General features: G+C 42.7%; 1 protein-coding gene and 2 non-coding genes across 3 annotated transcripts; 2 read left to right on the forward strand and 1 right to left on the reverse strand.

Moving 5' to 3' along the window:
- Window positions 1-12,494: 12,494 nt before the first annotated feature.
- On the reverse strand, window positions 12,495-12,566 carry Trnah-gug (transfer RNA histidin (anticodon GUG)). The gene has a single exon. It is a non-coding gene; the product is annotated as a tRNA-His (tRNA).
- Window positions 12,567-42,086: 29,520 nt separating this feature from the next.
- Window positions 42,087-119,068, forward strand: LOC126336599 (nuclear receptor subfamily 2 group E member 1). Its single transcript, XM_050000466.1, is given in 8 exon segments — window positions 42,087-42,194; window positions 79,684-79,765; window positions 83,161-83,315; window positions 88,304-88,458; window positions 88,639-88,692; window positions 90,859-90,951; window positions 94,817-95,042; window positions 116,489-119,068. Coding segments are annotated over 8 exon segments (1,161 nt in total). The 5' UTR covers window positions 42,087-42,100; the 3' UTR covers window positions 116,791-119,068.
- Trnah-gug (transfer RNA histidin (anticodon GUG)) lies at window positions 66,611-66,682 on the forward strand. The gene has a single exon. It is a non-coding gene; the product is annotated as a tRNA-His (tRNA).
- Window positions 119,069-144,179: the final 25,111 nt, after the last annotated feature.

Genomic DNA, 144,179 nt, shown 5'->3' on the forward strand with positions numbered 1-144,179 from the left:
TCTTGAGTACTCCTCTGGCCGCCGAACTCTCCAGATTTAAATCGAATCGAGTATCTGTGGGATCACCTCAATCTGGCTTTTCGTCCCATGGATACTCAACCATGAAACCTGGCGCAGCTGGTCGCTGCACTCCAGTCGGCAACGCGCCTAACCTCTGTCGGTACCTTCCACTAACTCATTGACACTCTTCCTGCATGTTTCGCAGCTTACCGGGCTCCAAAAGGTGGTCATTGAGGCTTTTGACAGATTTGTCACATTAATGTGGCTAGACAGTGTACAACTTACGTATCTGTTGTGAAGAAAGAATGAACAGTTGTTTGTATGTCGGTAGAGTACTGCAGCACCATTCCCCCTTTCAATTACCGAACAAACGCAAGGATGGCTGACATAGTGCTTAGTGTATCTGGATTTATAAAACAGTTAAGATCCTTAGACGCCAGGAACGCATCTGGGCCAGACGGTACCCCAGTAAGATTTTATGTTGACTATGCTACAAATATACCACCATTCTTATCCATCATCTGTCAGAGATCATTGGAACAGTGGAAAGTTCCAAGGAACTGGAAGAAGGCCCAGGTCATAGCAATCTATAAAAAGTGTAGAAAATCGGATGCACATAATTACCGGCCAATTTCACTGACATCGATTTATTGTAGACTCATAGAACGTATTTTGTGTTCAGAGATAATGACCTTTCAAGACTCTGAGAAGCTCATCTGCAGAAAACAGCACGGTTTTAGTAAACAGCGGTCATACGAGACCCAACTGGCCCTCTTTCTTCATGATATACAACATAGATACCGGCTCACAGGTTGATGCCATATTTCTCGACTTTCGAAAGGCGTTCGACTCTGTTCCGCACTGTCGCTTGCTCCAAAAGGAGCGCCTTTACGGTCTATCCGATGACATATGCAGTTGGATAGAACGTTTTCTAACAGACAGGGAGCAGTATGTCGCCCTGAACGGGGTGACTTCAACAGAAACAAACGTAACTTCAGGTGTGCCCCAGGGCAGCGTAATAGGTCCTCTGCTTTTTACGATTTACATAAACGATCTGGTTGATTGTATTGACAGCGGCATTAGACTGTTTGCCGATGATGCAGTAGTCTACAGGAAAGTAGTATCACACGAAAGTTGTGAACAAATCAATGAGGATTTGCAGAAAATATATGCTTGGTGTAATGACTGGCAGTTATCTCTCAATATTAGTAAGTGTAACCTACTGCGTATAACAAGGCGAAAATCTCCATTAATGTACGAGTACAAAATAAATGCCCAGTCTTTGGAAGCGGTAACATCCGTCAAGTATCTGGGTGTGACTATTCTCAATGATCTCAAATGGAATGATCAGATTACGCAAGCAACGAGTAAGGCGATCTCTAGATTGCGGATTATTGGTAGAATCCTGAAGCGATGCAGTCCTTCAACAAAGTAAATAGCTTACGTTAGTTCGTCCAGTCTTGGAGTAATGATTGTCTGTATGGGACCCTTACCAGTTGGGTCTGATTCAAGAGATTGAGAAGGTCCAAAGAAGAGCGGCAAGATTCGTGACTGGTACATTTAGCTGTCGTGAGAGCGTTACAAATCTCATAGAAAGTTTGAAGTTCGACACACTTTCAGATAGGCGGCGCGTTAAACGGAAGGGGCTGCTCACTAAATTCCGAAATCCAATCTTCACCGAGGATGTAGAGCATAGATTATTACCACCAACTTTCAAATTCCGCATTGATCACCAGTCAAAGATAAGGGACGTTAGAGCTCGTACTGAGGCGTTCAGACAGTTGTTTTTCCCTCGCGCGATCCGAGGGGGGGGGGGGGGGGGGGGGAATATGACTTTGGCGTGTATTGTACCCTCCGCCACAGACCGCTTGGTGGCTAGCTGAATCAGCGATCACAATTTGATCATCAGCAAAGGTCAATGTCGTAAAAAATTCCTTTAGTTGAAGTCGTATGTACAAAAACTTAATTTGCTTACTCATGTAGTCAATAAAAACATTAGAAATAATCTGAGGCTAATTGCATCCGTGTCTTACTCCCAGATTTACCCTGGTGTTAAATTTTCAACTTCCTGCAATAACGATTTCTGATCACTGGTACCAAGCTAATTTTATGAAGTGAAGCATGTTGAGCCTTCAGATGTACATGTTCAACTTTATTTCTCAGCCTATTTCAATTACTAAGAGAATCATCACTGGACGGAGAGCTGTACAGTGAAATATCGAAAGGATCTTAACATCTAATAGGGTGTGATCATAGGCTTTTTTTTAAAAATAAATGTCATTACGAAGTACATACAAGCAATAAAAATTATTTTAGTGCGATTCATAGAGGCAGTGTTATTGTTGTATGCACTTCGCCATTACTTTATTAACGTAGAATATATGATCACGCCTCTTTCATGTTAACCCCATTTTGATTTTTCTCTGTGTAGTTTTTCCTCCAGTGATGGAGCTTCTTACAAGTGAAACCGATTGAGAAATAATGTTACAGATGTACAGCTGAAGGCTCAAAAAGCATTATTCAAAATATCTGACGGCTGTAAGCAGCTCCTTACGAAGTTAATGCCTGTAACTAAGTTAATAACGAATTTGCTGTTTGTTTAATGAGATCCTTGGCATTGTTCAGAGAAAGAGGAGGAGAAGACAATGAGGTCATTAGAGACGAGCGCAAACTCGGATGAGGGAAGGATGGGGAAGGAAATCGGCCGTCTCCTTTCAAGGGAACCGTCCTCGCATTTGGCTGAAACGATTTTGGGAATTCACGGGAAACCTAAATCAATACGGCAGGGCGAGGGTTTGAACAGTCGTCCTCCCGAATGCGAGTCCAGTGTACTAACCACTGCACCACGTAGCTCGGTGCCGTTGTTCGTCTAGATGAAATCATAAATGTCTTTAACTGGTCAAAAGTAACTTAAGGTGAGAGAGCCAGTTCACCCTGCGTAATACACCTAAGCCGAAAGTTGACAGAAAAATAATGAGGCAGAATATTGACGCTCTCAGTCCAGCTGCACTGGGCGTCGTGCCGGGCAGTGGTCAGAAAATGAGGAGACAGAGTGGTGGAGGGTTCGTGAAGGCCGCGTGAATAGGATGTAGGGCGGCGTGTCGTGTCCTCTGTCGGTAATGGTAATGGGGGGCGCCTCTCGTATCACGCACGGCAGGGAAGTGTACACGCACACCTGCCCCCCTCCCCTGGCTCTGCCCCCCTTCCCCCCACCACAGTCCCAGCACCATATGTCACCGCGGCCACCTCCCCGGTCCGTAATCCGCGCAGCAGCCACAGTTCACCGCCTTAAGCCGGTTAATGGCGGGCTCTCAATGGCACTCAATGAGGAGGCCGACGGTTAATGACGTTTTATGCCTTCGTACCTCGCTCAAATGTATTCGCCCGAGGGTTAGGCTTTCGCGACGCTCCTCTTGCCCGGTCGACAACGGTCGCTTTTTTCCGGCACTCTGCCGAGCCGGTTGTATGGCCCATTTTCGCGGTCAGGATAACGTGGGGTATTACCATGCAACAGTCAGCAGTGTTCACGTTCACACTTCGGCAGCTAACGTGGAATGTTAAGTAGCGGCAGTGTCGTCAAGGAAGAACTTTCCCGGAGTTCTTAACAGAGAGGTACCTTCAGGCGTAAAAGTAACTTAGAGAGCACCCCAAGGGAGTGTTGTAAGTCCATTACTGTCCACAATATGAGACTGAGCGTAAAAACTCTTCCTGATTACACAAATTCGGTTCTACGGGCTATGCAAGATACAATTAGGTGGTTTGCTACAAATAATAACTCGATCCATAGAGTTTTTTACTGACATATTTCCACTTCGTTGCTCCTAAAACGTCTAGGCGATATTTAATTTCTCTCCATGTCTTCGCCAACATCTCTTCAGCCAGTGCCTCTACAGAATTACGTACTCGTGATGTAAGAGTGTGCACATCAAGAAGTACCGAATTTAATTTTTAACCGTAATGTACCCGACAAAAAATTTTCGTGATAGAAAGTGTTCCATAGTGCGTTAGCAACTCATTCCACGTTCTCATTATGGTGGATAGAATGCAGCACGTTATACAAAGATTGTCGACAGTAAAATCGTCTACCTTGTGCATATGGGCATGTTTGCATACATAGCACTAAAGATGCTTGTTAAATTTAAAATACTTCTGTGAGTGCCGCGTATGCGAACATGCCTATCTACACGAGGTGGCTTTTCACCGTCAATCGTTTTACTATCGACAAACCGATCTTAGTGCCGCATTTTATTCATCGTAGTGACAACATGACGTGAGGCACTAACTCACAATGGAACATATTATACAACAACATTTTCTGAAGAGCAGAGGAGGACTGTTAAAAATGTCGAAAACGGTTTGGCACTACAATGTGTGTAAAGAACCTGTCAAAGTCAATGCTGCAGCCAACAAGTTAGGAAGACTTGGACTTATAAATCGAAGAATCAACTGTCTGTCGATTCTACTCAAAATGGCGTACAAAATGATCAGCAGTACTAAGGACGGCATTACTAAATACCCCTATGCTCCTTCCACCAAAAAATCTGCCCTTCTCTGCCTTCAGAGGGCGCTCATAATGTTGTACCAGAATACGTTGCCATCTCCAACCAAGCCCTTGAACCAATGGGTACGAGGGACTGCTTCGCAACTGCACGTCACTGATATACAGCATTTTGCTTAGTTCTATTCGAACGCAACCCTAAGAAACCACATTCCCCCAGCTTAATTTCCTGAAGCCATGGAACTACGTATTCCATCGAATGATACGCATCTTCTTACAGGCAATGTGTTATGAAGTGGTCATGGTCACCAAAACCGCGTCTAGTCGTCAGAAGCCAGCCTTGCACAGTACGCTCTGCAACCATTGCAAAATTGCCGATACCTTCCAACGTAGATTCTTGTGTCGGGGCTAAAAAGTCATTTGGAACTGGACGCGAAAAGAGCTGGCTGTCATCACCAGGACATCGCCTCCCCCAGTCACGAAATTTGTTGCAACAGCACTGGAAACTCTTCCCACCGCCAAGCTTTACAGCTACAGTTGGCTGGCTGAGCACTTCGTGTACAATCTCCTACACAATACACCTCCACATTTTGAAGACTTCAGGACCCACATTGAAAATCATCACTTGTTTCTAATGGAGAGCCTGCGAATGAGGTGCAATCCTATTTTTCGTAGCTTCATCCACATCTCAACCCATGACCAAAGCCCTCTCACGCAGATTCATTTGCCTACATCCAGTAGCGTCCCGCCCAACCCTCCCCCCTCCTTTCTATAATTACAAAATAAGTGACTTTAAATCTCTGTGTTTTAATTCGTTCCGTTACAATTTGCTTTTGGTCTGTGACTCAAGCAGCAACAGGAGTTTTACGCATATTCAGTAATTCAGCATTTCATTCCGTTTCAGTACAAGATACCTGTAATTTCAACAAGCACAAATACGCCGACAAGGGCTGGCGGCGACACTGTTGAAAAGTCATCTCTAGAGATAACGGATTTACTTTTTAACAAGCTATATGGAGTAATAATGAAATGTCTAGAATGGCGGAAGAAGCCGACGCAGATGAAGGCGAGTTTGGCAGGCGAAAGATAGGCAGTAAGGGGAGGACGGAGGCCCACAAAAACGAAAATAAAATAATAAAAAATGATTGAATAGAAAATAAGTTGGCACGGTTGTAAGTTGCTGGGATTCGGAGGAGAGCAATTCAAATCCACGTCCTGTCATCGAGATTTAAGTACTCCGTGGTGTCTCTAAACTGCCTAAGGCAGTTCCCTTTGGAAGGGAAGTGCCGATTCACTTCCCAATCCAGCTGGTGCTCTGTCGCTGAAGTCTCTCTCTCTCTCTCTCTCTCTCTCTCTCTCTCTCTCTCTCCCTCCCTCTCCAGGAGTCATTTGGCGGATATACAGAACGTTAGAAAATGATGGCGAAATGCAGGGAGACATGCAGAGAATCGACCTTCAGTGCAGGGACTGGCAGTTGATCCTCAACATTAATAAGGTTGGCATATTGTCCATAAATAAGCCAAAAGCACAATTACTGCCAGTCCACCTTCTCCTATTATTTTCCTGGTCTTCCTTTTCCTGCTATTGAATTCCAGTACCATATCGCATTTAAATTGTCATCTCTGTTAACTACCTGAGTAATTTATTTTTTCACATCACACTCATCTCGTGATCATCTGTGGAGCTAGTTGGAAGATAAGCTGAGGTATTTTTGATGGGTGTTTACGCAACTGAACTGCACACTGCATTGACCAATAAAGGGGGGGGGGGGGATATCTTTCCCTGGAAAGCATTTGCTTCTCGTGAAATATGAGTGCGTGCACTGCAGAAGCGACAATACGTGCGCAATGCGGGTGGCAGCACGAAGACGCCGGCCTCTATCATATCAAGTTACGATGCCTAGCAGCATCACAAAAGGCGTCACTCTGGAGCATGCGTTGTTCTTAACTCCACAGGCAGGTGCAGATCCAAAAATGGTGGCAGAGGCGGAGCAGTTGGGAGTTGGAGGTGGATCATGCATGAGCCCGCTTCCGCAGAACATTTGGCTGAAAGTGTTTATATTTTTACATACATAGTTTCCAAGTATCTCAGGTAACGTTAGAAGATTTATATAGATTTAGCACTAAAGCTGAGTCCCGTAAATGGCAAACAGTATTACAGAAAAAGACATTGACAATAAATGTTACACGGCTATTGGGTTCAGTGGTGGAACTGACAAGCCACAGGAAGTTGTAGACAGAAAGGGAAATACACTCAACTTAGGAAACAAAAATTACGAGACGAATGACTTTCTCGAAAGTAGCCAGAAAAAAACATTTCCCAGTTCATACGTTCGCATAATTGGAGAGTGCAAAGTTATGTTAATAATCATAGCACTAATTCAAACACTCACAATGGGGAGTGCACATTTCGATTTCATATCGTGTAAATTACAACGATGTCAAAGTTTTGAAAATTCGTCCTTATTTAACACTTCAAATGAATTCTATGATACGTGTTAAGCATAATCACGAAGAGAGGACATATTGCCTGATAAGGATGTCGGAGCAAGCTGTAGCTCAATCAAAACACATTTGGCACGAAACAGTTCCCGAAACATAAACTTAGGAAAGTTCTGATAGCTAAGAAAAACGTCTGTAAGGAAACAACACAACTAGGAAATATCTCCTACGACAAAAGAAGCTGTTAATTGGAGCGTCACCGCTAAAGGCCACACATGCCACATAGCGACATGGCATGCTTTCTAATAGATAGTTCAAGAGCTCTCTTGGCAGTCTCAGAAAGAGCGGTGCCGAAGTACCTTTGATGGAGGCTGACGGGATGCTATTCGCCTCCCTAATGCATCCCATGCATGTTCTATAGGATTCAGATCTGGATACATTACTGACCAGTCCCTGCAAGGATATTCAGAACAGTTCGAGGTGGTCAGACATTATTGTCCGAAAAGAGGAAGTGTGGACCAACTGCATCTCTGAAAAGGTGAATAAGTGGTAGCAGTACCTAATCTCTGTACAGTATTACTACGACCACCAACGAAGATGTGCAGCTCCGTACAGCCATCCAACATTATGTCTCCCCACACCATAACGACATCACCACCAATGTTGCTGGGGTTTTATTGGCAACCAGGTTCTCTACCAATGTGCGACGAGAATTATTTTGCAAACTGAAGAGTTGATTCCTCCATTCATTCGTGGTCCAATTTTGATGTTGTCGAGTCCATAATACTTTGTACACAGGCCCGCCTCTGTGCTGGAGTGAGCGGAATGCACACGGCCGGACGTCTGGCGAACATCAACTGCCGAGGCAGCTGCAAGCTCTGCAGTCAATTGTCCTGCAGTTGTACTCCGTTTTTGTCGCGTAGTTACTGCCAGACATCGCTGCTGATGTGCGGTGTTTATTCTTGTACGAACTTCTACTGGTCTAAGACTTATTTCCTGTGTTCCGAAACAGTCGCAGAAGCCTCGAAACGAAATCCTGTGGCACATCCAAGGATACTGAGACTTCGGTCTTTGGCCTCCTTCGAGGTGACCGAATATACCATCCTGCCAAACATGGTTCAAATGGCATCTTTATAGCATTACGTTTTCAACTTCTCCAAGCGAGTACACTGTGCTCACTATGATCTGACGAACAAGACTGTGACGTTAGTGGTTTCATGATTAGTCCTTTCCTATATAGAGCGAACAAGTATGGTTTGTAGGTAAATACATTACGGAAAAAATATGTATGCGGTACACTCTCTCAGAAAAAAAAACACACCACGAAGGACTTACCCAAATAGGACAAAAATTGGTGCATGCCGCGTGCATGCACAGAAAAACAAATGATTACAATTTCAGAAAAACTGGATGACAGAGAATGAACTCCACAAATTAAGCAAATCATTAACGCGTTGCTCCACCTCTCGCTCTTATGCACGTAGTTATTCAACTTAGCATTGACTGATAAAGTTGTTGCACGTCTTCCTGAGGAATATCGTCCCAAATGCTGTCCCATTGACTCGCTAGATCATCAAAATGCCCAGCGTTTTCTCCCAACACCGCTATATCCAAGCACGTTTGCTCACTGTCACAACTAACCGACTCTTCGCAACAAATAACATCATTGACCTATCTAGTGCACTTCTCTTTTAACGTAAATCGATTTGCTTACATACGGTCTCTATTTTATATTACTCTCTGTAGTATTTGTTCATTACGAGGGTTGGGACTTAAATAGAGCCAACTATTTATTTACAGCTCATACAAAATAGATACGTGCTTCAAAGTTTTACTGACCTTCAGAGTAGTCACCAGCATTGCGTATAACCCGTTGCCAGTGGTGTGGAAGTCGCAGGATACTCTTAGCCGTCTATTGCCCCGCGCACTTGTAGCAGTTCTGAAGCCTACGCCGTGAAGTGCTTCCTTCAGTTTAGAAATCGAGTTACGATGGCTTAAGCCAGGGGAGCACAGTAGGTGGTATAGCACTTAACAGCCCCATCAGTCAAACAAATCAGTAACAGCTTGCACTGTACGTGCTTGAGCATTGTCCTGCAAAACGGTGGTCAGGTCCTGCAGGAAGTGTCATGACTTCTGTCTCTAAGCTAGTCGTAGGTTGTGTTCCAAAAATGAACAGCATAGAGAAAGAAGTGATGATACTTTCTGCAGGAGCTGACCACCATTTCGCAGGACAGTGCTCAAGCACGTACAGTGCAAGCTGTTACCGATTTGTTTAACTGATGGGGCTGCTAAGTGGTATACCACCTGCTACACTCGTAAGTTCAACTAGATTTCTAAGCCGAAGGAAACACTTTAAGGCATTTGCTTCAGAACTGCTGCAAATTCGTCGGGCAATAGACCGTGCCGCTCGAACTGTCAACACAACTGGCACTGCTAAGAGTATCCTACGACTTCCACATCGCTGGAACGGGTTATACACAATGCTGGTGATTACTTTGAAGGTCAGAAAAACTTTGAATCACGTATCTATTTTGTACGAGCTGTAAATAAATTGTTGCCACTATTAAAATTCTGACACTCGTATTTAAGCCTTTAAAATTGTATTATTACAAATAATAAGAAATGAAATTAGAACCTTGCACCAACCAAAGTAAAAATGGTTTATGCAAATAGTTCCCTCGTCACTAAAACGTGCCAGTACCTCATGTGTTTACAAAACATTGACATACATATTACCATATATCAAACTGAATTTTATAAATAAAAGAAAGACAATTCTGTTGACTGTTAAGCCCTTAATGACGAATGTCACGAATTCACATCACAACAACAATGTGCTAATAATTTTAAGATTAACTGTTTTTCGTGCCAGTGCCGGTAAGTGCTGAATCCTCATGAAGCTACCAACGCTTCTGACAAGGGCAGTACTCTTCTGAATGTTTCAGATACATCTGAAGGTCCTTAATTTTTTACGTTTGTCTTTCATCTAGACGTTCACTGAGGTATTAAGAGGATAATGTTCTGAATTTGTATGTGTGTTGAATGTGTGTTGTTGTCTTGCATTTACTCTCATAACGGAGTCCATGAGCGACGTATCCTTCAGAACAACTCGGCGGTACAGCCTACGGCAGATCTATGACCGTCTGAGGAGAAATCTCGCAAGGCTAACGTATCTTAATTGATTCACTTTTAATTCTAGAGAGGGTGATCAGTCTTTGAAGCTGCCTGTCGTGACAGCTTTTCCGGCAATCAATAAAACACACAAGTCAAAGGAAGCACTTCCGAGAACGACGCAGAATGAAAAAATTATTGTATCCGAAACCACAAGCACTCTTTCCGTTCTCTTACATTTTATTTCGCTCTTAATTCACTAAGACTTCCGAATGATTCATTACAATAGGTGCATCCTCCGCTACGTGCGTCGTTTCGCTACGGCGACCGAGGCGAAGCGTATCGTTAATTTTCTCCGTTCATTAACAGCTAGCAACAATAATTATTGGTCTTTAACATTTCTTCGCCGACGACCGCTCTTCGCTCACTTTAGAATTCGTAAATATTTCTTGGAGAGAACATTTAACTTTCAGGGACGTGGGAATCGCCAGCGGTAAAATTGCGTGACTGAAAAGTGGAGTCACGTTTCGTTCTAATTATCTATTCTGCTTAGCACGGCGTCGCCGACGAACGAATACTGAATCTTCAATCAAAAGTGCAGCGGAGAACATTTCGGTTGCGCGACAGACAAATTCGTTATGAACTTAACTTATTTTTCGCTCCGGCGATAATCACAGGCGACAGGAAAATACTTCCAAATATTTTTCCTCCCGACGAAAAGCTAAGTGAATTAATAAACTCTAGGGATCATTGCACTCCTACCACTTTTTCGTTGGTGGAAGCGCTGTACACCAAGTTCCTCGATACAGTACCTTTTTAGATCTCTTGACGTCACGCACCACAAAGATCTGTGCCCCTTTTAAAGGATTTAATGAATGTAACGGCGACACAATTTCTCTGCCTCTTTCGGGTGGTTCACACGGGCTGGAGTACAAAGTAAGGTTCTAGAAATAAACGGCCGAAAGTGAAAAATGTTCTAAGACTTGGTTGTTCCTTTCCCTTTGCTAACTTGAAATGTAACTACCTTTTAATTAAGCCTTGTTATTCTTTTTCGATTTATTATTATGTGTTACCCACAAACTACTGAAGTTTCTTTCACTCGAGCAAAAAGCAAATAAAAATGCACGAATCGAGAAATTATGGCGTGACAGACGATCTGACAATTCAGAGGAGAAAACAGTTGATACAGTTTTCTGGCTGTGATTTGGGGTCGGATCGAAGTAAACTTTGCGTGGCGTATTTATGACTAATGGCCATGATTAAAGAATAGCTTGTTGCCCATTATGCGTAACATATACGTAATGCTCGTAAGTATCTATGACAGTGGTATGAGGAGACTACCCACGGTCACAGTGTCACGTCTCATCTATCTACGTAGTCACCAGTTTCTAGGGTTCCGTGCCTCAGTCTGCAAAAAGGGAACAGATATATGGACGCTTTGTTGTCCGTCTGTCTATACGTCCATCTGTTAAAAACTCTTTTTCTCAGTAACGAGTTGACGTATCAAATAGAAATTCGTGTCAAAAAAATGGTTCAAATGGCTCTGAGCGCTATGGGACTCAACTGCTGGGGTCATCAGTCCCCTAGAACTTAGAACTACTGGAACCTAACTAACCTAAGGAAATCACACACATCCATGCCCGAGGCAGTATTCGAACCTGCCACCGTAGCGGGCGCGTGACATCCATGCCCGAGGCAGTATTCGAACCTGCCACCGTAGCGGGCGCGTGGTTCCAGACTGAAGCGTCTAGAACCGCTCGGCCACAATGGTCGGCCTCACTACGTTTTGAGACGACCTAGTTTTTCACGCATTTCAGTGTTTATGGCGTTATATCTTGTGAACCGTAAGTCGTAGAATGATAATTTGCAAATAGGTTATGTGTCATTTGTGGATAATATTTGCAAAATGTATTGCGGATAATAAAGAAGTAACAAAGTGAAAGATCATGCCTGATGGTAAAGTTTTACTGCATGAATAGTGAAAATGCAGTAAGCAATAAACTGTTTTTCCTTGCATTAATTTGTGGGGCGACGGTGTAAAGTTTGTTGGTAGTCGCCAAATGCTCTCACTCTCAAATATTGCAAGAATACAATCTGCAATTTGCAGGCTGTGCATTACGCCACCTCAAGATAGGTACACATCTCCTAGCTTTCATACTTTATTTTATCGGGTGAAAGATTATATCACTTAATGAGTAGATAATGACAGCGTTTTAATTTATTTAATTTGATCAATAATTTCACGTACTACTGAAAATCAAGTTTTTAATGCCCGTGGAGAAGCTGTTAGACACCCAACCTGCATCTAGGATTTGCTAAGCAGGTGACCTCTTTATCCGTTTAGTAATACACGTACTGCACCGACTCGATCTCGTCTTTGGTTGTTTGTTATTTTTACGCCTTAGTGTTTAGATCCATCCACTCATTACAAAAATATAGCCTTTTGCCGTGACCAGGATTCGAACCTGGGTTCTTGCGGCCACAACGCAATGTCCTAACCACTAGACTATCGCGGCTGGTCGGCGAGTCGTGGGGCGTGGGCGAACTTTCCTCCCTCACCGCAGCCGCAGAGCTGCTGACGTATTGCCTACGTCACCTTGCACTGCTAGGTCCCTGCTACAGCTGTCTATGTCGCCACATCAGACAACATCGTTAGAAATCTATCGGTGTTGTTGTTCTTGTTGTTTCTTAGCTCTGATCCTGGTTCGCTACATCTCTTACGCTCACGTTCAAATCTTGAAGTATTTGGATAGTCATTGCACCTAACATTGATGCTAATATGCTTACTGCATTCAAGTCTTGGGCACTCTATGTTAGCTCTCTGTCCCCCATCACACATCGATAATTCTCTCAATTACAAAATTAACTATTCCTTTATCCCTCAGTACGCGTTCTATCAATCTGCCGTCAAGTTGTGCCACATACCCCACTTCTCTCCAATTCGCATCAGTCTCTCTTCATCAGTTATATTCGATGTAGCCTATAAAGCTTCAGCAGTCTTCAGTAAAGCCAAATTAAAAAAAACATTATTGTGTAGTCTGTACCGCTCGTAGTTCGCATTTCTCTTGGATATAAATCTCCCTCAAAACAATTAATTTGAGAAAATGCTTCCCTACACTTAGATGTGTATCCAATATAAATATAGTCTCCGTTTCTGGGAAAGCTTTCCTTGCTATTGGCAGTCTGCATTTTGTATCCGCTCTATTTCAGCCGTAGTCGATTACTTTTTTGCCCAAAAAAACAAACTTACCTTTAGTGTCTCACTTCTTAATCATATTCACGCTACATCGCCTGCTTTGACTACACTATTATTTTTCACTTCTTTAGATATTCAATTATAGCTCTTTTCAAGGCACTATCCATTCCATTCAAGTTCTCTGACAAACTAACAATGTCGTCGGCAAACATTAAAGTTTTTATTACGTCTCTCTGAACTTTAAATCTGTTTCGAAATCTCCCTTTGGTTTCTTTACTGCTTGGTCGATGTACAGATTGAATAAAATGGGGGACACACAACAACACTGAACATAATCTCTTGACTCCTGAGATTAAAAAGATTCACAGAAAATTTCTTTGCATATTTTCAAACAAATCAATTCACAAGCATGACATCAATGGAGAAGAAATATTTTTTTTGGTGATTCACTAAGGTAAAAATCGAAGTTCACGTGTGTGGACCTACAATCTCGCTTATCGTGAAAACGTACCAAACTTTGCTTTGTATTTTCTTTTAATGTTACAGTAAAATATTTACTTTGTTTGAAAAAGTCTACTGTGTATTGTAATGTACATAGAAAATTGCCCCCCCCCCCCCCCCCCGAACAATGGACCTTGCCGTTGGTGGGTAGGCTTGCGATCCTCAACGATACAGATAGCCGTACCGTAGGTGCAACCACAACGGAGGGGTATCTGTTGAGAGGCCAGACAAACGTGTGGTTCCTGAAGAGGGGCAGCAGCCTTTTCAGTAGTTGCAGGGGCAACAGTCTGGATGATTGACTGATCTGGCCCTGTAACACTAACCAAAACGGCCTTGCTGTTTTGGTACTGCGAACGGCTTAAAGCAAGGGGAAACTACAGCCGTAATTTTTTCCGAGGGTATGCAGCTTTACTGTATGATTAAATGATGATGACGTCCTCTTGGGTAAAATATTCCGGAGGTAAAATAGTCCCCCATTCGGATCTCCGGGCGGGGAACACTCAAGAGGACGTCATTATCCAGTGAAAGAAAACTGGCGTTCTACGGATCGGAGCGTGGAATGTCAGATCCCTTAAACGGGCAGGTAGGTTAGAAAATTTAAAAACGGAAGTTGATAGGTTAAAGTTAGATATAGTGGGAATTAGTGAAGTTCGGTGGCAGGAGGAACAAGACATTTGGTCAGGCGAATACAGGATCATAAATACAAAATCAAATAGGGGTAATGCAGGAGTAGCTTTAATAATGAATAGGAAAATAGGAATGCGGGTAAGCTACTACAAACAGCATAGTGAACGCATTATTGTGGCCAAGATTGACAGGAAGCCCATGCCTACTACAGTTGTACAAGTTTATATGCCAACTAGCTCTGCAGATGATGAAGAAATTGAGGAAATGTATGATGAGATAAAAGAAATTATTAAGGTTGTGAAGGGAGACGAAAATTTAATAGTGATGGGGGACTCGAAATCGTCAGTAGGAAAAGGGAGAGAAGGAAATGTAGTAGGTGAATATGGATTGCGGCTAAGAAATAATCATAGCTAACACTTGGTTCAAGAATCATGAAAGAAGGTTGTATACATGGAAGAGCCCTGGAGATTCTAAAAGGTTTCAGATAGATTATATAATGTTAAGACAGAGGTTTAGGAACCAGATTTTAAATTGTAAGACATTTCCAGGTGCAGATGTTGACTCAGACCACAGTCTATTGGTTATGAACTGTAGATTAGAACTGAAGAAGCTGCAAAGAGGTGGGAATTTCAGGAGATGGGAGCTGGATAAACTGAAAGAACCAGAGGTTGTACAGAGTTTCATTGAGAGCATAAGGGAACAATTGACAGGACTGGGGGAAAGAAACACAGTAGAAGAATAATGGATAGCTTTGAGGAATGAAATAGTGAAGGCAGCAGAGGATCAAGTAGGTAAAAAGACGAGGGCTAGTAGAAATCTTTGGGTAACGAAAGAGATACTGAATTTACTTGATGAAAGGAGAAAATACAAAAATGCAGTAAGTGAAGCAAGCAAAAAAGAATACAAACGTCTCAAAATTAAGATCGACAGGAAGTGCAAATTGGCTAAGCAGGGATGGCTAGAGGAAAAATGTAAGGATGTAGAAGCTTATTACAAGAGGGGTGAGATAGATACTGCCTACAGGAAAATTAAAGAGACCTTTGGAGAAAAGAGAACCACTTGTATGAATATCAAGAGCTCAGATGGCAACCCAGTTCTATGCAAAGAAGGGAAAGCAGAAAGGTGGAAGGAGTATATAGAGGGTCTATACAGGGGTGATGTTCTTGAAGACAATATTATGGAAATGGAAGAGGAGGTAGATGAAGATGAAATGGGAGATATGATACTGCGTGGAGAGTCTGACAGAGCACTGAAAGACCTAAGTCGAAACAAGACCTCCGGAGTAGACAACATTCCAGTATAACTACTGACAGCCTTGGGGGAGCCAGGCCTAACAAAACTCTACCAGCTGGTGTGTAAGATGTATGAGACAGGCGAAATTCCCTCAGACTGCAAGAAGAATCTAGTAATTCCAATCCCAAAGAAAGCAGGTTTGACAGATATGAATATTACCGAACTATCAGTTTATTAAGTCACAGCTGCAAAATACTAACACGAATTCTTCACAGACGAATGGAATAACTGGTAGAAGCTGGCCTCGGGGAAGATCAGTTCGGATTCTGTAGAAATGTTGGAACACGTGAGGCAATACTGGCCCTACGACTTATCTTATAAGCTAGATTAAGGAAAGGCAAACCTACATTCCTAGCATTTGTAGACTTAGAGAAAGCGTTTGATAATGTTGACTGGAATACTCTCTTTCAAATTCTGAAGGTGGCAGGGATAAAATACAGGGAGCGAAAGGCTGTTTACAATTTGTACAGAAACCAGATGGCAGTCATAAGAGTCGAGGGGCATGAAATGGAAGCAGTGGTTGGGAAAGGAGTGAGACAGGGTTGTAGCCTCTACCCGATGTTATTCAATCTGTATATGGTGCAAGCAGTAAAGGAAACAAAAGAAAAATTTGGAGTAGGTATTAAAATCCATGGAGAAGAAATAAAAATTTTGAGGTTTGCCGATGACATTGTAATTCTGTCAGAGACAGCAAAGGACTTGGAAGGGCAGTTGAATGGAATGGATAGCGTCTTGAAAGGAGGATATAAGATGAACATCAACAAAAGCAAAACGAGGATAATGGAATGTAGTCTAATTAAGTCGGGTGATGCTGAGGGAATTAGATTAGGAAATGAGACACTTAAAGTAGTAAAGGAGTTTTGCTATTTCGGGAGCAAAATAACTGATGATGGTCGAAGTAGAGAGGATACAAAATGTAGACTGGCAATGGAAAGGAAAGTGTTTCTGAAGAAGAGAAATTTGTTAACATCGAGTATTGATTTAAGTGTCAGGAAGTCGTTTCTCAGAGTATTTGTATGAAGTGTAGTCATGTGTGGAAGTGAAACATGGACGATAAATAGTTTAGACAAGAAGAGAATAGAAGCTTTCGAAATGTGGTGTTACAGAAGAATGCTGAAGATTAGATGGGTAGATCACGTAACTAATGAGGAGGTATTGAACAGAATTGGGGAGAAGAGCAGTTTGTGGCACAACTTGACTAGAAGAAGGGATCGGTTGGTAGGACATGTTCTGAGGCATCAAGGGATCACCAATTTGGTACTGGAGGGCAGCGTGGAGGGTAAAAATCGTAGAGGGAGACCAAGAGATTAATACACTAAGCAGATTCAGAAGGCTGTAGGCTGCAGTAGGTACTGGGAGATGAAGAAACTTGCACAGGGTAGAGTAGCATGGAGAGCTGCATCAAAACAGTCTCAGGGCTGAAGACCACAACAACAACAATAGAAAATAGGTTTCTTAATGCTTACATTTTAGAAATATGTGATTTCCAACAGCAGATTTTGCTGATGCTCTGAAGTAGCTTCATAAATGAAAAGAAATAAGAATCAAGCGATAATTTTTGGCAAGTAATAATTTGATGCTGCGAGTAAAATGAAATGTTCCTTTTTAGTATATGCTTCAAAACTATTTTCCACAGTACATAAATAAATTTTCACGTTTGAATCATGACATTTTTTGCTTCTAGACATTTTGGTAGATTTTCAAAACTGTCGAACCTACTTTCTGTAGTTTGTTGCAAGACAGCTCTTCTGAACTACTTATTCACATTTTGTACATCATCTTCGCTGTCAGAGAAAGTCACTGTACAAGGATTTCCTCCTCTCCTACATACTATCATGAAGTATTTGTAATTAATTATAATTTTGTCAAAATGTATTTTGTAGTCTGTCCCTGACGGTATTTTCTCTTCAGGTAATTGAGTGGTTTTTTAAAATGATTAAAAATCCCTGCCGGCCATTTTCCTGAGTGAAGGTAAAGTCGGTAATATGATAAGAATTTGTCACGAAGATCAGCATCTCCCATGATTTCACTGTAGAGTTTCACTATCATTTGTTGTTGAACATTAACTTCTTTTTCTCTTATCTGCATTATGACCTGAGTTCTAGGTACGAGGACACTCAGACATGTGTAATTTATTGTATGAACTAAATATAAGCAAATGTGAACTAATTCTCTCCATCTTGTTTGTAGGAGCAGCCATTTTCAGCGTACAACCAACACTAAACCAAATACGAATCGTCCTTTAAAAGATTCGGTGATTTAATTTTAACACTAATAATAACTAGGTCGTCCACACATGGGGACCATCGTTCTATAAGCGGAAAAATCTGTGTATTTGTGGAGAAAAAAATATCAACGAGGATCCACATTTGTGGACAGAGAAAACGAAGAAGTTGTAAGTTTTGTGTGAGCTATTGTCATAAAAGGAAATATTTTTGCGTTTACTGTAAAGTGTTACTCCTTGATATTTTCTGAATATTTTTTGTGTGATTTCTTTGAAGTTCATTTAAGTTATGAAGCAAATCTGTATTCTGAGAAAATACACCGTTGATAAATGAAACCGTGTTGTTCAGACTTTATAATTTACAACGGGTATGGGCCCAGACCACGTAAAAAAAAACAAGAAAAATTTTTCTGAAAAAAAACTGATTCAGTTCAGAGTGTGCTCGCAGAAGAATTTTTTGTTGAAACGAGTTGTACGATAAGAAAATGTCTACAAATGGAGATTATAAAGTGAATACTGATACACTTGAAGGGACTGACAAATGGGCAAATTGAATGGCACCTGTCTATGGTGCTCCGTTCATATGGACGCAAAGATATTGTTGTCAGTATGCGCGAATCTGTTGTGTTGCCCCGAGGTCCTACTATTGAACACAAGGCAGCGTATGCAGAATGGCAAAAGAATGTCGCGAAAGCAGCAAATCTAATAGCAAGTGCTCTAAGCAAACCATTTGGTTAACTTGTGTTGACGTGCAAAAATGCTAAAGAAATATGGGAGAAACTAGTACCCGATTTGATCGTCGCAGCATCAAACGCTTGAACATGTTAATTGAAAACTTTTTTAGGACTAAACGCGATGAAGCAGAAGATATTACCATACATGTTGCTAAGCTGCAGAAGTTTTTTGTAGATCTAAATGATGAATTAACGGAGCATGAAGAAACCATGTTGTCTGAAAGAATATTAAAATGGTCGAATTTTATCTACCCAAGAAAAAGAATACGATAACTTTTAAAATCTGTGGGAGTCAATACCAGCGGAAAATCAGAGTTTGAATTTACACAAATGACTCTAAGCACTATGGGACTTAACATCTGAGGTCATCAGTCCCCTAGACGTAGAACTAAGTAAATCTAACCTAAGGACATCACACACATCCATGCCCGAGGCAAGATTCGAACCTGCGATAATAGCAGCCGCGTGGTTCCGGACTGAAGCGCCTAGAACCGCTCGGCCACAGCGGCCGGCTGAATTTAAACAATGAAAATCTTAGTACCATTGAAATGCGGGAACAAAATGCATCGGACGTAACTGCATCTGTCGTTTCTAACATATAGAAAAAGAAGATGTCGAAATATCGAGCAAAACTAAAGTTTCCGTGCAATAAATGTAAACAACTAGGTCACTGGGCAGAGGACTGTCCACTGAATGCTCCTGTATAAAATAGTGCTTGGCAAGAGGAAAAGGTGAGTGGTGACATTGTATTTACTTTATGGGGCACGGGTTCGTGTAGTAGAAATTGTACTGAGTAAATAAATGGTAAAGTGATAGTGGTGCTACGAAGCATATCACTCCGAATAAACAGTTCTTCGTTTTGTTCAATGTATGTAAGCGGTTTCATAAGGAAAGCAAAGTACAAATATGAGTGCATTTGGTCAGGGAACTGACCGTATCGAAATAAGACGAAACAATAAATGGTACAGCGCTAGAATGGAAAATGTTTTATATGCCCCCGACGCAAGGGCTCATTTGTCCTCAGCCAGAGCAGATGCCTGTAACGGCTACGAGACAACGTTTGATAGCGAAAGTGTTAGGATTCGGGAAAAAAGCCAACGGCGACATCGTCACGATATTCAATGTAGAAGATGAGCTCCACATTGAATACGCGAATTGTTAGGCCAGAAAAAGGTAATCAAGTGAACTTAGTGGCATCTTCTGGAACATTACAAATGTACTATGAAAGATTAGGTCACCAGAATAAATAATAAACCAAGAACATCTTACACAAACTTAAAATCTATGTGGAAGGTTGTGAGGATGAATTTTGTGATGATTGTACATTGGGAAAGATGCACAGACTACCATTCAGACAACGAGTAAATCGCTCCATCGTTACTGCCGAATTGATCCATGCAGATGTCAGTGGACAATGAGTACAGAGTATCTTCGAGGTGCTCGATATTGTGTACATTTTAAAGAAGATTCCAGTAAGTTTCGTCGAATTTTCTTTTTGTAGCAAAAAATGAAGTGTACAGTATGCTTTAACAATTCTTAAACGAAACTCAACCCAAAGGTCACTCTGTTAAACGGTTCAGATGTAATAGACGCAAAGAATTTAATAACTGCAGAGTGATGGAATGCTCATAGATAAGGGAACAGAATTACTGATTCCTCCACCCTATACTCCTGAATAAAATGGTTTGGCCGAATGTGAAAATAAAACAATTGTTGAAGCTGCCCGTTCGATGCTGAATACAAGCAACCCACCAAACGGACTGTGGGCAGAAGCTTTCAATACAGCAGTCTATATTTTAAATCGTTCCAGACAATTTTCTTTGAGCTGTGGGTACAATTGACCAGTAGAAAAACTTGATCACCTTGGAATTATTGGTACAGGTTACTATTGCTAACATAAACAAACATTTTCGTCCAAAGTTTGATGATAAATCTGTTTTTGGTCAATTTGTAGGGTATGGCAATGACAAACATGTATATAGAGTCTGGATTCTTTCCATAAGGAAAGTGGTTTTGAGTTGCGATGTAAAATTTAAGCCAGAAATACTTTGTAATTTACTTAGCGGTCATATCACATTTGACATTCCTTGGCGTTCTGCTTTTGGAGGAAGTCAAAGTGAACAAAACTTTAACGCACTTGATTCTGAAGGAAGTCAAGTATCAGATGCCAATAATATATAGTCAATGGAAGTCCTGAAAGCCGAAAGCCATGAATTTCTTGATGAAGATAAATTGGAAAGTAGAAGACAATGAAGAAAATCAGCCTGGATAGAAGGTGACGAGTTCTTGAAGCTAGCAAAATTTAATGTTGGCGAACATAAGGATCCAAACTGTCTTACTGACGCTCTACAGTCAAATGAAAAGGAAAAATGGATGCAAGCTATTAATGAAGAAATAGATGCACTAAAGAGAAACTATACACGGTTGTTAGTAGGATGTTCCACGAGTGCCGAAGTATTGCAAAGTCGCTGTGTTCTACGTAAAAAAGTAGCAGCTGATAGAAGCACTCACTTCGAACCCCTATTTGTTGCTAAAGGGTATATGCAGCAAGTAGGAATTTATTACGAAGATGCATATAGGCCTGTTGCACGTTTGAAACAATTCGAGTTTTACTAGCGGTAGCTGCTTCAAAGAAGATGGTGTTGAAACAATTTGATGTGAAGGCACCCTTTCTTGAATGGAATACTTCAAGATGAAGTATATATTGAACAACCAGAAGGCTTCGAAGATAATGCGCATCGAGTCTGTCTCTTGAAACGGAGTCTCTATGGACTCTCAAGCACCGTGGTGCTGGAACAAATGTTTTATGGGAGTCATGAACAAAGCGGGTTTTCAAAACAGTGCTGCAGATCCTTCTTTGTTTTACCGTAAATACAACGGAAACAGACGTTATTTAGCAATTTACATTGATGATAGACTGATTGTTGGCAATGACAAAGAAGTAGTTACAGCTTTTTTGGGATACTTTAGAATATGAACTTGCTATAACTATTTCTTTGGCATAAAAATAAAGAAAATTAAGATGGAGCGATTACGATAGATCAAGAAAAATACACGAAATAAATATTGGAAGGATTTCGAATGGCAAAATCCAAGACGATTTCATCTCCCGTTGGATATGAAGAAAATGATCAAAATGAAGCAGTTTCGTCCTCTGTCCGCTGTGTTTAATGTATCTCTCAACAACAACTCGTTCAGACATAACTTTTGCTGTGAAAAAAGCTGCTCGAGCTATGTAAAAACCAACCACTGAGAAATGGAATCGTGTGAAACGTACAATTTTGTATCTCAAAGGTACATTTAATTATGGAACTATCTAAGATAGGGAAGAAAATTTGAGAATCTACAGTGATACTGATTTCGCTGGGGACAAGCGGACAATACGTTCAACAACCGCTATTGTGGCAAAGTACTCTGATGGGGCAATATCATGGACAAGCCAGCTGCAGCAGGTTGTGGTTACATCTACCACTGAAATAAATTATTTCAGCAAGTGAAGGAGCCAAAGAATTAATTTGGTTACGTCTTTTATTAAGCGAATTGGTTGAAATGCCGGGACTATCTCCAACACTTTATATTGACTATGGCAGTGCATTAGTAAAAAGTTCTGAATATCATCGCCAGTAAAACATGTTGACATCCGCCACTTTCATGTTCTTCAATGATTTCTGAGTGGTGAAATTACGGTGGAACATATTTAAGGAATTTGGAAATTTGTGTTAAGGTCATATGGGACCAAACTGCTGAGGTTATCGGTCCCTAAGCTTACGCACTAATTAATGTAATTTTAAAAAAAACTTACGGTAAGGAGAACACATACAACACCCACGCCAGAGGGAGAACTCCAAGCTCCGACGGGGTTAGCCGCGCGGGCCGTGACAAGGCGCACAAGACCGCGCGGCTACACCACGCCACGCGGCCGTATTTAAGGAAAGAACCAGTTGGTTAATCTTCTGGCGAAACTACTTCAGCGAGTTCGCTTTAATTTGCTGCGTGCGAGTTTGGTGTGCAGGAAGTCGAGCCGTAACTCATTTATTTGACTGATTTTTCAATTTTGCTCTAGGAGAAAGTGTTGCCATAAAAGGGAAAATGTTTTAACGTTCACAGCTTCATATTTTCTGAAGTATTTTCGTTTTTATATAATCTCTTTGGAGTTCATTTATGTTACGAAGTAAAGCAGTACCCTGAGAAAATATACCGTTCATAAATAAAATTGTGTTGTTCGGACTTTATAATTTAGAGTATGAGCAACCGTAGCTTATTCTTCGCATCGTAAAAAAAAAATTCAGAATTTGAGGTAAAACATTCCAAAAAGATGTAGAGTCCGATTAAAGCTGCTAATCTCGCTTATTTTGGAACCAAGTTACAACAGGTTTTACGATAATGAATCACATCAGGTTCAGTCTACACCAAAAACACATGAATTAGAGGCAGTTAATTGAATAGACTATTAGTGCTTACTTATGAAGGAAATAAATAAATACTCATTCGGCTGGATTTCATTAAGCCATTGAACCAATACGAATTCTACATCTACATCCATACTCCGCAAGCCACCTGACGGTGTGTGGCGGAGGGTACCCTGAGTACCTCTATCGGTTCTACCTTCTATTCCAGTCTCGTATTGTTCGTGGAAAGAAGGATTGTCGGTATGCCTCTCTGTGGGCTCTAATCTCTCTGATTTTATCCTCATGGTCTCTTCGCGAGATATACGTAGGAGGGAGCAATATACTGCTTGACTCTTCGGTGAAGGTATGTTCTCGAAACTTTAACAAAAGCCCGTACCGAGCTACTGAGCATCTCTCCTGCAGATTCTTCAACTGGAGTTTATCTATCATCTCCGTAACGCTTTCGCGATTACTAAATGATCCTGTAATGAAGCGCGCTGCTCTCCGTTGAATCTTCTCTATCTCTTCTATCAACCCTATCTGGAATACATCCCACACTGCTGAGCAGTATTCAAGCAGTGGGCGAACAAGCGTACTGTAACCTACGTCCTTAGTTTTCGGATTGCATTTCCTTAGGATTCTTCCAATGAATCTCAGTCTGGCATCTGCTTTACCGATCAACTTTATATGATCATTCCATTTTAAATCACTCCTAATGCGTACTCCCAGATAATTTATGGAATTAACTGCTTCCAGTTGCTGACCTGCTATTTTGTAGCTAAATGATAAGTAATCTATCTTTCCATGTATTCGCAGCACATTACACTTATCTACATTGAGATTCAATTGGCATTCCCTGCACCATGTGTCAATTCGCTGCAGATCCTCCTGCATTTCAGTACAATTATCCATTGTTACAACCTCTCGATACACCACAGCATCATCTGCAAAAAGCCTCAGTGAACATCCGATGTCATCAACCAGGTCATTTATGCATATTGTGAATAGCAACGGTCCTATGACACTCCCCTCCGGCACACCTGAAATCACTCTTACTTCGGAAGACTTCTCTCCATTGAGAATGACATGCTGCGTTCTGTTATCTAGGAACTCCTCAATCCAATCACACAATTGGTCTGATAGTCCATATGCTCTTACTTTGTTCATTAAACGACTGTGGGGAACTGTATCGAACGCCTTGCGGAAGTCAAGAAACACGGCATCTACCTGTGAACCCGTGTCTATGGCCCTCTTAGTCTCGTGGACGAATAGCGCTAGCTGGGTTTCACACGACCGTCTTTCTCGAAATCCATACTGACTCCTACAGAGTAGATTTATAGTCTCCAGAGAAGTCATTATACTCTAACATAATACGTGTTCCAAAATTCTACAACTAATCGACGTTAGAGATATAGGTCTATAGTTCCTTCTTGAAAACGGGGATGACCTGTGCCCTTTTCCAATCCTTTGGAACGCTACGCTCTTCTAGAGACCTAATTCCCAACGTTCTATAAGGCACGTATCCTCACATCATCAAATTCAATCGTTGTTGAAAAATCTAATTATCTGAGACCTTTTAACATCCATCTGACGATGCCAGGATATGTGCCTTATAGAACGTTGAGAGACTGTATTGGTTTAATGTCAAGTGAGTACTTTCCTACCTCCTTCACTGTAGGCACCATTCGTCTGTCACGTAACGGCCTCCAATTCGTACGTACGTTTAACATGAAGATGCGATTCATTATCGTGAAACCGGTTGTACGTTGATTCCACAATAAACGAGGATTAACAGCTACAAGTGGACTCTACAATTCTTTCGATTTTAGCACAATTTTTGTCTCAATTACTAACTTCACATTCTTTAATTAATAATGACTGCAGCCTGACTTCTGATCAAGTTATGGATTACGATTTGCACAGTGTATTTCACCCCTGTAAGTTTCGTAATTTCGAAGATGTATTTTAGTCAATAATGTCAAAATTTTTCTCTAAGTCTACATATGTTACTAAAACATAGGTTTTCCTTATCAGTCTACCTTGTAAAATAGGTTCAGTGTTTTATACACTCTTAGTTTGTACACGACTTATCAGACACACACACATTAGCTCCAACGTAACATAACGAAAATGGCAGTCACATTGTAGGAGGAAATTCGTAAACGGCGCTCACCTCCTCGTCCTCGTATATTTTACGCGGCAGGCGTTGTCATATGGGCTGAGGCAATATTAGTGGTTGGCTGTCGCCGCGGGATACAATTCCTGATCCGCCACCCCCCACCCCCCACCCCCTCCCCCTTCCCGTCCCCACTCCGGGACACAACCCGTGTACCCGATCAGTCTGCATCTAGAGCAGATCTCATGTTAAGTTTGAGAAACAGTTTTAAACGTTTTCATAGCGTTTATCTCGAGTGAACAAGCCCGGAATTCACTTAGATGTGTGAAACCACACTCAAACTAGCCAGCACACCAGCGACGAGACGGATTGGATGACGAGCAGGGTCGCCTCCCTTTATCGCAGAAACGGCGCTTTAATGCGCTCTGTTATTCCGGTGGATTGCTGAAAACAAAATAACACACGTATTACTGAAAGGATCACTGCAGAGGAACCCTTCAGTTAAAATAAGGGTCATCAAGCGGGCGTATGTAGCACGCTATATTGTGAAGCACAGAGATCATAAAATTAATTTTCACCAACACATAAGCTAGTAACAGACGAAGCAGAAAAAATGCTACAATAACTGGTGAGGCTAAATTAAAAACAGTACAAACTACCTCTACCAACAGTACGGACGTACCACCACAAGCTCTTCGAATGAGTACTCAGTTTCGCAGCTAGTACTTGGGCACACAGACTGAACCTGGTCACCAACAAAGCACCAGTCAGACGAGGGCAGAGAAGTGTGCCACTTAGGATATCTGGAGCCTTCGGCACCACCTCAGTTGATGCACTGTGTGTGGTGCTCTGAATATGCCCTGTAGATATCACGATCAAATATAGAGTTACAAGGTACTGGTTAAGGATAGGGACACACAAGGTATACACAGTAATTGGTGCAGCGGTACAGGCTTATACGACACGTCTTCTTAAAAGTTGTCGTTTAGATACATGACAATGTGAGTCGGATGTAACTGATAACGGACATAGACTGTACGGCTTCCACTCTGATACGAAGGAGCGGTTAAGATTGAACCCTACCTATCGACCCCTTCCGCCGTATGGGGCCTTTCTTAATTGGCCACGAATCTTATCCCACACGCGTAAACCGCTTGTGTTTGGAACAGATACCTGTATACACATGCGGGGGAGAGGGTTTCCCGATTCTTCTTCTGTGGTCAGTACGCATACAATAGACTTACAGTATATTTAGACTAAACAGAAAAAGAAGTACATAGGGTAAACCTACCTAACGTCGTGATATTAATGTTGTAGAAGAACAGCAAAACAAACAGCCAATCTAGAAATTATATATTTTACTCGTAAGAGACCAGTGCATTCATCTACAAACCCGTAATTATGAACATTTATGAAACGAAAAACTGTTGAAGTAATAAAATGTAGCAAACAAAACGTGCATGATACCTAATTCGTTATTGCATACCTCCAGTGATTCTGTGACACCATATACTTAATTTTTTTAGAATGTGCTTAATTTCGTGACAGTTTTCTTCTGCATATCTCTTTTGTTCTTTGACTTCTGTCTTCTCTTAGACACTGATTTCACTGTGCTGCAATGGTTACCGGATTATCCAGTATTAATAGGACCGAGCCCTATTTTCTGCACTTGGAATATGAAACTGACTTCCTGTTCACTCGTAAGAGCAAACAGTCAATCGCATTTTGCCGATTGTCACATTGTCTGCCACCATCATTGTGATCTACGGGGTTTTGTGAAGTTCTCCATGGAAAGGAGAAATGCTTAGCTGCATTGTATATCGATCCCTTTTCTTGCAGAACATTCTCATGTGCTCCACAAAGTCATCAGTTGAACATGATTGTTTTTGATTTAATCTTCGCACATTTGCTTAGAAATGGAGCCATTGTTTCTGAAATGGTCACCAAACTCAAGCGCTGTTGTCGTTTTCTTAATCGAATGATTCAGTAATGAGGCATTAAATCCAATTATGACGAGTAACATTATAATTATTTAACATTGGTAATAGAACTGCATATAAGAGTCTGACTAATTAGTTGAAAAACTTACTGAATGAACTATTACAGGATCAACTGAGCAAACGACGTTCTGGCTTCCAAAAAACTAATAATAAACTACCTGTTCCGCAGACAGCGTTTATTCCCTTTCATGTAGAAGACATTCCTGCCATTTTTTTTATGACGGTTGGAATCGTGTGTAGAAGGCCTAATATACTTAGGGACAAGAAATGTTTCTGCTTTCACCAAATCAAGAAAAAAGTCACGGAGTGATGTAGGTTTCCATACAGACATGAATAAGAGAACAGGAACAGTGGGCGCACTTTAAAGCACTAACAGACAGTATTCCAAAAACACCACATGAAGAGTTCCTGCGGACACGGCATAACAGACATGCCTATATGGAACGTAACAAAAATCTCCAGAGGGTGGACAGTACACCCTAAGTAGCAGTAACAACACTGACACTGAAGTGGAGGAGGAGGAGATGGAACAGTAAATAAAAGACCTAGAATTATGAATCAAACATACCAAAATACAGTGGAATTGTACGTATCTATCATATAATAGTTAAGGATGGTAATTTCGAAGCATAGCATTATCAGTACCATTTCTCTACTAGTAATTATACAGTATTTTGTTGTGAGTGGCGATCAACAGCTAAAACGAAACATTCAGAGGTATTCACCGCCAGTCACAATGAGTGATGGCACTAACAAATCTCTCTTTTGTCCTATCATCTTTTTCAATTCTTAAAACAACAAGATTTTATTTATATTTCAATCTCAAATTATTCATAATTTAAAAAATTATAAATTCTGCGTCAAATGTTACAGATAAAAACAAAGCAAAAAACTGCGAAAAAGGAGACAAACCGAAACTGTAATACAGAAGATCCGTTTTAAAACATCAGGCAACAGGTCTTTAAATTTGTAGTGCATAAAAATAAAATATTCCGGTGAATCAAATATGTAAAGAAGATCACTCGGAGAGAAATAGAAGACTAAACTGAGACAGTCGTTACGAGTGTACCTACAATAAGGTTGCTTATCAATTTAAGACTTAAATGCCCCTGCGCTGAATGTTTGCATCTAGCTAATAGCGAGCAGGGCGCCAAGTCAAAGAAACCTGGGTAACCCCCTCCGCTGTAAGTTGTTCTTTCCAGTCAGCCGCGACGCAGAACGAGTTCCAACCCTTACCCGGGGCTGTGCAGTCAACGCACTGATCCGAGATACCGCTCGCAGGCAGAGGACGTGGATCAGCAGCGATCGTCAGCTGTTTGTAGAGTTACTCGCCGGCGTGCGCTGAATGTGTGTCAGAGTGCGACCTAAAGCCTCTGTTCGCTCCCCTCCGAGCTCAGAGCTTTTAGCTGCAGCTGTGTAGCTGTACGTAGCTCGCTCTCTTTCATACAGCAGGGCACTATTCTTCGCGTTAATCTTCGACGCTAGAGGTGGGAGAAGAGACGAGACGACACGGCGAGCCGGCGGTCGGATTTCTGTCCCCGGAAGGCGCCGAGTTCAACTTGTAGGTACTAGACATTGCCTGTCGACTCGTTGGATGGAGCACTAACGTGAATCAAAGTCGCACACCTTTAAAATTGACATATAGTGCATTGGAATGCGTATAAATCAAGGATTTTCGTTGTCACGAGACTTCGTAACCGGTCACACAGCTACTAAAATATTGCATTTATTCATTAATATTAGTCCCTTCTTTTTAATTAATCCCACATGGACGTTAGTCTTTTCTTTTCAATTAAACCCTCATGCATGGTGCGTTGTCAAACGATAGTACATGTTCCGGGTTTCCCGCAGACAGAGTTATGCTGTGGTCTGGATAACAGTTGCACCACTGTGTGTCAGCGACAAGAGGCAGTTACGGGAAACCAAAGTTGAAGTATGTGGGAGAGTAAGACTTACAGACAGACGTCTAAGTTGCACACAGGTTGGCCGTGACACTCTGGTAGTACCTAGAACATATGCAAAGTCATGTCGAGCCGTACTGAAATAGTGGCAACAATTTGACCAAGGCTCCACTGGCTTTCGTAACGCTGACGGGGAAGGACATTGTCCCCGATGCAGACGTTCTCACAGCCGTCCTCTAATGGCACCGTGACCGAGAGCGGATTTGTGTCGTTTAGGAATTGATCGATTCGCAGAACGCTCTGACCGTTGTTTACAGAGACTTAGCGACTATGTTGACAAATGTTGTTGTATATCAATGTCACTTTGAAGTGTAGAGCAGCATTCAGTAAGGGTTACTTGGTCTGCCTTATTAATGTGTAACTTACTTTTCGAAGTACCTGTCGCATTAGAAATTAACATTTCACTGGGGAATAAAAAAATCGTGTGTAATTGTACAGCTGCAACTTTCGGAAAAATATTGGGAACGAAGAGATTCAAAAAACAGGGAAACAAATTCTGAGAAATTATGAATTTCGTTTAACACGGGATACTTATAGCTGCGTTTGCGAGCGTCGGTCCACGTGGAATGATTTACAGCCTGACTGGATATACACTGAAGACCCAGGGAAACTCGCACACCTGCCTAATGTCGTATAGGGCCCCCTCGAACACGCAGAAGTGCCGCAACACGACGTGGCTTCGACTCGACTAATGTCTAAAGTAGTGCTGGAGGGAATTGACATTATGAATCCTGCAGGGCTGTCCATAAATCCGTAAGAGTACCAGGGGGTGGAGATTTCATCTGAACAGCACGTTGCAAGGCATCCCAGATATGCTCAATAATGCTTAAACTCAGAAGAGTATCTGGAGCCACTCCGTAGCAATTCTGGACGTACGAGGTGTCGCATTGTCCTGCTGGAAATGCACAATGAACATAAATGCATGCGGGTGATCAGACAGGATGTTTACGTACGAGTCACCTGTCAGAGTCGTATCTAGACGTATCCGGAGTAGCATGTCACTCCAACTGCACACACCCCACAACATTACAGAGCCTCCACCTGCTTGACAGTCCTCTGCTGACACGCAGCGCCCATAATTTCATTAGGTTGTCACCATAACCGTACACGTGCATCCGAGTGATATACAATCTGAAGAGAGACTCGTCCGACTAGGCAACATGCTCCCTGTCATCAACAGTCCAATGTCGGTGTTGACGGGCCCAGACAAGGTGGAAAGCTTTGTATCGTGCAGTCATCAAGGGTACACCCCTTCGGCTCAAAGCCCATTTCGATGATTTTTCGCTGAATGGTTCGCACGCTGTCACTTGCTGACGGCTCAGCATTGATATCTGAAGCAATTTGCGGAAAGGTTGCACTTCTGTCACGTTGGACGACTGTCGTTGGTCCCGTTCATGCAGGATCTTTTCCGGCTACAGCGATGTCGATTTGACGTGTTACCGGATTCCTGATGTTCTCGGTACATTCGTAAAATGGTCGCACGGGAAAATTCCCACTTCATCGCTACCTCGGAGATGCTGTGTACCGTCGTCGCTCGTGCACCGACTATAACACCACGTTCAAACTCACTTGAATCTTGATGACCTGCCATTGTAGCAGCAATGACCGATCTGTCAGCTGCGCCAGACACTTGTTGTTTTATATAGGTATTGCCATCCGCAGCGTCGTATTCTGCCAGTTTACGTATCTCTGTATTTGAATACGCATGCCTATATCAGTTTCTATAGCGCTTCAGTGTAGAAAGTATTCCACCCAGGAAAAGTAAGCTCTACATAGGCTTACTACACCTATCAACAACAAAAACCGCTTCGAGGGTTCACCAACCGGCATACCATAGGAAGTAGAAAGAAGGATACAAGGGGAGAGATGCTCCACCATAAAAAAAACAACCTTGCTTTCCCTAAACACCGGTGGAATCGACAGAAATACAGCGTTCCTCCCATTTGTATCCTCTCACAGCCGTAGTCTGCTGAGCTGTCTGCGCAGCCCTGGAGCCAAGTGAAAGATAGACAATGCTGAACGCACACTTCGGTTTCACATGGCGTGAATTTTGATGCAGATGAAACTGCGACAGTTTGTTGCTATTATAGTTCCTAATACAATTGAAAGACACAGGTATTTGTCAATTTTTTGGACATATGCTTTTAGTATCACGTTTCAAATATTAAGTCCTATCAAGAACAAAGGTGTCAACTATGTTTTGAGGCCAAATGAGGAAATATACTCAAACTGCCCTAAAATAACAGACTACATCAGGAAAAACATGCTACACTTTATGGACGCCTATAGAGAATGAAACAAAACATATTAACGAAGAATATACACACATTAATCCAAAATAGGAAACAGAAAAAAACGATGGGCAGTCAAGGCAAATGAAGGACTTGAAAGGAATTCAGTTGAACAGGAGACCTAACTCACCGCAAAAATTCAGACTGTAACTCAAGAAATTTAAAGGTTTATGTGAAAACTAGAACAAACTGATAAACAATTTGAGTTTAATGGTCAGATGAAAGGAAAAGATATCATTTCGAGAAAGTGAAATAGTTTCTAAATAGGGATGAAGCAAAAGAGAAATACTTAATTACCTTGACTTGTCTCCCAGTTGGTTTGAAACGATTTAAAAAATAATATTATATGGAGCAGTCAAATGAAAGTGAGACGGACGGAAAAAGTAAGTACTCTTTTTATTGTTTCAAAAGTAATCGCTGTAGCTGGTAATACTCATAAGGTTATTCCATTATGAGACAAGACGCTTAATGCCTTCATGGAAAAACGTTTGCGTCGCCAGCGGAACCACGATTCTATACGGTCTCAAATATCATTCTTCATGGTTCCAAAGGTACGGAAATCGGATGGCGAGAGATCGACATTGATGTGGGTCTTACCTCATGTTGCCAAGCTTGTTTCTTGTTTCGGCTGTACTGCAGAAGTTTCACTGGGGAGCCCTTACACATACTCCATACAGTCCCTGATCTCTCCCCATGCGATTTCCATATTGTTGGATCCCAATAACACAGACATTCGTGGCCGTCGATTTGCTTCGACAAAGACGTACACAGCTGTATACAATCGTAAAACTTCCTGGCAGATTAAAACTGTGTGCCGGACCGAGACTCGAACTCGGGGCTTTTGCCTTTCGCGGGCAAGTGCTCTGCCAACTGAGCTACCCAAGCACGACTCACGCTCCGTCCTCACAACTCTACTTCTGCCAGTACCTCGTCTCCTGCCATCCAAACTTTACAGAAGCTCTCCTGCGTACCTTTCTTTCAGGAGTGCCAGTTCTTAAAGGTTCGTATGCGTAAAATGAGTCAAAGGAGGACTATCATTTACATGATTCTAACAGCATTTGCGCTAGATACGTTGAAAAGTGGGAAAGGAGTACGTCGGAATACCATGGCGACAGCTAATAATAGAACAGGGAAACCGCCTAGGTGAAGAGCCATGGTATAAGATAAGAACCAGAACACTTACGGGCTGGTCGGTCTTATGCTATCACTTCCAGTCGTCTTCAAGAGATGCCGTAGTATCGTCACACCGATGTTTACCAACTTAACCTCCTCTTTTTCGTGCGTCACTCCGTGCTCTGCGCTCTCTTGCTGTCTCCGCCCTAAGCGTTCTCGCGGCACTAGGGGCCGCAGCACCCACGTAAATGATCTGCCTCTTATACCACGTCTCTTCATCTAGGCCGTTTCTCTGTTTCATTATTAGTTATCGTCTTAGTATTGAGACGTATTAGTTTCTTACTTTTTGCTGTATCTATCTCGACCGCTGTTGGAATCATTAATGACTGTAATCATATGCTTAGTTTTATGCACACAAGCGTATATAGAGGCCACTAACAGCATCAATTTATTTGTTGGCCGGACGAGCGACCGACCAGTCAACCAAGCAAGCAATCGATCGACCGACCAATTCGGGCCAGTGTACACATATTCCGACCGACTGCACTCCGCAGTTACAACGCCGCTCTGTTGTGATTTGTTTCTATTTTAGTTAATTGAGTTTATGTTCTACAAGATTCCACATAGTTTTACATATAGACAAAAACATTGATTTGGCTTGGCTGTTTTAGAGGCAACAATGGCAAAAATGCCGACAGAAAGCTTTGGGCAAAGAAGTGGCTAATGCAAGGAAAGAAAATCACTCACTTTCTGTTACTGCAGCCGGGAGCCAATGATTTTCGTAACTATCTAAGAATGGATGAACCGTACATTTCGGAATTGCTAAACATGATCAAGCCATTCTTAACGAAAAAGAATACAGTCATGAGAGAGGCTGTTAGCCATATTTCGATTTCCAGACACTGGCAGGTGTTAAAAGGATCTCAGATTCAGTGGATTTGCTCGTCGCAGCCCTTCGTTAGGGTGATCCCCGTCCGTGTTTGCTGCGCTTAAATACTTTTGTTACCGCGTCACGAATACGCAACGCCACAAAACGGCATCCAGTCTCGCAGTGGACAGTGGTCATAATGTTTTGGCTTATCAGAGTATGTGATGTTTGCGTGCGTGGTATTCTAGCTCTCTTGTCCTGCAGTTGTCTTTTTGTGGTTTGATTTCCAGAAATCACATACAGTGAAAATAATGGAGCTGCAAATTTCTGGGTATCACAAAAAGCGAGGAGGAAAAATTCTCTACAATATAACAGGTAGTGGATCGATTAATTTCTTCAGATGTTTCCCTTGCGTATAATAACTATAGCAAATCCATATATGTTCTGCCTTTCATACATTTTGCAACAAGACAGCAAAGATAAAATATAAAGGACAATTTATATTAAAATCGGTACTAGAGTTATGGGAGAAGTTGTAACCGAGCTTAATGTAAATAATGCAGTCTACGAAAACTCAACACCTTTAACTGCATCCAAACACTTTGAGAAGCCATTACTGTCGTAATATCTTTATACCATATTTTAATGTCACGTAAAGAAAGCCCCATAATTATTAACTAAAATCATTCCTGAAAGCTGCAAAGGGATTTATAGTTGACTGAAGAAGTACACCACCGTAAAGCAAAATAAATAACACGTAAGACATTCACATGAATGTCATTAATTTATGTATGTAGCATAAAAGATGACCTACAAGTTTAAGAAGCTCATTTCAGATTCGAAGAAGAAAGACTACTCTTGGTGATTGGCACACACCATCTAATACATACAACAGGTAGATAAGAAATGAAGTATTTCGCAACTGTCAGAAGTATCTTTTTTTTAAAAAAAAAAAAAAGAAGAAGAAGAAGAAGAAGAAGAAGAAGAAGAAGAACGCACTTCATTCTCCATAGCCGAGGGCTTGGATATAGTCTGACCTCCTTTAACACTTACTACAATGAACCATGTTTGTTTTAGGAATTAACTTCCATGTCGATACTTCGATTTTCAGATTTCGTTTCCGATAAGCATCTGAAATAAAACCTGAAACAGAAGTGCAGAAGGCCGACGGCCTTTTATGGTATCCCTGTGGCACACGAAACCATTATGGATTAGTTTAAAAAAGTTATATAGTGCTTCATTTCTTGCATCTATATTACTATAATCCTCGCACGATGTGTCGCACAAAGATCGGCAGTTACTGTCCTGCAAGTTCCGTCCACGTAGTACCCTGTTATGTGTATGCGAACAGCATTCACACCTTAGCGCTACATGCGGCGCAATTTGTTGAATGGAGTGGTAAGGAAGAAAGGGGGAGGGGTGTCAGCAAGGAAAGTTCATTGGTCGGACTGTCAGAACGCCTACACATGTCCAGTTCGTCGGTCGATTGGTTCCTGTATTAGGCCCTTTGGAATTACTTTTTAGCGCACTTGGTTTCAGTACTAGCATCTGATGATGGGCATTAGTTAGCCCGAGGCAGGAAGTTAATTTTAAGTATTTTAGCCTCATAACTGAAGGATTTTTCACATCATAACGTCTCATACTTCAAGACTTAACCAAATGAAGCACAAATATTAAAATTTCAGTCAACATCTATATCGTAAGTATTAGATTAGTGCAGTGTTTATATTTGACAATGTCTGTAAAGTTCGACGCGCTGTTTCTTCGGCGATACGTGCATACTCATCCGAACGAACAGGCACTGCTAACGGAAGATGTTTTCGAAAATTGCGATTACATTTCATGATTCATAATTTTTGTTTTATTTTGGTGTGGATAAATTACACTGAGGTTGACAAGTCACGGGATACCTCCTCATATCGTGTCCTACCTTTTACCGGCTGTAGTGCAGCTATTCGAAGTGGCGTGGACTCAACACATCGTTTGAAGTCCCTTGCAGAAATACTGAGCCATGCTGCCTCTATAGCCGTCCATAACTGTGAGAGTGTTTCCGGTACAGGATTATGTGCACGAACTGACCTCTCGACTGTGTGCCATATATGTTCAATGGGATTCATGTCGGGCGATCTAGGTGACCAAACCACTCCCACGAATTGTACAGAATGTTCTTCAAACAAGTAGCTGACAATTGTGGCCCGGTGACATGACGCATTGCCGTGGGGACAGGAAGTCCACGAATGGCCATAACCATTCCGTAGTCGGTACAGTGGGACAAGAAGAACCAGTCTATTTCATTTGAACACAGCTCACGCCATTACGACTATAGAACCGCAATCAGCTTGCACACTGCGTTAATGACAATTTGGGTCTGTGACTTTGGGGAGTCTGCGTCACATTCCAACACTTCAATGCGCTCTTATCAACTGAAATTGGGACACATCTGACCAGGCCACGGTTACCCAGACGTCTTCGGTCCAACCGACATGGCCACGAGCCCAGGGGAGGCGCTGCAGGCTATGTCGTGCTCCCAGAATGTCTGAAATTTAGTGTTCGCGGCACGCTCTTGACACTGTGCATCTCGGAACATTTAATTCCCTAACGATTTTCGAAATGGGATGTCCCATGTATCTAGCTCCTCCTCCTTCACATTTTCAATTCCCGTGGTGCAGCCATAATCACGTCGGAAAATTTTTCACATGAATCACCTAAGTAAAACGACAGCTGCGCCAATGCACTGCCCTTTTATACCTTGTGTGCGCGATGCTACCGCCACATGTATATGTGCAATCGCTGTCCCATGACTACTGACACCTCAGTGTAAAGATATTTTAAAAATATCTCTTAGAAACATTTACTACTGCTACAGCTATTGTCAAATTTTCTCTTTCTTATGTTGTGGTAGAATTTTCACCTATACGTCCATCTTCAACGACCAACAGTGTTCTGCCATAATACTTTCATTCCATCTCTCTTGGTACTACTTCTTCATCTCATTAATGTCCTTGTGCAAGGGTTCTTCTTGCTCTTCGCTCTAGTGATGCAAATTTTTTAGGCAGTTGTCAAGATCTGAGTGTAGGTAGCAGAACTGAAATTTTTCACAACGTTGTTGTTACTGGCACGTGTTTATACCCTAGAACGTTTTCAGTAACAGGCCTAAGAGTAGTCCGTTTGTATTTCTCACTGTTACATTGTATTCTCAGATTCGTGATCCTGAACCACACTGTGAGCTTGCGAAGCAATAAAAATTCCAGATTTGAGTTTTTATTGACTGATGAAGGGAAATTTCATAAAAAGTTATTTCAACTATCATCCACTCTGTGGAGGAGCTCTAATAAAGTGTTTTGCCAAGGTCGTTTTGGTCTATAGTGGAGAAAACAAGACTTCTATGGTCTACAAGCACAATATGCAAGATTTTATAGTATCATAAACAAAATGTCTCAAATTTGATCAAACCTTTGCACTCCAACATTTTTGCTTTGCTCAGATAGCATACCCACATTTTCGTGTACTTCGCTTCCTGCCCTCATAATTTTCCTATGGAAATAAACTTTATTTGCACGTGACAGAAGGAAACTAAGAACGGTTTTAAAATCAGTACCAAAGACTTGTGAACACACTTCTGGTATCATACAGACTAGTGTTGTCTAGACGATGTGTCAAACCAAATTATATAGACTATAGATTCTCAATTGAGAATACTGACATATAATATCAATAACCAGAAGCTAGGAAGGAACATTAGCACATAATGGGCGTCGAGGTCACAAGAGACGGAACACAAGCTCATATTAGCTATAGATGAGCAGTTAAACCTCTCGTGTCCTTTTCAAATGAACCATACTGGCCATTAGCGCTCAGGGGACAGCAAGGAGGTACAATTAGTCAATAGCGGTCAGGGAAAAACCCAGAGGCTGCCCTGAAAGGGTTCCTGGAAGGGTGAAATCTTCAGATTTTCGATTTTTGTTTTTTCTTTGTTCTTAATCTGTGGATATATATATATATATATATATATATATATATATATATATATATATATATATATAATAAAAATGGAAGTGGCTACTCACCATATAGTGGATACGGTGAGTCGCAGATAGGCTCAACAAAAAGCCTGTCACAAATAAGCTTTCGGCCAACAAGGCCTTTGTTAAAAATAGACGACAAATGCGTGCGTAGAGAAGCCATGTGGAGAAAATGTAACTATCACTAAACTGGAGTGCATAGGTCATGTAGAAAAGCGAATGGGTACGAGGCTGTGACGACTGAAAACTGCGTTCAGGGCGAGAATTTAAAGGTTGGCGGAAGATTAAATGGTAAGAAAAAAAACTCACAGAATATGTCGTAGGTGAAATTCAAGAATATTCTGGAGTGGCCGTCAGGAAAAATGTCAGCAGCGTAGGCGACATGAGAAAAGCTGTATGTGCAATCTTGTTTCCTCTCTCTTCAACAGACGGTAAACCTACCCATGGCCTGTGCCCTCTACGAAGTGATTCATGGCGCAAATACAACAGAGAAGAGCAAAATGTCAAGAAATGTATTCACAAGCCAGCTTTTAACCATACTGTATGTCTTGAAAGAAACCTTTGAAGATTTGTGACATGGAAGACTATTGAAGAAATGTCTTCATGGCTGCATCCAGAAGCCTAATGAGTTCATCAACAGCACAATGTGGGTCAGAATTCCCAAGACAGTGTTTGGATCAATTAGTATACTGCATTTTCGTCTCTTTGATGCAGTGGCAACATTTAGTGAAAGAAATGATGCAAGGTGTGAGGTCCTGAAAAGACTGCTACAAACTGTTGGTCGTTTCACAGTGAAACAAATTTATATAAATAAAGACTTAGAGCATGAGAGAGAGAGCTGTTATAGAGCTTGCAAGATGAGATGAAAGAGGATGAAGGCAACCCGTCGCATGCAGTTGGGATGCGTACTTTAGTGGCTGTCTCCCATAAGTTGCATTTTTTAAAAGTGAACTGTACTTTTTCTCAGCTTCTAACTACCAGGATTTGTCCAAAATTACGGAGTGTAGTCACTGAAAATGGTTCTGAGCACTAAGGGACTTAACATCTGAGGCCATCAGTCCCCTAGAACTTAGAACTACTTAAACCTAACTAACCTAAGGACATCACACACATCCAAGCCCAAGGAAGGATTCGAACCTGCGACCGTTGCAGTCGCGCGGTTCCAGACTGAAGCGCCTAGAACCACTCGGCCACACCGGCTGGCTTATACTCACCGAGGTACTGTGTATATTATATCACAGGAGTTTTCTTATTTTGTAGATCTCAAAGAAGTTAGGGCTTTGCATATGTGGAACAATGTGGACAGATTATTGTTATGTATATATTTTACAAAAATAATTATTGCCTCAAAACTAACTTGTATTTTCATAATCTCTCTGTTAAAGTGGTTAGAAATACGCAACCCAAACCTCATGTATTTTTGATAGTTTTGTTACCCATAGTTTTTGAGAAAAGGTACCTTTCATACGAATAAATCTTAGGTTGGTTAGGCCAGCGATTCTGCTACCTGTCCGGTTCCCTCAAAGTCGACAGAACCCTGGGGAGAGGTGGACAGAACAAAACTAAGAGCAACTTTGAAATTAGTGTAGAAAACTTAGGGAAGTCACGGGATGGCTGCACGGGGATCAGAATCGACGTCCTCTCAGACTGCGAGTCTAATGAACAGTCGACCTGGTTCTCCATCTCAGAGATGCTCGTTCCCAGACTCTGGACCGTAATTATCTGCCCTTTGCGGATGTTGCTGTGTCAGAGGATTTCCTCATTTGCGGACCGTGTCGTTACTACAATGACTCCCCGTTAGTCTCTGCACCGTTAATATACAACGCTTACCATGTCGTGTGCATGCGAAATCAGATGACATTTTATGTACGCAGGGTGTCTGCATCAATCGTGTAGGGATGTTAGATTAGTTCGTAGGGAACAACTTCTGTTACAGACAAAATGTTCGCTGATTCTTTCCATTTGCTCTAGGTGTTATTGTGTATTGGTTATGCCTCTGAAATATGGCAGGACACCGTACTCTGCTTTGTGTGTATGCAGTGTGTGTATGCAGTGGTCTGAAGCGTCATTCCCCACCTAGAAACATTCTTGTCGTTTTCTTGTTGAAGTCACAATCAATTTACTGGAGTAGGAAGCATGCAGTATATCTACTTACTAGACCCCACTTTTTCTGTGAAACATCGTAGTCCGAGAACCTGCAAATACTAAACGACCCTTAGCGCCAACGGGATATCATTAAATCAGATGTTAGAGTTACGATTGCCACTGCAACCCCAGATTACTGCGTTGCAGACAACTGTAGCGGAGGTTCCATCTTCTATTCACAACAGTTCCTACAGAATCGACTACAAGTTAAACTGGAATCACAATCGATAGTCTTGGTTCTATAAATAGGTCCGGCCGTGACAGTTCTAGTATGCTTGGCGTGCTGCCGCCGCAAATCTGTTGAGGATACTAACCACCTTATTGCTGTAAAACTAAAGCATTGCCGTTTCAAAATACTTATTTTTATAACATTTCATAATTAACAGTGAAAGAAATTATTTCTTACGGAAAAACACTGGCTCCTGAGAAAAACCATTTCAATTCCCTGTTGTAAATCCTGGTATTGATACCGATAATATGTAACGGGAAAGCACTCATTAGAAAACAATATAGCACGTTAATTATGCGTACGATCTGTTATAATAAACACGGATGTCTTTTTTTTAAGAATGAACAATAAAATAAATGTTTTCTGTGATTTTCAAGTAAGTCTACGTCTATTAACTGAAAACAACGGGAGAGAGAGTAAGTTTAGTGTTTAGTCTTCCCGTCGAAGGCCAGTTCGTCAGAGATGGAGCACAAGTTCGAATTGCGGGAGCACATCCCCCTGTTTTGATAGTAACCATCCTGGCAATTGCGTTAGCACTGTATATTCCAATGGTTAATACATATATCACTGGCCTTCAATATTGTTTACTTTGTTTACTACAAATGTCCACAAAAATAACTCAAATCTTGTATTGAGTGGATATACCGTGTATCATTGTTGAAGGTAATTCCTAAATAATGCAATCGTTATGTGAAATAAATTAACTTCTCAGTTTTACTCTCAACTGCAAGATGAACTTTCTGTTGAACTTGAGACAAGCCTGCCACAAAGTGTCGTAATAAAATTCCACAGCAAAACAAATATAATTTCTAATACTGGCTTCTCTAATGTTATGCATCTTTGACAAAAGAAACAGTGATGTCCTAGTGTTATAGATCAAGCGTAATTCATTCTCAAACCATGGTGTGAAAATACTCTCCACGTCCTAGTTTGGTTAACCGTCGCAATACCAGGGGGTTGGCGTTGCATGATGCCCACCTTTTGATATTGTAATCTAGTCAAGTACTTTATATTTTGAAATAATATTTACTGTTTTTGATGAATTTTCTAGCAGACCCAATAAATGTTTTAAATTTTTGACTTACACCAAAATTTAAATGTTAGAAGTAGATGTGACTTTCTCACGCAATATTTTCAGATTCAGGACACTACTTAAATGGTTCAAATGGCTCTGAGCACAAAGGAACTTAACTTCTGAGGTCATCAGTCCCCTAGAACTTAGAGCTACTTAAACCTAACTAACCTAACGACATCACACACATCCATGCCCGAGGCAGGATTCGAACCTGCGACCGTAGCGGTCGCACGTTTGAGGACAGAAGCACCTAGAACCGCTCGGCCATACCGACCGGCACGCTATTTATACAGCAATGTTTATTTAAAATGTGTATTATGAGTTAGTCGGCAGTTAACTACGTTTTAATTCTTGGTGGTGATGAAGTATTCCCCTCCCTTCCTTTGGTAAAACACGTTGCTGAAAATGCGTTAGTATAGCGGAAGGAAATCTCACGAACAACGGCGATAGGGTTGCTACAGACTATAGCTGACAGTTAATTGCTATTTGTTAGGCCTGTTGCAACTGAGACGCCGTAGAGACCAGATCAGCTACTTTAATTAACTCAGTGATTGGGTTGTAATTATTTCTCAGTACAAGGATTGGAGTCTGCATTTGGGATCCCAACACTGCGTCATCAACTTCCTCTTTTAATTCGTTCCCGATCCAAGCCCCTGGGGATACTCGAGTCGTGCAGTGCCGCTCCGGTTGACAATACCGACAATCAATTGACCTGCTCGCCATCAGTTTTGCCACGCTGCACTCCGGTAGCGCTGGCGCCCACCCCTTTTCACGGAACCCCCCCGCATCTGGCAGCCACGGGGGCTGCTGACTCGACGTCGTAATTGAAGCCCCGGCCGCTGACCGACGCCCGTCAACGCGCACAAATCGCAAATCCGCCGGCGACCCTCTCGGACAAACTGGCTCTGCCTATTCTTCCTGCCGGGCGACGCCACATGCAGGCGAGGGGGTCGCGAACGAGTCCCGCGGGCCCATTTCTCCCATTGTCGGCGGCGATGCAAATGTCCGTAAGCCAGCGGCGTCCCGTCGGCGGCGTCAAGTGCGGCGCGGCCAATGGGCGCCTCAAAGCGGGGAAGCACAAAGGGCGGCTGGGGGTGCGCGCGCAGGGCGGGGCTCCCGCCGGCCAATGGCGTGCCTAGCTGCGGACGGCCACCCCGGGGCGCGCCGCCGCCGGGGGAGCCCCGGCCCCGGCCCGCGCCCGCAGCCCCCGCAGTCAGTCAGTCAGTCACGCAGTCAGCCAGCAGGAGCAGGGCGCGGGCACCGCGAGATGCAGCAGCCGCAGCAGGAGTCGCCCCAGCCACTGGCCGCGATGCACCACTTCGACCCCCGGGTGTCGCCCAAGATATCGCCCGGCGCCTCCAGTAAGTTATTCTCATCTTTCGTGCCCTATTCAGTGTGTACTTGCTGAGTCACAGATACATTAGAAAGTGAAGTTAATGTTCGTCAACATTTATTTTTCATTTCGTTCTTAACCGACTCTCTGGGCCACTTCGACTGTACAGGCAATGGACAAAACACCAGCGAGAGTTTCTACGCGTAAATTACGCAGATTATTATTATTTTCAAAAAATTTTGTGTATCCGTACACAAACATTCAGTATACCCCCACACAATATTTCTTGTTTTGTACCAGTGTGAAACTGAAACACTGCAGTTCGGTGCTTTTTGTGGCTCAATGGAACACTGAGTTTACGAATTTATAGCCATATGTTTACAGACTAAGACATTCAGCTGATCATTACAGTATATTACTTGTTTTGTACCGATGTCAAACCGTAGCAATGGATTTCTTCGTTTTTCATATAGATGCACGACATTTAAATGTCACATATCTATGGAAATAGTGGTTTTGCAGCTAGAAAATCTGGCCGATGTTGCGATGTCTGTGTTCAGTTTTAAGCTGATTGACGATCTAGACACCTCAAATCCGGTTCAGGACAAAAAATAAAATATTATTGTCGAGCATTAATACTATTATTTCAGTTTTTAATGTGCTTTTATCTGCTTCTTAACTTTTTTTACTCGATTTCGACCCTTGCTATAGCTTGCGAAAAAAGAATTTACGATTTAACTTGCGGTTTTCGCAATAATTTTTCATTCGATCGGAGTGTTGTTGTTTTCGACATAGCCACATTATTCCAGTTTTTATTTTGGTTGCCTCTGGAGATGTGGATCAAAAATCTTATCTTTCTCCAAAATTTCTGTTTCTACAACCTTTATCTCCTTCGAACCACTTCGCATTTCTTGAAACCATTTGCACCAGCCGGAATGTTCCAAAATTACCCTACATTGTTTATTATTATTATTATTATATTTTGAATTCTAGTGGGTGCGCACCACAGTCTCGATCGATTTAATTAATGACGTCGTTAGTACCAGATTGTTTTAAAATAGTAATGCATCTTAAGCACTGCTACATACTTTCGAGTGTTGTTCAAGCTGAATACCATAATATGTGTGGGTACAACTAACGAGGATAATGTATCCACAATTATTATGTGCTTGAAAAGAAAAAATTCTAACTAGGTAACAGTGCTTATTGCAGTACTACTATTTTAAAACAAACTGGTAGAAACGATGTCCTTTCTTAAATTTTACATCTTTCGTTCCCTACCCGTGAGAACTGGGCTGACTGCCTTAGAACTTTCTTTGTCAAATATCCCAATAGGCTGGAATGGTGGTCCAGGGAAGCAGTACCTGCGAGAAGGTTTCTAGTTCGAGTTGATAACCGAAGCAATCCTACCTGAAGTATTGGTCGGAGCAGGGGGATTGGAGCTATTTTAATTTCTTCCTACGACAATGTTCTCCACAGTCCATGACAAAATTGATGTATGTGTGTGTGCGTGTGTGTCCATGTAGGATGTGACATTACGAGCGCTGCATACTCCTCAAGCGTGTGTAACCCATATAACATAGGATATTTGACCGGTTCAGTTGAGTAGCGGCAGAACTTCGCAGAAATGCTCCAAAGCCTAAACTGCAAGACGCTGGAAGAAATATGCCCAGTACCTTCTTTTTTTTCGAATTCGCTATAGTTTTATGTGACAGAGGGGACAATGAAGAATATCAATAAAAGTTCATCGATCGTTTGTATTTAGATTTGTTTAGGTTTTTGTAAATAGTTAAAAGACGTAATACACAAACAAAATGTAGCGTATTTCCCCTGAAATCTATACTACAGCACGTCTGACAGCGACATCGTTTTATCATTCAAGTGACGGCATTGTTCTGAAACGACATTTCGACTGTTTGCATACGCTTCATCTTCGAGACAAAATATTAAATTCGTTTATACGTGGCCTAGTACGAAGCTATTAGAACTATGACACTGGGCGGAAGTGAAATACCGCGTCGTTGCAGAGGCGTGCCATTTGAGGACAAAGTTCTCGATTCCAGCGTTTCCTCGGTGTTCCCGAGAACTGCTGTCCAGTATTCGAATACCATACCCCCGAACAAGACGACCTCTTTCACGTTGCGAATAGACTTACGTCCCCAGCACCAGGTTTATGGCTGTCACCGTATTAGTTCTATGTTATCGGTTGTGCATCCGTTTCCGTTCGTCTCCAGCGATTAAATTTTTCACTGCATGTTCTTCGAAATACAACAATGAATGAGAGTACGAAAGAGTATTTTTTTTACATATCAGTGGTTTTTTATTTTCACGGTAAAATGTTATTCAAAAAACGAAATGTAGAAACAGATGTGGTCTTGCTCCATTTACGTAAAACTGCTTTGTTTAGAGGAAGACACAACAAGAAATCACTCATTGTGGGTGTAGGCACAGTAGATAAAAACCCTTGAACTTAACGAATACGTATGTCTTTCCAGGTGCGTGTTCGAATAATTTTGATTATCGGCAACTGCATGGTCTTATTTTCCTGTAAAGAACATAGTTTTATCTAAGTGAAGCAAAGCCTTCCTCCAAACTGTCGATTTAGTGTATCACTGAGTCACGCAACGATGTCCCGACAAACCGTAGTTTCCTCGCACCGGACGGAACATCTCTGCCACGCCACAGTAACAGTGCTGAACGACGAAGTCGTCTTACGAGAGTTCGACGGCTTTGAAAGAATAGCCTCGTTACTAAACAACTTGCAACGAAATTAGATAAAAAGCAAAAGCAAAAATTTATCGTGCATCCCTTGCTAAAACTGGAATGGTAAACAATAAACACTGCAACTACCTGTCGGAAGAAGAAAAGTGTTCGTATAAGCATAAATCATTTTTTTTTTCTATAAATTGATTATACACAAAGTACCTCAAGAAGAAGAACTTTGCTCTTCGTGTTATCTACTTCCTAATTGTTAGCCGGCCGCGGTGGACGAGCGGTTCTAGGCGCTTCAGTATGGAACCGCTCAACTGCTACGGCCGCAGGTTCGAATCATTCTCGGGCATGGATGTGTGTGATGTCCTTAGGTTAGTTAGGTTTAAGTAGTTCTAAGTTCTAGGGGACTGATGACCTCAGATGTTAAGCCCCATAGTGCTCAGAGCCATTTGAACCATTTGAACCTAATTGTTAAATATGGTAAAAAAAAACTTCTGCTTACGTATTATAGTTGAATGTTCACGTGGTCTATGTATTCTAAAAGCCACAAAATATCCATTCGTGCCCTGCTTCACGCTCTCGAGGAAAAATTTAACTCCCGGTGTAACCATCGTAAGCAGCAAGAGAAACATACGCTAACAGACAACAGAAGGACACATTTATCAACAGAAATAACCACGGCGAGAATACGTGTAAAAATAACTTCAGATAGCATCGGAAATGGATCAGGCCATTTGACACCGCTGTCCCCTAGCTTCCAACCATTTTCAAAGAGAATCCCAGTCGCGATATCTATTTCTGGAACGGCAATAACTGACGTTTTACTGTCGTTTGAATTATATGCTTTGAAGCGACATGTTCTGACGTGTCATTTACCGCAAATATATCGATACTGCGTTGGAAAATGACGAATCGTACCATCAGGACAAATCTGTTTCTACTCGGCTGATAATCCGGTAGTATTTCGTCGTGGATATTAGCACAGAAAGCCTACATTCGCAGCATACCGTCCCTAGTGTTCATTGTTACTGTTTCGCTTTAAACTCTCCAACCAATAACTAGCAGTGGTGCAGTAGTTACTTGCTAAAATAAAAAAAAAATCAAATGAAAATCGACAAACCGAAAAATTGATTTCTCTTTAGCAGATGTGAAAAGTGCAGCAGTTTCGATCGTTTGCGCCAATGCGCAGCTTATGGCTAGGTCATGCGCTACGCTAACGTGCACATATACGCTTGTCGTGGGGTAATGATACAGCATCCAAAAGACAACCAAAATATTCAGCTGAAAGGTACACTTACTATTGCAACCAATCCTTTTGCCACGCTGCTCCTAAGCGATTTTAATTTCACAGTAAACGTACGCCATGAGCCAGGATAGGCCTACTGTTCGTAACAAGGTGCTTCACATATTCTTAAAGAATCATATTCTCACACAGTGAGAAGACTTTTTTTTATGCAACGAGGCCAGAAACTTGCAAGAGAAGGAGAGATTATTTCCTCTCATACTTAAAAACAGCGTCACTGAAATGAGTTACTGCGTTAATACTATGGTGTATATACACGCGTGGGCCGATTGCCTCAATAAGCATTAGATAATATTGTCTGTTTAATGAACTGGAAATACAATATATAAACAAATATAAGTCTCTATGGACGATCTTTTTTATCATGCAACTTTTAGGCCTATGACAAGAAAAAGACATTCTATGAAATAGATTGTTACGCAGTTCTGTAGTGTCTGCATCTGTGTGTACGACGAAGGTTAAAGCAGAGCGAGGGATTACCAGAGATGGCGGGGGGGGGGGGGGGGGGGGGCGAGAACTTCACGCTGTAGGTCACCTACACTGAAACACCCTGTCGGTTCCCCCTGTGCCTCCAACAACTCGGCCAATCCATGCATTCATTATTTTCTCCCCTTCGAAGTATGCGGACTTCGATATTCATCATTTACGTTCCACGTTCTTACGAAGCAAGCTGAGTCAGCTATGAGTTTCTGTTCAACTCACAAACGCTAAATCAATAAGAACTTTATAGCACACCTAGTGCTCTCAGCAGATGCTTTTGGCAACCTTCTGATATATTACCACCTGTCATACCATTTAGTAGTCCCACACACAGTGACGCTTTGCGTTGGTCGGAATGCTGACTTTAATTCACTGCTTCAGTCCCTTCGAAGGAATCAACGTGTGCACTAGAAGAGAATGATGGAAAAAGGAGGGAAGATTAAGGTTTATCGTGTAGCCAATGACGAAGTTGTTATAGACGGAGCGCATGCTCAGGTTTGACGGTGTGGATCAACAAGCCTTGCAGAGGAACCATCGCATCATACGACGGGAATGATTTTAGGGAACACATGGAGGACTTAAATTCTGACTGTACAAAGTTCACTTAAAACTTGAATTACCTAAATACTAGTCCAGCTATAGTATTTGTTACGTTAACAGAAATCGCTCTTTTCATCGACGAGCTATTAGCACCCAATGTCTGAAATGTTATTTCCTTACTTTCATCGTAACCAACCGTCAGACATGTCGGCTAAATCTTCGTTGAGGTATTAGCATTATCTATCGGCAGTAATGCTGTGCACCTTACAGATATTACGCAATCTGTCTGTGATCCACAATCCAAAACCTTAGCTGTTTCTCACTTAAGCGTCTCCGCTTGCACTGATTAACAGTTATGGTGGAGGAGGAACCGTCAGCAAGCAAATTCAACGGGATATCCCAGCACTAACCCGAAGACATCAATGTTCCAAAAGTTTTTCCAATGATACACGAGCGCCCGCCAAGTTAGATTCCGTTAAGCAAACAATACTTTATCTCCCTTCATTTTTTCTTCCCATTCACTAGAAGTCGCAACGAATCGACTGGGCCACAATATCTAAACATTTCCATTACAGATATGGCTCATTATTGTACTAATAATTAAGCGAGGTAAAAGAACTGCTGCTTCTGTTGTTCTGACCGCAAATAAATTACTTTTAACTTCATCTGTTGCTCGACAAAATAGGATAGGGGTAACAGAACACTCGCGCGATCTAGTCTTGAGTAGTGCTCCAGTGTTCGGGATACTCACTAGATCGGATGGAAGGTGTACATCGAAGCGATTCAGAGGCGTACTGTTACATTTGTTGCCGGTGGGTTCTACCACGCACGTGTTACGGTAACACTCTACTATCTCAAATAGGAATCACTGGCGAGAAGACTAATGCTTTTTCTGTCACCAACGGGCATTTTGTGTAAGTGCTGGGAAGACATGTCAAATTAGGGCCCATAAAGAGGTATACAGATGGTCGTTTTTCAGTCGCTCCATGCGCGACTGGAACAGGAAAGGGATTGATTTGCAATGGTAAAAGGTACCCTCCACTGTCACCCGTATGCTGACTTCCTGTGTATGTATATGGATTTAGTATGGAGAAAATACATTAATGTAGCGAAAGGAACGGGAAAAATGGTTTGTTGGTCTCTAAAATGTAAGACTGACAGGGAATCAGAACCTGCTCTGTCTCCAGCATCAGGTACGTTGTTTGCTTTATACGTAGCTAGTGAAGCAACGAGATCGCGCAATTTTAATGCCTTTACCTTTGAACGTTTGTTGTATAACAACTGTTCGTCAGAATATCTTGACTGCTACCATCACGCTAAGTATAACGTAACTTTGAGGCGAAATGACGAAAGTTTAATGCCCAACAGCGATCAGTAACTGGTTTGCATATCGTGTTTCATCTATGAAGTCTTCTGGTATCATGGGCGAAAAATGTGAGACGTTCTCTTCCTCTATGTGATGTAATGCCTCCATTAGACAGCTTATAATTTAATGTGCGCAATGGAATTCATGCTTCCTGACAACACTATTATTAACTTGTGGCCTCCGTCAGCATAGTACCTGTTTGCCCAAGACAAATGTTGATACGCCTTTGATGTGCTGTTTTACGGACGGCATAATCGGAAGGGAGTGCCAGTCGCCTGTGATGAATGCTTTAACCGCAGTGGGGTAGGTTTCGACAGCGCGCGTATCGCTGGAGCTGGAGTCGACAACGCCGCTCTGGAGTCCGCCATGACGCAGCCGGCAAGCGCCCTCCATGTTGTCGGCGTGATTCACGCACAAGCGCGTCGCCCCAACAGCAAACCGCAGCACGGCATCGATCCACAGGGAAGATTCACGACGCACAGCAGTGGTCGCTTCCGGATGGCCGACCAACGGTCGGTGGGAACCGTTTGCACACTTTGTGCTTCCACATTCGGCTAAAACATCGGACAGAGGACCAACTCTATCCGGCTAAAAAATAGAAAATGTAATATATATGCATATTCTCAACAAAAAGTTCGAATAACTGAGACTTCGAATCTACGGAAGATAGACTGATCAAGATAGAATCAGGAAAGTCGAAATACGAGTAGGCTCTAGGTCAAGAAATGGTATTCTACTTTCAACAACATACGTATTTCTTTACAAAAGTAGGCAGAAAACAACAATTAGACCTCAAATTTAAAATTAAATTCTTTGACTACTTGTTTTTAATTATTTTCAAAAATGGTTCAAATGGCTCTGAGCACTATGGGACTTAACAGCTGTGGTCATCAGTCCCCTACAACTTAGAACTACTTAAAAGTAACTAACCTAAGGACATCACACACATCCATGCCCGAGGCAGGATTCGAACCTGCGACCATAGCAGTCGTGCGGTTCCGGACTGCGCGCCTAGAACCGCGAGACCACCGCGGCCGGCTTTTATTTATTTAACAAACTAAATATAAAACTATCCGAGAACGCATAAGAAAATTTCACTTTTATTCATTTTTGCATGTTGAACAAAATCTTAAAAATGCTTAAAGTAGTAGATGAGTTTTGCTATTTGGGAATCAAAATAACTCGTTATGGTCGAAGTAGAGAGGATATAAAATGTAGACTGGCAATGGCAAGGAAAGCGTTCCTGAAGAAGAGAAATTTGTTAACATCGAGAATAGATTTAAGTGTCAGGAAGTCGCTTCTGAAGTATTTGTATGGAGTGTAGCCATGTATGGAAGTGAAAAATGGACGATAAATAGTTTAGACAAGAAAAGAATAGAAGCTTTCGAAATGTGGTGCTACAGAAGAATGCTCATGATTAGATGGGTAGATCACATAACTAATGAGGAGGTACTGAATAGAGTTGGAGAGAAGAGAAATTTGTGGAACAACTTGAATAGAAGAAGGGATCGGTTGGTAGGACATATTGTGAGGCATCAAGGGATCACCAATTTAGTATTGGAGGGCAGCGCGGGGGGTAAGAATCGTAGAGGGAGACCAAGAGATGAATACACTAAGCAGATTCAGAAGGATGTAGGTTGCATTAGGTACTGAGAAATGAAGAACCTTGCGCGGGATAGAGTACCATGGAGAGCTGCATCAAACCAGTCTCTGGACTGAAGACCAAAACAACAACGAACAAAATCTGTCAACATACGCATTTTCTCTTCCCAAAAACGGAGTTATATCTTTTTATTAAATTAGCCTTATCTTCTTTGCCAAGGCCAACAGGGACACGTACACTATTTGATCAGTACTATCCGGACACTTGTTAGTGGACATTTTATGGGTGTGGCCACACTTCGCCTTTACGACGGCTTGAACTCTCCTGGGGGCATTCAATGAGGTGTCTGTGTCCGTAGAGGAATGGCAGTCAATTCTTTAAGATCGGAAACCATAGAGAATGGTGGTTGGGGAGTTGGGATCTGAAGCGAACTCTGCGTTCTGACTCGTCCCAAAGGTGGTCCATGTGGTTCACCCCAGGACTCTGGGCAGGTTAGTCAATTTCAGGAATGTTATTGTCCACAGACCGTTGACTCACATACATTGCTCTATGATAAGGTGCTCTGTCATGCCGACACAAACGGCCATCGTCTCCCAAAGTAAGTCAGTACACAATCCTGTTAAAGGTGAAATTGGATAGGATTGGTAATAAGTGCCAACCAATTGCAACCCTTTACCATGGTTTCGACAAACGTAAATTCTTCTTTTTCGGAAGGAAAATGGACTCATCAGAAACTGACGTAAACTGATGTTGAAACCGTAATGCTTTTTGTCTAGTACAATGTGCGTGCCACCCACAAATATGCACGTTGTACTAGGCCTTATGGTTCCAACATCCGTTTTTGTTAGTATGTGATTTTACTAGTGCATTTTCCTTCTGAAGAAGACGAATTTATATTTGTCGAAACTATGGTAAAGGGCTGATAAATCTTTACTTCTGCAACAAGATGGCTATTAGTTCCAATCCTACCAGGTTTCTAAGTGCAGCGATTCTGAAGCTCAGCCATATTAAAAATTTTAGCTGTAAAATGTGTTCATATCCTTCAACATTTAACTATTTATCAGGCACAATAAGGGGACGACACGGATATCCACAGGGTACATCGTGACTGATCAATTCAAAACCGTAGTTTAAAGTCATCTTCTGTGCGGTGGCATCGCTATTTACAGTACCTCGAGTGTCGCTTATCATTGATTAAGGATATGTGCGACTTATGAGGAGCTGCTCAATCATTGTACCCATTCTTTGTAACTCCCTTCGCACAATATTTGTGCAATCTGGCGTGCTCGTATTATTTTGGAACCCAAAAGAGTGATTCCTTCCGCTGATTTCATGCTTTTTTTATTTTATTTTACTTAATTTTTGAACATTTACCCTCTGCGGTGTTCGACGGTCCCTGGTATCAGCACATTAGGTCTTGTTTTAGCTGTGGCTGTCGCGCTTACAGTTCACAATTACATCACTGACGGTTGACTTGGGCGGCTTTAGAAGTGTTGAAATGGTGCTGAAAGTTTTTTAGTCGGGTGACATCCAATGCTTCTGTAATGACAGCCGGCCGGATTGGCGGAGCGGTTCTAGGCGCTGCAGTCTGGAACCGCGCGACTGCTACGGTCGCAGGTTCGAATCCCGCCTCGGGCATGGATGTGGGTGATGTCCTTAGGTTATTTAAGTTTAACTAGTTATAAGTTCGAGGGGACTGATGACCTCAGAATTAAGCCCCATTGTGCTCAGAGCCATTTGAACCATTTTTTGTATTGACAGCGCATATACTCACCGCCTCATTTTATACTGGCGGGTCCGCTTATCGTCGTCAATTCCACATTACGTGTAGGTGTTGGGATACTTTGCTCAGAAGTGTGTATTTTCGACATTTGACATTTCAGTAAGCATTCTGCAAGACACGGAACCTCACACTTCCTCCCTGAATACGCGACGTTTTCAGCAACCTTCTCTTTACGCTTCAGGATTTTCTGCTACAATCATGATTGATGACGCAACCCTGAAACTTTTCGCTACATCCTTCTTGCTCACCTCACATTCCGCGGCCTCAATCACCTGCTTAATTTCTCCAACGTCAAACAATCAAAGCTATACGGGATTCACAAACCACCGTTGTGCCTCAAACCAGACTCTCAGTTACCACACACGTTCTCAAAGAGACCAAAGGAGAATTCAGTCGGGATTAAGTTGTGTATGAGACTAGTCCTGCAGTCAAAACACGTTATCAGAACCAACACGGGAATTCAGAGATGAGTCTGTCTCTGGGGATAATCCCGTAATTGTTAATTAAAATAAAACATACACTCAGGCTGCACAAGTGTGTCTGGAACGAGTATTTTATTCTCTCATGAGTTTATGCAGCTAACTGGCAAGGTTTGCGTACAAAATTGCGTAATATCCCTTTAAGAAAATATTAGCAGATGATGATGATAATAATAATAATAATAATAATTCAATGATTTTATCCATCATAAATGGTCTTCTTGCAAACCTGCAACTATGAAGATACTGGGTTTGTTTACATACAATTATCTGCAACCAGACACGATTTTCTTTTATTCATATTTTACACAACTCGTTTCGAGAAATGCACACTTGAAAATGGGAATCATTTCACGAAACGCGTTCTGTAAAATTGGAATAAAAGAAAATTGTGGCTGGTAGCTGAAAAGTTATTTATTAACTAACGAAATAACAATACGGCATTTGCGTTTCTCAGTTTCTGCGTCACCTTACACAATAAACAGTTATTTTTAAATGTTCTGCATTATGCATTCACCTCTATTTCATTAATTCTGATTTATTTTCTCTATAAACCTTCGCGCTGTAAACTTGAGGCACTGGTCCTCTGACATCAGTGCTAATTTTCCGCGTGATGTACTCAGAGCTAAATTTTATCTAATATCTGTACAATTAGACTACACTGATCATTACTGAATTCAGTAACCATGGATAAGAAATGGTGTTAACAGCTTCTATGTTTCCAGACCAGCTAACCAGAATAGTGGAATTGAATCCAAACGTAGATAAAAATTAACTTCTTGCAGACAACAAAGAAAATGTGCTTATTTCACTACATAGCTACATAATATACAAAAGAGAGAACGTTGTCTCGATATATACTTTTTAGAGCTCTTGAAGATGAGAATTAGAATCAATGCGATTAAAGTACTGTTCCCTGACCTCTGGAACTGCCGTCTTTACACTTTCCGACGAAAGTGTACTCTATACATGCAGCAAGAATGCACTTTATTCGTTACACAATAAATTTCAAGTTACTGGTACATTTTACGTTTCATCAAAGGAATTTGATTGTGTAAATCACAGTACCCTTTTGGTAAATTAGAGTATTACGGTGTAATAGGAAATGCTGCAGAAAGGTTCAAATCCTCAAACAAAATCTGTCATTAGGAAAGAGAGACATATTGAGTTATTAGTCATCATCCAACGGGGACTGTGACTTGTGTGTAGATTCAGTGCAGTAATGCGATCATTGTAAATAGGTACTGTAAAAAGATTTTCCTAGTTGATGATGCCTGGCTGCAGTAGACTAGTGGATTGAATATTTACATGTTCTGTCAGAAGTTTGCTATTGCCTTGTAAATTAAAATATGTTGAAGAGTTCTTGAAATCTCACTCCCCTGAGAACCATCTCACTTCTGCTCTGAGAGAGATATATTAGCAATCTGTTTTTCTGTGGACGTATTTATTGTGCATTCTTGTTTTCTGGCGTGGTCAATATCCTGGAAAATCTCCAATGGCCATATTAGAAAAGAAAGTACATCTAATCTAACAACAGATTAGAATTTTCAGTAATGCCTGTATATTCAGCCAAAGTAAACGATAAACCAAAACGCAGTGTAATGTAGGGAAATATTCGTCGTAAAACATGGTAGGTCTGCAGAGAGGATGTCGAGTGGTTAAAACTGAAATGTTCCACCACAATAAATTATTTTCTGTGTCAATACGTTAATTCCTTTCTTTCTAAGTCTAGTCGTTCAATAACCATTTGGGGCAAAACCAGAAATTATAAGGAATAACTACGTCGTTAGTATACATTTTCATGCTGCCACTAACAGACTAAATATAATTCTGTTCCCTTCTTTCACTGAATTTTTTCCCCTTTGAAGGAAAGAAGTAGTTTCGAGTTCAACATAAGAAAATGAAGGTACTACGAAATAAACCCTTCAACGACTAAAAGTAGGGCAGTGTAGGTGCAGATTAAAACTGTGTGCCAGATAGAGGTGCGCTGCCAACAATTTTTTTTTTTTTTTTTTTTTTTTTTTTTTTTTTTTTTTTGCGTGCCGTTATTTCAAATTGAACTCCATTCCCATTTATGTCGTAAGTTTGTAGATCTACCTCATTGGACAAAGGTTCACAGGCAATTGACGTGGGTGTGTTCCATGTTTATTTAGTTCGCCTAGGGCATGGGGACGTTTCGTTCGAATTATAGCGTCGGTCAGAAGAACAGGGAGTTACTCTTCACTCCTACTCCGCTGGTATGACCAGGTTCACTGAGCGTTCCACACTTCCCAATGCTCAGTATAACATTGGTAGATAAATTACTCATTAAGCTGTATTGGTATCTTCGCTTGACAGGCATGTCTGCTTCCAAATGTTAACTTTCAATCCCGACATTTTGCCTTAGGCATAACTGCGACCATCATGAGTCATGGGACATACTAATCTTTAATCAAAGACGTCGTGGTTCTTCGCCTATGAAAATTATTTATTCTGTGGCACATATATTCATGAATTTTATCTATGTCTACCTCAGAAATTTATTTTTATATTGGTTTCGTGCATAAAATGGGGAGCTAATGTTCGAACTACTGCAAGAAGTTTAATGTCCACATCAATAAAAGTGACTAGTGACGCCTCTTTGTCGTCGTTTATTTTGCTGGGTTGGATTCACAGTCGATTAAAACTTTTTTAAAAAAATATTGTCGACCTTAGCGTGAATTTTTTTTTTTTAAATCTGCAGTTGTTATTTCCATCTCCATCCATTTGTATGATATAGCACATGTCAAAGTTTAAAAATATTAGACATGTAGGCCTATATGTCATTATCACACGGGTCGTATTTTAAAGTTTTTCTTTGTGCTAAAGCAAGTAATCTTCTCTGTGTTCCATTTGAAGATGAAAGCGGAAATGCCAGGTGTTTAAAAATTAATAATTTTTCCATTTAAGCTGACAACAAGATATTTAAAAAAAATTAATCTTACTGCAGACCTCCCTCAAGGAAATACTTCCTTGCCAAAAAGCTGTAACATTCACTCCTCTCTATCTGTACATCACACTTTCTTCAGTTGGACGAACAGATACACGTACATAAAACCAGTAAGAAAACAAATCTCTGAGAACGAAATACGTAGATCAGAAGAGCTGCATTGAGGTACTATGGAGGGAAACGAAAAGGTTCTAACGATACAGCATAATATTTAATTAGAGTCCAGTTCCTGTCTGCTGAGCAATATGGTTCGGAATTTAATGGCTAGTCTCATCTCGGGAATGGCCGGGGTTCAGTTTCCCACAGGCATCCCATAGTTTTCCTAAATTACTTCACCTCCTGGCTGACGTCATCGCGAACAAAACCGCGACCGACTCATATTCCGCTGTCTTAGCCGACAGAACTGGTGCTACTTTAGTAATTTCTCTAAGTTGATAAACTACAGTTTTCCTCCTCTATTTTCTCTACTGGTCCAGTTACTAAGCTTTTGAATTTCCATTGTATCTACAGTTCTCGCAAGACGATGGTCTGAACGCATTTAAGGTTAAAGCGTCTCGTTCTCTCTACGTGACACGAACCAAAGGTACAGAAATAAAATCAGCAGCTTTCTTGGGGTAAAATTACGAAAAAATAGGTATTAAGGCTTTCGGAAATGGGCACCAAAGTTCCTTTCCTTTAACTGTGCAGCAGATTAAAACAGTCTAAAAGAATTTTTCGTATAGGTTAAGCTGGCATATTTGAAAAGTTACCAAACGCAGCACACTTTATGTTAGTTCGTGTACTTGTTTTTTTTTTCTGCATTCTTTCGGAAGTTACAAAGGAGACTACTCATACAGAACCACACCGATATTGGAGACGTCGAGACGTTACCATTGCTTTCGTTTTAATGCCAGGTGCTCAGCCATCTTAGACACATGGACGGCGTTAGCGTACGGAAGTCAGTCAAATGAAACAGAGGGAAAGATCCTAACTCCCATCTCCGTTTGTCACAAATAGAATAATCAGCTCAGCTACACAGGTAACGGAATCTTGCAACGCCAAAACTATGGTAAGATCAGGCTGTCTAGAATCACTCCAGTCTAGTGACAGACCTGCCACTGCTCTGAGCAGACGCTGATACTGGTTACTGACTTTAAATCTAACATAAGGCGTTCTAACCGTAGAAAGCAATTTTGAAAATAATAGTGGTATTTATGAGCGACTGAGATAAAAATCTGGGGGAAATATTCTCGGCATATTATCAGAACAAATAATGTCCCTATGACTCTTACACCAGGATAAGTAGGTAATAATTAGGGACAACCCTAGAGGAAGGAAAACATCCGATATTGAGTTATTCCTATATAGGCCCCGTCAACTTGGTGCCGTTTGAGACTGGACAAGTTTACGGCAAAGAGTCGACCAGTATATCTTAACACCTGATAAAAATATTTATTCACATTCAAAGAAACCACTGAAAACCTAAACCAGACTCGGAGCAGACATGAAGTCCACCCCTTCCCAATTTTAACCCAGTGTCATAGCCACTATACCAAACTCGTTGCGTCAAGAAAAAATATTTCTTGAACTGATTTGTTCGAAAGATAGTTTCACGGTGAAGTCCACTGTTGCCGAGAGGTAAAACAAACTTATCATTTAAACACACACGGTAACTTATTTCGTCTGGAATGCTGATTGCCCGTTAACAGATTTGTATTATGCCGTACGCATAAATGCCTTTTGGGTGTTGAACCCAAATAACTAGTACAGTGTTGAAGCAAAATTTAATAGGATGATTATATCAGGTACAAGTAACTAAGTATGTAGTTTGATAACGAGGGGAAATTTCATTTTCAGACTGCGTGTTCTAGCACTACTTGAAACTGAGCATATATCATGCTCTCGAATTTAAATGTCATCTCTCCTACGTTATCACGCGGCAGAAAACTGTCAAAACCAATTCTTAAGGTAAAAATGCACTTGCAGTACCGGTGTCTTTTCCGTTGGCTGCTGCAGTTAGCAATGGTTCGAGTGATCGGTGGTGAAGCGTCAAGTCATGAATTTTAGTACTGCATCACATTGCTCCGTAATTTACTATGCGTCGTAAAAGGAGTTGGCTGCTATTTTGTTTCACACGCTATTATTTCAGCTGTGGTATTAGGTCCCCCCCTAGGCCCAGCCTCGGGTATCGATCGTCACATATTCGGAAAAAAATTATTGTGAATGTCAATAAGCTGATATAAACAAGTGTTGGTGAAGTAGTAACTAGAAGGAAGAAAGTGGAACAAAAAAGAAACTTTGGAAATAGCTTCCATATTGTAAAGGAAGGTAATAACTTCGTACCTTCCACCAATAGAAATAATATTCAGCTATTCTCATTGGCTAACGTGTAGTATCATCAGACAGGCCACGAGCGAAGTTAACGAATTGGCAACAGTGGAATTGAATGGAAGAATCGCGGACACCGTAAGTGTACTTTGCCGAAAAAATTTTCTTTTCTTTGTAAGAATTTAAAAGCCAGCCTTCTTACAACAACTGCGTTGATAAATTTGGTTGGCTTTTCAGAAAAGTCGATTATCTAACTGTATACCAGTTCATTGGAAAATAGATAATAGAACCTTCTAACATCTCTGCAGTTTCAATCAAATCTGACATTTATTTACTAAGTCGACGTCGTTTCAAGTTACATTTAGGTCTTGTTGGTGAATATACGAAAGAGTAGGCCCTAACAACTAAATTATTTTAAAGCCTTTGTATAAATTTTGTCAGCCAGAACAGCAGTGCCTATATAGAATTTGCCAGTCGTCCAGCAAAGAGAGAATAAATACGTCTACGAGGTAAGGTCGACGACTATGTCAGGGAATTTAGATCAGGAGTAAATTTGTATAAAGGAAAATGCGCAGGGTCTGATAAGTTCTACGTGGGACAGACGAGACGCAGTTGCCATACTTCACTCAAGGAACTCACAGATATAAATATCAATACAGCCTTCGACGCACATGCACTGCACACATCATACGAAACGCAAGGCACAGCACTTGGAAGTAACGCATACAGGCCCACGGAGTCGTTTCCTTAATGTACTTGAGGCACTTGTTATTTTCGCACATCACTTGAACCACTCAGACGAACTGCTCAAAAAACGAAACAATTAACAGATGCATAGCTTGTTCGAACTTTCCAAAGAGACTTCCAGAGGCACATACCGCAACATACGCGCTGAAAGTGTTGGCCGCTACAACGTTTGCGCCAGCCGACGAGACCAGCCCACGAGCGGAAGCAAACTGCACGCTGTACGTAGTGTGTTCCCGAGCAACGGAAAATAACACCGTCTCTTGGAATACTCGCAAAAAGAACCACCCGGTGTGCAAGACTGAAGACAATATGTTCGATGCGAACTGCGGGAATCCCTTCCGTTGGATATCAGGTGCAGACACTGGCCAGAATTTTAGTTTACCTTCGTAACTGTTTTGCTTCAACACAGTTACTTAATCATTTTGATGTACTACGTGTAGAGTGCGACACGTCCTATCAAACTTACCCTCTCCACTTTAAGGGCTCTACAAACGCACCGACCGACCGACCGACAAATTGGACGAGTTCAGACCTTTTGACCGACCGAACGGCGATCGTTCCTTGTCGGTACGTCGGGCGGCTACGACAATTCAACAACCGACCCGAGCCACGAGCCCAAGAACTTATTACCTCTAGAACAGCCAAAGCAAATCCTAATGTTTGGGTCTGTGTAAAACCATGCACGATCTCGTAGAACAGTAATTCGGTGAACTAAGGATAAACAAATGCCAACCGCCTGACAAATGTTCGTGTTTTCTCACTGCTCACAGGATTAAATGCTTTTCTAATACACATCACAGTGTGCGATACGGGCGAAACTTCAAGGATAGAGTTTCTCGAGAAATTGAAATGCGTTGTGGCTAGGGCCTCCCGTCGGGTAGACCGTTCGCCTGGTCCAAATTTTTCGAGTTGACGCTACTTCGGTGACTTGCGTGTCGAAGGGGATGAGATGATGATGACTAGGACAACACAACACCTAGCCCCTGAGCGGAGAAAATGTCCGACCCAGCCAGGAATCGAACCCGGGCCGTTAGGTATGACATTCCGTCGCGGTGAACACTCAGCTAACAGGGGCGGACTCTGGAGAAATATAAAAGACTACGGATGTTTTTGGCACGTGGTGCGAGGGGTACAGCAATATACGAGTAGATGCAAGAAATGAAGCACTTTTTTTAATTGTTTTGCGATTCCGTAATAGATCCATGTGGCACATAGACCGAATAAAAATCCTCTGCTCTTCTGTAGATCTGCTTTTAGTGTTTATTTCCGATACTTACCGGAAATAAAATCTAAAAACTGAAATTAAATGGACGTCAACTGATAAAATACATTTGCTTCATTCTTATAAGCCTTAAGAAAGTCCAGCCTATGGTTATAGGTTTGCTTATGGAGAGCAAAGTAGGTGACTTTTTATGGTTCTAACAGTCACTAAATGCTTCATTTTTTAGATATCTATGGTATCTATTAGATGATGTGCAACACCACCATGCCTAGCCTTTCTTCTTCGAATTTTAAATTAGTTTCTTAAAATTACAGGTCCTCTTCTATGTTACATATACCAGGGTAATCCGAAAAGTAAAGTCTCCTATTTTTTATAAGTACATAGACCTGTTAATTTCTACAATGGTTTACATCAGTTTACAGCTTGAACATTTAGCTATTTTTCGACATAATCACCATTTATGCCGATGCATTTTTTTAGACGCTGTGGCAGTTTTTGTATGCCCATGTCATACCAGCTCGCCGCCATGCTGTTCAGAAAGTAATGAACATCTTCTTTCACCTCGTCGTCGGAGCTGAATCGCTTTCCGGCCAAATGTTCTTTTAACCTATGGAACAGGTGATAGTCACTGGGCGCCAAGTCAGGACTATAGGGTGGGTGGGTGATTACGTTCCACTGAAACTGTTACAGGAGAGCAACGGTTTGCCGAGCGATGTGTGGGCGAGCGTTGACATGGAGAATGTGTACGCACTAGTTCAACATTCCTCTTCTCCGGTTTTGAATTGCCCGTTTGAGTTTTTCCGGACTCTCACGGTACCTGTCAGCGTTAATTGTGGTCCCAGCGATTCAGCTCCGACGACGAGACGAAAGAAGAGGTTCGCAACTTTCTCAACAGCATGGCGGCGAGATGGTACGACATGGTCATACAAAAACTGCCATAGCGTCTACAAAAATGCATGATTATGTTTTAAAAAATAGCTATATGTTCAAGCTGTCAACTGATGTAAACCATTGTAAAAATAAACAGGTCTATGAACTTATAAAAAAATAGGAGACCTTACTTTTCGGATTACCCTCGTATAAATAAATTAATATCGTTTACCATGATGTCGTTTGTTTTATTTATTTTTGGTTTACCATGATGTATTTCCACAGTCAGCTATAAATCACATTGCAGGTTTCAGGATTCATTTTAGTTAAGTGCTGTGGGGTACAATAGCACTGAATTTGAGGTCCACTTAAAATTCTCTCAGTTGCTAGAAATCGTAATGTAAGTAACAGCCTTTCCTCGAGGCTTACAACCTCTCTCAAGATTATATATATTTTTTTCTTCGCTAAGAATAGTTTGATGATGGTCAGCAGCTCCAAAATAAATGATTCATCAACTCTTAGGTAACTAGTAAAATTAGGAAAATCATCAGCTCCTAATCGCTTGAGTAACAGAAATTTACCAAATTTCTTTCCCTGCATTGCCACTTCTTTGCTCAAAGCTTTCTTTCGGCATTTTTCTTCTGTTACCTCTAAAACTGTCAAGCCAAACCCCTATCTTTGTCTCTGTGTAAAACCAAGCGGTATCTCGTACTACATTAACTTGGTGACTCGACAAGGTGGCGCTGTAATTACTCAGTGCAGTCGGGAGGGACTCGTCTAAGTTGGTCGGTCAGCCGATAAATTAGTACGTGTTTAGGGACCTTTGTAATTACTGGCATTGTAATTTATGTACCTTAAGGGTTTGTTCAGGTTGCGCACAGCGTATAAAACTGACGGGCTGTTATGCACCGCCGGCCGGAGTGGCCGAGCGGTTCTAGGCTCTACAGTCTGGAACTGCGAGACCACTACGGTCGCAATTTCGAATCCTGCCTCGGGCATGGATGTGTGTGCTGTCCTTAGGTTAGTTAGGTTTAAGTAGTTCTAAGTTCTAGGGGACTGATGACCTCTGAAGTTAAGTCCCATAGTGCTCAGAGCCATTTTTTGCTATGCAACGACAGTGGGTATTGTATACTATACAGAACGTTCCAGCTGCCACTCCATTTGCGTTTTATGGAACGCGCAACGCCTTCAAAAACCACGTGCGAGATTTTCATATTCTCTCGCTCGCTAAGCGAAAACTATTATTCCTGCAGGGAAAAACGAACAGGACCTTCTGGTAGGAAATTTAATGGACTTAAATTCTGTATTGCGATACGTTTTGCTGGAGCCCGCGGTTTTCGAGTTATTCAAGATGAAAGTATTTGAAGCTCTCTTTTGTACGTTGTTTTTGTTGTTGTTGTTGTTGTGGTCTTCAGTCCTGAGACCGGTTTGATGCAGCTCTCCATGCTACTCTATCCTGTGCAAGCTGCTTCATCTCCCAGTACTTACTGCAGCCTACGTCCTTCTGAATTTGCTTGGTGTATTCACCTCTAGGTCTCCCTCTACGATTTCTACCCTTCACGCTATCCTCCAATGCTAAATTGGTGATTCCTTGATGCCTCAGAACATGTCCTACCAACCGGTCTCTTCTTCTTGTCAAGTTGTGCCACAAACTCCTCTTCTCCCCAATTGTGTTCAGTACCTCCTCATTAGTTATGTGATCTACGCATCTAATCTTCAGCGTTCTTTTGTAGCAACACATTTCAAAAGCTTCTAATCTCTTCTTGTCGAAACTATTTATCGTCCATGTTTCACTTCCATAAATGGTTACACTCCATACAAATACTTTCAGAAACTAATTCCTGACACTTAAATCTATACTCGATGTTTACAAATTACCGCGCGACTGCTACGGTCGCAGGTTCGAATCCTGCCTCGGGCATGGATGTGTGTGATGTCCTTAGGTTAGTTAGGTTTAAGCAGTTCTAAGTTCTAGGGGACCGATGACCACAGCAGTTGAGTGCTCAGAGCCATTTTTTGTTAACAAATTTATCTTCTTCAGAAACTCTTTCCTTGCCATTGCCAGTCTGCATTTTATATCCTCTCTACTTCGACCATCGCCACTTATTTTGCTCCCCAAATAGCAAAACTCCTTTACTACTTTAAGTATCTCATTTCCTAACCTAATTCCCTCAGCATTACTCAAGTTAACTCGACTACATTCCATAATCCTCGTTTTGCTTTTGTTGACGTTCCTCCTTTCAAGACACTGTCAATTCGTTATCCTTAAATAATTCGAAAATTGCGACCTATAGCGAAAACGTATCCCAGTACAAGGTTTAATTGTATTAAATTTCTCACAAAAAGTTCCCATTCATTTTCTTCTGTACGACTAATAATTTACGCGTAGTGAGTGAGAGAATATGAAATTTATGTTTGAGGTATGTGAAGGCGTCGTGTGTTGCGTAAAACCCATAGCTAGGGGCAGGTAAATCACCCTGTATTTATAATATATGTGTTTCATATTAACAATGTTAAATCTAATTTCGCATGTCCTTTTTTTTACGCGGATCTGAGGACGTTCGGTACTGGTAATCGTTGTGAAGACGGATGCGACAGTAGACTGAAATAAAAACTTTTTTAAAAATATTAGAATAAAATAGTGTACCTTTGGTGACGCATTGACGAATAATCGTCCAACCGGTCAGAGTAGCGCTAATTGTAGCCCGTCGCGCATGATAGCTTAAAAGAATGCGCCGTAGCGAGCCCTTCGGCAGAGGACCGGATGCTCGGAGAACGGCAGACGGTAAGGCACCGCGAATAATCCGCCTGTGTGAGCTTCCGCCGCACCTGTAAGGCCCTATAGCTGTACCATATGCTGTGCGTGGGAATTCAGGGCCCGCGGCGGCATATGCGGGTGGACCGGAGGGCGCCATATGGCCCTGGCTGGCTGGTGCGATGTTCGCAGACTCCCCGTGTATCCATCCGCTGGTCCGTGACCCGCGCCCGTCTGGCGCTTCCGCGGCGATAGCCACTCCCACCCCACCCCACCCCTCCACTGGCGCTCTACAACTTGTTTAACAGCCGTAGGATAAGGTGGTACTGGGTTTCGATAACCTAGGGTACGTTTATGCTGCAGCCTCGCTGTTCGTACGTAGCTTCGCCTACTGGGTCTTACCTGGTGCATTTAGCATGAACCGTCGCCGCTCGCTCGGATCCTCGCCAGTCGAGGAAGTGTAGTTATTATGTATTTGGAGCAGCACCGTGCGTACTGAAACTTTAGCTGCCGTTGGCTGCTTTAAATCGCTACAGTGGCGCTATTTTTGAGAGGGCTGTTCCTCGTTTGCGCGATTTCCTGAGCACCGTACACTTACATCCATACACTGCAAACTACAGTTATGGCAAAGGGTTCTTCCCGTTGCACAACATGCTAGAGTTTCTCCCGTTACATTTGAGTATGGAGCGCGAGATGGTTAGCGTCTGTCTTCAGACGTCTGCCAGTTCGCGTTTCTCAGCGTTTTCGTGATGCTCTACCGTTGACAGTGGACCAAACGACGCTGTGACTCTTCATGCGACCCTTCTTTGTAAACGTTCAATGTCCGCTGACATTTTCATGAGGTATCCACCTTCTTGAACAACATGGTTTACTTCTTAGAGTGACTTCATATTCTCAGTGTCGTATCAAGAAAACCGCCGTACGGAACCACTAATGTAAGTTATGAGCTTAGGAAATAATTTCAAGATGGGTAGATACAAGTGGCAATTTTCAACAGGCACCTATTTCAACGTTTTTACGCAAAGAGCTGGAACCAATGTCGTGCAGATCAGTACTGGATAAGTTTCAGAAATTTTCTTTCACGAATTATCATTTTTAATCGGTAAAATATCAAATCCAAAATCTGCATGCGAGCTGCAGTATACAGGGGAGACGTGCAGAAAACCTGACAAAGTGTTACCTCAATATGAGGTCTACCTCCTGCTCTACCGCAGAAATTTCATTACTAGCACTGGCTCGAATCTTTATAAGTTCAACTATTTCTCGCTCAGTAATGTTTAAATAAATTGGAAAATTTGTTGCAATTTATAGAAGTGTCTGAAAAAGTGCTCCGGATAGTTTTTGAGCTGTTTTTACAAAGGGTGAAAGTAGCTGCAGTGCGGACGTTCTGCATTCAAAGAATGGCGCTCTCGTATGGTACTCAGCAGTCTCCAAAACACTTGAGAAACACATCGTGATAGAGCAGCTTGTGTATTACAGAGGTGCACTCTTTGGGTCAGTGATTGCCTTAGCAGACTGGTGCTAGTTTAACCAAATGAATGATCATCTAGGCGTCACAAAAAGGCAATCTTATTTCATGAGCAAAGAGACTCGCGAGGTAACGAAATCCCGCAGATGTATAGAGAAATTTCTCACACGTAATAGATTTAAGATATTATTTGCTCAAGAGAAGTTCGTAACAATGCTGAGTTGTAACCAGTTTATACAGTGTGTTACAAAAAGGTACGGCCAAACTTTCAGGAAACATTCCTCACACACAAATAAAGAAAAGATGTTATGTGGACATGTGTCCGGAAACGCTTAATTTCCATCGTAGAGCTCATTTTAGTTTCTTCCACCTACGCTCAATGAAGCACGTTATCACGATTTCATACGGGATACTATACCTGTGCTGCTAGATCATGTGCCTTTACAAGTACGACACAACATGTGGTTCATGCACGATGGAGCTCCTGCACATTTCAGTCGAAGTGTTCGTACGCTTCTCAACAACAGATTCGGTGACCGATGGATTGGTGGAGGCGGACCAATTCCATGGCCTCCACGCTATCTTGACCTCAACCCTCTTCACTTTCATTTATGGGGGCATTTGAAAGCTCTTGTCTACGCAACTCCGGTGCCAAATGTAGAGACTCTTCGTGCTCATATTGTGGACGGCTGTGATACAATACGGCAATCTCCAGGGCTGCATCATCGCATCAGGGATTCCATGCGACGGAGGGTGGATGCATGTATCCTCGCTAACGGAGGACAGTTTGAACATTTCCTGTAACAAAGTGTTTGAAGTCACCCTGGTACGTTCTGTTGCTGTGTTTCCATTCCATGATTAATGTGATTTGAAGAGATGTAATAAAATGAACTCTAACATGTGAAAGTTAGCGTTTCCGGACACATGTCCACATAACATATTTTCTTTCTTTGTGTGCGAGGAATGTTTCCTGAAAGTTTGGCCGTACCTTTTTGTAACACCGTGTATAGCGTACGGTCCCACAGCCTCGATGTATTTCGTTAATAAATAAATAAATAAATAAATTTGTTGCATTATTGGACAGCTGTGCTTGAAAATGACTTTACAGTCGAAACTGACGAATACTGCAAAAAATAAACCATAGCTTTTACAGTCCGCTACGGGTAATGTTTCCTTTTCCAGTTTGTATAAAACGGGAATGCCTCCATTTAATTTTTCTATTTTTTTGGAAAAATCTTTGTGCCAGTTTCGTGTTACAAGTGACGATGCCCCTATGAAGCAATATAGTTGGGCTAGTATGACAAATTGTAGCTATAATCCAAAAGCAATTGCGCTTATCCATTTTTTTCTTTTTTTTATGATGCCATAGTACGAATGCTTGGAGTCTTCTCTGTGCTGCAGATGCTGAGTTCTTCTGTCATCTTGTTCATATTGATCAATGTATTGGCGACGAGACATTGACACCGAAACAACAGAGCGTTTCCGTGAACTGAAGACGGGACGAACATTGGCATCAAAGACACAAACCATGTTCCACAGCCTGCCGTGTCTGAAATGCTGTCCGCCTCCCACTCTTCCCTTTATACTGCCACAGTCTGGGTATAGATGTTTACCCTTCGAACCCATTATCCTTTGTGCTGCGGCGGGGACGGGGATTTCCTGAAAGCGCACCGCTTGCTCTTGTTATGCCGTCGCCCGCTACTCCACGCGACACCGGACTCCGGGCGTTGCCACGGCGAAAGGCCATGCCGCGGCGATTACGGCAGCGATAGCGCGTCGTGACTCAGCAGCGCTGACCGGGCGGAACACTTCTTGGCTTCCTGCCACGATTCCTGACACCAGCCGTGATAGTCTAGTGGTTAGGACATTGCGTTGTGGCCGCAAGAACCCAGGTTCGAATCCTGGTCACGGCAAGCGGAAATTTTTTATGTCATCTGGCAGAAAGCAACGCTTGCCGCCGATTCTGTATTGTTATCATGTGCTGAGCGTAGTAGGTTATAGAACGAAATTTGTGCAGAAGAGGAAACCAATGCTGTAGCTCTCGTCGTATTTAGAGGTACCTGCTAAATGTTTCTATCATACTGGCACCAACTGTACAAAAGAGTGTACTGTAAATATGAATATTTTACAAAAATGTATACACAGTATTTACAGATTACATTGTAGCTATCATTTCGGTAAATTCAAATGCAAGGTCCAGTGTATTCAGCCAATTCGCTACATCACTTGTGGCACTTTGTACATCTCGCATACTTCCCAAATCTCCTCCTTGGACACTCTGTGGCCACGTTCTGGATGACTGTGGCACATTTGTCACAGTACCAGAACAGGTTTTCAGTTTTTCGTCACTGATGAAGCCATAATCTACGTCTTCCACGATTTGATCTACTTATATTCAATGGTACCCATTCGTTTCTTGGTAGATTGAAACCAGGCCGATGTTCGCTTGGATTAAACTTAAGTAATCTGGTTTAGCAGACGTCCATTCTTCATGCCAGGTCTAATCAGCCTCGGTAATATCATTTGATGAGTTTCTCATCAGGTTACCATGAAGGGTTCCTGAATTTAAATCTGGTTTTATCTGGCGACTGCAGACCTGATGCAACGCCAGCTGAGGCTTACTGCGACATTTCTACCAGTCTCTTAGCAAAGATGTTTGTCTTCGGGTATGAGGAAGATACGTGTTGGATAGCGGTGAGAAAAGAGTAGAAACGGAATGGTGGTCGTCCATTAATTCTCTTTGGAACTGTAAAGATGCAGACGAAGTATACTTCATCCAATTGCATTTTAATCGAATAACGACTTATGTAGCTGTGATGTCTTTCGGCTTCAAACCAATCTACGAAGGCGTACTGAAAAGTAATGCCTCCGATTTTTTTATGTGAAAACTCTTACAGTTTTTTAAATAAAACAAACGTGGTTAGCATCATAAATCTTCATTCTTGAGCCGCGCGAAGTAGCCGTGCGGTCTCGGGTGTCTTGTCACTGTTCGCGCGGCTCTCCTCTGGGAGCTTCGAGTCCTCCCTCGGTCACGGGTGTGTGTGTGTTGTTCTTAGCATAATTTAGTTTAAATGTGTGTTGTCCTTAGAGTAAGATAGATTAAGTAGCGCGTAAGCCTAGGGAACGATGACCTCAGCAGTTTGGTCCCGTAGTCCTTAACACAAATTTCCAATTTTTTCTTCATTCTTCATCTATATGCATTTATTTCTCGTCTTCCAACGAGATACAACTTCGTCGATACGGTCACTGTAGAATGTTTGTTGACGGGGCTCTACCTCACCTCTGCTTGCAACGCTTCATCCCTATCAAAGTGAAATGCTGGAAGGTGGTTTTGAGTTTTGAAAACAGATGAAAATGGGATGAGGTCAAGTCGGGACAGCATGCAGGATGGTCGATGTCAGTGAACCCAAAGCGTCGAATTATTGCAGAAGTCGCAGCGGTCGTTTGTGATTTGATGTTGTCATTCTGAAGGAGAAGGTATTCCATTTGTGGATGAACACTTTGAATTCAAAACTCGATTACAGCACGATGAGTCTCACGCACTTACATTTCGGTTATCCACCGCCATGTTACAAGCTACAATTCGGAACCGTTTAGCGGCAAAGTGCTGCCATTATACAGACACGAGGAATAAAGAATTACAATGTTAATAACGTTTGCTTTATTTGAAAGTTTTCAGAAAAAAATTTGGAGGGATTATTTTTCGGCATGCCCTTGTTCATTTCATCTCGCAAATTAACATTATACCTGGAAGGTATTCCATTAATATTTCAGGAAATCTCCTCTTGAGAGAACTCTTAATTAGCACAATAAGCGCATGTCTTCATCTGAGGGTCAGATCAGGTTTGAAACTTCGGTCGAAAGGAGATTTAAACACTGCGGCACTACGCTCGATCCAAAGTAGTTACCGCATTTGAGATTCAGCAACTTGTTACAATCACTTTTAATAACGTCTGCGCTCTGCTGTCCTCTGTAAGCTTCTGATCAATATCTATATAAATACTTCGTAAGTCACTCCACAGTGCATGGCGTGGCGTACATCGCTCCAGTATTATCGATTCTCTTTCTTATTCCTTTCGTGTATTGAGTCAGAAAAAGTGACGGACAATATGCTTCAATATGCACCCTAATCTCTCTCACATTATCACCATAATGCCTACACGAGGTATGCGATAATAGCAACATAACGAGGGTCTTACATTCTTCTTCCGATATAAGTTTTCTGAATTTACCCAAAAGGATTTCACAAGAGCTACATCGTCTTTCTTACAACGATTCCTATTCAAGTTCCCACAGCACTTCTATTAGACATTATCATGCGCTAGTCCGACCTCTAGCAAATCCAAACGGCGGATCTCTGAATTAGACGTTTTTATGAAAATTGATTGTTTGCGGACGGGAACTAAGGAGGGAAAGGAATTCATGACGTCAGCTGCACTGGAATTTTATGCAGAGTCAGCGGTGAGAAGTGTAAATGTCTGCCGGAGTGGAATTCGAACCTGGGATCTCCCACTTAGTAGGCAGTTGCGTTAACCATTGTACTACCTGGACAAAGTGTTTACCCCAAGTGCGCGGACCATCTCGGTGTGCATCTCGACCGAACCACATTCCCACCTAGCCACACAGTTTCCGCCCATGTCCCCGTCGATCGCTATTTTCAAATTCGCTCAGGAGGCCGAATTTGATTGTCCATTCGCAATGGAGATGGTGGATTCATAGCCCATCGAGGTGAATCAATTACATGAACGCGTGGTGCCTGTTTTTTCAGCGTTTATGTAATAGACGCTTCTGGTCACGCCTGCTTAATGAGGCCCACAAGAAATGGAAAAACAGGATTTGTCACGCTTGTGTCTTGTTCGCGATTTCATATACAGATGCATTCCACTTTCGCAGATTCATTCTAACAAACCTGTCTTTCATACGCATACCTAATATTGATTTTCCGTGATCGTCCCATGTCATACCACTTGTTAATATTACTATCGTGTTCTCTCTCATTGTTATAGACTTTGTAGTGGACTTATCAACAGTTACAGAGAGCTGTCATTTGTCACACCAAACGCAAATTTTGACTAATTCACTCTGTATTTGATCACTGTTGCTAATCCTACACTAGCTCATCAAATGTATCCGGACATCTATTAGTGGACATTAATGTGATGGTGTGTCCATACTTAGCCTTTGTGAGGACTTGAACTCTGCTAGTGACGGTTTCAATGACGTCTCTGAATGTATATAGAGGAATGTCTGCCCATTCTCCCTCAAGGGCCAAAACTGGAGAAGGTAGTAAATATTACCCACTGGGTTCTGGAGCGAAGACTACTTTCTATCTCCCAACTCATAACAAAGATGCTCCCATAGTTTCAGATCGGGTCATTTCAGAAATGTTATACTCCCAAAGCCGTTGTCTTAAAGATCTGCTTTCTTGACAAAATGTATTGTCATGCTCACACAATCATCGTCTTGGAACTGTTCCTCTGCTCTTTGCAATACACAATGCCGTAAAATGTTCAGATGGTTCAAATGGCTCTGAACACTGTGGGTCTTAACATCTCAGGTCATCAGTCCCCTATAACTTAGAGCTACTTAAACCTAACTAACCTAAGGACATCACACACATCCATGCCCGAGGATGGCTGAAGTGCCTAGAACCGCTCGGCCACAATTGCCGGACCGTAAAATGTATTCTAAGGTTTTCGTATTTAGTGTTTTCTTAGCCACAATAACAGGACCACACCTTAACAACGAAGAACACGCCCCCCCTCCCCGACTCCCAAAAGAAAAAGACGATCTCCTCTGTACTTCACTACTGACTCTCCGCCACCCACAGTGCGGTGGTTTGCGGAGATGTAGGCACAATACATGATGACAGGCAACTGTCTCGAGGCATTCGCCAACCCCAAACGCATCCACGTTGTATAGCATGATTCGCCACACCACACCACCTGTTTCCAGTCGTCCAATGTCCAAGGTCATCGCTTAGCACTGACTACAGAAATACGTGGCTTATAAGCAACTGCTCGACCAATTTTTTTTTTAACTCCCTATCCCGAGGCATTGTGCTAGATAGACTGCTGGCAGCACTCGGGATTTATTCGTGTAACAACGACCCGACGCAATGCTGGACGATCGCTGTCTGTCAGTACATGAGTTCTGTCTGGTCTTGCTTCAGCTGTAGTTGTTCCTTCACGCTTCCACTTCACAGTCACATCACGACCAGTCGAATTGGCCAGCTTCAGAGGTTTCTAAATATCTCAGCTGTATTTGTTACTCAGGTGACACCCAATGACTAGTCCACGTGACTGAGCTCTTGTGACGGATCCGTTTCTCTATTGACTATAGTACCAGCCTCCTTTTATACTGGCGGGTCCGCCTGTCATTACAGTTAGTGGTCAATTCCGCATAACACAGTTGAGAACATTACAGGTCCTATTAATATTCCTTGGGACTAATCCGATGTTACTTTCATTTCTGCAGAACGTTCGCCGTCCAGTGCAGCGTTCTATTAGTCAAATATTCATCGAGGAAGCAACGAGGTGGAAATGAAAGTGACATAATCATTTCAGAGCGTCCCATCATGAGCCGGCCACGGTGGCCGAACGGTTCTAGGCGCTTCAGTACGGAACCACGCGGCTGCTACGATCGCAGGTGCGAATCCTGCTTCGGGCATGGATGTATGTGATGTCCTTAGGTTAGTTAGGTTTAAGTAGTTCTAAGTTTAGGGGACTGATGACCTTAGCAGATAAGTCCCATAGTGCTTAGAGCCATTTGAATGCCCCATCATGAAAATAACCCCTGTATTTAAAGCGCAGAACACTGTACTCTCAGTGAGAGGAAGGATAAAACCTAGCACTCTCATCCACAGACCATTAGCTATGACGTGTCGAGATACTCAGTGCACCGGAAAAAAGTTTTCTGTCGCTTACCCCACTTTAACCAATATCACGCAATCGACGCACTTCAGCGTGACGCTGCGTAGGCGGTAGCTCAGGGCGTTCATTAGAGAACAATAGCAGGGGTAGCGCGGCGGACTGATTAACGAGGCGGAGGTGGGCCAGCAGTAACAAACAGCAGCAGCAGTGGCGCTGCTATCTCGGCGGCGGGCGGATGTGGTGTGCGGGCGTACCGACGCCGTGCCACGCGACAGATGCGTGGCATTCCCACGGGCGCCGGTGGGTTCCCACAGGATGTGCGGCGCCGACATGTGTGGCCGGCCACCCCGATGTCCAAGAGCTCCCAGCTCAGGGGCGCCCCTGTAGCTGGACCACGAGCGCGTGGGGCGGTGAAGCGCGGCGGGGTGGAAAGGGGCGTGGTGGAGCCACACGGCGACAGCTCTCCTGCCCATTACGTCACTGCCTTTCACTCAGTTTCACATGCTATTAGAAGTGACTCAACTTAGCCAGTACTTAGTACGTCCTGATGAAAAGACACCGACGTACTTGCTTTATTTTTCAGAATTTTCCTGGCTTGACTCTTACCAGATTTAGTACGATACAATTAAATGGAAGGTCCACTACAAAATCGACGGGACAGTGAAATGACTCACTTTAAACCAGACTTAGCCAAGATTCGTGCTCCCATAGCGCAATCGCGCTTCCCCCATCGCTGCGCTGTTCCGAACAGGTATGTGTGAGAGAAAAAAATGGCTCTGAGCACTATGGGGCTTAACACCTGAGGTCATCAGTCCCCTAGAACTTAGAACTACTTAAACCTAACTAACCTAAGGACATCACACACACCCATGCCCGAGGCAGAATTCGAACCTGCTACCGTAGCGGTCGCGCGGTTCCAGTCTGAAGTACCTAGAACCGCACGGCCACAACGGCCGGCTGTGTGAGAGAGACGGCTACGCGCTGAAGGCTGTACAAGCAGGAAATATGTGTTTGAAACACAGTGCGACTTTTTCCAAAAGTACAACTGTGAACTAGTGATGGAGCGATGACAGAAACAAATACTTCACCCCTGTGTCGTGAATACTCGTGGTGTAAGATGTACAAATATTAAAAGCACTGAGATCGTTAAAAATTAATCCGTTCATTCAGCGTAAACTATTGCAGCAAGGCAAGCCGGAATTTAAGAAAGTGGCAGACTTGTAACTCTAAACCGGGCCGTCACGAATTCTGGACGGCTTGTCGTCGTACAAAGAGGGATTAGGTATATGATCCGTTTTTACAAAGTTTATGTCCGTCATACAAGGATCTATTAAATGAGGATCAGTTTTTCGTTAGGGAAGGTAAGGGTACCAAGAGGTAGTGTATTGGCATTGCGATAATGGAAACGAGACTTAAGAAAAGTCAAGACACGTCCATAGGATTTGTCGACATGGTGCAACATGTTGGAAATTCAGAGAAAAATAGGAATAAGTTACAGGGAGAATAAAGGAAGGGAAAGAACAAAGAGGGAACGAAGTGCTCGGATTAAAAAGGGTATAAGACAGGGATGTATTCTGCCCCTAGTGCTACATCGAAGAATCAGTGACGGAAATAAAAGAAAGGTTCAAGAGTACGATTAAAATTCAGGGTGAAAAGATATCAACTATAAGATGCGCTAGTGACATTGCTATCCTCAGTGCAGATCATTGATATCCTCAGTGAAAATTAAGAAAAATTATTGGACGTGATGTGTGAAATAAATTGTCATGAAATTAAATCGAAGAAAGATCAAAGTAATGAGAAGTAGCGGAATTGAGAATAGCGAGAAACTGAACATAAAAATTGGCTAGCTCGAAGGAGACGAAGTTAAGTGCTCCTACCTTGGAAGTAAAATAAGCCACGTTGGACGAAGTAAGGACATCAAAAGCAGACTAGCACAGCCAAAGAGGGCATTACTAGCAAAGAGAAGTTTGCTAGTACCAAATATCGGACTTAATCTCAGGAAGAAATTTCTGAGAATGTAAGTTCGGAGCACAGCATTGTATTTTAGTAAATCACGGACTGTGGGAAAACTGGAGTAGAAGAGAACGTTTGAAATGTGGAGCTAAGTGGGCTGACAAGTAAAGAGGAGGATCTCCACAGTATCAGCGAAGAAAGGAACTTATGGAAAACACGGACGAGAAGGTGGAGCAGAATGATAAAAAAATGGTTCAAATGGCTCTGAGCACTATGGGACTTAACATCTGAGGTCATCAGTCCCCTATAACTTAGAACTGCATAAACCTAACTAACCTAAGGACATCACACACATCCATTCCAAGGCAGGATTCGAACCTGCGACCGTAGCGGTCGCGGGGTTCCAGACTGAAGCGCCTACAACCGCTCGGCCACACCGGCCGGCAGCAGGATGATAAGCCACGTGTTCATACACGAGTAAATAACTGCCTTGGTATTAGCGGCAGCTGCTGAAAGCAGAAACTGTAGGGGAAGACTGACTGGAGTTCGTCCAACACATAATTCAGGTCGTTTAGTGTAAGTGGTACCGGAGATGAACAGGCGGGCACAGGAGATGAATTCGTGGCGAGCCGCATCGAACCAATAAGGAAACTGATGTCTCCAAAAAGAAAGGCACATCCTATCCGTCGTGGACATACGTCTCTCCTTCCTTCCAGATGTCATCAAGAATTTCTGTCTAGTCAGTATCGAGCCAGCGGGTGTGTTGGACCTTCCATCGAGCTACAGACCCCCTTGAAGATGTCTCCCGCAGACGGGGACAAAACGTTGGGAATTGAGACAAAATTCATCAACCGACCACGGCATAACAGCTCGTATAGTCATAATGGACATGACATTTCCGGCCGTGAAAGTGTACATTTTAGTGTCAAGAATTTCACTGAATAGTCTCTCTTTCAATTGCGATGTTGTTTCCCTGTGTTCAGCTACATCCTCACTAACGAACGGCGTGTACATTTTGCTCATTCTATTTTTAGTTAAATCTCTTCTCTTTCCTGCAGAGTATAGTCTCCACTGCTTATACTCTACTGTCATGTTTCTTTTTAATTATCCAACTCTGGCTTCCGTATAGCTGTAACGGTATCAGCATAGTTATAAATCCTTGTTTTGCGGATGAGATAAGTGAAAACCGGTTGACCCAGAGCAGAGACCATGCCCCGATTCGGTACAAGATTTCCTTCCGCCTGGAAACATCTCTGCCACTCAGCGCGTTGTTTACCCCGCGCAAAATGTTATCGCAATACAGTGTAACGTGATATGTTTTCGTGGCACGTCTTCCGCTGCCGCATCCCGATCGGCTTCCGCTGGCACCGGAAAGACAGCGCTGTCACGGACCGCTGCGTGTCCCACCGGCAGCTACGTAAGTGGAGCCGCGGACCCTAGCGCCGAGCGAGTAGTCTTTAAACGGCGCGGCGCTCCCTGGGTGGACCTGCAGCTTCCGGCCCACAATGGCACCTTCCGCTTCCCTCTTGCGTCCCGGAAGCGAGGACTTTGCTGTCGGTAGCCGCGCGCCTCTCGCAGCCCATTGAGGCAGGCAGCAGGAAGTGCCATAATGGACCGCATCGCGGCAGCGCGCCGCTCGCCATTTCGTCGCGGCGGTTACGCCCACCCAGACACGGAGCGCGGGCCGGCGCCGCCCACTTGTTGCTGCTCGCCCTTCGGCTGCCGGGGGAGCCTCAAGACCCTCCCAGCTACCTGCAACGCCCTCGCCAGGCGCTCTGCTACCCAAGGTCGTGCGCGTCTTGGCGTGAGTCCGCTAGCAAGCCTCACTTGATCCCACAAAAGCCGGCTTCAGAGCACACAAATAGTGCACATCGCAGATTCTCAACTGACACATTCAGGACGGATTCTAGGCAAGACGAATCATTGGGGTTGTGTTCATAGAATTATCATATGTCTACAGCACAGCCAACCACAGGCTGCAATAACGGAGAGTATGTGACTTACACTACTGGCCATTAAAAATTGCTACACCAAGAAGAAATGCAGATGATAGACGGGTATTCATTGGTCAAATATATTATACTAGAACTGACATGTGATTACGTTTTCACGCAATTTGGGTACATAGATTCTGACAAATCAGTACCCAGAACAACCACTTCTGGCCGTAATAACGGCCTTGATACGCCTGGACATTGAGTCAAATAGAGCTTGGATGGCGTGTACAGATACAGCTGCCTATGCAGCCTCAACATGATACCACAGTTCATCAAGAGCAGTGACTGGCGTATTGTGACGAGCCAATTGCTCGGCCACCATTGACCAGACGTTTTCAGCTGGTGAGAGATCTAGAGAATGTGCTGGCTAGGGCAGCAGTCGAACATTTTCTGTATCCAGAAAGTCCCGTACAGGACCTGCAACATGCGGTCGCGCATTATCCTGCTGAAATGTAGGGTTTCGTAGGGATCGAATGAAGGGCAGACCCACGGATCGTAACACATCTGAAATGTAACGTCCACTGTTCACAGTGCCGTCAATGCGAACAAGAGGTGACCGAGACGTGTAACCAATGACACCCCATACCATCACGCCGGGTGAAACGCCAGTATGGCGATGACGAATACACGCTTCCAATGTGCGATCACCGCGAGGTCGCCAAACACGGATGCGACCATCATGATCCTGTAAACAGAACCTGGATTCATTTGAAAAAATGACGTTTTGCTATTCGTGCACCCAGGTTCGTCGTTGAGTGCACCATCGCAGGCGCTCCTGTCTGTGATGCAGCGTCAAGGGTAACCGCAGCCATGGTCTACGAGCTGATAGTCCATGCTGCTGCAAACGTCGTCGAAATGTTCATGCAGATGGTTGTTGTCTTGCAAACGTCCCCGTCTGTTGACTCAGGGATCGAGACGTTGCTGCACGATCCGTTACATCCATGCGGATAAGATGCCTGTCATCTCGACTGCTAGTGATACGAGGCCGTTGGGATCCAGCACGGCGTTCCGTATTACCCTCCTGAACCCACAGATTGAAATTCTGCTAACAGTCATTGGATCTCGACCAACGCGAGCAGCAATGTCGCGATACGATAAACCGCAATCACGATAGGCTACAATCCGACCTTTATCAAAGTCGGAAACGTGGTGATACGCATTTCTGCTCCTTACACGATGCATCACAACAACGTTTCACCTGGCAAGGCCTGTCAACTGCTGTTTGTGTATGAGAAATCGGTTGGAAATTTTCCTGATGTGTGCACGTTGTAGGTGTCGCCACCGGCGCCAGCCTTGTGTGAATGCTCTGAAAAGCTTATCATTTGCATATCACAGCATCTCCTTCCTGTCCGTTAAATTTCGCGTCTGTAGCAAGTCATCTTTGTGGTGCAGTAATTTTAAATGCCAGTAGTTTAGTGTAGATCGCTGTATAAAGCGAACGATTGCAGATCTCTCCCACAACGAAAGATGCTTTGTCTGTTTTCAAGGTCGAAGAAGCTATTGGAAAACGCGGAAGATAGTGTGCTGGCTCCATTGCTTTTTAGTATATATCAGTACCCAGCGACTCCCAAAAGGTTCTAAGTTATACATCCGTAGATGACTGTGATATTATATCCTGAGAAAATAACTTTGGCACCATTTAAAATAAACTACCAGGAGCCCTTGCTCGAACAACTGGCTGCCTACTACAAGGACAACCAGCTCGAACCTAACCCCTCGAAGGTATAAAAGAAACAAGTACCACGCCAGGGAATACCGCTAAAAGTATAGAGTGTCACATTTGACAGAATACTGAGTTACAGAAAATATTACACGAACCATAAAGTAGCTGCTAGGAACAACACTGTGTGCGAATTAGCAGGTACCAAATTGGGCGAACAACCCACGACAGTCTTGTGCCACATTATTCAGCTGCGGAGTACGCATGTCTCGTGTCGTACAACTCCAGCCATGTTTATATACTGCACATGCAAACAAAAAAAAAAAAAAAGTTTCAAATGGCTCTGAGCACTATGGGACTTAACATCTGTGGTCATCAGTCCCCTAGAACTTAGAACTAATTAAACCTAACTAACTTAAGGACATCACACACATCCATGCCCGAGGCAGGATTCGTACCTGCGACCGTAGCAGTCGCGCGGCTCCGGACTGAGCGCCTAGAACCGCGAGACCACCACGGCCGGCAGCATATACCACTCATGGGATCCTGCTACATCATCGCAGGCTGTTTGAGACCGACACAGTGATGAGCTACACCACCTATCCTCCTTATGTATCAATCAGCCCGCCGCCTACTTAACTCGACAAGTAGTTTCTAGCACACATCAGAAATGGCAACTGAAGAAGCTTTCACAAGCCGATATGGATAAAAATCGCTAAAAAATCATTTTACTGGATGATCGGTTTCGACCAGTTATGGTGTCATCACCGGATCTTACGATAACAGCATAGCTCTGTCTAATCAAGTCATCCAATAAAATGCTTTTTTTTAGCTATTTTTAGCGATCTCGGCTTGTGAAGGCTTCTTCATTTGCCATACATTGCAGACCGCCTCCAAATTGTCCACGTCAGGATTATATTACACATCAGAAATTCTCGTTAATACACCGCAGCAAACCAGAGTAGAAAAGAACGTCCATCTCCGAGATTGGTCTATACCAAGGGAACAACTTCCCTTGAGAGACACAGAGAAGTGAAACTTACGGAGATCTTTGAACAGATTACGTTGCGGAAGAGCAAGGACCAAAGTAACAGGAACACATGCAGACTATCAGATGTACCGATTCTGTGCGGTTGAGGACAAGAGCAGACTACTGCCCGCTTTATGCAGTGTGAGTCAAGCAACTGCACTGTTATAGATCTATTGAAGACTGCCCCACATGCGCTACATGTGGCCAGCTTTTGGTCCAAAATTTCTTAACCCCATAACATTACATCATACATTTACATTTATACACATTTCTTTAGTTTTACAAAATTCGTATTTAAAATATTTATCCATTCTTTGTTGTTAAATAAGACTAGCTAATAAACTTCCGCAAGTCGCCTATGGAAGCTACTTCTGCAATTTCTTTGACGTGGAAACATCCCCACCAAGTCGACATCCAAAAATTTCGTAAACTTCCAGAACTGACTTCCAGAAGTTTGTGGATACAGTTTCTTGCAATTACTCGCCGAAATTGCTAGTAGCTCTAAGTTTTTCCGAAACGTGCGGCTGCCGGTCGCCGGCGCTTCAGTCCGGAACAGCGCTGCTGCTGCGGTCGCAGTTTCGAATCATTAGTTAGGTTTAAGTAGTTCTAAGTCTAGGGCACTAATGACCTCAGATGTTAATTCCCATAGTGCTCAGAGCCATTTGAACCATTTGAAACTTGTGTAGGATTTCTGTACTCTGTACCGGTACGAAAGTAAATGTGTCGAAAAGGAGAATGGTGCAAAAACAGATGAGTCGAAACACATGTAGCATTGGAATTGTAAACATACACAACTGAACAGTCAGGGAAGGAAGTGCTAAATGATTTTACCGATTACTTTATTGTACTAGACGTGGAAGGAGACTGACTTAAACAGGCGTTTTTAAATTTTGGCTGTTTTTTTTAATGTTGGCGTAAACATAAATGCCTTACATTGTGATAAAAGTAATATCTAATGTGAACGTCGTGAATACCATTCAGATTCTGGAGTGCTGCTTGCACTGCGAGAAAGAGGCGTGACTTGTTTTCTCTGCACGTCTCCTCCCCGGCAGCAGCTCATGAGCCAGGATGCGATCGTGTGCTTGCCCGTAGCATGGCCTACGACAGGCGACATAGCACTAGTAATAGCTATGGAGACAACTTCTGTTTGATGTCTGTTCAGAGAAGTAAAAAAATTCTAGAATTCAAATGGTACTGTAGTATTAGAAGAATATTTGATTCGAAACTTCTCTCCAGACAGTGTAAGTTGTATGGAGATATGTTTTACGTAAATCTGTCAACAAGCTTCTCTGATAACATCATAAACACGTCATTATAGTCACTCCTTCTTCGTTTCTTCTCATCTTTCCCGCTCGTGTCATTCAGTCATTAGTTACAATTAACTCTATTTATGTTGCAGGCCGCATTCTGTACGACATTCCTTGCAAGGTGTGCCAGGACCACTCCTCGGGAAAACACTACGGGATCTTCGCATGTGATGGGTGAGTTCCTCGTGCATTACGTTTCCATTATCTCACTGCCTCACTGTTGCCAGGAAGAAGATAGTGCAAGATTTTATTCGTATAAAATAGAAAATATCCAAAAAATCTAATGCTAAAACCTAATATTCAAGTGATAGCAAATAGTGATCCCAACTAATTGATTACTATTTGTTTTGCTGTTTATATCGTTAGTTAGAGCCACCGCCAGATACAGAAAAAACCTGTATTCCTTCAGTCTTTATTTCTCGATCTGAATGATATTTTTGAAAGCAAAGGAACCTAAGAACAGCAGCTGCGAAAACGAAACGTTGCTTTGAACACTACACTGTGGTACTGAGTCCGCTTCTCGTAACGATAAGACTCTAATCGATTCACTACGCCAGTTACGGGGTCACAAATAGTTCAACACAGAATTCCAATCACAGATAAGCTTCACACATTACATACACATAAAACACACAGGTCACAGAACCCATCGCTTTGGTTTTGCAGCCTGAAACTTGGTGTTTGCGTCATCACACCTACCTCCCTAACACCGTTAGCTATCGTCTGCCGTCTCACATAAATTCTCACAACTTTTGCTGCCCACGTCCCTAATAAATTTCCCTTACTTGTCTATTTTAAAAAAGCGCGTTATTAACAGCTGAAGCAGATTCTCAGCTTCTTTCTGGGCAAGTCCTTCATTGCTTTATCCTTTTCACAAATGGCTGCTTCTTGAAACATAATTTGTACAGTATTCACACAGATTCCTTAATATTTGTCTGGTGATCTAGCACTTAAGCGAACCGTAGCCGGCTGACTCGTACACATTCAGCCTGAAATTCGCCAACAAAACACAAGAAGACCAACAGTCTTTTTCAGTCCATTCGTACGCCCTGACTTAAAGACCCTAGAGTCTTTGGGATGTCGCATTAGCAAACATAAATAGCCTTTCAGCAAACGTCATCTGCCGGCCACTAAGTGGTGCTGCGGTCACAAGTTTTACCGTCCACGCTACTATTGGCCGGTGACGACAGCTACGACCATTTTCCCAGTCAGGCGTAAATTAATTTCTGATCTTAATACGACTGCGTTCCCACGTCTCATCAACGACAGCGAAATTTGTATATGTAATTACGTAATTGTCTTTTTCGAAGTAATAGCTAAAACTTCGACTACCCCTCTTTCAGCGGGTTTGTAACTCCACTTAAATGTCGGAGCTGGCCGTTGTGGCCGAGCGGTTCTAGGCGCTACATTCTGGAACCGCGCGTACGCTGCGGTCGCAGGTTCGAATCCTGCCTCGGGCATGGATGTGTGTGATGTCCTTAGGTTAGTTAGGTTTCAGTAGTTCTAAGTCTAGGGGACTGATGACCTCGGATGTTTGAGTCCCATAGTGCTTAGATCCATTTGAATCATATAAATGTCTGAGAAAGGAAAGGCTGTATCACCCCAATAGAGCCATCTCTAGTAAAGTGCTTTGGTATTCCAACTAACATTCGGTGTGAGGGCCGTTTTACTTGATAATGTTTGTAATCATGAAGAAACCCGAAACGGTGGATGACTCATCGGTGGTACACTTATTCTTTTTTTATATACTTCAGCCTTATAATACCCTAATCACATTCTCTAGAGATACTCTGCATTATATTTTCTTGTGAGGAGATCATAGGTTTTCAGTGCAAACCTGATCTACGTCAAACTTTTCCTTGCTTTGTAGCCACACATTACTGGGACAGTTGTGACATGTAGAGAGATGCTCCATATCTGAAATTCATCACAATCACGTCTGTCGCCGCGGTCGTCAGCAAGCCACGATTTTATCATGTTTTTAAAAGTGTGTTTTAAGAGTGAAAACATGCTACAAGTAGGCTGTAATCATTTTATTATCTGTGCGATTGGACAGTTTCAACTATGGGTTGTTGTCAGAAACGTATTTTAAGCTTGAAATAAAGTGTGGCGCTTAAAATATGTGCTCGAAAATTACCCACGGCTGAAACTGGCTAATTGCACACATAATAAACAAATCACAGTCTACTCGGACTATGTTTACATGCTCATAATATCAGGTTTGCCTTAACTGGTGTTGCGCCCGTTCCGATGCGGTTCAGGCCTCCCAAAGTTGTCGCAGGTGAGTATCTTCTGTACTAGAGAGTAGTCGTGTGGAGGCTCTGTGAGTTCTTTGGTCATGAAAGTGTTGCCGGATTTAAGCCTTCCACAGAAATCTCCAAATAAGATAATGTTCATCGAAGGGATGATTAAGCTAATTAGTACGTGACAAGCTTTTTGGGAAATGGGGTACGTCCGGCCGCTTTGTATAGCTTAATGAGTGGCTTGGGTTTCATGCAAGCAGTTTTTGTCGCCATGTTGCATTTAAGTATAAGTTGACACCTTTACTATGAGCAGATTTGGACCACACCAGGCAAGCATATTCTGCCGCCGAGAAGCACAGTGTCTGGGCTACGGCTCTCAGATTTTTTTAAACTAGCTTCCCATTTGCTGTTAGCTAATTTTCTCGGTAATTATTCCCTGCTGTGAGTTTATGGTGGCCGCGCGGGATTTGCAGAGCGGTCTCATGCGCTGCAGTCATAGACTGTGCGGCTGGTCCCGATGGAGGTTCGAGTCCTCCCTCAGGCATGGGTATGTGTGTTTGTCCTTAGGATAATTTAGGTTAAGCAGTGTGTGACCTTAGCAAGTCCCACAAGATTTCACACACATTTGGACCTTTTTTTAAATTTTTTTACTATATGGCGAGTCTTCCCACAGTGATATTTGTTCGTGAACGACTCGTCCAGTATGGCTCCCAGGTTTGTGAGTTTTCTTATGAGTTCCATGGTGATGCCATTCCAGGTAACATTCAGCTTCGATCTGTTTTGAGCGATGTCGAAGGTTCTGACTTGTGTGTTTGAGGGATTTGATTGACGGGAGTTTCCTCGGTAGTATTCTAACATGGTGCTTAGATCACATAGCAGGTTTTGTTTTAGCCGCTTCAGTCCGGAACCGCGCTGCTGCTACTGTCGCAGGTTCGAATCCTACTTCGGGCATGGATGTGTGTGCTGTCCTTAGGTTAGTTAGGTTTAAGTAGTTCTACGTCTAGGGGACTGATGACCTCAGATATCAAGTCCCGTAGTGTTCAGAGCCATTTGAACCAGGTTTTGTTCTACTTCCTAAAAACTCTTTCCTTGAGATGTGATGGCCATACTTTCGGCGTACAGAAAGTGGATCGTGTAACTTGATGTTCGGTTGCTATTGGTATGCGGGTTCAATAGGAGGGGAGCTTGTGTAACAATTTAGGTTTGTTATTAAAAGCGGTCGCTATTTCCAGAGGCAGCAGGACATGATCTTATAACGCAAGCTGGGCCACAGCAGTATTTTAAGTATATATTTATGTATTTGTGTGTGTGTGTGTGTGTGTGCAGGTGCGCCGGTTTCTTCAAACGGTCGATCCGGCGCGCGCGGCAGTACGTCTGCAAAGCGAAGGCGGAAGGTTCCTGCGTCGTGGATAAGACGCACCGCAACCAGTGCCGCGCCTGCCGACTCCACAAGTGTCTCCAGGCCGGCATGAACAAGGACGGTGAGTTTCCGCAACACGCGCCTCAACGTGGGAGCTGTGCTTACTGTTGTCCTAGTCATCTGTCTTGCGCAGCTTCCCCGATCTCCATTACTACTGTCAGCAGCACACACGCTCTGTTGTTCCCAATACTGTATTCAAGCCTGTCTTTAAACACCCTACTCCCCCCCCCCCTCTTCCCTGTCAGTTTACTGAATCACCTTTTATTGGATGTCTCAAGATGCGTAAAATTACTCCACCCCTCTGCCGTGCCAAAAATGTTCGCCGTATTATTTACTAAGTCACATCTAATCTCCTGCATTGCGTCGTGACACTACATTTCAGATGCTTCTACTGTTTCTTATGAATACATAAAAACCTTTCTTGCTGTTAACGGTGCACATTTTATATCCTACTTACTTCTTCCATTGTCAGTTACTCTGCTGCCCAAACAACGAAAATCGAATGTTACTTTCAGCCACTCATTTCCTAATCTGATTCCGTCACTCCGACTGCACTACATTACCCTTGTTTTAACGTGATTGGTATTCATCTTACAGCATCTTTCCAAAACACTATCCACTCCGTTCTACTGATCAAGCATAAATACAATATTATCTTCAAACTGTAATGGTCGTATTTCTATCCTCTACTTTTTAATTCCATTTCGAAATTTCTCCTGAATTTTCTTAACTAATTGCTCATTCTAGAGACTGAGTAAGGTGAGAGAGAGAACCTCTGTATCGATGCTAGGGAAAGCACGAATTTAATTATTTCCTTCTATTTTGTAACGCACTGCAAGAGCCACCACTCACAGTTTTATACTACCCAATTTTTTGCTTTGAGGTCAGACCTCATCTCCAGGTTGAGCGGCATACTAATTAATCTTATTAAAGATATATGAATTAATACTTGCTGACAAACTGAAATTGTGAGCCTTCCAGTCGTAATTTCCTTACCAAATGAGCTATCTGATAGCTTTCCTTAGTCCAACTTAAAGCTCATTCTGGTAGTACGTCCCTCTTACTGTTCCACATTCAACAGAAGCCCGCCTTTATGCGTGAGTGTGTCTCAATCCCCGGGAATGGGACATGATAATGAAGTTAAACAACGCCCTATGTAAGAAAACTTTTACAGCATTTGGAAACGAAAAGAGAGGAATTATCAGTACGGAGCTCTGAGTCATGGCCTGAAGCGTCCTAGTACGAAACAGCCGAACGTATTCGTGTAGACAACATCTTTTCCGATCCGGAGGAGAGCTGTCGTGAGGATGCCTTAGCTCCTCTTCGTTACAAAACGTTATCAACTAGCATGAACAGTTGAACAGTTGAACATGACACTGATAACCAACTCCCTTTGTCTGCTGAGTGACATCGTCTTAACAAAACATTTTTTTTTTTTTTTTTTTTTTTTTTTTTTTTTTTGTACGTTCCATATTACTGTGTTTCGGTCTTCGTGACTCCGCGAACTGAGAAGAAACTTTTCTTCAGAATGGGATATCACATGGCAGATCATACTCCTACGGTACAACATTCGGTACGTATACTTTTATCTCTGGTACAGTACGCTGATAAGACTATATCAATAACTCGTAGACAATTGCTTTCCGTGTAAAACTGTATTGCCTCACTTTATTCAGACGGTAGGGAGCATCTGCATAGTTGCTCCTAGAAGGAAGATACTACCACAATATAATTAAGTTGCAATAGCTTTTCGGAACAATAACCATAGCTGACACTATTTAAAAATTTGGAAAGAAAAGCTAAACTTCTTTAAAATCATCGTTTAACTATTATGTGCGTCATAGTTGTTCGACGTAATGCGGAGTACAACCTCATTCGGATGAGGCCGTAAATGTGCCAAATGTGCTACTTATTTGCAGTCTAGATAGCGAAACACTTTTCGCCTTTTCAAAGCTCAATATGGAACTGAAACATATGTCCACCATTTTCACTGCTGCTAGAACCACTTTACGTAGACCTTAAAACAAAGGATACCACAGGAAGATAGTCACTAATGTAACGGTACTGTGGAGTACGAACAAAGATTTAGAAATAGTCTATAACATCAACATTATAAAACTAGAATAGTTTGGCCACATGATGCACAATAAAAATTACTTCCTGATAATTCAAGGAAAGACTGACGGCGGACGTGATGTAGCACGTAGAAATATTTAGCCAGTGGTTTGAACTGAGCACGGAATCATTCTTCAGAAAATCATGAACAAACAGCAGACCATGCTACTGATCATCAATGTTTTGGAGGACGATGTACGTGAAGAAGAAGAAGAAGAAGAAGAAGAGGAAAGTAGTTAAAACAACAAACCATAAATATTAACTTACAATTCGTTGACAATGAAGTTCATTGTGGTAATTTGTTTAAAATGTGATGTATCTAATATTTCTCTTAATCGAAGATTTGCTTTTCGGGATACCATCTCCATAGTCAATATCCTGTGTGCTTCTAGACAGATCCTGTCTAGATAAGTGGCCTAATACAGTAGACCAGACTGTTAAAAGACGGCCGCACCATCGCGTAAACAAACTGATACTCCAGAAAACAAGAAAGTGTGGCAAAAGTTTTCGACTGACTCTGTAGTCCCCGCGCGCTTGGGATAAAAGTTACCGCTCGTACAGCGTTAACTGACTGCTGCAGACGCCATGCAGTGCTTGATCTCTGCTGTCGTGCCCTCAGCCACATACGACACTTTCATACTGCTGCATAGGCCACTGAATGAACACGTATTCCTCGAAAAGGATGACAGCCGACAGCACGTGACACCAAAGTGTGGGACACCACGAAGGCAGTGATGAGAGACACTTAACGAGATTCCGGTGGCAGCTGGGTAGTACTTTGCGTGCCCCCTGTGGCTCACGGGGTAACCAGACAATGCCTCGGCGGCTGCTGGCTGGCAGAGGCAATTCGGACAAAAGGACGATCCACTCCCCCCTGGTAGACTACCCCGTTCTCCATTCGCTGCGAAGGCCGCTCACGCACGCTTATACACGTTCGCTTGAGCAGCACCTCTTCCAAGTTAGTATGTCGCTATCATTGCGATGTTACTGATGGTTTTTCTGTGACAGTTTCGCGAGAAACCAGACGCAGTCTGCTACAAGACGCGATATCACTCCATTTAAGCCGGGACAATTTCAGATTACTGTAATCAGTCGTTTAAGTGTCTCGTTTAATACCATCGTCATTTATTTTACAGAAACCGAAGGTAAAGCGACTAGTAATCCTGAGAATTCGCACCGCCATTTGAGTGTTGCATTAAGGAAAGAAATTTGCTGAGCAATCGTTGACACTGACAGTCTATTCCTTGTTACTATTCATATTCCAATTTTATTACTAGCATTTCACTATTAGCAGTAGCTCCAAAAGAAAACTGTTGATTTACTACACGTTAAATAATTTTCGAAAATTTTAATTCCAGGCAGATGTTCTAAATAGTTATATGACCTTAAAATAATGAAATAGCCCGGAATTTACCTACGTTCGGACTTAACGCGTGTCATCCTACCCAAGACTATTACGCAACTAGAGTAATGTATGTACAGAGTCTGTATGTGGCTTTTAAGCGAGCGTGAGCATGCATGTTCGATGCATTGTGTATGGCATTTTATATAATGACTGTTGTACTTTTGACTTGCCGATGTACTATGCCATGTATGTTTTTGGAATGTCTATTATGTGACTCAAATTATCGTAGAAATTGATGAGATTCTTTGAAGTGTAATCCCGAAATCGAAGATGACAGCATAGTTTTCCCAAAACCGAAGATCTGAAAAATGCTCTTCCAAAGCGGTTGTAGCATTTCGAAGTTTATTACTTCTGTTTTCACCGAAATTTTCTTTTCCATTCCTCTGCATATTACTCTTGCCAGCAACGTGTATGTATGAACTGCTAAACTGAGTGTGCGATAGTTTTCGTACTTACCAGCGCTTGCTATTTTCAGGTTTGCGTGTATATTTTTTTTTTCTGGAAATCTATGTATTAGTCTCATAGATTCTAAACACCCGCACACAGTAGGGCTACCACTTTCCCCAATGATTTTAGTTATTTCGAAGGAATGTTGTCTTTACATAAGTGGCACAGCAAAACACTTCCATTTTGTTTAATCCACCTTAAGGGGGGTAGGACGTCAAACGGGCCGACCTGGAGCAGGAGAGGCACCACAGGACATTTTAATTTCCACTGTCTATACTTTTACAACTGAATTCATAAAACTTTGCCAGCATGACCAGGAAGGATTCAGGATTCACACTCGTAGCAGCGGAAGTTCAAAAACATATCATAATATTTTTTTTACATGTGAAATTTCATCATTTTTTCACTTACTGTTGGCTGCATTTGTTGCTATAGGTACACTTTTCTTCGTAAGTAAGAGAGACTGTTCGATGAATTTTGCACAGCATACAAACCATACTTACAGATGTCTGAAACCCTAGAATGTATTTAATTTATGAAAAAATGAATGAGCTGTTACGTTTTAAATTTTATGTTTAGAAAAAAATCAAATTTTGTAGTTAATTATTTCAATTGTTAACACAGTTTTAATAGATTCGGAAAATTCTAGAGTTTCATACACCTGTAAGTGTGGTTTGTATGCTGTGCAAAAATCATCATATAATCTCTCGTACTTGTAAAGAAAAATGTACCTATAGCAACAAATGCAGCCAACAGTAAGTGGAAAAAAATGATGAAATTTCATATCTAAAAAAATTATTTTGTTATGTTCTTGCATTTCCACTACTATGAGTGTGAATCCTGAATCCTTCCTGGTCATGCTGACAAAGTTTTATGAATGTATTTGTAAAAGTATAAAAAATAAAATGTCATGTGGTGCCTCTCCTGCTCCAAGTCGGCCCGTTTGACGCCCTACCCCCTTAAGCTACACGAGCAGGTCTCGGTCTGAGAAGTTTCCATTCTTGCGCCCGCGCCAGCCTGAGACGGTGCTGAGCTGACAGAAGGCTGAGTGTGAATGTGTGTGTGTGTCTGTCTGCCCGCAGCGGTGCAGCACGAGCGCGGGCCGCGCAACTCGACGCTGCGGCGCCAGCTGGCGCTCTACCTCAAGGAGCCGTCCCAGGGGCAGTGCTCGCCCCCGCCGCCCCCGCCTCCCGCCATGCCAGCAGCCGCCCACGCAGACATGGCCGCCGCCGCGGCCGCGGCCGCAGCCGCCGCCACCGCCGCTGCCCTCCATTCCTCCCACGTCGCGCCCATGAAGGTGAGGTGCTAACTGGCTGCCGCACGGCGCCTTTCTGCCAGCTTCTTTGATTGCTAACGTATCTTACTCTTTCTCACCCACTTCCTCCTTCCACCCATTTACACAGTCCAGGATACCGAGACACCGCCTTCGTGAAGCCCTTTTCACACGAGCGATTCCCTGTCCACACCAACTGCACGTGCCCGGTGCTGGTTGTAGCCAAACACTCCGTGTGTCTCGGCCCGCACGATAAGGTACACAGCACACCACTGTCGGCTCGTGAGACCACTCTAACCCGGCCGGTTCTCGCGCCTCGCCGACCTACTGCTTCCTCAGCCTGCCGGTCTGGGCGCTCACCGGGTCAATCTGTCTAAACGAAATCTTAACCGCCTCTATTATTGTCATCATTACCAGCATCATCATCATCAGCATCATCTACATTCATCGGCTTGTAGCTGATAATCCTCGTATATTGCCGAATTCAGTTACAAACAGTTTCGCAACAACGAATCACATCTTCAGGTTAAATCTGACTGGATTACATTTAGCCATTAAACTAATACACTGAAATGCGTACATATTAAGAAACCGATGATCAAAATCTGCGCTTATACTCTCAGACGCCGTATATTGCAAAGTTTTTTTTAAGGAGGTCTGCCCTGTTGCTTTATTAGCGTACTAGTTCCCGCAGAGCAACTCCACACAGACGGTTCTTCGCTGCTCTTCTGTTAGGCTGCCAGGAACCCAGCGGGCACACGCATTTGAGTATCCGAACAGGTGGACGCGTTTGTCGGCACTACCAACAGAGACGTCCAGTTGAGCAGCGAGGTGTTTGATTGTGATCCGCCGATCACCGCGAATGAGTGCGTCCGCACGTTCCAGCACTCCAAGAGTAACAGTTGTGTGCGGCCGGACGGTACGCGGGAGATGGGACAGGTTTGCGCGACCTCGTGCGAAGATAACGGACTCACCGTGCTTTTGTTCACTGCCAGACCTCCGTACACATTCTGCAAGCCCCTATGAATATCTGTGCTACTCTGGTTTTGTACCAAAAGAAAATCACTGAGAGACCTAGGCCCATATTAGAACTTCATGAAATATTGCAACAAATTCTGCATTTTTTTTAAAGCTGAAATTGGCTGAGGAGAAGAGGTGTTGTATTACTTATTGAAGGTCCCTCGTATTTTACATATTAAATATGTAGCCTATGTCCTTTCGAATGATGATACGGGTGATAATGATGAGACCCCTTATTCCGGGAGACCCGCAGCGCTGATTAGGCGACGTCCTAGCGGAGGTGGTTTACCGTTGCCTTTCTCCGACCGTAATGGGGATGAATGATGATGAAGACGACACAACACCCAGTCATCACGAGGCAGGGAAAAATCCCTGACCCCGTCGGGAGTAGAACCCGGACCCCGTGCGCGGGAAGCGAGAACACTACCGCAAGACCACGTGCTGTTGAGCTGATAAGAGTATGGTGTCAAAATTTGAAATAACTGGGTCAGGTACTTTTGCAGAATTTTGGTAACAATGTTAGAAACCTGTCTTTATAGACCAGATGATTCTACTGAATCTTCAACGTAAGATTATAACTCTTAGTGAGTATATTATGACAGTATTTTAAACTTTCAAATTCAGTCAATAATTATGTGAAATATTGAAAATCAGATTTTTGTTTCATGTGGAAGCCGTTCGGTAGATAATCTGCCACTGAAAGGTATCTCGTTATAGCCGTTTGGCCGAGCTGTGTAGCCGCACGGTCTTGATCACCTTGCCGCGGTTCGCACGTTAGAGGTTCTAGTCGCCCCTCGGGCATGGGTGTTTGTGTTGTCTTTAGCGTTAAGTTAGTATAAGTTAGATTAAGTAGTGTGTAAACCTAGGGACCGATGACCACAGCAGTTTGGTCTCATAGGAACTTGCCACAAAATAATATAAAGAATGCCAATATTTGGGTTCCAATCCATATTTTTGAGAGGTTAGCATATATTCTGAGATAGATACTGAAGCTACATATCCGTACACCACCTCCGTCGCCGGCCGTTGTGGCCGAGTGGTTCTAGGTGCTTCAGTCTGGAACCGCGCGATCCCTATGGTCGCAGGTTCGCTATGGTCCTGCCTCGGGCATGGATGTGTGTGATGTGCGTAAGTTAGTTTAGATTTAAGTAGTTCTAAGTTCTAGGGGACTGATGACCTCAAATGTTAAGTCCCATAGTGCTCAGAGCCATTTTTTTGAACCATCTTCCTCTACCGCTAGAATCGATCTCGTTAGTCTCGTGAACGCCAGACCAGTGAGACGGCCCCTTTTCTTTGTGTGTTGCTCAGCTGCTGCCGCCGGCGTTCCCCCTGCGCTCTGTGGAGGCTGTCTGTGAGTCCGCGGCGCGTCTACTCTTCATGAACGTTCAGTGGGCCAAGAGCGTCACCGCCTTCACTGCGCTGCCCATGAACGACCAGGTAAGAGATACATCTGGTGGTTTACAAGTCACTACACTGCTCGGCCTACCAATATTTGCACTGAACACTGCATCAACAACACCACAGATTTGAAAGTCCTGTATTATTCAAATGGTTTTTTTTGGGTTCTCCATTATACCTCTACGTATCAATAGTGTTGTGAGTATAATACGAGTAAAAGGATGAAAATGAAAGGTTTTTTAAGGTATTTAAGAAGTTCTGGTGGCTTATATTCCCAGTAAACCTTAATAATACACTTAGCTGTCCGGCATCTTGAGACACTCAACATTTCAAGTCCAGTGCTTCCACAAGAGTCACTATTCTTTAGACGGCTGAACACTGATTAGTCCAGCGATACTGCGTCTGAAGAGCAGTGGCTTCTGAAGAAGTTACTGACTTGAAAGTGAAATGTTCTGTGACCTTCCTCGGAAGTCACTACTCTTCAAGTGGCTGAACACGGTGCTTAACCCTCTGAAGAACAGCGACGCCTGAAGAAAATACAAACTACATGAGTTTCGTAGTGGAGAGCTTCCTCAGGAATCACCAATCTTCAAATGGCTGAAACTGGTGCTACGCTTATCAAAAGAAGACATCACTTGAGGAAGTGGCACATTCAGGTCCAGTTTTGTGATATTCTTCAGCAACCACATTTCTTCACTTGGATGGATGTTGTGATGGCCCAGTGCTTCTTTCAGTGAATAAGTGACTGTCAACAAAATACCAACCTCACGAGTGAATTATTTCTGGTTCCACAAGCAGCGACATTGTCGCGAATAAAATAGTGACCCGTATATACAATGTTTCCTTTTTGTTAACAGATTACCGGTTTCGGTCTATAATGGCCATCATCATATACGTGATTACTCTGCTATTCACAATAAAGTGCCTGGCAGAGGGTTCAATGAATCACCTTCATGCTGTCTCTCTACCGCAATCGGAGGAGAAACCTGGTGATTCAAACTTCAAGAGAAGATCCCATCCCAACGAAAAACGTCTTTGTTTTAATAATTGCCACTCCAATTCACGTATCATGTCTGTGGCACTATCTTCCCTATTTCGCGATAGTACAAAACGAGCTGCCCTTCTTTGTACTTTTTCGATGTCATCCGTCAGCCCACCTGATGCGGGTCCCACACCGCACAGCAATACTCCAGAATAGGGCGAACAAGCATGGTGTAAGCAGTCTCTTTAGTAAACCGGTTGCACATCCTAAGTGTTCCGCCAATGAATCGCAGTCTTTGGCTTGCCCTACCCCCAATATTATCTATGTGATCGTTCCAATTTAGGTCATTTGTAATTGTAATCCCTAAGTATTTAGTTGAATTTACGGCCCTCAGATTTGCGTGACTTATCGCGTAATCGAAACTTAGTGGATTTCTTTTAGTACTCATGTGAATAACTTCACACTTTTCCTTATTCAGGGCCAATTGCTACTTTTCGCACCATACAGATATCTCATCTAAAACATCTTGCAAGTTGTTTTGATCATCTGATGACTTTACAAGACGGTAAATGACATCATCTGCAAACAATCTAAGACGGCTACTCAGATTGTCTCCTGTGCCGTTTATATAGATCAGGAACAATAGAGGGCCTATAACACCTCCTTGAGGAACGCCAGATATTACTTTTGTTTTACTCCATGACTTTCCGTCTATTACTACGAACTGTGATCTTCCTGACAGTAAATCAAGAATCCAGTCGCACAACAGAGGCGTTACTCCGTAGGCACGCAGCTTGATTAGAAGACGCTTCTGACGAATGGTGTCGAAAGCCTTCTGGAAATCTAAAAATGTGGAATCAATTTGACATCCCCTGTCGATAGCACTTATCACTTCATGTGTATAAAGAGATAGTTGTTTCAGAAGAACGATATTTTCTGAATGCGTGCTGACTGTACGTCAAAAAATCGTTTTCTGCGAGGTACTTCATATTGTTCGAATAGAGTATATGTTCCATAACACTACTACAAATCGACGTTAGTGATATAGGCCTGAAATTCAGCAGATTACTCCTACTTGCCTTTTTGGGTATTGGTGTGACTTGAGCAATATATCCAGTCTTCCGGTACGTATCTTTCTGTGAGCGAGTCGTTGTATATAATTGCTAAATACGGAGCTATTTTATCAGCATACTCTGGGTGGAACCTGACTGGTATACAACCTGGACCGAAGGGCTTGCCTTTATTAAACGATTTAAGCTGCTTTGTTACACCAAGGATATCTACTTCTATGTTTCTCATCTTGGCAGTTGTTCTTGATTGGAATTCAGGAATATTTACTTCGTCTTCTTTGGTGCAGGAATTTCAGAAAACCGTGTTTAATAACTATCCTTTACTGGCACTGTCATCAGTGAGTTCACCGTTGTTATCGCGCAGTGAAGGTATTGATTGTGTCTTGCCAGATCTGCTTTGTAAATTTTAGGACTTTGTTTTTACAAAACAGATCTTATAATGGTCATTACAGACAGAAACCGGTAATCTACTAACTTACATTTCTGGTTCAGTGTTGGGATCTTTCTCGTGATGCTACTCAGATGGCTCAGTGTTTGATTGGCCTAGCATTTATCTATCTGTGGACCTATGATACCAGATCTGAAACGTTTCTTATCAAGTGCTGGGGATTTCCTCAGGAGCCATCAGTCTCCAGATGGCTAAATAATGTTATAGGTTCTGGGTTATCCATCTCAATAATTGCGATTCTTCAGGAAAATACCAATTACAGGGGAGAATAGTTTCAGGTCCAGTGCTGGTATTTTCCTCAAGTGTCACTGTTCTTTAGCGGCAACGGCCTTGCCGCAGTGGATGCACTGGTTCACGTGAGATCATCGAAGTTAAGCGCTGTCGGGCGTTGTCGGCACTTGGATAAGTGACCATCCAGGCCGCCATGTGCTGATGCTATTTTTCGGGGTGCACTCAGCCTCGTGATGCCAATTGAGGAGCTACTCGACCGAATAGTAGCAGCTTCGGTCTAGAATACCTTCATTATGACCAGGAGAGCAGTGTGCTGACCCCACGCCCCTCCTATGCGCATCCTCCTCCGAGGATGACACGGCGCTCGGATGGTTCTGATGGGCCACTTGTGGCCTGTAGACGGAGTGGAGTGGTCACTGTTCTTTAGACGAGTGAATACTGTTTCAGGTCCAGTGGTTATGACTGAAGAACAGTGACTCCTAAGAATGGTAGCAGTTTCTTCTTCTTCTTCTTATTATTATTATTATTATTCCTAGCACATTCTCACTGGAGCAGGGTGCGCTTTTCGGTTAGTGCACACCATTCCTTACATTCTAGCCCGTTCAGTGAGTTCTTGGTCTTGCATTCATAGTGTCAAGCCTTCTTAATTCAGAACTTCTGTAGTGTCTCTGGCCTTCGACAGAATGGTAGGCTGAGCTGATGAATGAAGTAGGTTGTAACCATAGAGAATGTCCGTACTGTCAAAGTCTCCTTTCACGCATCTAATCTTGATCAGAGCCACTCCAACCAGATGTCAGATCCTTATAATGTTGATATGGTCGAGCAGGGAAAAGCCCAATGGTCTTCTCAGCATATACATTTCCATGGCATGTAGTGAGTGTTCAACACTTCCAGGTATGGGCGAGCACTCGGTACCACGTAATGCCACTGCCCTTACCATTGTGTGGTATGCCTTCGAAGAACGCCAGAGGTGCCTCTGAGTCTCTTCCAGGCCGCTTTGACTTTTGCTCGCACAGCCGCATTTACGTAGACGTCACTTTCTTGTCGAGAAGCTAGATATTTGGATGTAACCTGGCCTCTTGGCCCATTGGAATGAAGGGTTCACTAGATGGCGACGAAACCGGCGGTGAGGCGGGCAGTAATTGTGAGACGCGTTCCGTGGTGTGTTGACAGCTGCTGCTGCTGGAGGAGAGCTGGCGCGACCTGTTCGTGGTGGGCGCGGCGCAGCTGATGCTGCCTCTCGACGTGTCGCAGCTGGCGGCGCTGCTGGGCTCCAGCAGGTCCCTGGCGCTGCTGCACCAGCTCAGGCTCTTCCAGGAAGCCCTCCTGAGGTTCGCCCACATGGCCGTCGACGCGCACGAGTACGCCTGCCTCAGGGCCATCGTCCTCTTCAAGACAGGTCAGCCACTTGACGCTCTCGCGTTCGTAATAAATTAGTCAATACTGTTGTTGTGTCCAGTCCGGTGTCCGCCTTGAATGCAGCATTCCCCTTTCGAGGATGGGTTCGAACCTCGAGTACAGGGTCAATCATATGTAGACTGAGAAAGAAGGAAGATTGGGTTTAACATCACAACGATGCTCATGGAGCCAAAGCTCGGATTGGGGAAGGATCGAGAAGGAAATTAGCCATGTCTTCCTGAAATGCACAATTCCGACGATTGCCTTAATACACTACTGGCCATTAAAATTACTACACCACGAGGATGACGTGCCACAGACGCGAAATTTAACCGACAGGACGAAAGATGCTGTGATATGCAGATGATTAGCTTTTCAGACCGTTCACACAAGGTTGGCGCCGGTGGCGACACCTACAACGTGCTGTTGTGAGAAAAGTTTCCAACCGATTTCTCATACACAAACAGCAGTTGACAGGCCTTGTCTGGTGAAACGTTGTTGTGATGCCTCGTGTTAGGAGCAGAAATGCGTATCACCACGTTTCCGACTTTGATAAAGATCGGATTGTAGCCTATCGCGATTGCGGTTTATCGTATCGCGACATTGCTGCTCGCGTTGGTCGAGATCCAGTGACTATTAGCAGAATTTCAATCTGTGAGTTCAGGAGGGTAACACGGAACGCCATGCCGGATCCCAACGGCCTCGTATCACTAGCAGTTGAGATGACAGGCATCTTATCCGCATGGCTGTAACAGATCGTGCAGCCACGTCTCGATCCCTGAGTCAACAGATGGGGACGTTTGCATGACGACAACCATCTGCACGAACAGTTCGACGACGTTTGCAGCAGCATGGACTATCAGCTCGGAGACCATGCCTACGGTTACCCTTGACGCTGCATCGCAGACATGAGCGCCTGCGAAGGATTACTCAACGACGAACCTGGGTGCACGAATGGCAAAACGTCATTTTTTTCGGATGAATCCAGGTTCTGTTTACAGCATCATGATGGTCGCATCTGTGTTTGGCGACATCACGGTGAACGCACATTGGAAGCGTGTAATCGTCATCGCCATACTGGCGTTTCACCCGTCGTGATGGTATGGGGTGCCATTTGTTACACGTCTCGGTCACCTCTTGTTCGCATTGACGGCACTTTGAACAGTGGACGTTACATTTCACATGTGTTACGACCCGTGGCTCTACCCTTGATTCGATCCCTGCGAAACCCTACATTTCAGCAGGATAATGCACGACCACATGTCGCAGGTCCTGTACGCGCCTTTCTGGATACAGAAAACGTTAGACTGCTGCCCTAGCCAGCACATTCTCCAGATCTCTCAGCAATTGAAAACGTCTGGCCAATGATGGCCGAGCAACTGGCTCGTCACAATACGCCAGTCACTACTCTTAATGAACTGTGATATCGTGTTGAAGCTGCATGGGCAACTGTACCTGTAGACGCCATCCAAGCTCTGTTTGACTCAATGCCCAGGCGTAACATGGTCGTTATTACGGCCAGAGGTGGTTGTTCTGGGTACTGGTTCTCAGAATCTATGCACCCAAATTGCGTGAAAATGTAATCACATGTCAGTTCTAGTATAATATATTTGTCCAATGAATACCCGTTTATCATCTGCATTTCTTCTTGGTGTAGCAATTTTAATGCCCACTAGTGCATATTTTGGAAGAAAATGGTGGATTGCCAAACGGAGATGGAATCACTGTCTTTGCGAATTTGAGCTTAGTTTTTTAACTTGACTTTAGCGTAAGTTTTGGTGGTTGTTTGGTTTTCATTTGACCGCCTACATGGGGCGTTAAGATATTTATCCCACTGCGACAAGACACGATCAATTCCTGTTTCGTAGAAAGTGGTCGGCCACTAACGGATCTACAACCGCATCCATAAATGTACTTCCTCGCCCGACTGAGGCCGACCTCCATGCATATCTCTCTGCAGATCACGAAAGATTTCAAAATCACACGGTGAAAGATCCCGGGTGTACGGAGGATGCTGCAGTGTTTCCCAACCCAATGGCTGAAGCGCAGCCTTTTTCGATTGGCAGTGTGGTGTGTGCGTGATCGTGCAGTATGATGATTCCGCCAGACAGCGTTACCGGGCGTTTTCACTTTGTGGTGCGTCACAGTTTCTGCAAAGTGTCTTCATAGAGCTGTGCGCTGACTGCAGTTCCATGCTCTAGGCACTCGACAACCAGAGCTCCCTTTAGTCGAAGGATGTCATCGTGACCTTACCGTAACTTGTGCGAATAACTTCGTATTTCTTTGGCAATGCAGATGTGGGATGTTTCCACTGTTAGATTTGCCGTTCGCCCTCGGGCTGTCGGAATGCTGTCGGCTTTTAGTACCCGTAAGTCCATTAGCTGAACACACTTACATGGACTATTATGGACGTCAGGAACAGGTAATGAAATCCCCGACTCCTTTCAATACACAGCAGATCCGGTAAGATATAATTTTTACCTCTTCGACTTTTCCGCTATTTCACGAATTACAGCGAATCTGACAATCAACATTTTTCCGTAGGTACTGCAGTTTTTAAGTGGAATGCCGATCCCTTAACATACGCAGGGAAAGAATGACGTAAGTGCCACACCTGACACGTGCTGACTCAGTGACTATAAAAATACACAGCTGTTACCGTTTTCCTCGGAACCGTACCGATTATAACGCCATTTTCTCGGTAACTGCCAAGAGTAAGGACGCAAATTGATTAAAAGTAAATTTTCCGTGCGTGTTCCGACAACCAGAGCGAGGGTCCGGGAAGAATTAATGCGCGGCCACACAACCATGCGGTCCGGCAATTTCAAAGAACCACTACCGGCCAGGCCGAAGGTCTTCGCCGAACTAATGGTCTGGTTTGAAATTCATGAGATGACCGAGCCTTCGTAGCACAGCCGCGCTACACCGAGAGGGGCGAGGAATCGCGTGTCTGCCACAGTTAGGGCATTGTACGACCTCCCAGAGTACGAGAGAGGTTCGTTCCTCAACATTTTCCACCACCAAAAACAAATCACACGGGAATTACGTTCGTAGCTTCGGAAGCACATCCACCCGCCATATAAATGTACAATAAATCACGAAACTGAGCTCTTCAGTTTTTTATTCAAACTATTTTGTATTGCAGTTCACTTTTCAGGTCGAGTATCTCAGTGACGGGAGTCGCACATTGTTGACACTAAAAATACTGAATTACTTCCTTTCCGATTTCTGCTTCGATGGTTGGCATTCAACGGTTGTGATTTACTGTGCAGTCGAATGGTTCAAATGGCTTTGTGCACTATGCGACTTAACTTCTGAGGTCATCAATCGCCTAGAACTTAGAACTAATTAAACCTAAGGACATCAAACACATCCATGCCCGAGGCAGGATTCGAACCTGCGACCGTAGCGGTCTCTCGGTTCCAGACTGTGCAGTCGAATGAACGCGTTTAATGAAAGGGAAGGATACATTAAAATCAGATACCGACACATTATTTACTACCGTCAAAGAGTGTTCACTTCTCTACGGAAGTGTTTCTAACTAAATATGTGACATCAACACCTCACGCTATAAAAATAGATGACGTTCGGAGCTAAAGAACATCGTACAAAGAAAGTCCTTAAGAAAATTTCATACCTTACATCAGCTGCCGCAAAACTTGATAACATATCCTGTGTCTGTTCTTTTCAAACTTCCTATTACAATCTATGTGATAATGGGAAGCAAAGACTGGTATCTTGCAAATCAAGCAATACTTCGGTTCAAGTAGGAAGAAGGGGCACTGGAAATGGATACTGTACATAAAATGTGTAAGAACACATATGAAGCTTTTCATCCGTGTATAACATTTGTGACCGAATGAAAGTGGCATACTGAAGTAGACGTAACACTCAAAAACAACAGTGTGCTATTTGAAAGTGGAAAACGCGTTCAACTCAGACAGAAAAATAAAATACAAGACTGAAGGCAAGAGTTAGACTAGTACTACAGTCAAGGGCAGTACATGACGAAATGACTCTTAATAACGTACCTGAAATAAATGTGAATCTTTTCTCACCGCCGGCCGGAGTGTCCGAGCGGTTCTAGGCGCTACAGTCTGGAACCGGGCGACCGCTACGGTCGCAGGTCCGAATCCTGCCTCGGACATGGATGTGTGTGATGTCCTTAGGTTAGTTAGGTAGTTAAGTAGTTTTAAGTTAAGTTAAGTCGCATGGTGCTCAGAGCCATTTTAACCATTTTTTTTTCACCCATGTTGGTCAATGTGCACTAATGTAATCAATGTGCTTACTGTTTGGTATTGTAATAGTGATTTTTCTAAGCCTATTAAAAAGACACTAAATGGCAACACCAGTTGAAATTCAGGATTGGCGGTTTTTGCTTATCCTATTTGTTGCGCCTGAAAAGTGGAAAAAGACAAGTTGAGAAACTTGTATAATTTTTTAATGTTATTTTGATATTGTCAAACTGTTACCTTCCCTTAACATTTGTTGTACGTGTTCATTTCCTAATATCATTTGGAATTACTTTGCGCATATCTGCACGTCTCGTGAGCAGCACATCTCATAACAAAGACCCGAAGTTCTAAACTAGAAATAAATGTTCCCTACCATGATTTCACGAAGCAAGTAATCAAAAGTCGTTTACTAATTATTCCTTGAGTAAAGATGCATAATCCGTAACTACCTTCCACTTACTTACTTTCACACTTCAGTGCTGGTGCAGCGTTATGCGATAGAAAACACGTAGATGTTCGTGTCAGAGGTTTTTGTGTCCGGAGCTTAATTGGTTGTGAGTCTGGTGCACGGTGATAAACTTCTGATAGCCTATACATGATATAAACTTGCTGTTCCCAAACAAGGAGTATTAGGCAGAAGGGTGGAAGGTTAAAATTTAATGCTCCATCGGCACTTGTAATGGCACTTTAACCGACACTGCTTTTTTTGTGATCATCGAATTCTGGGCAGCAGTTCGGCCATAAAGAAAACGTGATTGCCCCCCGATGAATCATTTTATCACAGACCTCTGAATGTGAATTACGTTGGAAATCCTATGCGATAGTCGTCGAGGATGTCCGTGGAGTACGCTTTAAAGTTCCGTGGAACCTATCAAATATGTATGTACATCTTCCAGGGCGATCAATGCGTGCAGAGCTTCCGTATCGTTCCTTATTCACAAATATAGCGTGTGTTCTAAATGTAGCTCCTGTGCAGTGTCTGTTACGGAATGCTCGAACCTGGGACCAACTACGGCGCGTTTCAGTTCAGTTCTCACCTTTGATCCACACAGGAGACAGTTACAAAATACTGACGAACAGGAGATGCGTACCGCTGGCGGTTACATAGGCCAACGACAACAAAACCCGTTCTTTGAGGCCTCAGAAACTTCTTGTCTGCATAATGTATCTATATCCTAGCTCACAGACCACCCGAGCTTCTGCAACGTTGTCAATTTACTGACTTACTTTCGTTTTGCACCCTAGATAACATTAGGGATGTAGCCAACCTTTCGGCGTTAATCAGAGCAGTGCTAGAAAGTTCCACCGCGAAACATTCGCCTCGTTTCTCTTGCTCGCGTTGCTACTCAGACGCTGCTAACCTGAAAAAATAGATTAGACGCCGTTTAGGATTCTACAAACTACATCATTTATTCTCTACTTTCAGAAACAGCCCTTCCGACGTCCTTAATGACCATTCCCAAACTGAGATGATGCTCAGTTCCTAATGTCAGCGAAATCGACGGGGTATTCTACGCTTCCTTCACTCTTCATCAACAACCTTGTTCCTAAACACAGCTTTACGCAATTACCGACGAATCAGAAACAGTCGATGGGGTACGTAAGGCCACCACAGCAAAAGTTTTGTCTGTCAGTTGCTCCTTACGAAGACGATGGAGGTAATCGTCGGAAGTTCCTACGTTTTACCCTTAAATGACGCGGGAAGAAGTCCAAGAATGTTTTATACCACAACCAGTCACAATATTTCTAAGAATCGTTAATTAACGGCAGCAATTATACGTGATGTGAGCTTCGTTCCGTGTGAGGCTCGTTGCCCTCAGACTCTATATGGCCACTAAAGTCAACTGACATCCCAAACGCTCGGCCGGCCTGTGTGGCCGAGCGGTTCTAGGCGCTTCAGTCTAGAACCGCGCGACCGCTACGGTCTCAGGTCCGAATCCTGCCTCGGGCACGGATGTGTGTACTGTGCTTAGGTTGGTTAGGTTTAAGTAGTTTTAAGTTCTAGGGGACTGATGACCTCAGATGTTAAGTCCCATAGGGCTCAGTGCCATTTGAACCAATCAAACGCTCGGAACTGGGCACTTACAGGTCGTAGGTATCATCGTTGTGAACCCCACGTATAGTTACTGTCTGCACGGCTGTGTTCACTCATAGTGCTTAGTGGGCGATGACGGTTATACTATACTTCCATTTTATATGTTGTAAATCATAATAATGTCAATGTTGTGAGTGTTTTTTTTTTTACTATTGTAGTTCTTAAATCAACAGCATGACACGCTTCTCTCAAATTTTCGGCAGAATGCCTGTCAAATGATGTGTTTTCCTGAAACAGTTTCTTCGACATTATGGTAAAGCGATGTAGTAACCAGTCATTAAAACATTATTATTACTGTCATATTAAATATTTAATATATTTTGTTGTTGTTCTTATTATTATTAAAATCGGAGAATCTGGAGCAGCTATACGAGTGCCTAACAGAGGGGGGGGGGGGGGGGGGCGGGGGGGGGGGGGAAGCAACAAACGGTAACCCCCGCACTGAAGCGAACCCTGGATCCACACCTGAGCAGAAGACCGTTTAACTGATGGCTAGTGGTCTAAACGTTCTCCTCTGTAGCTCCCTGTGGACAAAAGTTGTGCAAACCGGCGGTCGTCATTAGGTACGCGCAGCGACTCTGACACAGGGGTTTTCCACTGCCGTTAGCCGCTACCTGCGGCCGTTGTTCTCCGTAAGACATGAATCCAGCTACCGTTCAGCCTGAGGCATTCCTCCGTCTTGTTCAAGAGGTTATAGCATTTGTAGATCTACACGGCTTCTCAGTACGAACTATTGTGGTGAGCTCTTTCCTCAGATAGAAGGGGGATTTCGGCCAACTTTATACAAAGGTGCAGAGGACATCGTAGCCATTTGTTGACATATTACCTGCCGGCTATTGTCCCAAGATGTTCAGCGGACGTTTATTGATTTTTGTGGCATTCCACCAGCACAGCTGGCTGGCATTGTTGAAGATTCCCTCTCCATTGCTGGTGACGGACTGCAGTCGGGTCCCCAGGCTGAGAGTGTATCTGCCTGTAGCACCAAAGTATCGGGGATTTTCCATTGTCATTACCGCTGTGATTCTCCCCTTGTTACCTGCAACGATCGTTTCTCGCGATACGGGAATTCAGGATCCGCTTACCATGAGCTTTTCTTCTCTCTCGTTGAAATTATTGTCATGTAGTGGATTTGTGTGCCTTCCCTGAACAAACTGGAGCGATAGCTCTCATCCACATCGAAAACCTGTGTATGAGCGAATATTGATACGTGGCCTGCTTCACAGTGGGGATGCTCCGTCAGGGCTTAATTCTTTCCCAGAATGCAAAAATGTTTATATCTATGACTGATGGAGCATTCGGTCATACGAACAAAGACTTTTCCACGTGTACACGGTATGCGGTATACCCCCGACATTGCGCGTGGGTTCATTTCGTCCCTTACCGATCTGCGACACTTATTCATTTTCTCGGGTTTTTTGTTGGAAATGATTTGAGGAATTGTACAATTATCTCACCTTGTGTCGATTTTCGATACAGCTGTGGTCCAGATTCTCACCATCCCTCATGATCAGAAAGTCTAGAACCGTTGGTTGTTGATCTTTTCCTAGCAAATTTGATGCTGGCATGGATACCGTTCGGATGTCTTAGGAAGGCACTTACCTGCTACCATGGTTCCACACGACGAGGGTGTCATCCATGTATTTGAGCCACTGTCGTTTTACGAAGTACTGAATACAGTGCCCGCTTTTCGAATTGCTCCATAAAAAAATTGGCAGTCACAGGATTTGACAGACTTGCTGTGCAGTGCCTACCAGCTGTTCCTAGAAATTACTATTTCACACAAAAGCAACCTGACATGCTGCACGCATGGGAACAGCTTGATTATTTCATACGCGAAAAGGGAACGAATGAGCCCTTGGTAGCGTAGCCTTGTAAATAGCGAAAGATCTGAACTGACCAGGCTGTTGTTCAGCACAACTTTTCAGTTCATTCTGAACGCATTCGTCCCATCCTTGTGAGGTTGCAGGAGCTGTGCCAGATGTTTCGGGAGTTCGTGTTTCGGCTAGCGGTAGTTATGATTTATCGCGGAAGAAGCCCAATAGAATGTTTGTTTCCAGAAGAGACAAGGCCGGCAGACGGCGGGATCCGAGCCGGATACATCGCACAATCAGTTCTCTTGACGTGGAAAGTTATTACTTGGAGCAGCAGCTAAAGAGGACGTAGAGAAAAGGATAATTCGATTTCAGAGTACAGTCAACATCGTGTTCATTAGGCACAAAACAAAAGCGCAAAAACCTAGGAGGAAACCGTGGCGTTACGGAAGGAACCAAACCAACTTTCAGGTCACATGGCTTAGGAAAAGAGCAGAGAATTTAAATGGGAATTAGTAATTTGAGACTTGCCGTCTAATAAGCTGCAGTGACAGATTATGGAAACTCTACCTAAAATTGACGGGGGCCGTAGTGATTACGTGTTGTTGCAGTGACTGCAGCAGTAACTTGTTTATTTTTTAACGCTACCAGTCACAATATTTATTTATCTATTTATTTAACATGATATTATACGTTTCGAGAATGTGCTGCTGCTCATCAAGCGTTTATTACTGCTTGCATACTAAAACAGTTACCAAATAGTTAATTTTAGATTATTTCAGCAACTTTTGTTTCCATACAATATGCAATAAAAACATCTGATGAGCAGAAAGACATTCCAGAAACAGCGTTGATTCATTGTATCTATGCACGTTGCACATCTTCCTTTAAACTACTACATCGATTTCTAAACAAACTTGGTGCAAACAAAACATATCATTATTTGGAATTCAGCACTCTATGGTTGAGACCCGCCTGCTCCCATAGGGGCGGTGAGGATACTGAAGCGTAACTCATGAATGTCGAGAGCACTGTTAACCAAATTTTGTACGACGTGACTGGTAGCAGTAAAAGACAAATAATTTGTTCTTGAGAATAGTTATATTTATAGTCCATGACTGCGATTTCGGTTACATAACCATTCTCTGACCAGAATATCCACGGTGAGGCAGCAGATGCGGCGGCACTTATGAAGTGACACTGTGTACTATGTATCATTAAATTGTATAGAAATTCACTATCATTAATGGTGCCCACTCTGTTACCTTTTAACATGGTTATACAGAGTTTACCGTAATTAACATCAATAACTGATGCAGGAAAAATATACGATAACATAAGCAAAAGCCTTACACTAAATATGCACTAGCAAACGAGCCGTTAAGGAGATATCCGCGAAGTGTATTCAACCAGAGACGTCAGTATGAAATATTATCGTAGTTGGTTAAAATGTATTTGAAATGTAAACTTTTTAATCACATCCCCTTCTGATCGGGATCAAATATCACCCATGACAACGGTTAAAAAGGAGTACAGAAGTGCGTCAACACGTTACAAGGTACGATTTACTGCACACAGGTACCCATTAAAATGTTCGACGTGTGGTCCTCGTATTTGGATGCAATACTACCGTCGTGTCTGTAACGATTTACGAATTTTTTAAAACACAACCGAATCACGTCCTAATCTTGAAAGAACCGGATAATTCGTCACTTCAGTTATTCAACCGTATCGACACATTTCCTGAGGAATTATTACAGACAGATAAATCGAGAATTGAGTTCAGGTGATCTTTCAAGCCGAAGCACTAATCAGTCCATCCACATTGAACCGTATTGGTGAGTGAGATGTAGTCTTACAGCAGGAGCTGTAAATTATATCATACACTGTACAATTGAAAACAGTCAAGACGAGTAAATATAAAGCGATATAGACTGCTTTAAATTCAGTTTGTAAAACAGATTAGCAAGCTGGATACTGAACCTCATTGCTTTAGAATGCGGTTTCGGAGTATTTATCGCTACTCTATCTAAATACGAAAAGTAAACAGACATGTCCAACATTACTAAACACGTCGAATAAAATGGTGTAATGAAACATAAGTAGCTCGGATTCAGAAAATACCGTTCTTGTCGAACACAACTGGCTCTTTTTTCACAAGCCATCTCAAATTGATTCCATATTTCTAGGTTTCCAGGAGGCATTTGACACATTTCCCGACATGTGCTTTTAATGAAACGGCGTTCCTACGGAACAACGACTCAGTTCTTCTACTGAATTCATGATGCTCTATATGAAAGTAGCAGTTCGCAGTAACTGACGGGAAGCCTTCTAGTGAAACCGAAGCAATATGTAGGTTTTTCCAGATAAGTGTTACAGGTCCTCTTCTGTTCTTAATCAATGAAAATTATCTACGAGACAATCTGAGCAGCCCTCTTAGACTGTCTGCAGATGACACCGTTGTTTTGGGGACCAATAAAGTTATCTGAAGATGAAAACGAATTCAAACTGGTTTAGGCGAAATATCTGTATGGTATAAAAAGTGGAGATTGTCCTTGAAAGACTAAAAAGTATTCAGTGCAGCACACGATTACCAAAAAATCGGAATTACGATTACGAACAACTTAAAGCTGAAATTTTGGAAATCTGTGGTAATGTCTTATAGGACCAAACTGCTGAGGTCATCGGTCCCTAAGCTTACACACCATTTAATCTAACTTAAACTGACTTACGCTAAGGACAACACTCACACCCATGCCCGATGGAGGACTCGAACCTCCGACAGGGGAGCCTCGCGGACCGTGACAAGACGCCCCAGACCGCGCGGCTACTCCGCGCGGCAACTTTAGCTGGAATAGTCACATAGAATATGCTGTGGGGAAGACGAACCAAAGACTGCGCGTTACTAGAACAACATTTAGAAGATATAAAAAGTCCACGGAAGAGACGGTCTACACTACGCTCGTGTGTCCTCTTCTGACTATGGCTTCGCCGTGAGTGATCCTTAACGTATAGGATAGACAGAGGAAATCGAAAAAGTTCAAAGAAGGTCGGCTCTTCTTGTATTATCACCAGGAGAGTGTGTCATGTATGCGAGAGGCGAATTAGGATGGAAATCTTTAAAACAAAGGCATTTTTCGTTGTGGATGATACCTTTTTATGACAGTGCACTTACCAATCTCCATCTCCAAATGCAAAATATTTTCTTTAGTCCAGGAGAAATCACCGTCGTAACAAAATAAGAGAAACTGGCGCTCTCTTGGAAAGATTTAGACGTTCATTTTCCCCGTTTGTTATTGGCGGGGGAACGGTCGAGAAACAGTATGAAACTGATCCTATGAACCCTTTCCCAGGCACTAATGCGCGAATTGCACAGTAGTCATGTAGATGTGAACGTCGTTACCTATGTACTCAAACATTCGCATAGCTGCAAATTAAACCGTTGGGAAAAAAGAGTATCATTAGCTTTCGCTTCCAAGACTTCGGCGGCCATTATGTCATACTAGCTTTTTGCCCCCGGCTTCACCTGCGTACGTATGTCACATACATTGTACACACATGCCACATATTTCACACAAATTTGTACTCATATTTCATCCGTAACTAGTGCATTTCGCCCTTTATTTCCGTCCGAATTTTGAGGCAAATTGTTATTCTGCCAGTAACTGACTGTCGTCTCGAGAAGGACTGTCTCTGGCAACTGATTTTTCTGTGTTTTAGACCACGCGACTCGAGAGAGGACGTTAAATGTATCTGTAGCATTGATCTTTGGCCCTGAAACACGATGTGGTTCACATATTGAACAACTCAAACGAGACAGATTGCGCTTCATGCTTTTAAAGTACTTCAATTCAGCTAATTACAGGAAAGAAATACAAACAGGTAGTTTCCTGAAGTTTCTAGAAGTTACCCTTCGTCATCTTCAGCTCCACCCAACGTGGTAGCAGGCGTATCTTACTCCCAAAAGTGGATTCATGAAAATAATGAGTCATGAATATACAACATTTGACTAACATTTTTCCTGACATTCCCGAGTTAGGGCTCTACGTCACCCTCTTTATAACGCCACCATATAGGTGGTAGGTAGCTCTTACCGCACAGAAACCTTCGCACAGCAAGTGAACAAAGTTTCATCATAATCAGATGAATGAGATAGGAACGGGCAGAAGATTAACATTTTTTATACAAGACGGAAAAAAATCGCAAAACTATGGAGGCGTTGTGCGACAAAAACGAAAGTTAACTGACATGTCTCAACATCTGAAAGATGACGTCTATCCCAATTGCGTGCCAGTCGAATAAGAGTGGCGCTAGTAGTGCCACTGTGAGGATGTATATCAGACGTGCTTTAAATACACTCTGTAACGGTTTCGAAAGTTTTGAAGAATGTCTTCAAGGTCACAAAAACGCCATACCAACACCTCACCGAGTTTGAGCCAGGTCGTTTAATAGGGTTACTAAATGTTAGATGTTCCTTCTCCGATACTGGAGAAGGACTTGGCAGGAAGGAGTCACTGTAGATGACTGCTGGCAGTGGTGGTCAATAGAATGTGCGGTCACAAGATCGCGTGTCCCCGGACGAGCACGTGGCGCTACCGAGAGGGTAGACCGTATTGTTCGGCGTATGGCTCTGACGCATCGTAGAGCATCTGCAGCAGCAATTTGAGCAGCAGTTGGCACCACAGTAACAAAACGAACTGTTACAAGTCAATTACTTCAAAAACAGCTCCGAGGCAGACGCCCTGTAACATGCATTCCACTGACCCCAAACGACCGCCATTTCGACTTCAATGGTGTCAGTCGAGAGCTCAGTAGAGGGCAGGGTGAAGGTCTTTTGCGTTTTCTGATGAAAGATGGTTCTGCCAGTGACAGCCGTGTGTTGGCTAGGGGGCAGTCATTTGTAAGCATGCAACCAACATGTCTGTGTGCTAGGCCTCCTCCTTGACCTTTGGTCTGGGGTACAATTTGGTCTGACAGCAGCAATACTTTCATAGTTACCCTACGCACCCTGACTGCGAAACTGTACAACAGTGTATTGTTGGGCTGCCATTCATGAACAGCCTTCCGGGGGTGTTTCCGAAAAGGATAACGCCGGCTCACAAAATGGCTCTGAGCACTATGGGACTTAACATCTATGGTCATCAGTCCCCTAGAACTTAGAGCTACTTAAACCTAACTAACCTAAGGACATCACACACATCCATGCCCGACGCAGGATTCGAACCTGCGGCCGTAGCGGTCGCCCGGTTCCAGACTGTAGCGCCTATAACCGCTCGGCCACTCTGGCCGACGCCGGCTCACAAACCACTGTTATAACCCATCGTGCTGTAGAGAGTGTCGACATGTTACATTGGCCTGCTCGGTCACCAGATCTGTTTACAATCGAGCACATATGCGACACCATCAAAGGCCGGCCGGTGTGGCCGTGCGGTTCTAGGTGCTTCAGTCTGGAACCGCGTGACCGCTACGGTCGCAGGTTCGAATCCTGCCTCGGCCATGGATGTGTATGATGTCCTTGGGCATGGATGTGTGTGATGTCCTTAGGTTAGTTAGGTTTAAGCAGTTCTAAGTTCTAGGGGACTGATGACCATAGATGTTAAGTTCCATAGTGCTCAGAGCCATTTGAAAACCATTTGACACCATCAAACGACAACTCCAGGGTCATCGATGAACAGCGTTGACTGTCCCTGTACTGGCCACCAAGTGTTGCAGGCATGGAACACTATCCCACAAACCGACATCCGAAACCTTAGAGCACAATGCATACACGTTTGCATGCTGGCATTCAACAGTCTGACTGTTACACCGGTTATTAATTTACCAGAATTTCACATTTACAATGACTTATGTCGGACTTAAAGTAACCTGTGATCTTGCAGTGTTAACCGCGTACATACTTTACCTAGACTAATGTATTCAGAAAATTTCATTACTCTACATTAATTTTTTAGTGTTGCGATTTTTTTTATAGCATCGCATATTAGATGATTAGTCCTTGCCAGCCTGGGTTCTCGCGTTGGTTCAGTGGACACCCGCTGTGCGACCGCGCGGAGCCGTCACCGCGCGCCAGCTTATTTTGACACTCGGCATTGTCCTGACCGCGAGGAGGCCGGCCTGCCCCCTGCGGACCCCGACACACGCGTTTACAAAGCTAGCCGAGTGTCGGCGCAAGTAGGAGCTGAGAGCCAGCCGTGGGTCCGTCGAGGGAATTCCAGGGCCCACTGCCGGCGCTGCTTGTTTGCGAAAAACAGCGTCGGCGCGCCTTGTGCCGCGGGTCGGATTAGCAGACGCGTCGCTGGTCAAAGCCCCGCCCAAGGCCGCCGCCGACAGATCTGCCCGATCGCCGCTCTCGCTAATGGCCAGCCAGGCCCCTACCTGCCGCCTCGCCGCCAACTCCGGCCGTCTGCTCTGGAGCAACTCCGTGCCTCCATGTCACAGGGGGTCTGCACACGCGAGCACACACACACACACACACACACACACACACACACACACAGATGAATACAAAAATACTCCTCCAACCGACGACTCGTCACTTCAGGGTACTTTGATCGTTCCGCCGCTATTGGCGATATATGGCTATACATCGGGAGCGTTCGATAAGTAATGCAACACCTTTTTTTCCGGCGAGTTTCAGTTTAAAAAAAGGCAGAATTGGTTGTAAGATGTGGCGGAATATTCCCGCTTCAGCCCCAATGGTTTCATGAAGTTGACGTGGGTGAGGATGCTATAAGTAGCCTGCTAAATGGCGTCTGCAATGCAGGTGCGTTCCACCCAGAGACTTGTCACTGAGTTTCTTTCATCGGAAAACCAGAGCACAGCAGATATTCATAGGCCCTTTCAGATAGTCTGGCAGTGAACAAAAGCACGTTGAGTCGTTGTAGCGCGCTGGCCGGCCGCACACTGCTGACTCCTGCACTGCTCGAACGTGTGGACACTCTCATTCGAGGTGATCCACGGATCACTATCAAATACCTCGGTTCATTAATTCGAACCGGAAACAAAACAGCAAGCTATGAAATGAGCCATATCACCTCTCTTCCGAAGAAGTAGTTCACAGTCGCACCCTCTGTCCAGTAAACTCTTGGCTATGGTTTCTTGGGAGTCTGAAAGGGTTTTTCTTTTTGATATCGTCCCTCATGGTACAACAATCACTTCTCAAGTCTATTGTGCTATCCTCAGGAAATCTGCAAATTGAAGAAACGACTTCAGCCTCTTGGTCGCCACAAAAATGCAAACGAACTTTTCCTATTCCATGACAACGCTAGGCCTCACAGAAGTCTGCATGACCGAGAAGAGCTCACAAAACTTCATTAAACTATACCTCCTCATCAACTCTACAGCCTGGATCTCGCACTTTCCGATTTCCATCTGTTTGGCCCAATGGAAGATGCACTCCGCGTTGACGATGGGGAGGTTACTGATGGACCGAGACGTTGCCTCAGACGTAGCAATATAGAGTGGTCTCATACCGGCATACAGACCCTTCCAGTAATGCCTCGCTTTGAACGGGGATTATGACCAAAAATGGGGTCTTATACCAAAAGAATGGGGAATAATATGGGGTGTTGGGATCCTAAATAAAACCAATCTGATTTTACAAAAAAAAATGTGTTGGATGACTTATTAAACGCGGCTCGTTTATTAAGTAATACGAGCTTCATGACTGCAGGGAAGGGAAGCTACTCGTAAAACAGAGCACGTCATTTTCAACAGAGATAAATATTTAGACATAAAAGTACAGTAATATATGGTAAAGTCGGTGAGCATTGCAGCCAAGATAGGACTCTACAGTACAGTTTTGAGGCCAGAATATTTATATACTACTGGCCATTAAAATTACTACACCAAGAAGAATTGCAGATGATAAGCGGGTATTCATTGAACAAATACATTGTACTAGAACTGACATGTGATTACATTTTCAAGCAATTTCGGCGCATAGATGCGGAGAAATCAGTACCCAGAACAACCACCTCGGGCCGCAATAACGGCGTTGATACGCCTGGGCATTGAGTCAAACAGAGCCAGGGTGTACAGGTACAGTTGCCCATACAGCTTCCAACACGATACCTCAGTTCACCAAGAGTAGTCATTGGCGTATTGTGACGAACCAGCTGCTCGGCCACCATTGACCAGACGTTTTCAGTTGGTGAGAGATCTGGAGAATGTGCTGGCCAGGGCAGCAGTCGAACATTTTCTGTATTCAGAAACGCCCGTACAGGACCTGCAACATGCGGTCGCACATTATCCTGCTAAAATGTAGAGTTTCGCAGGGATCGAATGAGGGTAGAGCCACGGGTCGTAACACATCTGAAATGTAACGAGTACTGTTCAAAGTGCCGTCAATGCGAACAAGAGGTGACCGAGACGAGTAACCAATGGCACCCCATACCATCACGCCGGGTGATACGCCAGTATGGCGATGACGAATACACGCTTCCAATGTGCGTTCACTGCGATGTCGCCAAACACGGATGCGACCATCATGATGCTGTGAACAACCTCGATTCATCCGAAAAAATGACGTTTTGCCATTCGTGCACCCAGGTTCGTCGGTGGGTACACCATCGCAGGTGCTCCTGTCTGTCAAGGGTAACCGCAGCCATGGTCTCCGAGCTGATAGTCCATGCTGCTACAAACGTCGTCGAAGTGTTGGTGCAGATGGTTGTTGTCTTGCAAACGTCCCCATCTGTTGACTCAGGGATCGAGACGTGGCTGGACGATCCGCTACAGCCTTGCGGATAAGGTGCCTGTCATCTCGACTGCAAGTGGTACGAGGCCGCTGGGATCCAGCACGGCGTTCCTTATTACTCTCCTGAACCCACAGATTCCATATTCTGCTAACAGTCATTGCATCTCGACCAACGCGAGCAGCAATGTCGCGATACGATAAACCGCAATCGCGATAGGCTACAATCAAAGTCGGAAACGTAATGCTACGCATTTCTCCTCCTTACACGAGGCATCACAACAACGTTTCACCAGGAAACGCCGGTCAACTGGCGTTTGTGTATGAGAAATCGGTTGGAAACTTTCCTCATGTCAGCACGTTGTAGATGTCGCCACCGGAGCCAACCTGGTGTGAATGCTCTGAAAAGCTAATCATTTGCATATCACACTTCTTCCTGTCGGTTAAAATTCGCGTCTGTAGCACGTCATCTTTGTGGTGTACCAATTTTAATGGCCAGTAGTGTATGTTTCGGAGATTTGAATTATTAATAGACCGGGGGGGGGGGGGGTATGTTTATTAAAACCTTCGAATTTTCTAGTGACTGGCTGTTTACTATTTCCAGAATGAGATTTTCACTCTGCAGCGGAGTGTGCGCTGATATGAAACTTCCTGGCAGATCAAAACTGTGTGCCCGACCGAGACTCGAACTCGGGACCTTTGCCTTTCGCGGGCAAGTGCTCTACCATCTGAGCTACCGAAGCACGACTCACGCCCGGTACTCACAGCTTTACTTCTGCCAGTATTACTATTTCTACAAGAAGCTTTTTGCTATTTGTTTTATGTCTTCTACCTTGAGAATTTCAAAGAATGTATTCCAGTCGACCCTGTCAAATGGTTTGTCTAAATTTACAAGTGCAGTAAATGTAGGTCTGACCTCCTTCAGTCTATTGTCTAAGGTAAGTCGTAGAGCTATAGGAACTCTAATGTGATCTGCAGTTTCGACTCACTCATGCGGCTGCTGACCGATTAAATCACTTGCGCGGCAGGCAGACCTGTGGCGTGTCGTTCGAAGCAGATATCGTTAGGCGGGGCAGTGCACAGTGTAGCAAAGCGTGAGTGGGGCCCATTGTGTTTTGCTGGCGGCGGGCACTTGTCTCGGGGGACCGTTACTCGCTACAGCCCGAGGCGGCTTGTTTCCTCGCCCTGAGAGCCCACCAGCTCACCAGCTGCCTCCTCTGTGCCAGTGAGGGCCCTCACCGCCGCCAGACAAGCACCGCGCCCGGAGCTGCTCCAGGAGGGCAGAAGTGGGACGTGACGCGATGCGGGCTACCATCTTACGACCTCCCGCCTCACACCACCTCCGCGATTTTTACCTGCTCAGCACACTAACTCAGCGATGTGCCCATAACGGCGTCCTGCAAACCACGCCCCGTGAAATTTGCGCCTCGAAAATGTCGAGGAAAGATGCATTAACTCTTCCTGTTCGAGCTCCACAACCTGCACCCCCCCCCCCCCCCCAGATAGAACAGACTAGGGGTGTACAGGGTGGTCAGAAACAGTATGACAACTTCTAAGGGCGTTGCAGCTTTGATTTTGCTAATAAGTAATTCTTAAGAAAGAAATCTGACGCGTTGCGCCGTTTCAGAGTTAATCACCATTAAAGTTAGCCCGTCGAGCCGTTGCGCGCGAAAATTCGTTTGGCCTCCAGAGACGGTGTCGCCGAACTTGTTCTTCGTTCGGTTTCCTAAAACCGAACAAGAGAGCGGTACGAAAATTGGTCATGAGATGGCACTAACTCCAGCCAAAGGCTGAGCAGTGCTGTGTGCTTTCATCAACGCTAAGAGAATATCTGACAATGATTATTGTACCTGGAGAGCCATTTTTTCAGTCCTTGCGATTATTGGCTTTGGGTTACCTGAAGTCGCAAGTGTATCGTGATCGACCAACATCTCGAGGGATGCAACTCCGGAAAAGCTTTACAGTGCTGTTCACAACATTATTCCTCGACGACAGCTATTGTTCAGGAATGATGGTCGACATATTGAGCATTTCCTGTAAAGAACATAATCTTTGCTTTGTCTTACTTTGTTATGCTAATTATTACTATGCTGGTCAGAGGAAGTGCCATCTGTCGGACATTGTTTGAACTTTTGTTCTAATAAAATCCTATGGCATTCCAAGCATGTGTGTCAATTTGTACCTCTCTGTCTGCATTATTCCGTGATTAATTCAGTTTTCAAATTTTCACTGACTTTCTGATCACCCGGTGTATTGATAGAGCCAGTCAAGCACTTCTGACGATAAACACTGTCCTAGGGAATACACGTCGAAGCACTGTTCAATAGAAACTCTATCTCGTAGCACTGTTCAAAGACAAAGTTCATCGATATATGCAAGGACTTGCAGATCAACTTGAAGAGTCTAACTGGTTGTCTGTAACTCTGTTGTCGCCGGACGCGGTACTCTCCTCGCTGCTGGCTGTGGACTAGGCGCTGACTAGAACGTAGCCTGGCGCAGAACCGACATCTCGTGTCTGTGTGTCGGACAAATTCTCGACAGGCCGCCGATGGTGACGCGGACAAATGCTGTAGGCGTGTGTTACTACTTCCTTCGCACTGGTGTGGCCAGCGATGCTCCGACAGCAAGGACCATCTTCACGGTGTCGACAGTACTCGCCAGTGCTACGTCTATTCACTACACAACACAAAGGACGATATCTCCTGAACGAAGTGTGTACCGCTTTAGGGTGTGATCCCTGGCACATTAAATTAAATCATCATTCAGTCTATTCCCGAAAGAAGCCCCATCCGAGAGAGATACCTGACACTTTAAGCTACGTCACCACCCAGTCCTTTCTCCGATTCCAGTGCTTTCCAAGGATGATACTATAACAACCCCCTGCTACCCGGGATTTGCGAAATTACGAGTTGACAATGATCGTAAATTATGAATTTTGACCCGCGTCGGGATAAGGCATTCGAATCCGAAGTAAATAATGATTATTCCGCGAGAAACAGGAGACGTTATAACTTGATCGTTATTGAATGAGTAATTTCATTCAATAACGATCGGTAAATGAAATAATGGAAATAATTTGGAAATAAATTTTGCCAGTGGAAATTTTGCCGAAGGAAATGATTAAGTTGTAAGAACAATTCAAAAATCGGTCGCCAGCTCAACAGATGAGCGACAGAACTGTTAAGTACGTGAATAATTGTGTCAAAAATAAAGTTTACCTGTTTGTAGGGTAGCAAGTGGAACGGGAACTTTTACGTAAGTGCTGTGCCAAGCTCAGTTGTCATATAAAACAATGTCATGACAATCTAACTACACTTATTTTGTTCATAATTTGTCAGCTAAGTGCAATGATGACAACACAGATAATTATCTATCGAGATTTTGAATAATGGACTGTCATTCTGTCTTTAAAATTAGGCACTTTGCACAGTTTAATCTACTGATAATGAAACATATTGCCAATAATTGATTAACTATGTTGTGAATGATAATAAGTCATTAATTGGTGGAATGTCAGGTGGAATAAGCTTTATAGTTTCATGAAATATCCTTGAATTAACTTCAGCTGAATATGCATTGAAATAAATCTTAATAATCAAATTTATTACTTCAGTCTATTATTAAGTTACTACGGTTGGCGTAAGCTTATTTAGTGCAACAATTAACTACCATAACCAGTCTGAAATTTACTCTTCACCGACTATGCAAATAATTTGATTATTAACATATTTTATCTTGAAAATGGCGTGACATACTCGGTTCAATAAGGTAAGGATCGGAAGGAACCTACTTGGTGTTATTGTTGGGCGGAATGTACCTGCAACACTTCGATTATAAGGTGCTTGTTATTAATTGTTCAACTTCAGAGAAAAGCACAGTCACTGGCAAGCCTTCTACAATTTTATCCTACGAAAATTACGTAGATCTTACTTCCCTCGTTGTCGGCGGATCGACGGAAGTCCACGGCAGCGACACAATGTGGCATCGAGCTTTTACTGTTGCGACTTGGGCCCACAGTGCGCTTCACATTTAATTCCTCGTTTCTTCAGCATTATGCCCATTAATCCATAATAACTTGCCCGGCCATGCTTCCAGATATGCCGACCATTACTTTCCCGTCGTACTTACATCCACACACTAGCCGTTATATGTCACACATCTAGGACTAGCAGCACTCGACTGTACTTCTTACTCCGAGCACGGCCTTACTGCGACTACTACCCGCTGGCGCGCTCCCGCGCCCAGAGGCACGATAAAACTATCTCTCTGACTTCAACGTTAACAAAATATGCCCTGACTTGCCAGTGTTAAATGATACATAATTTAAACATAGTATTTACAATACATATTTACACTAGACAATACATCGTATACAAACAGTTTCATGTGTTAAGTAAGCGAAAAAATTCATAGCAAGGACTGACCCCCTCAATCAAAGTCCACTGCGGTGACCAGTTTTAGTGTCAGAGACTTTCGGGTCAGAGACCTTGCATCTTTCAATTCGTTCTGCGATGCCGATCTACGATACAGCTATGCCCTTGTCAGTTTAGACATAAGCCACGATTAGGCGATTGTGAAAGAGTGTAACCAGTCGTCCGCGTGTGTGTGTTGCAGTGCTGGAGACCCCGGGCCGGCGGCTGGAGGCTCCAGAGGCGGTGTGCGCGCAGCAGGAGGCGCAGCAGCGCGCGCTGGGCCGCTACACCGCTCTCGCCAGGCCGCAGCAGCCCTTCCGGCTGGGGAAGCTACTGCTACTGCTGCCCGCCGTCCGCCAGGTGGCGCCCGACACCATCGAGGAGCTTTTCTTCCGCTCCACCATCGGCAACATCCCCATCCACCGCATCATCTGCGACATGTACCGCACCGGCGCCGAACCCGCCGCTCCACCCACTCTGCCCTCTACCTCTCCGGAGCTCTGACGTCAGTCGCCGCAGTGGGGAATCCCGTACCACTTGCAGCAACGCCACCACGGCGCTAGAGGCTAGCATCTCGCCTCCATCCCGAGACTGTAAATGTATCGGTCCTGCGGACCACAACGATACTACAAGACCTGCTTCGTTGCTAAACAGACCCTGGTGCACTTTACCACCGCTACTCGGTATCACGTGTGAGGAAACTTTCCTCGTGCGGCCATCAGACTACTGATGTTACACTGTAATCGCAGCTCCAAGAAAGCATTAGTCCAACAGTATATTTCTGAAGATAGTGCCTTCCAAGAACAACTTAATGAAAAAAATTTGTCTTTACATCTTATACTACTACAAAGAAAAACTCATACCGTCCGATTAACGCTCTCCTTCAGACAGAGTGAGACGCCTAAATTGTTCGCACCAAGTAAATTTTGACTCGTTAAATTTGACGACGACATGTCATTTGGACAGGTCAGATATTTTGTAACATTTCAACTTGCACCTGAAAATGGCTGTAAAGCCGATGTCATGGTTGTGTGAAATAAATGAACTGCAATTTACAATCAAATGGCGGAAATTTCTTTCAAAAAATGCTCTTTAAAGATTGCGATTTCTCTCCGTCCAGAGCGGCGTAAAACCAGCCTGCTTGTTATGTGCTGCATGTTTCGTCCGTTGTGCATTATCTGGCTTCTAAGGTGGTGGAAATCCTTAACTCTGTCTGGTTTGTGGTCCCCAGTTTTGATGTTAGGTTGGTTGCTAATCTAATTTTTGCTACTCGTTACCGCTTTCGTCTTTCTTCCATTTAGCCAGCACAGTGGCCGAGCGGTTCTAGGCGCTACAGTCTGGAACCGCGCGACCGCTACGGTCGCAGGTTCGAATCCTGCCTCGGGCATGGATGTGCGTGATGTCCTTAGGTTGGTTAGGTTTAAGTAGTTCTAACTTCTAGGGGACTGGTGACCTCAGAAGTTAAGTCTCATAGTGCTCAGAGCCATATGAACCATTTTTTTCTTCGATTTACTCTCAATCTTTATTCTGTACTCTTAAGACTGTTAGTTCCAGCCATCACGCCCTGTAATTATTCTTCACTTTCACTGATGATAGTTATGTCATTAACGAATGTTATCTTTGATATCCTTTCAGTATGAATGTAAGTCCCACACTGGAAGCTGTTTTTTTTTTTTTTGTGTCATTGCTTCTTCGATGTATCGAACAATAGGAATGAAAGACGATACCCCTGTCTTACATCCTTTTTAATGTGACCACTTCGCTCTTGGTCTTCCTCTTTTATTACTCCCTCTTGGTTCTTGCAGCCTTACACTGTAAAATTGTAGACACTTCCTAAAATGACCTTCAGACTCAAATCCAAACGCCAAAGTAAAAGAAACATACCCGTTCAACCCTCCAGACTTAATTTCCTTGTGATTTTCCTAAATCGCTTGAGACGACCTCTAGAATGGTTCCTTTGAAAGGCCGCGGCCGATTTCTACATATGTATGTATATGACTACTTTGCATTTCATACTTTAGTGCCTGGCATAGGATTCACCGAAACACGTCTCACTGTATTTCTCTACCGCTCCACTCTCAAACATCATGTGGAGAAAACTAACACTTCAGTCTTTGCGTGTGAGCTCTGACTTCTCTTACTACGACGATGATTTCTTCCCGTTTATGTGGACGTCAACAAAATAATTTCTCATCCGAAGGATAAAATTCTAGATTGAAATTCCGTGAAAAAATCTCATGGCAACGAGAAACGCCTTTGTTTTAACTAATGGCAGTCCACATCAGTGACATTTTATACATCTACATCTACATCCATAGGTAAATCGATATTCCGCAATCCACTGTAGGATGCTGGCACAGGATACACTTTACCACTGCTTGTCATTCTCCTTCCTGTTCCACTCGAAAACAGAGCGAGGGAAAAACGACTGTCTGTACGCCTCCGTATGAATCCTAATTGCCCATATCTCCGTGTACTGGCGGCAATCAGTTTCATAAGCCGGTTCTCCTGATTTTCTCAATAGCGTTTCCCGAAAAGAACGTCACCTTCCCTCCGAGGATTCCCATTTTAATTCCCGAAGCATCTCCGTAATATTTGTGTGTGGTTCGAACCCTCTGCTAACAAATCTAGCAGCCCGCCTCTGAACTGCTTGGAAGTCTCCCTTCAATGCGACCTGGTACGGGTCCCAAACACTCAACCAGAACTCAAGAATAGGTCGCACCAGCGTCCTATTTGCGGTTTCCTTTACAGATTAACTACACTTTCCTAAAACTCTCCCAAAAAAAAAAAAAAAACGTAGTTGACCATTTGCGTCCCTATCACAGTTTTCACATGTTCGTTCCACTTCTTATCGCTTTGCAACGTTACGATCAGATATTTAACCGACTTGACTGTGTCAAGCAGGACACTGGTAATACCGAATCCCAACATTACAGATTTTTTCTTCCTATTCATCCACCTTAACTTATATTTTCCCGCATTTAGAGCTAGCTGCCATTCACCACACCAACCGGAAATTTTATGTAAGTCGTCTTGTATCTTCATACAGTCACTCAACTTTGACACCTTACCCTACACCAAGGCATCATCAGCAAATGAGCGCAGATTGCTGCCAACCCCGTCCGCCAAATCATTTATGTATATGATCTGGAAAACAACAGCGGTCCTGTCCCACTTCCCTGGGGCACTCCCAGTGGTACCAGAGGACAACATACTGGGTTCTATTATTTAGGAAGTCTTAGGGCCACTCACATATCTGTGAACTTATTCCATATGCTCGTACCTTCTTTAACAGCTTGTAATGGGGTATCGTGTCAAATGTTTTTCGAAATCTAGAAATATGAAATCTACCTGTTCCCCTTCATCCATAGTTCTGAGTGTATCACATGAGAAAAGGACAAGCTGAGTTGTGCACGAGCGATTTTTTCTAAAACCATGCTGATTCGTGGACATAAACTTCTTAGTCTCAAAAGAGTTTATTGTATTCGAAATGAGAATATGTTCAAAGATTCTGCAGCAATCAGAAGTTAGGGATATTGGTATGTAATTTTGCGGGTCCGTCCTTTTACCTTTCTTATGTACTGGAGTCACCTGCCCTTCTTTTCCCGTGGCTTGGGACTTTATGCTGGGGGAGAGATTCACAATAAATGCAAGTTACGTAAGGGGCCAGTGCCGTAGAATACCCTTGGTAAAATCGAACTGGGAACTGGAGATTTATTTGTTTTCAAATCTTTTCTTCCCTATATCGCGATAACACAAAACTTACTGCACTTCTTTGCACTTCTTCGATGTCCTCCGTCAGTCCTAGATAGTCGCACGTAAATGTTCTAGGCCTGTTGAATCGTCTGGGTGTTATGCCAATAAAACTCAGTCTTTGGTTCGTCTTCCCTACATCATCACGTAAACATCATCGTTCCAGTTGAAATTAATTGTAACTGTTATCCTTAGGTATTTGGTTCAATTGACAGCCGTTAGATGTCTCTTTTTAGTACTCTCGTAGATGGTTTTTCATTATTTAGGGTCAATTGTCACTTTAATTTCGGTTTTTATATTTCTGGCTGAATAAATTTGGTCTATGAAAAATAAATTTATTTGCTTCCCAACATACAGATATTTTGTCTGAATCGCTTCTTTCCCTCTTCCACCACGTACTAATGGCCTTGTCGGCAACGGGACTTTGAAACCTAATCTTCCTTCCTTTCTGAGTGGCGTAAACTTCACGTAGCACTTGCCATAATTTCTATGGACAGTGACGTAATGGTGGCGCGTCACTCGACGGCCGCTATGACAGCACACAAAAACTCACATTCAGTTTATTTGACTCCCGATGGGCCACTGAGGACCGACCGGGCGCCATGTCATCCTCTGAAATATCACTCGAATGAGCTGTGGAGTTGCCAGCACACTGCTCATCCCGCCGTTGCAACTTCCCACACTTCCCGCTACTGTTCGCTTCAGTAGCTCCTCAATTGAAATCACGAGCATGAGTGCATATTGTTCCAATCCTCCCACCGAGGAAAAATTAGAAAATTTCTGGCATTACAGGGAATTGAACCTGGGTCCTACGCATAGAAGTCAGACACACCACCCACTTAGCTAAAGGAGTGAACGAATTTGTCTCATACAGTAATAATAATAACTTTAATACTGCTGTCTGTACCGCAGTGATAAATGAAGCTGCGAAAGCGTTTTGGTCTTTGTTTCTAGACTCCCTCGTCAGTATTCGTACCGATAGAAATAAATTAGAAAATATTTCAAACGAGTCAAGAGTTATTTGAGGCGAAAAATTTAGGCCACTCAAACTTGTATGTGCAAGCTAATGGAGAGATCAAATGGTGCTAAATTTAATTTTGAATTTCAGTTCCACGATTGAGCCGTCACTTTTTTCGCTGCTGTGCCACGTTTACCATTGAGAAATAGGCCATAGAGGATTCTGTTGCCTTATGTTTGACACTGGTAGTGTGAGTTATTTCTACCGCTAACAATAAATAGTAAAGGGTGGATTTGACTTGAGTTAAAGTGAAAAAGATTCACATTTTCGGACAGTTATGAGTAGCAGGTGATCTTAAAACACCTAAGTGTTCCTCCAAGCACAATTACACTTTCGTTTTGTCAGCATGCATGGAGTGTACACTGATAGTTCACTTTGATCTCCTGCATAGTATCCCATGTTCTGAGAAAAGTTTGCGAGTTAGTAGTATCCAATAACAAATTCGCTTTCGTTCCTCCTTCACACATGAAATGAATGTTTCCAAAACGATCATGTCGCCTTCAAAAGTTTCTTAATGCAGTATTTGTGATAATGAATTTCTACAAAGTTCTGCTATTCCTACAAGTAGCTCGCTAAGAACTCCTTCAACCTCAGAACCGATAGGAATAGAAATATTATATTTTGTGTAATTATGTATATTACTGTATTTGAATGTAATGTGTCAGCACAAATAAGAAGCCACTATATTTTTTGTAAATTATTGTGCACCGCAGTTTTGTGTGATAAATGCAATGTGCCTTCTTATATACAATACGCACTATCGACAAATTTTAATGTTTAGTATCACTGATGTAAGAAAATACTATATTTGGCACATATACACACATAAATATATATTTTATATGGATCTCTATTTTGTAAATAATATTACGTAAATTTTAAAATAAAGTATTGATACTTTTTTCTACGTTATTCTGTGAAACAACTTTCTTTCCTCAAATAAACCAACAGTAGTTTTAGTGAGGTACCAAATTCTTGAGCACTTTAAAACGGAACTTGCCTTTATAAAATTTGTAAAATCAGCTAGCTTAAACAAAACAGTCATGCTGTAGGCAATACCAACTGATGTACTTTAAACAAACAAGAAAGGTAATCTCCTGCGTTCGGGGATCACATCATGACCTAATGTACTACTAAGTGATTACGTAATTTATGAGAGCTGTCAAGAGGTAAAACTGATAGCATTTTATAGCCCTGAAACGAAATGACTCAATAGTTCCATTTATAACCTGCTTCGCCCCGGATTGTTTCATTGATATTATCGCGAGTAATACATTAGTATGTCCAGAATTGAGGCGGATTTTTATAATTTTTCTTACAATTCTTTTCTTTTGTTCTGTTAGTAATGTTATACGAATGTCTGGAAAGAACTATGAATATAATGTACTGAATACATTAGTAGTTAAGTTATCTGTCATCGACAGCACAGATCCTTATTAAACATGCTCCATTTGCAGGTACAGTATGCCCTTACCTACCCCTCACCTGAGAACGTGTTCTGCCTGAAAGTTACAGGCGGAGCTCAAATTCAACGCGAAATTTGAACCAAAATCATGAGAAATTAAGTCGTATAGTAAACACAGACAGGGACAAATACGAAGGGAGATTAAAATGGAACGATAGTTTTATTAACTTCGGGGGGCAATTATGTCGAAGTGAAAATAGTATTGTACTGCCCACTGTAAATCAACAAATATCATCTAGATGAACCATCCAAGTAACATATGTCTTAATTAACGAATTGGTGAGATATGGGACAGACATGGGTGTATGTTAGTCAAGGAAATACAGGGTATTTCCAAAGTCACTTAAATTTTCCACTTTATCTTGTTATGGACAAAAAAAAAAAAACATGAGCGTACATTGAGACATGGCTTGATGCAAATTTACTAAATTTCAGTATTATGTCCCTGTAGATGTAGGGCCTAAGCACCAAGTCCCATCATTGCAGTGTAGCCCGAAACACTAACATAAGTAGTGTTATTTGTTCCACATTTGGAAAACTGCGCTTTTTCAATTGTTGAAAATCGATCAATTTTCACTCGATACACCTAGAACTCTATAAATTCCGAGATGAAAAAGTTCCTTGAGGTCAAATGGGGAGAGAGAAAAGCGAAAAGAGTTGGATATGCACAGCCAATCCATCTCCCAGGAAATGTAGTCCTGGACCCAATCGCTCAGTAACAGCTGTTTTTTTTTTTTCTACTGTGCATATTCTTTTGCATTACGTTCAAAAAAATTTGAAAAACTTTGACGTTGAGACAGAAATGGTAAGAGACTTTATAAATACTCTGTAGTTTAATGTTAGACCTCGAAGTAGCATTGAGCAGCTGAAGCAGTATACAAGGGAATCGAATACCATGTAGCCATAATACCAGTATCTTGTTTGAAAACTATTGAAAACTATTTCAACTCTATCTTATATCTATTTCATCATAACATGTGATTTTGTTCAGATAGTATCAGAATTGCGAATTCAGAAATTCATTTCCATTCCATTTTTTCCGAATGACACATGCTTCATAATGTAGAGGAAAACATAATTGGATTTGCTGCTCTGCTACAATAGCGGCTAGTGAAACTAAAGACATCACACTCTTGTTGTGGAAGTAAAGGTGCCATTGGATTCCTGCACTAAAAACTCTCCGCGGGCATGGTATGCAGATGTTACACACGAAGACATGGAAATTTTCTTGTTTTGTTTGCAGAATCTGGTTGTCATTGCACCCTTTTATTATTATTATTATTTCTTTTCTTTCTCAGACGTTATGTCTGGTTAAAAATTGAAAGTGAATCGGATCTTGATCAAGCGTGACTTCCTTTTAACTGTATGGTATATGTTACGTTGCATTTAGGAACTTTCGGGTAATTGAACAGGTATCAATAATTACAGATTTCTGTAGTTGTTCATATAAGTTTGGATGTAGCTGTATTGCTTTGATGTACTGGTGGATATTGTGTGGTATGAGTCCTGTAGTTGATAGTATAATCGGTATAATGTCAACTTTATCCTGATGCCACATGTCCTTGACTTCCTCAGCCAGTTGGATGTATTTTTCAATTTTTTCTCCTGTTTTCTTCTGTATGTTTGTTGCATTGGGTATGGATATTTCGATTACTTGTGTTAATTTCTTCTTTTTATTGGTGAGAAGGATGTCAAGTTTGTTATGTGGTGTTGTTTTATCTGTTATAATGGTTCTGTTGCAGTATAATTTGTATTCATCATTCTCCAGTACATTTTGTGGTGCATACTTGTATGTGGGAACGTGTTGTTTTATTAATTTATGGTGTATGGCAAGTTGTTGATGTATTATTTTTGCTACATTGTCATGTCTTCTGGGGTATTCTGTATTTGCTAGTATTGTACATCAGCTTGTGATGTGATCTACTGTTTCTATTTGTTGTTTGCAAAGTCTGCATTTATCTGTTGTGGTATTGGGATCTTTAATAATATGCCTGCTGTAATATCTGGTGTTTTTTGTTTGATCCTGTATTGCAATCATGAATCCTTCCGTCTCACTGTATATATTGCCTTTTCTTAGCCGTGTGTTGGATGCGTCTTGATCGATGTGTGGCTGTGTTAGATGATGAAGCTTGCCATGTAGTGTTTTTTTTTTCAATTTACTTTCATCGTATCTGTTCATGTTATGTGATCTAAAGGGTTGTACACGTGGTTATGAAATTGTAGTGGTATAGCCGATGTATTTATATGTGTGATTGCTTTGTGTATTTTGCTAGTTTCTGCTCGTTCTATAAATAATTTGTTATTATTATTATTATTATTATTATTATTGTTGTTGTTGTTGTTGTTGTTGCTGCTGCATGCGGTGCAGTTACCTGACATAACTGACCACCGAGAGTACATTGGACTACTCGTAGCAGCTGGTGGTCTTACGTGATTTCCATTCTAAGGCTGTTGAACGGCCTGATCGTTGATGAAAGAGAATGTCGTAGTATGTGAAAATGGTAAATCTACTTTTCACTGGAGGTACATTTATAAACCTGCGCTCGTTAGCACACTTGGTTTTATAAGCTGTTAGTACCATATCTGACATCACTGTAGATGTATTCTATGCAGAATCCACAGTTCACAGTAATATTCAGAAACAACGGGAGGCGAAAATTAAATATATAACAGAGAGAGAAGTTACAAATATAGTGCGTTTTTAACAATATTCCTCCAAAACCTGAAAATTCTCTGGTACGAATATGTCCTGGCACGGTCATTCTCTTCTTTAAGATAAAGGAATGGAAGATATCTTTTCTAAGTACTGCCCCTTGTGGCCCAACTGCCTAACACTAGACATACTAGAGCACGGTGCCGTTGGCCAAGTAACAATCATAAGTGAGACTTTTCGTGCGTGACATTAAAATAGAAGGCTGCAAGGATTATAGGATGCTTCAGCTGAATAAGAGTGACGCTCCTCTCCACCGTCTTTCGATTAAAACATGAGGTCGAGGCGTAACGAAATGAAATGTAAATGTTGTGTGACTAGGGCCTCCCGTCGGGTAGACGGTTAGTCGGGTGCAAGTCTTTCGATTTGACGCCACTTCGGCGATTTGCGCGTCGATGGGGATGAAATGATGATGTTTAGGACAACACAACACCCAGTCCCGGAGCAGAGAAAATCTCCGACCCAGCCGGGAATCGAATCCGGCCCCCCCTCCCTTTTTTTTTAACCTCATTTTGTTTGTTTTCGTTCGTTGTATCTGCTCGTGGCGGACGTCGCAAGACATCCGTTTCACATCGTCTTTGATCCATTAACTCAGTTATTTTTTTTTTTATTGCATAGGGCAGCTAACACTCTGACCGAACACGCTGAGTTACCGTGCCGGCAATCCATTAGGATTGACATTCTGTCGCGCTACCGGGAACGGACATGAAGACTGATGACCATAGCTGTTAAGTGCCATAGTGCTCACAGACATTTGAACGGATATGAAATGTAATGATCTATGGCACTGAAGGCCGGAGCCGCGAGATGAGGAATTACGATCGCCCAGTTGCAAGTCTTCTCAGTTGAAGGCATACCGGGCAACTTGCTTGTTGATGATGAAGTAACGATGACCAGGACAGCACAACACCCAGTCTACGCGGCCGGTAATCGTAAACTGAGGGTAAGGACTATGGGACCAAATTGCTGAGGTTATCGGTCCCTAATTAAACTAACCTACGCTCAGGAGAACATGCCCGAGGGAGGAATCGAATCTCCGATGGGGGGAACCCCGTGAACCGCCCCAACCGCTCGGCCACTCCGCGCGGCCGGTTGTTCTAAGTAAGGAGTACATTTATCAGTAGGAAAAAAAGTCGGTAGATTGCCACTGCGATAATAATGGAAATGAAGTGAGTTTGTTTTAGGAAGATCTGTTACCAAGGTAGTGCGGCCAGCCAGGGGTGAGAGCTGTCGGCCTACGACTGTCTACCACGGGATACCGAACTATATGTACACAAAAATTTATCATGTACATCGACTCATAGAACTGTTTAATTATGTGCAAACATTATGAAGCTCTTAAATATAAATACACCATTATATATGCAACAAAGTGTGAAGTAGCATTGAACATACGATAGTGTATTAAATATGCAGTGTGTAGCTTCGGGTATTCCCCGATTATACATTATGACTATGTGCTGTAGTACTAACATTTTAAGTTTGACAAAGCCAATATCTGGCATGTTTTAATTTTATATCGTGACAGGCAAAGTTTCTTTGCTTATGCAACTGGAGGCTAAAATTTAATATAAAATGGGAATTGAGCCCGGAGAGAAATAGATCAAAGCTTTCTATGTGATAGACAGAGAGCGTGTAGTGATAGCATCTAAATCATTTTAGGTGGTGATAAAATCAAGAAGAGTGCATCATCGGAATGTGAAGAGGAAGAAAACTGATTTGGAAAATGAAAAAGAACCTGCTTATGGTGATGAACAGTTCTAAAAGAATGTCCAATACAAGCAGAAACATAGTCATTTTACACAAAACCCAAATTTCTGGACTTAAGTACATGTAACATTCAAAATAAACATGCTATTACTATCAAACTTGGTATGCTTATTAACAGAAACCCCTTAATTCAAAACTCTAAAATTTTCCAAATCTATAAACTGTCGTAAAATTGAGATAATGAGCGTTAAAATTTGAGTTTTTTCTAAACATGAAAACTTTAAATGTAACAGCTCATTCATTTTATCATAAATCAAATAACTTCGAGTTTCATACACCTGTAAGTATGGTTTGTACGCTGTGCAAAATTCACCGAGGAATCTCTCTTTCCTATGAAGAAAAGTGTACCTATAGCAACAAATGCAGACAATAGTAAATGAAAAAAATGATGAAATTTCACATGTAACAACAATTTATTTTGTTATGTTATTCAACTTCCACTGCTACTAGTGTGAATCCTGAATCCTTCTTGATCATTCTGACAAAGTTTTATAAAATTGTTTGTAAAAGTATAGACGGTGGTAATTAAAATGTCCTGTGGTGCCTCTCCGACTCCAAGTCGGCCCTTTTGACGTCCTACCCCCCTTGAGAACACGTGTTTGTTAATAATAGACACGGAAACATTCTTATCGATGCAGCTTTCAAACTTTTCCCAAAATCTGGGTCAGGTCTCTTTGTGCCCGGACAATGGCTCAAGATTTAGAGACGGGAGCTTAACTGACGTAGAGATCTGAACCAGAGACAAGTCTGTATCAGTCACACACGATGCTACGGTAGAAGTAGACAGTTTTTTCTCGAGACCCTCTTGGGTCTTAAAAATAGCGTGTTCCACCTTGTCAGGACACTGTCCGCAAAAACCGAAGTACTCTTATGCTAGTCGTCCGAAAGATTATTGTTTAAACCATCATCAGATTGTGAGTAAAGTGGCAACTCTTCTTCCATGAGCTCCTTGCTATATTTACTATCCTCTAACGGTGTGTCATCTCACAACTGTCAATCACGGATACTAGACGCGTGATAAGACCTTTGATGAAATCTTTTCTCATCAAACCTTATAACTCTTCACGGGGCGCTGTTGTTCTTAACTTCCAGATAGTACGCTACGCACGCTATCAAAGTATTGGTTGTTTGATTTGGGGGAGGTTACCAAACAGCGAGATCATGGGTTCCATCGGATTAAGGAAGGATGGGGAAGGAAATCGGCCGTGCCCTGTCAAAGGAACCATCCCGGCATTTGCCTGAAGCGATTTAGGGAAATCACGGGAAACCTAAATCAGGATGGCCGGATGGGGGTTCGAACTGTCGTCCTCCTTAATGCGAGTCCAGTGTGCTCGCTCGGTGTCAGAGTGTTCCACTGTTCGAAGTAAGCAAAGAGTGACTACTCGAAGCAGTTCGTTACTGCCAAGAGACGCTAGTGCCTAGCACTTGCGATAATTGACGAGCAGTTTTAAATTAAGTACCCACAACCATATGATCTTTTTAATTTTTTGGGGATATACAAGATACTTCCCAGTGTGTTTATAACGGCAACAATCGACTCCTCGGGCCTTAATTATATTCTTCTCAACTGCAAAAGCAGTGGGCAGAGTCAGTCATCCGTGTAGTGTGTCTACTTCACAGCGCGCAATTGCATCATACCTTTCGGTGTTGTGGTAGCTTCGTCCTTCGTCAGTGAGAAGTAGGCGGCAGTGTATAGTCAAAGTCCAGAAGCTTCCAGTTCCCGAGTTTCGGCACCAGCAAATGTCGCCGCCGATTTCGGAAAGTAAGGAAGTACACACCGATCACTTACTGGAGTGTTTATTTAAGTAACTATAGCAACAAGCGAGTCAGTGATATTATATTAACATAGGCACAAAGATAAAGTGCTCAGGACAACGATGTACAACGTCTTTGATCATCCAAACAACGAAAAATTTCGCCAGCATATTGCAAACAATACCGAAACTGGTAGCATATAAGAAGTTCATAAAATAAATTTCCACAGTACATACGGCTGTTGGTAAGTTATTGCACCAAGAAATACATGCCAGCCGTTGTCCCACAGTCCATAATGGATCAACAAAGATATTGCAAACAATGTTGCGAACTGAAGTATCTTTTAAACTCAGTGTAAATGCGGCGTACTACTAACTTCGCCACATCTAGATTAACGTGCCGACTCCGTGAAAATACGGATAAGGGCAGGAAAGTGACGATATGTGTTGCAAGTAAGGCAGTAATGATACCTTGGTATACAGGTATTGTCCATAATTTTTGCTGGTTGTAATTACAATTAATTGAGAAGTTAGTAATTTTCGACAAGGTGACTTTTTCTACTGTAAGGAAGCCAATTGTGGTAAGTTCGAAGGTACGTAAGAGAAGCGGTTCTGGTCGTCAGATGAAGTCAGTGTCCGGTAACCTAACGTAACAAACCAGTCCACCCAAAAAGGGTGGAATTGAACGAACTTAGGTCGCCTACGAGAAGTAGAGCCCTCTACGCACCCGACGATTTTCTTCGAAATCGAGGTTTTAAATTACTCCTGCAGCAAAACCTCGGCCACGCTGGGATCGTTCTCCTGCCGTAGAGACATGCCTTCGGAGTCTGGTACAGCCAGCCTCCAGACCAGGGGGTTGATAAAATATTGATGATTCGTAGAAATAGGTAATGCTCTTGTCGCTCGCTAGCTGCGACAATCAGACCATTCTGAATTAAATTGCGGACCACCGACACGTACATGGGGCCGCTAATAACAATGCCGTGCTATTGTATCATCTGCCGTCATTAGACTATCTTTATCGCTCGCCTTACGTCTGTCATTTTTTATTTTGTGTCGCCTGATTACTTAGGTGTGTGGTTTTCCTTGTTTCACCGAAAGTTGTCTCCCAGTCCAGTAAAGAACATCATGTATTCACGCATTTTTGTCACCTGCTTCACTGCCTTTTTGCCTTATTCAGTCGTGTAAGCGTCATTATTAATTATTTTATGGATGTTTATAAAACTGTACATATTTGAGCACGCAGTCGACTCTTAATGAAGTAGAGTTGTGCTGTCCCCTTCCGTTCTTAATATCATCACAGTTCTGATATCTGCTAACTTTAAATTCTGAATGTTTGTATTCATGAATGAAATCCCGTTGTCAACAATGTGCGACAGTGCATAGTAAACGAATTATTCTTCATTTAGTGGTATCTCCTACCTCCCATTGTCAACAATGTGTGAAAATGCATAGTAAACTAATTATTCTTCATTTAATGGTATCTCGTACTTTTAAATTATGAGGGTTTATAACTATGAATGACGTCTATTAACTATAAGGTCTATAAACCATGTACGAATACCCAACTATCATTACAACGTAGTAACACATAAACACGAACGTTTCATACAATTTTGTTTTATAAGGGACAGTTGCTGCTTTTTGACTGCAAGAGAGAAGTTCTGAGCTCTGTGCAGCGCAGCGGTACTTTCTGGTTTTCACTAAGGAATGATTAAGGGGTTCACACCGACGTTGAGGTCGAAAAAAATCGGTTTTCTGTTTTCATCATATTTCGATAGATAAAGGTTTTATTTAAGTACTCTGAAAAAGATTTTGCAGAATTTTTTTTTCGATCATTTAAGTGCATTTTCCTACCACGTGTGTTTATGTGCCACGCCCACTTTTCTGTCACCCACTTTTCTGCATGTATTTTAGATCTTTATATCCCCTACATTGCACGTTAGGGATTTTTTTTCACTCTCGGGTGCGATGGCTATCCTTGGAATGCAACGGACGGTATTCTTTTGTTTTGCTGTTTGTAAACAACACGTAGTTAGTTTTGTTCAAGTGTGATAGCGAGTAGTTGTTATACTTATGTTTGCAGTGCTTGTTTACGTGTGTTTTGTTGTGTTTATTCAAGATGACGAAACGTAAAGGCACTTTAAAGGATTGATAATTTAGAGGAAACAAGTTTAGAAAGCTTTCTGTACAAGAGGTTATGTCTCCTGGCAACGATGTTTCTAATTACAATTCTTCAACAAGTGCATCATCAAAGAAGCTCTCACCATTTCAAGAGAGTTACAACGAATTTACTGTAAGTGACAAGAAGTGCAGTAACATTTTTATAAATTTGAGAATATTATCAGATGTAATTTCTAAATTTGTACAATGTAGACAGTGTGGTGAGTCATAGAGTGTGAACATTTGTGAGAATGCCAGTGGGAGAAAAGGCCTAGCAACTGCTTTGGATTTAATTTGCACTAAATGCTCAACTGTGATTTCATTTATGAGTTGTTCAAGACAAGATTCAAGTGGCACTTATGAACAACAAATATTTCATCGCTCCGTAGAAACAAGAGGCGTACGGTACACCACATATTTGGGCGATGGTGACAGTAAGGCATACAACAATGTGATGAACTCTAAGCCATATGAAGATACCATTATTAGCAAAATAGAATGAGTAGGCAATGTTCAAAAATTAGGCAATTAGGAGAAATAAAGAAAATCTGGAGGCATTGAAGAGATGTTTAGGCCATATTCTTTCGTAAGTCCTTTACTGATGATAAGCCATGTCATGTCCATCAGGGGAAAATTCGTGGTGCAAATGCACTAGGGTCTCAGGCAACTGGAGAATCTTATTCTCACCAGCATTCTCTTCTTGCTGCTGTTACTACAGCAATTAAACCTATTTTCAGAGACTTAGCTCATTCTGACCTTCTAAGGAAATGTCTGCATGGGCAGACACAGAACCCAAATGAGTTTCTCAACAGAATAATTTGGAACCGCCTTCTTAGAACTGTATTTGTGGGCATGCATACAATGAAACAAGGAGTTAATGATGCTGTTATTACATTCAATTGTGGTAATATTGGAAAGTGTTGGGTACTGAAAAAGCTGGGAATTAATGCTGGTGAAAATATGATCACTGGGCTGCAACACTGCGACAAAATGAGGATTGCCGATGCAGACAGGCCTGCATCTAATATGGTCAAGAAAGCAAGACAAACATACAGGAAGGTGAAAAAGAATCTGGAAGACGTGCTAGAGGCCAAAGAAGGGTCACCATATGTAGCAGGACAGTTTTAATTAACTGTAAGTACTACATTTAAACAGTTTTTTCTTTAAAGTCAATTTCCCGCAAACTAAAATTTTCAGTACATATGCCCCATTATATCTGAAACTATCATAGGCAAATGAATAAAATTTTCAGAGACTCTGCGTAATATAAACAGCCACCTCTGGTACTACATTCATTAATATTCCCCCATTAGGAAGTTCACAAAAAAAAATTCTGCAGGAAAAACATAATATTTTTTGTTAATGAATTTAAAAAAGTATTTCTTAAAAACTATAAAACCGATAAAGTAGATTTTAGTGTAATTGACTATTAACATCATGTAAAATACTGTAAAAATATTAAAGTCCTGCATCACACAGTTTTTGTTTCAAAAATGGGTCAAATACTTGCCTAAATTGACATGGCAATAGGCAGGGTGTGGTCTCCTTAACGAACTATGTGAGATGCAAGCAAGATTTGCAACTCTACAAGAAGAACATTTGAAAATACAACATTCCTTAGTTGTGAATTTGGTTCCCATTCCAAGTGATGCAGCATATTTGAATTCCTACCCGTTCGTCGCAATATAATTTCGGACAGATGGCATTTGGTAGCAATCCAAGAGCCTGCGTACGGCTAGAACTCTTCTATGAGACCTTCATTCACCACGAATGTGTTATTCTCTTTTTTAACTTTTTTCTAGGATGGAAAGTACTTACCAGAATTCAATGTCGATTCTTGTCACTACAACGACAAATTCCGAACATTGTATCACGAGCATTCTAAGATATGACGTATACCATACGACGAACTGACCAGCGAGAGGTCTGGCACCAGCGGAACATTTTCGGCGAGCTGCATGATCTTTGATACCAACTTTCAGCACCGGACAAGGTTGCCACTTCACGAGCACACTGCTTCATAAAATGAACTTAACATACATGCTTTACTGTTTCCTTAACGAGTGGTTAAAACATCATCAAAATCATTCACGAGACATTTATTTCTTTGAGCAATGAGAACATAATACAAATTAAGATTTCACATTTCAGAGTAAAGTACATTGCATTTTCAGCCAGATCAATTTGCAATATATACAAATACAGAAATTTTGAATTTCAAACTCTACAGTTCAAATAATAAATAAATGTAAATGTCGTATGACTAGTGCTTCCCGTCGGGTAGACCTTCCGCCGGGTGCAAGCCTTCCGATTTGACGCCACTTCGGCGAATTGCGCATCGATGGGGATGAAATGATGATGTTTAGGACAACACAACACCTAGTCCCTGAGCGGAGAAAATCTCCGACCCAGTCGGGAATCGAACCCAGGCCATTAGGATTGACGGTCTGTCACGCTGACCACTTTTTTTAAAATCTCATTTTGTTCTGAGTTTTTCGTTCAATTTGTTCGTGGGGGACGTCCGATGACACTCGTTCAGGCTGTTCGTTGATGCGTGTACTCCGTTTTTTCATTACAGAGACTAACTAAACCCCCTGACCGAACGTGCTCAGCTACCGTGCCGGCGACCACGCAGCTACCGGGGTCGGGCAGTTCAAATAATAGAAAATCATGATAATTCTTTTCAGTCAGACGGTTTAGTAGGTTCGATATTGCAGTGCCTGTGTTATTTTGATTACGATGTTAAGGAACTTTACAATGTCGTATTTATCGGCCGATACCGCAACTATACGGGAATATGCATGGTGGATGTATGAGTACAGGTCGTAGACGCATAATTGACGACATATGGAAGTTTGGGTGTGGCCGTGAGTCGTGTGCGATTCCCCAAATGGTAAAAAAAAAAAAAATGGCTCTGAGCACTATGGGACTTAACGTCTGTGGTCATCAGTCCCCTAGAACTTAGGACTACTTAAAGCTAACTAACCTAAGGACATCACACACATCCATGCCCGAGTCAGGATTCGAACCTGCGACCGTAGCGGTCACGCCAAATGGTAAGCCGGCGTGGTAGCTCAGCGTGTTCGGTCAGAGCGTTAGCTAACCTCTGTGATAAAACAACTCAGTGAACTGATCACCAGCGAACTTCAACGCTTGTCATGTGACGGCCGTGAAGACCAAATATAACGAACAAAACGGAGAAAAGAAATAAATGGAAAGGCTACGGCTTGTGACAAACGGAAACTCCGGGTTCCAGTCTGGGTCCAGCACACATTTCCAGTGTCGTCTTTCCATTCTACAGTTCATGATTGTCCTTATTCGCAATTGCAAATGCATTTAATATAGTTCAGTAGGTAGTAGGTGTTTGTTTTCAAGCCACACAGCCGAGAACACCGTTCCGCCTATTTACAGTTGTCTGCGTAAGCGTTATTACAGAAGTGGACTATGAGAAAAGATTACCACTCGGTTTTGAGTTCAAACATTTTGAGAATACTTTCACCCAAATTAAAATATTTTTTTCCCGGGTAGCACTCGGGAATCAAGCCGGTGATTGAACCTGTTGAGAAAGACAGTATGGTGTCATAGCACTGCACCAACGCTCAAGCTAAAATTAAGAGAATTAAACAAGTAAATCACGTTAAGTGTGAAAACTAATTAGCCAGCGTAGTCTGGAAAGTGGAGAATGTTTCTAGTTTATTTTACTGTCCATACAAAGCGTGCAGCATTTTACAATTCATCACAAAAAAGCGCATAATTTTGTGTGGTTCTTTTAAATACTACACATAAATAGACTGTTAGAGTACTGTATTTTACATTCTCAAAACTTTACAATCTCTGTACTAAATAAATTTCCAAATAAAACTAAATTCCTGGTTTTAAATTTGCGCATAAAAATTCCACCCGACAAGTACAAAAAGAAAGTCTGTCAAATTGACATTTTTGTCACCGCTCAGAACACATCTGATTTTAACAGGCACTTTAAGTATTTCATTGAAGAAACACACAGATCCCCCCATCACAGCTTTCCTGAAGTTCTTCCTCTGAATGATACTCTTGTTCGATAGCAGGAGTGTGATCACTGGCTAATGTAAAATCGTCGTCTTTTTCGTTTATTTCTTGATCTATATCAATGACACATTCCTCCATAGACCACTAACAATTTCATCAAACTTGTGAAAGTTAAAAATGACACATTCGTGCCAACGCATTTTGAGCTACGCAGAACCGTGCGGAAGAAAACAGTTATGTAGTTCACGAGGAGCGGTCTACGAGACTCCAACACCTATCAGTAACACGTGTCAACAACTAACACAGAAGGCGATAACGCAACCGACGCAACACCGTAGGCTTGGTAATTTGAGGAGGGTAGGGGAAGTATAGCATTCCACCACAAGTGGCCTTAGAGAGTGAATTCAAAAATTTTCGCCCGGTCTGGGAGACCACACCCCGACAGTTAAGGGTTAAAGTTTGTTGTTATCATAGTAATGTTCAGAGTTTGTCTCGAAGTCAGTCGCTGGCCGCGGTGGCCGTGCGGTTCTAGGCGCTTCACTCCGGAACCACCCGACTGCTACGGTCGCCGGTTCGAATCCTGCCTCCGGCATGGATGTATGTGACGTCCTTAGGTTAGTTAGGTTTAAGTAGTTCTAATTTCTAGGGGACTGATGATATCACATGTTAAGTCCCATAGTGCTCAGACCCATTTGAACCATTTTTGAACCAAGTCAGTCAATCGTAAAGAATTATATACGAGTAATTACAAGGAGAGTTAATATTTGGTAAGTAGTGGTGTCTGATCTCTATGCCACCCAGAATCGTGGGTGGTGGGTCAACACCCTTTGTAAGAGAGTGGTTGAACGCGTCTCGCTTTGCTCTGTCCTCAAATAACTTACAGGAACGCAGCCGGGTGACGTCGACAATCGCCGATACGTGGACAGGTGAACACCCTGTTATTTTCAAGGCAAAAGTGCAGCAAGTGAACACTGTGAAAGTGAATTTAAAATCTCCTTTTACTGAGCAGTTCCTGAAAGGCAACACACACACAAACTGTAAACACTAGTGCCACCACATAACCAGAGGCGACTAGCATCAGAAATTAACGACAGTGAAAATAACTAAACAACGGATGCGGTAGCATTAACTATCTTCCTCTGCTTTTGACAAGGGAGAGAATAGGATTCCACGCAGAATTTAAACGAAAACCTCCATCTCTGTTTACAAAGTCACTTACTGATATAATTTCAGCTGCTTGCTGAATAGCACAATCCAAAATGTTGCTGAGACTTGACTGAACAACAAGCATTGCTAATGCTCATACTGTACTAAAAGAATTGTCGAAGTGTAGTCGCAAAGGCAGTGAACTTTGTGAATATGTTTATATAGTATATTTCTGCTGATAGCAAACTGCTGAGGCTTATTGCTGGACGCAGGAAGTTAATGAGCAAAGCTTATGTCGTGCGAGGTGCATCATCCCCGAATATGAAGGTTGGCTGGCTGCGGCGTATTATCAAGCTGTTAAGTACTCACGTGTTGTGATACTGTCGTCGCTGACGACCTTTTGGCCACAACCTGTGGTTTAGTGGAATTTTGAAGGCTTAGATTCCGTCCGAACAAGTTTCGTAAACCCCAACAATACTGACCGACCGCTGTGTCATTCTCATGCGATAGGCGTCACTGAATGCAGTTATGGAAGGACATGTGGCCAGCACACCGCTCTTCCGACCGTTGGCAGTTTTCGTGAGCGGAGTCGTTACTTCTCAGTCACGTAGCTCCTCAGTTGATATAAGCTTATAGAGTATCCAATCAATTATTCCCACCTTTTCCAGTTTACCCTGGCGAGGTGTGATGATACCCGTGTGGCAAACAGCATTAATTGAACCTTCGCTACATATCTACATCTGCATCTACATACATACTCCGCAATCCACCATAGGGTGCGTGGCGGAGGGTACCTCGTACCATAACTAGCATCTTCTCTCCCCTGTTCCACTCCAAAACAGAACGAGGGAAAAATGACTGCCTATATGCCTCTGTACGAGCCCTAATCTCTCTTATCTTATCTTTGTGGTCTTTCCGCGAAATATAAGTTGGCGGCAGTAAAATTGTACAGCAGTCAGCCTCAAATGCTGCTTCTCTATATTTCCTCAGTCGCGATTGACGAAAAGAACGCCTCCTTTCCTCCAGAGACTCCCACCCGAGTTCCTGAAGCATTTCCGATGATCAAACCTACCAGTAACAAATCTAGCAGCCCGCCTCTGAATTGTTTCTATGTCCTCCCTCAATCCGAACTGATAGGGATCCCAAACGTTCGATCAGTACTCAAGAATAGGTCGTATTAGTGTTTTATAAGCGGTCTCCTTTATAGATGAACCACATCTTCCCAAAATTCTACCAATGAACCGAAGACGACTATCCGCTTTCCCCACAACTGCCATTACACGCTTGTCCCACTTCATAGCGCTCTGCAATGTTACGCCTAAATATTTAATCGACGTGACTGTGTCAGGCGCTACATTACTAATGGAGTATTCAAACATAACAGGATTCTTTTTCCTATTCATCTGCATTAATTTACATTTATCTATATTTAGAGTAGGCTGCCATTCTTTACACCAATCACAAATCCTGTCCAAGTCATCTTGTATCCTCCTACAGTCATTCAACGACGACACCTTCCCGTACACCACAGAATCATCAGCAAACAGTCGCAAATTGATATCAATCCTATCCAAAAGATCATTTATGTAGATAGAAAACAACAGCGGACTTCCCACACTTCATTGGGGCACTCCAGATGATACCCTCACCTCCGATGAACACTCACCATAGGTTAGCTGCGTTGTGATATTTATACAACATAGCCTCTTACGTGAGTGAAATTTTCTTGTGTGGCTTTTATGTCAACTCGCATTTGAGCAAGCTCTGTGAGTTTTAGTAAGTGTCCGGAACCGCGGGACTCCTACGAACGCAAGTTCGAATCCTGCCTCGGGCATGGATGTGTGTGGTGTCCTTAGGTTAGTTAGGTTTAAGTAGTTCTACGTTCTAGGGGACATGACCTAAGATGTTAAGTCCCATAGTGCTCAGAGCCATTTGAACCTTCTTTTTAATAAGTGATATAACGGTTTCCAAAGACCGAATGTAGAAGTATTTATTATTAGGTGCACTGCGCCTCCATAATATATATAACTTTTAGCAGAATTAGTTTCTCTTTATTTGCAGATAAACTGAAAGTTCACAAATGAGATTGTGTTGAAAATTTAATTGGACGGAATTCACATCTCTGAGCCCAGTGTACTGATAAGTGCGCTGGTGGTAAGGTCTGGTAAATTTGACAGGTTGAGGATGTGTGGCTCGCCTTCAAGGACACAGTATTTTCACCTAATCGATGTTAATATAGTTTCATGCACCCTTATAAACGGCCACTTACTGAACAGTCCCATATGTCCAATGTAGTTGTCTATTACGGTGTTTTAAGTGGACTGAGTAAAGATTGGGCTATTGTACTGATAATCGCGCAGTTGAGACCCCCACGAACCAAACACCGTCATCATCAATTACGGTTTGACGTTTTAGTTTCTCTCAGAGTCGGCTGACGTATTTTTGATGTGTGCATCGGAAACATATTTGTGAAATTCAGACTAAGAATTAATTATTAATCTGGCCTTAGAGGATTTTAGAAATGTTTCAGTGTGTTAGTGACCTATAACCTACATAAGTCATTTTACAGCATGCATCCGACTTAATTACGATAGTGAGAAACTCAGAATTAAAATAGCAGTCAGGAGAGGACGTTCCGTATCTTCAGAACTATTCTCACCTGTCCCGGAAGGGACTTTTATTTCTTCAGTCTTGAGAAAGAAAGAGGGAACACCTGTCTTTTAATGGAACGAATTAGAAGCACAACTATTTTGCGTATGGTGTACTGCTTGCCTCCACTATAGGTAAATTATAACAACGGCTGAAAATTCTTAACTGAACAAAACTGAAAGTATTCTACAGTAAACTATAAAATGGAGCACAGAAGAATTACAATAATGATGGATCAAAACGGTCTTCAGAGCTTTTGCTGAACTAGATAGGATTTCCAAAATGAACCTTACATTATGTCTGAGAAGGTAACTTTACAGTCAGTGTGCATCGTCAGTTTTGCCTCAAGACAGTGCGTCATGGAGGATGAACTAGTAAACATCGAATGCTTGCTTGGTGAGGTATGGAGAGAAGTACGTTGGGATTTACTAGAAGAGATAGGAAAACAAATAAATGGATGTGGTAACGCACTAGATCGGAAGGCGCAACTTTGATTGTAATTCTAATAAACTGGAAACAGTGACCATAGTAAAATACGTAACAGTAACCATCCGGAGCGAACCACTGTTGAATGAACATATAAAAGAAATCGTAGCCAAACATATATCAGGCTGAAATTGAATGGGAGAAAATAAAAATTGTAACTCAATTAGGAAAGAAATGGTTTACAAAACACTCATTCGACTGTTTCGTGAATATCGTTTATCAGTCTGGAACCCTCACCGAATAGGATATCACAGTAGAGATAGAGAACTTCCAACAAAGAACGGTTTGTTTCGTCAAGGAATCATATACTCGCCTCGAGAACATTACAGAGAAGGTTAATAAAATCCACTGCCAGACACTACAATAGTGGCGTTGTACATCCCAGAGAGGTTTGCACTATTTTGAAATTTCGGGAACACATGTTCCAAAAAGAATCTTGCAACATGTTAGTTCCTCCCACATATGTCTCGCGAAATGACCACTACGAGAAACTCAGAGAAATTTCCCGTAGAGAACAGTCAGTCTTCCCACGTGTCATTCGTGAATGGAACATGTAAGTGAAAAAGTACAGTGGTGTTAAAAGTACATCTACAACTACACTCCGGAAGTCTGCTTTTGGTGTGTGGCGGAGGGTACTTTTTATCCCTATGTCACTCTAACCCTACCCCATCCCTCACCCCCTTCCTGTTTAGTCGCGAATAGTCAGCGGGTAGACCTTCGAGTTCATTCTGCGACGTATAAATTCTAACAAGAAAGAAAACGACACATCGAATGGGACAAAAATATACATCTACAGACATATTCCGCAAGCCACCGTACGATGTGTGGCGGAGGGTACCTTGTACCACTATTAGCCGTTTCCTTTCCCGTTCCACTCACAGATAGAGGGAAGAGAAAATGGCTATTTATATGCCACCGAATGAGCCCTAATTTATCGTATCTTATATTCGTGGCCCTTAAGCGAAAGGTATGTTGGTGACAGTAGAATCATTCTGGAGTCAGCTTCAAATGGTGGTTGTCTAAATTTCCTCAAAGTGATCCGCGAAAAGAACATCTCTTTCCCTCCAGAGATTCCCATTTGAGTCCTGAAGCATCTTCATAACACTTGCGTGATGTTCGAACCTACCGATAAAAGTCTAGCAGCCCGATATGAACTGCTTCGATGTCCTCCTTTAATCCGACGTTGTGGGGATCCCAAAGACTCAAACAGTACTCAAGAATAAGACGCAGTAGCGTCCTGCATCCGGTCTCCTTTACACGTGAATCACACTTTCCTAAAATTCTCCTAATAAACCCTTGTCGACCTTTCTCCTTCACTACCACTATCTCGCATGCTCGTTCCATTTTATATCGCTCTGCGAAGTTACACGCAGATATTTTAAGCGATGTGACTGTGCCAAGCAGGACACTGCTAATGATGTATTCGAACATCACGGGTTTGTTTTCCTGCTCTTCCGCATTACCTTACATGTTTCTACATTTAGAGCGAGCTGCCATATACCATAGAATATAGAAATTTTGTCTAAGTCATCTTGTACCATTTCAGAGTAACTCAACGAGAACATCTTACCCTACACCATAGCATCATGTGTAAAAAACCGGAGATTCCAGCTCAACCTGTCCGTCAAATCATTTATGTACATAGAAAAAAATAGCGGTCCTATCACACTTCCGTAGCGCTCTCCTGATGATTCCCTAGTGGCTGATGAACACTCGCAGTCGAGGACATTGTAATGTGTTTTACTGCATTCTTCAGAGAAATTGGAGCCACTGATATTTCTGGGAACCTATTCGGTATGCTACTGTGTTAACAGTCTGCAGTGGTATACTGTGTCAACTGCTTCTCGAAAATCTAGGTATATGAAATCTGCCTGTTGCCCTTCCTCTGTATTTCTCACGTGAAAAAGGGCAAGTTGAGTTTTACACAAGCGATGCTTTCTAAAACCGTGCTGATTCGTGGACGTAAACTTTTCGCTCTCTAGGAAATTGATTATATTCTGATTCAGAAAATGATCTAGAACTCTGCAGCAAACCGATGTTAAGGATACTGGTATGCAATTTTGCGGGTCCGTTCTTTTACCCTTCTTACAAATAGGAGTCTGCTGCTCTTGTTTCCAGTCGCTTGGGACTCTGCGCTGGGCGAGAGATCTATGATAATGTTAGATAAGTAAACGGCCAATGCCGCAGAATACTCTTTGGAAAACCGGATCGGTAGATGTTATATACGTGTACAGACAAACAAATATTATAATTTCAGAAAAATGAGAGAATTTATTCAAGGGAAAAAGCTTCACAAATCAAATCGGTAACGCGTTCGTTCACCTCTAGCCATTACGAAAACAGTTATTCGGCTTGGTACTGAGTGATACAGTTCTTGGATGTCCTCATTTCTTGGATGTCCTCAGTTCTTGGATGTCCTTAGTTCTTGGATGTCCTCCTCCAGCCGGCCGTTGTGGCCGAGCTGTTCTAGGCGCTTCAGTCTAGAATCGCGCGACCGCTGCGGTTGCAGGTTCGAATCATGGCATGGCTGTGTGTGATGTCCTTAGGTTAGTTAGGTTCAAGTAGCTCTAACTTCTAGGGGACTGATGACCTCAGATGTTAAGTCCCATAGTGCCCAGAGCCATTTGAACCTTTTTTTTGTGTCCTCCGGAAAGATATCGTGCCAAATTCTGTCCAACTGACATGTTAGATCCACAAAATCCCGGACTGGTCCTTAATGCTCCAAAGATTCTCAATCAGGGAGAGACCCAGAGACCTTGCTGGCCTTGTAGAGTTTGGCAAGCACGAAGACAAGCGGTAGAAACTGTCGCTGTGTGGTCAGGCCATTATTTTGATGAAGTGTAAGCCCACGATGGCAACGAACTGCGGAGCAGAACGTCGTCGGAGTATCGCTGTGCTTTAAAGATGACAACCGAAGGGATCCTGCTTTGAAAATAAACACACCCCAGGCCATCACTCCTGGTTGTCAAGCCATATTGCGGGTGACATTCATGTCAGTATCCCACTACTGTCCAGGGAATCTCCAGATACGTCATCGCTGATCACCTGGACACAATTCGAAACGGGACTCATCACTGAAGACAATTCTCCGCCAATCAATGACATTCCAGGTTGAAGATGTATCCTGAGTCGCCCTGAACAGTGGAGGGATAGCAACGTGATCACCTTACAGCCCGACAACCAGGAGTGATGGTCTCTAGTGCCATTTCATTCCATAGCAGGACCTCTTTCGTTGTTATCTCTACAGCACAGCAGTACGTCGACGATGTTCTGGCCAGAGGTACCTCAACGGGTTATAGACTTACTCAATTTGTGAAGCTATTCCTCTTCAATACATCATACAATTATTCCGAAATTGTAATAATTTGTTTGACTGTACATGTACATCACATCTAACGATTTCCGTCCCATTCAAATAATTCGTTCGTGGTCGTCGGTTTTTCTTTTTCTTTTTTTTGTGTGTGTATGTGGAATGAAGTAATGTACTGGTTGAATCTTCAAAAAATGTACTTTCTAGGAATTTCAACAGATAACCACACTGTGATAACCACACTACTGTCCTAATGTAACATATTTGACTCTCGCAACTAGATCTAAGGTAATGTGGGATTTTAGGTAACCCGTCTTTGGAATGCGAGCGGCTTCATGCGGGTTTTAGTTGGCGACGGAGGTCAAGCTGAGGTTTATTAGGTCTCTGGGAATCAGTGCAAAATGACCCGCATGTCAGGTTATGGAGGTAGATATGGTTTTAATATGTAAATAAGACTTTGGCTTGGCTTTTGGTCTGCTTTTAATGTGTTTTCATGAGCACGCCGAAATACACAGACATGGCTTCATGTCTTGATTCCCAAGACTTACTTGACTTAAATGTAAAACACAGATGAGCCATCCTGCCTCTGGCATGGATGTGTGTGATATCATTAGGTTAGTTAGGTTTAAGTAGTTCTAAGTTCTAGGGGACTGATGATCTCAGAAGTTAAGTCCCATAGTGCTCAGAGTCATTTGAACCATTTTTGAACAGATGAGCCTTCTAGCCTGAAGCTATTTTTTACTAGATGCTCCAACCAAGTATCAGAACAAATACCCACAACGGGCTATGATTCCATTACGATTAGGGTATAGATGGTGACATCTAAAGATGGTATACAGACAATGAATCATGAAAGAAGCTACTTGCTATTGCTCATAGCAGACCATTAGCTTCAGTTACATGTCACCTTGGAAGTGACACATGTAACTACATATAGGCAGATGTAAAAAAGGAGCCACTAACCACACTCTAGAGGTACATTCAGGCAAGTTTTACAAGTCCTTCTTAGTGTACAAGCTGAATTCAGTAGAAGTCTTCTCGTTCACGTAGCTGTTACTGTCGACTGGTAATCATACGAGGCGCTGGTTTCGAAGTACGTCAGAGTCGTACTTCGCTACCGGCTAGAACCTTGCTCTCTCTGTCGATTCATGCCCCCTATGTATTGCTTTCGGGCCTGTTTGCTTACAGATGGAGTTCAAATGCTTCCCACAATGCATCCCACACTGCAGTCAACGAGCATGACTAAGGCGGTTTCTTAATGCATGTTACCACATACCGAACTGGCGAAACTGACTGGCGCTGTATGTCTCCGTAAGCAACAAGCCTTATTGCTAATACTCGTATGTAGGCGGTTTTTTTTATTTTTCTGGCTACCCTTCATGACTAGCTCACTACAGATCTCATCCAGGGAAGAGATCTGTCCTCGAATCTTAGGAATTAATTTACAGATCTTTCTTATACAAATTATAACTTACATAGGTGCGTACATACATAAATAAATACACAGGTTTTTCTGTTAATGCTTCCTGGAAATGCAAATACGTACTGGATATACAATCATATCTTTTCTCTCTTTCACCTGCAATCCTCTGCATCCAGCGATGAAGCTCTTGGGTTAGCAAAAATTTCACTCAGAGGGTGACTTCTTGTGAGACTTTACC

The sequence above is a fragment of the Schistocerca gregaria genome, chromosome 2 (assembly GCF_023897955.1).
Source record: "Schistocerca gregaria isolate iqSchGreg1 chromosome 2, iqSchGreg1.2, whole genome shotgun sequence".
Classification (NCBI taxonomy): domain Eukaryota; kingdom Metazoa; phylum Arthropoda; class Insecta; order Orthoptera; family Acrididae; genus Schistocerca; species Schistocerca gregaria.